Genomic DNA, 121,896 nt, shown 5'->3' on the forward strand with positions numbered 1-121,896 from the left:
TTATTACATCTTTACCAAGCTCCATCCAAGTAGCTCCACACCATCCACTGCCAGTTTGCAGTTCACAAGCACAGCCTTTCTCCAGTGACAAGACACATTTACACCATAAGTTCCTTAAAGTCCAGTTTTTACATTAAGAACAAGCCTGTGCTTTTTAAGAATAACAGAAAATGCTACGTATGCATTGATAGATTGAAAAATAGTAACAAACATCTTCTCAAAAATTCAGGAACCATTATGAAAAGACAGTGATATTGCACAGTATGCATCATATTCTTATCTCCAGAATATCCTGACCTGAATCTATCTGTATTCAGCTTTTTCAGAAAGATGGAATAATCCCTGGGGATTTCACCAAGCACAAAGAAGCAAAGTGATGTGTCCACAGTAAGTAAAACAGTGATTCAGAAACGTTCTTCCTCAATCCATTATCTGTCAAGCAATATTTCTTCACCTTATTAACAGGCCAAGAGATCATGAGAATTAATCACTGTGATTAACTGTGCTTATAGATAAAATGTATATTGCAGATTATGTTCTATTATGTCTGGGGTTGGGGAGAAATCATACATTGCATCAACATTGCATGCTGACTGTGTCAGTTCTGCTGCAAACTCAGTTCTTGCTGCTCAGCTATAAACAGTGCTCACAACAAATGTGAAAAGTATCACTCTCCATTCCAAGGTGGAAAATTGCTGAAGAAAAGTGTTCTGGTAAACAAACCCTTCCTGATGGCTCTCTGAATATCTGGCAGTGAGCACAACTCCTGGTTCGCTCTGCTGACAGAATCAGCCTCACTCCTCCCTGCTAATAAAGCAAGGCTGCATGTCAGGGAAGGCTGAGACCACTGATACAGAAATAGAGTCTTGGTGTCAGCCTTAGAAAAACCCAGCCAAAGCTACACTTTTTATCAAACCATCTCCCGGGTATGGCCCGGGTGTTCACTGCAGCTCAAATCTCAGCTGTTGATACCACCATCTCCCTGCCAGCCCTCACCACATGCTCAGCAGTGCTCAGCCCCACATGGCAGACACAACAGATGTATTTTCCCAAGTTAGAGATTCTTGAGGACAACAATTTCACAACCTGTATGCAGCCTCTTTCAGTGCTGCTCAGAAAGGCTTTTGTCTCACTGGAGTCTTCTCTGCTACAGCTTAAGCACATTTTTCTTTCCTGTCAACCAAGAATATGGAGAGCAAACTATCTTTGTTTGTACCCTCCTCACTTTGCTTTTGAACATCCTAGACAAGGTCACTATGCCTGCTAACAATATTTTACACTGTTCAAAACTGTTAAGTGCTCATATACCATCCTGTTCCAGAAAGTACACGGGATGCAGCAGGGATGCTGCATGTAATCATTTGATGGAAAATATGTTTAAAGTATCACATGCCTCTGCTCTATTCCTCAGTGTCACACAGGATCTTCAGCACCTGGATTGGATGGCACAGAATTTAATGGTTTGTTTTCCCACTTCACCAATCACATGCACAGTGCTGACTGCAACTGTGCCAAACATCCCATGTAGTACCCCTGACAGGAAGCCTGGGAATTTTTTCCCTTTCATTCATTAAGCCATTCTTACACAAGCATGAAACAGGCAAGCTGACTTTGCTGTTACTAAACACACCACAAAAGTGACATACTGTTTGTCCAATGCATTTAGTCTGCTAGCAGTCACAATGAGATATATTCATACCATCCTCCTTGACAGTTTGCACAAGTCATCGTTCAGAGGTGCCCACCTCTTTCCAGTGACTCTATGAGGAACACAGGCTCCTAAGTTTTGGTGCACCAAATCATATCTTAGTCTGATATCTAAAGTGGACAGTGAGTCATTCTTGCATCAGCACCAACATGGGTGGTTATCTCTGCACAGGACTTCAGGCATATGCAATATTTGCATAAAATCATGCAACAGACCTCCCACAAGCATCCAGGCTGGCAAAACCCAATGGCTCAAATACTCCCAAAAGAGGCAGCCCAGTCCTGACTGAAACTAACTCTTTCCCTAATGTACGTGAAAGCACAGAAAATATTTTGCAGTCTTCAGTCTAGCAGTGATGATGAGGCATTTAAAGCAGAAGTCTTCATTTTGAGTCACTGGTCATTGTACACACACACCTTTTAGGTGGTTAATATTGAGTTTCACAGTATAGATAACATGTTGCAAACTTCTCTGTAGCTATCCAGATCTTCAGAGAGAGAACCTATCTAGCTAGCATTGACATTTAGAATATGTTAATTGTTTTACTTCTCCCTTATTTTTGACAGCTACAGTTTAAGAACAAACTTTGATATAGCCCATTACATGCCTGAGGATATTTTTAAAAAGCAGTTTGGGGAAAGAGGAAGAGAATGAATACATGAAAATAAAGCCTGATCTAAATTAGTAATTTACGTGTTCCCAGATGTTTCCTCCTTGAGATCTTGCATAGGGCAACTGTATCAGATCACCTGTAGTTTAAGGTTTTCAGTTTGTCACGTAATCTCTCCTCCTTTTTCATAAACTGATCTCATCCTTTCCAGAATAATGTTTTTTTCACTTCACATCATCTGTACAAACAAATAAGTATTCCCTCCTCCACAAACACCAGCACATGCTCACGCATGCTTCTCTCTTTGGTCTGTATAAGGTAGCTTGGCACCAAAAAAAATGTGATTAAGTTTTAACAAGTGTCAAAGCCAAGTGGTTCACAGACGCTTACCTGGAGATCAGAATGAAGTTTAGGTGCTTTCTGAAATTCAAATTAGCAAGCATCATTCTTCCTGCCTTCTACCACACTTCAGGGAATGTTTGATCTGCAGAGAGAGAATGAGACACAGAAAATGATCAAGTGAGAAACCTCCAGGATCCAAGGGCTCAGACTTCCCACTCCCCAGCATTACCACTGTCTCTGGGAGCATGTGAATAATCATGTTACTCTTGCTTACATGGTCCTATTGCAGGGCACTAATGTTGTGTACTGTAGAACAGAATTAATCATAAATATTTAGGTCAAGGATTTCAGCATAGAACAATAGTACCATTAACAATTCAGAATGCTGCCACTGAAAGTTATTTTTGACACCATCAGCTGGAAGTGAGCAGACATGCCTTTATTAAGTTGTAATCTATCATTTGTACTACAATATCAATGCAAAAAAAAAATAACCTCTAAGAGCATTGATCAGAAAATTAATAATCTTTTTTTGTTTGCTAAAGCACAAATTTTATAAAGGCTCTTGAGATCTCATGTTACTGCCATGTTGCCCAGAAATGAAAGACATTGCAAAGGAAGGAAGGACATCTAATATCTCATGACCTCCATGGGTTCTCTAATGTTAAAAATGCTAAATTTAGGTAGTTTCTGTATCAGGAAAAAAAAATAAATAGATTAGAATACGGAAAGTGTATTTTATACATCAACTTCAATACGAATTTTACACTATACATAATGGTCTGAACTAATGTGTCTATGCTTACCTATATCTACCCTTCACAAGTCTCTAATACACTATTACACAAGTGCTTGGAAAAATATGTCAACAACCATAAACAGTAAAAGAGTTGCAATAGCAAATTGCAATATGTGTGCAATAGATCTCCTTTCATTTTTAACTGAAAACTATTAAGTCCAGTGAACTGTATGACCTGCATCCTTTGCCCACCTGAGTATCCCATTAAGCTGCAGCTGGCATATTGCAAAGGGAAAGAAAGAAAAAATGAAAAATAAACCAAGTATCAGGAAAATAGGAACTGTACAAGAAGCAGGTTTTTTCCTCTTGCTTGTGCTCAGTCAGTCCTGTACCATCAGTCTTCTACCTTCACAGCTTCTATGTTTGTATGCCCAAATATGAACAGTCCATCATCCAATCTTACACTGAGCCAGGGGCTGGGTTTTAACCAGTTTTAACTGCATAGACTGACCTTTGGTCCATTCACACACATTTTAAATACTGACTTCCTTCTCCTGTCACAGGACAGAAAAAAATGGCATCTAGTTTATATAGGATCTTCCAATTTTATACTGGCTTGCTGAATTTGGGATTAATCCTTTCTTGAATATTGATGCAATTTTGGATATTGATATAAGCAATGTAAAAAGTAAATGGGACGGGAAGAAAACGCACCATGAAGTCTTTATCTCTTCTGTGTGTTTTTCCTGTAGTTCTGCAGCTTTGCTTTCAATCCCTCATGAAATTGCTCAAGGACCTGTTACACCAAGTCCTCACAAAGGAGGCAGTGGTGTGGTCACACAACAGATACATGGCACACAGCAGAGGAACCTTTTCCCAGTGACTCTTCCTGGTTGAAAGATGGACTAAATGTAGCCCTGTCAAACCATGCTGCATCTCATTCCCAAGTGGCCTGTTTTCCTACTCACAGAGTAAGGACAAAGGGGAATTAATACATTTGAAACCACGTATGCCTCTTATTGATAATAAGAGCTCATATATATGTAAAAAAGAGGTACAATTGTTAAGTCTTATTAACAAAGAATCAGTCTACTGTGACCGGCTAATCAGTTTTATATATACCCATCCTTGGAAGTGTTCAAAGCCAGGTTGGATGGAGCTCTGAGCAGCCTGATCTAGTGGAAGGTGCCCCTGCCCATGGCAGGAGGATTGGAACTGGATGATCTCTAAGGTCCCTTCCAACACAAGCCATTCTATGATTATGTGATTCTATGATTACAGGGTTGCTGTGTACCCTAAAATCTTTGGAATGACCCTCTAACTTGTCTTTGAGTGCTGCTAATTTTAATGTGGCTATTTTTGGTAGACAGCAGTAAGATCTGAGTGCTTTCTGAAAAATACAACAGGATTTAGAATAATGAAGGGTCCAGATCAGAAGAAATTGTTTTTTACTTTATTTTTGTTTTTTTTCTTTGGCATAATCGACAATCTATTCTTTTAGACTGATGCAATCCATTCAGAAAAGGTATCATAGCAGTAAGCTTGAACTGCAGTGCAAAAAAGCAACAGTCACTGTTTCTGCCTTGTACTAAAGACTTTTTCCAAATATACATATATACATATATACATACATACCTACATACATAAATGCCTTTATTTATAGCTCTGTTGAACTACAGAAGTGAAGAAAGAGAAAAGCACTGAATAATTCATCAAATTTTCTTTCTTTATCATGCAGGTCCAATTTTTCCACATAAACATATTTAAAAAAACTGAATTCTAAAAAATTGTTAATATTAAAGATGTAACTACAGGATTTCACACAAAAACAGTCTTGCTAGTCAGCATTGGTAGTTTCTGTGACTTCAAGCTAGAGACAGGCTTGCAGATCTGAGGCAGCCATCCCTGTCTCTGTGCCTTTAGTCCACAGTCCAAGGACTAGAGGTCTCATCCTAAGCAGAGATCTAAAACCATCTGAATACACTACAAAAGTATCTATTTCTCTCACCAGAAATAAGGAGAGCCTGAATAACTATCTCAGGTATGGATATGTACCCCACAGATGTTTAAAGTCATGATAGACTAAAAATCTGCTGTGGCCAGTCTCTGATAAACCAACGTACACAATTTGAATTATGGCTACAGAAAAAGTGTCAGACAAATGCATAAAAATATTCAAGACTGTTCTAAATATCCTGTTACCTTCAAGTCACTGCAGGCAATTCCAGTTAAAATGTGTTCTCTGGGAGTACTGAACCAGACCCATTGCAAATTTTATATATCAATGAAACACTCTTATGACGGAAGAGCTTTGAATTGACTGCAGAGAAATTGAGCCTTATGCAGAGAAAATCCTTGCTATAGCGTTTACTAATTTAGCTTGCAAGGCTGTGTTTAGAGAGATATTAAGAATTAACTAGCATGTTCTCTATTTGTGGATTATGTGTGTAATTCCCCAATCTGAAAGAGGAGTATATATATCTAAAAATAAAGCTCCATACACAGCTTCCCAGTAGACAAATGCTTACTCACTTAAAATGTATGTTTACTTAAAATTTTGTTCCCTGGGATGACCTAATGAAATATACATTTCATTTTAGCAGGGATTCCCAAAGGAGTCAGCTGCCAGACTGTCTTTTTCTAGCTCCTTCCGTGCGAACTATGTAAAGCAGGACACTAAATCTGCAATAGCAGGCAACACTCAGGAATTAGTGTTTCAGCTCTGTTTATGCTGGCAGTGCCTGAGGAGTACCTGGATCTAAACAATTCTGTTAGCACATTGATAATTCATTCCTAGCAATTTGTTACCTGACATTAATTTCCTACAAAACCATAGTATCTAAACATGCTCCACGTAAAATCACTTTTAGGAAAGTCAGAGGCTAGGAGGAAATGACTGAGTGAAATTTCCCTATTTATGAATGCTTGCAGTATTTTGGCATCCCAAATTCCTGCAAAACCCTCACAGATTAATTTTAGCTGCTTTTGTCTTAGGCAATGGAGATATTCATTCTTCCAGGTAAAAATCAACCTTAAATTCTGTCCCACATTCTGAAACCATGAAGACAGATTAAGAAAACAGACTTAAGAAAGTTAAAAAGTATTGCATAAAGTTTATAACTACCAGTGACTTAATACCATACATCAAATATAGTCATACAGACCATCTCCATTGTTAGATAGAGTCAAATATCTATATGCCACATGAAAGGACATGTGTATGAAGAAACATTTATGGTATAAGTTTTTCATGTTCTGAATGAGTATAATATTTTCTTTATATGTTATATAAAATATTGTTTTGTAATTATATATTATTTATATTGTATATTTATTTTTATTTCTATTATTATAAATCCTTCAAAATCAATGTCACAAAAAATCAAAACAATAAAAGTACATTACAAGCCTTTGGTTGAAATAAAGGACAAGGAAATAGTAGTATACTTTTTGTATAAGAGTCCTAAAGACCTTTATATCAGGAGTCATTTAAAACTAAATGACTCCTGATCCAGGCACCACTGGCTACAAGTAATACCAGCCAGGAAAATTAATCTCTATGAAATGATAGTGAAAAAACATTTTTAAATGTACTCTTTTCCATCAAAGCCTTTCACATGGTAGATGTCTTGAAAGAGTTTGACTGAACTGACAGACAGATCTGAATCTCTCACTCAACAAATATAAATCAAGATGAAACTATAGCTGGTTTTATAGAAGAAAATAGAGGTAAACTCCAGAGACAACTATGGTTTCTAGAGACGAAATAAATACACTTAGTTATGAAACAGTTGGAAAATACCAAAGAGTGAAACTCTCCTCAGAGCTTTTATCCAGCAACTAATGGTGAGTGGCACTTCCTACAGGGAGAGAGGAAAGTGGGCTACTCATAATATTGGTAAATACAGGATGGGGTTCTGCTCAGTCTTTCAGACCTGACAGATTTGCTGCATAGCTATCTATATCAAAACATGTTGAAACTGTAGGATAAGAAAACAGCATATTTTTTAGACTTTTCTAAATTGGACAGGGCTCATAACAAAGGAACTACTTAAAAGGAAAAGAAATTTAAAGGAGGTAGCTTAGAAACAGGATAGGAAAACAAATAAGAAAGAAAATGTTAAGCAATTTTTAAATTTATTTTAATTTCATATTCTGGCTCTTTGTAGCCTAAGTGAGGTATTTACAGAAAACCCTAGAGGTCAGGACAATTTGGCACTGAAAGAGGAAAAAGCTGTTAGTTTTGAAAGAGAACATCAAGAGGCAGCGAGATTCGTCATGAGAAAGTTATATGAGAATCATTTTGCAGATTTGAAGTGTTGAATAAATACACGACAGCACTCTTCTGTTTAAAAGTGTTATAAAAAACCTTCTGACTCTTCCAAAACAGATTGCTGGAGCCATACTTGTCCCCAGCCATGCCATGTGTCATATTCAATTCCCCTGCAGAGACACAGCAATATCAGCTACACAACTTTAGGCTAAGGAAGGAAAGAATCTCTCAAGCTTTACCAGTAGGTGATCAGATATCGTACCAGCCTCCCCCAAGGTGATGGCGATCAGCAGTCACATCTTTCCCCAGGACAGCACACAGCAAAATCCATCTGTCTCCCAATCATAATATTTATCACCTCAGTAAAAAGATAAGGACATTTTGTTAGCAGAACGGTCACCCTTGTGACTGAAAAAGGATTTGCAAGACTGAACTGTAGTTGTTTCATAAATATAGACAGTTGTTCCTTATAACTGTAGCATCAATGCCTAGTTTACTCAAATGAAACCATTTATCTCCCCTTAAATGCAACGAGCCCATTATTTTTTCTCTTCTGAGGCTGCAGATTGACAGTACTGAGATGACATGGTTATCTAAAAAAAATTAGACCCTGCTTCTTGTCCTGTTTCCAGCTGGGATAGAGTTAATTTTCTTCCTAGTCCTTTGGGTTTGGTTTTAGTATGAGAAGAATGTTGACAACAAAGCAGTGGTTTAGTTGTTGCTCGTAGTGCTTACTTTAAATCAAGGACCTTTCAGTTTCCCTTGCCCTGCCAGTGAGGAAGGGAACAGGAAGCCAGGAGGGAGCATGGCCAGGACAGCTGATCTGAACTGGCCAAAGGTATAGTCTATACCATAGAACATCTTGCAGTACATAAATTGAGAGGAGTTGGCTGGGAGGGGCTGATTGCTCTTCCGGGACAGTCTGGGCTCTAGTCAGTGGGTGGTAAGAAGTTGCACTGTGCATCACGTGTCTCTCCTGAGTTTTATTTCTCTATTTTTGTTGTCTTCCTTTTCATTATTGTTGTTGCTGTTATTACATTTTATTTCAGTTATTAAACTACTCATCATAACCCACAGGTTTTATCTTTTTTTCTGATTCTCCTCCTCATGCCAATGGGGCCATGGGGTGAAAATTGAACATCTGCATCGTACTTTGTTGCCAGCTTGGACTAAACCATGACATTTTTTTTTCCCCTCCTTGGAATTTATTTCCACCTCCACACCACCCCAGGCTGCACAAGTGCTAACACCACCTATTTCTCTAAAGGATCAACTCCTCCGTCCAATTTACCAAGCAGCTGCAGCTGGTCAGGGGTGCAGAGGTAATGTGGCCAGAGAGAGGAAGAGGGAAGCAGCCAGGGCAGGGTGGCTCTGGCAGCCAGGAGGGCTCAGATGTCTCACACACAACAGCTAAACCCCATAACACTTCTTCAGTTTGATGACACTGTCCCATAAGAAGCCCAAGTAATTAGAGACCTGAGATTTTTAGTTGCATATGTAATTGTGTTATTAAAAAATCAAGTAACAAAAGCTGTTACAACAAATCATTTATAAGTTTATTAGATTTATGACTAAAATTTCATTGAAAGAGCAGATACAAGACAAATGTTAAAAGAACTATACTGAATAAACACATCCATATCTACTGTAACTAGGTATCTACTGTAGTACTGCCATGGTATTATTATTTTGTCTCTTATGCTAAGAAAAAAATAATAATAATCTGTCCTGATAGCATTTCTACTTATCTTAATAGATATATAAACACCTTAGTTCAATTTCTGCATTAAATCACAATTAAGAAAAAGCTGCTTCTTAAGTTTTACCTCTATTAACTTTTGCTGGATTGCTGTAGTCTTCATTACTGTTGTCCCTCAAAATATCACCTTCACTTCAACTGTAAATAGCCCAGGAAAATAGTTCAAACCTTAAAGGAAAACTTCCAAAGAAAAGATATTTTTTCCCTCATAACTGAGACCTTTCCCAAGGGAATAGGCCACTTTTGGGAGTGTTAGTGCTTCATGTTTGTAGCAATGGAAAAAAAGTGTACAGAAATAATGGGTTGGCTGAGTTTATTATGAAAGGGTTGCTCCTATTAGGAGATTCAGGGCAAATAATAGTCAAGATAAAACAAAGTTATGTGGGGAAGCTTGGAGAATTTGTACTAGTTTCAATATCTTTGCTTCCATCTTCTAAATTGCCAATTGTCAAATGTCATTACTGCTCAGGCTGCTGGCTGCTCATTTGATTACAGCATAGCTCCCTCTCTGGAGCATGGCTCTGTCAGTGTATGAAATCATAAAATGTCCTTGTGCAGGTGCAAAAGCTCGGGAGAGCATGAAGACGATAATTAAAGTATTTTGTTGCCTTTTAAATACATAGTTACATCTACAACAAAACACAGAAATACTAAGCTGTTTGCTTCTATTTGTCCTTAAAGGATTTGAGGCTGCATGTTCATCAGTAGTTGCCAAGAGTTCTTGCACAGTTTAATACTAATTTATGATGAAGCATACTAAATGAACCACAAGTTATTTAAGAAAATGAAATAAGGAAACTTTTTGAGGTTTTAGTAGGAAAACAGACTGGAGTGCGAGTAGTCTGATGTAAATGAATAGATGGCTTCAATGAAAATGAAAGAGAAGAAAACTCCCTCCTGGGGTTCATTATGCCTCTTGAGCTGTTGGTAGTAAAGTTAATTTTTAAATGCTTTGAGGTGATTAAGAACTCAGGCATCACTCTAAATGTAAATAAGTCCTGTTTCATTTCCTTGCAGTTAACTGATTGCAGCAGTCACCAGCTGCTTAGCTTGCTGATGTATTTGAGATCTGTAGTCTAGTTCATAATTAACCCTCTTCATATGAAGTGAAAATGTTAGCAAGCCTGTTGTTGAACATATATAACCAGGATGTGACATATTCACTCACAAGGGAAATAGAACGTTTATGTTTGTAAATCATGAGGGCACCATTTGAAGCAAAAGTATCACAGAACAAAAACCAACATAGAAATTGAGTTTGTTTCCTTTCACACTGGATGCAGCTTAAAAATGCAACCAAAATATATGCAGTTTAGAACCTACAGCATAAACAGATGAATTATTTATAGTAAAGTTAAGAAAACCAAGCTTTTAAAGCTTTACCTCTTCCTCCCCATCAGGTCTACTAAATAGAAAATTTCAAGAATCTGTATATGAATATCACAAATGAAAAATCTCAAATGATAATCCATTTTTGTAATGCATATATATACAAACAATTAAGAATTAACATGAATAATCTTGCTCAAGGCAGTGACTGGGACCCTTGAAATCTGTATTATCATTCCTATAGCTGGAATTGAGATAGTTTCGTGGCTAGGCAAAAGCTTCAGAAGTGACTAATTCTGTTCACCAGTTTGTAATTACCTAGCGTAGGACATTCTAAGCCATAAACTGTCAAAATAGCTCTACTGGATACTGAAATAGTGAGGCAACAAATACTCATCTCTGGGACAAGCTCCCCAGCTTGTGGCCATGGATCCAAGCCTGTGGGGGTTCCAGAGGCGTTTGGACAATGCTCTTACATAGTCTTACTTTTAGTTTGCCTTGTGTGGAGTCAGGACTTGTACATGATAACCCTCATGGGTCCCTTCCAAGTCAGGATAGTTCTATGATTCTCTCTAGAATAAAGATACAGGCTTTATTAAAACAACACAGGTCTTCAAGTAGTCCAAAGCCCAGAAACATTGGGTTCAAATCATAGCCCCAAAATCTTGTAGTGAAACATGTCTATCACCTGCTACCAGGCTTCTTTGTGATCCACAAAGGCATCTGATATTTGTCCAAACATACTATAAATACTTAAATATTTCAAGACAAGGGGAGACCTACAGAGACTTCTAGTTCAATGTCTGCCTGCTAAGTCAGTCATTTCACATGTTTAGTCAAATCAAATTTAAGCCCTTTGTTTAAACTCAATTCCTTTTATTAACTTGAACACCAGAAGAACTGTCAAAGGAAAATGTACACAAAATAGACATGAAACTTTCATAGGTCCCCTCTAAATCAAAAAGCCAGAAAAATCTCACATCTGATAGGTACACATTGTCGCTGTTATCCCCAGAGAACGACAAAAATCACGATGTAAATCCAGGTCAGATGGTATGGCCGAAGCAAGGGCTCCGCTCCCTTTAATGAGAAGCTCATCTTTTATAGTGTGGTTTGCAATAAAGAAATTACATGATTGCCCTATTCACCCACCACCTCTCAAGGTGATAGGTTGAGCAGTAAGACACCCATTTCCAAATATTATTCTCACAAGACTGAAAACAATTCCACTGTTCCCACAACAACCTGCAGGTGTAGAAATGGTTTACATTCTCTCAAACTGCTGTCCATCCAGTTCGCATGAGAACAAAAGCTTTCACAGAGAAGCTGTGAGAAGCTGGATTTCTCTAACTACTTTCTTATGAGAAAGAAAAGTTTCACAGGAAAATTCCTCTTCCAGCCCTTGCTAGCATCCACAACACATCTGCCTTGCAGAGAAAGAGATTGTGCATGTAACCATGGCAGATCAGAATGAACAAAGAAGGAAAGTAAGATCCATCAGCAAGTAAACTAGCGAGAAACTGGTAATTTCCAAATGAATAGCAAAATGCTGAAGTCATTATAAATAAGGTCTACAGAAATGCAGTTGCTCTTTTCCCAGAACAGGTATTTAACCCCAAACAGCTGAAGTGGAAGAGGGAGAAATGTCCTAAACCAGTTAGGATAAAGACTTCCTAAAATTGCTGACAGTCTGAGCTTAGGTAGAATCTGCACCACCGAGAATCCTATTTCTGCTCCAAGATTGTCACAAATTCATTAGTCAATTTACTGAACCAAAATTGACTACAGCCATTTTGGAAAGAAGATCTTTCCAGTGAATTTTACTCCCAATTTCCATTCTCCTACTGAAAATTTTCACTCAACCTTGTTTTCAGATTAAATATTTCATTCCAGTCTTACCTGACAAACACCTTGAATACGAATTAACAGCTGGATTGCTAATTCTTTCCCTCAAGAAACTACAAAACAATATAGTAATATCCAGCTAATGAGTAATCTTTCACCACATTTTAACTACTAGCTTTTACAAAAGCTACCAGAAGAGTTTTTCTTCTCCCCTGCTCTTCTCCAACTTCTATATCAAATTACAGCTAGTATTACTTATGTGTCTATACCTCACACTTGTAGCTAGAAGAATATAGGGAGGGGAAAGGGGTTGATCCAGTCGTTTATTAATGTCAGGGAGCTTCAGGCTAGATCTATTCAGTGGGGGAGAAACATTGTTATTGCTCTCGGTAAATTGGGGCATGTCGCGTCAATCTTGCAAACAAAATTCTCCAGTTGTTCACATTTGCTAAATAAAGGTTCTCTGGCCAGCTGCCTGCTGACAGCCACAGAATTACAGCAGCAAGAAACATTGCATATCTCTCAGGCACCCGCAGGGAAAGCAATGTTGCCCCATAAAAAGGTTCACAGCATTTCCAAGCAGTAAACAAAAAGGCACGAAGGAATCACTAGAAAACACACTTGAAACAGGAGTCTGATTATATAGTTATATACACATAATATTTGTAAGGAGGAGCTGGCTGTAACATCTCCAGCAGGCAAGGTCTTTTCTTTACTTGAATTCCATATCCTAAATATGGTTGACTTCATAATTTATTTTTTAAATTATGCCAAGTTTGGAAGTTAGGCTTGAATATACCTGTACATGGATATGTGTATTCAGCGATTGTGAAGATGCAAATTAATCTATGATATCTAGATTATAACCAGAAACTGATCTTTGAAAATAACTCTCAAAGCAAGGTAATACCTGCCAGACAGCACACTTCGATATTCATTTTAGCAAGCACAGCAGTTACTTACTTCTATGTTTGAAACTCAGGCCCTCTACTTTAAAATCACTTCAGAATTCTACATCAATGCCCTTATTTGAATCACATTATTAACAGGAGGATGTTCTCTCAAAGGCCAGAGTCATAGCCCATAATAATACCAATCAATAAATGTGGATTTAGAAAGGTAATTTCTGCTACATTCTGCTTACCAGGGATCTGATAAAAACTTTCAGTAACTGTAGCACCCCATGAAAAGCTATGCAGGCCAAAAGCAGGTAATTTTGCTTCTTTTGCTCTGAATTTTTCATAGGGCTTCTCTTTTGTGTGCTAAATGAGGACAGACTCTTTGCATGGAAGTTCCCCACCCCTCAGTCTCCTCCACACACTATGACAGACCCATTCCCACAGAAAACAGATCACATTCACTGTTTTCCTCCACAGAATCATAGAATGGTTTAGGTTGGAAGGGACCATAAAGATCGTCCAGTCCCAACCCCTTGCTGTAGGCAGGAACGCCTTTCAGTAGACCAGGTTGCTTCTCTCTGGAGCTGCTCAGTAACAGGCAAAAGTGAAGCTAAAAGTCTTCTCATCTCACTGACTGCCAAAGCAAAAGTAGTGAAAATCCTGGTAGGCCTTTTCACCCATCTGGATGGTCAGCTTAAAGCAGAAGCAGTCAGGAAGCCACACAGCAGGTGGATGGACATGAGAAGGGCAAGGTCCTCCCTGTGCTGTGGAGCAGGAACCGCAGTCCTGGGGTGTGTTCACTGGCTGCCCTCACAGCTGAATCCAAGACACGGCCAGCTCCGCACTGGGAACAGGGTACTCTCCCCTCACTACTCCCTAAAAGCAAATAGTCATCCCAAAAAACATATATTATTTTAAGCCTTTAGATTTTTAGAGCAATCTTGTTTTTCATAGAGCTGAAAAAGGTGTCTAACCAGTTTTGAAAGTTCGCAAATGGCAACCAGTATGAAGTGTACAAACCTACAGTAAGTGCTGGCACCTTGGTGTAGTTGAAATAGTCAAGTATTCTTTCACAATACCTTGGCATGGATCACAATTTTCTTCATTGTACCACTTCATTAACCTTTCCCATGCCTTACCTGTCTGGGGTAACAACACGTGCTTGTTCAGAGTACTGCTGACATTAATAATGAAATGCAGTAAGAACAACATCCCTTCAGAAGGGCAGGAGCACCCAGCCTTGATGCAGTGCCCAGGTTTGGCTTCCCCAAGTGAAACTCTGGGGGGACGCTCAGCCTCAGCAGCCCTCAAGTGCAGAGCATTAGTGGGTGCTCAGCACCTCTCACAGTATGAGCAAGACTGAGCAGCTCCAGCCCACACTGACTGCCTGGGTTAAGATTTCCTCATCTTATCCTCAAAGCTTTTAAAACCCTGATCCTAACAGAGGTCTTAGGAGACTTTTTAATCTTCATACTTCTCAAACTCAATTTAATTTAGCTGCTTCTCTCAATCAAGTCAAAGACTTAGAGGGATTTGAGGAGAAATACAATCTTCTTTCATTAAAAGCAGGGTCTTATCACAGATCTTTGTGATTTGTATTGTCCTGGCAATAGGGGAGATCATGTAACTGGGAATGTTTATTTTCTATGAGGCAATTAAGTTGGAGAGATATGATTGTAATTCTATGTGCTTACTTGCAAAACTGTGTACTCACTTATACCTGGGCTGGGCCTGGTCACTCTGGCACCAGTTGCTGAAGTTACTTGTGTGTGCACATATCAAGGGCTTTGCAAGGTCAAAGAAGACCATTCAATTGAGATTTGAAAAACCTTGTCAGTGTAAAAAAAAGTATTACCAATTTAAGAAAAATATTGCGTTTTTCACATCCCATTGCTCTTTTCCCATCAAATCTACAGAAATGAAACATGCACAGAACAGAAACAGAGCAGAACAGAAAGTTCATGATTACATATGAAGTGCTCTCCTCTTCAATTTAGAAAGATAGAGTTTTTTCTCATGTTAATTATTCATCTGAATTCATATCCCCTTTTATTCTGCACCCTGTTTTAATATCTCCTGAGCAAAAAAAAAAAAAACAAACCCAAAACAAACAAACAAAAAAACCACCACCACTACCCCCCAAAAACTCCCCAACAATTAACTTACATGACAGAGAGAAGGTTGCCTGGACAAGGCTATGACTTGCCAAGTAAGGACAGCCACAACTGCTGATTACAAAAATGCAGTTTTCTGTTTTGACTGAGGATGAGCTTTTCCAGTAGAATATGATGCCAATTAGCATTTACTGTACATCAAAAAGACTGGTTCTTAACCTTTTGTGACACTAGAAAGAGCTGAGGACACTTCAGTTAGTCATATGATATACAGGTACTCAGTTAATCATAAAGCACAAACACCCTCCTCAGATAATCACAAAAGAACTGCTAATTATGAAAAAAACAGATTCTAGTGGGGAAAAAAAAAACAAAAACAACCATTTATTCTAAAACTTTTCTCCTGGGCAAGGTGATTTCTTCTCTTTTCTTATACTGATGTTTATTACATTCAGTCTTTGCTCAAGGGATTTTCTTCCACCAGCTTACTGTTCTCAGCTACATCTAATCTTTCACACCTGTTCAGATTCTTTAACCCTTAAAGTTAAAAATCCTGCACATTCATACCTCTCTTAATTAACTTCACTGCTTGTATCTGAAATCATATAACTAGGAGGAATTTGGTATGAAAGTTGGTTCTTAATCACTTTCATCTATACCTCCTAAAATATGATACAAATCAACCCGTATTTCCTGGTTACCTGCTTACCTGAGTTCTCCCACTCCCAATAACTTCCACCCAAAGACAGGCAGATGAAACTGATGCCAGTGAAGTTTCTGGTGACAAAAAGAAACAAAGCAATCAGAAGCATTTTTAGCCCTAGTGCGTTCTCCTTAGGACAGAGGACTTATACTATTGAATTAGGATTAATTAGTACAGAATTATATACTAGTGCTGAATTAGTAGGTCATGAGTTCATCAGTGTCATTTAACATCATCTTCAACATAGGAAGAGTACTTAGTCCTGATCAGCTGCAAGCTGTCCTCAAGTTCAAATACCAGTGTTGTCCTGCAGCATCAGAAATGTTCACAGAATCTAAAAAATTTGCACTACATCTTGAAATGTTTAACAAGAAATGCTGCATTATTTCAGATTTGTTTGCCAGATTCTACAAGCATCCCACAGAATACTGAATACAGCTAAAAAATGAAATGTTGTGGTTGAGGTAAGATATCTAGAAGATGGATTAAAACCTCTAGGTAAAGATTGTGGCCAAAACTACCATTTACGTGGCACATTGGGACTTCCACCACAAGAGTAAATTTTGAAGGTTACAAAAGACTACAAGATAAAACTCTCACAAGCCTGACTACCTCCTGAAACCCTTGTTTTCCAAACAGTTAGCAATATATGTGTACATGTGTAGGGATGCTCATGTACTTCAAAACAAAAAAGAATTCAAGACACATTATTGCTTCACCTTTTTTTGGAAAAAAATTAATTCAGATGCAGCAGGTGTTACTTATGTTGGTTAATGCGGCTGTGGAAGGCAGGACGCTGGGTGGTATAAGGAACCATATGATGCACAGTCTAAATTGAAATGAGTTTATCAGGGTCTGTCTCTAGAGACAAAGTGATTATTCCATCAAAATGATTATTCAAAAAGAGCAGTCTCTGACAGGGAAAAAAACAGATTGAATGAGGGTCATAGGGGGATAGTGTGCATTGTTCAAATAATGATAAATAAGCTGCACAAAAGGGGGTAGAACCTGAGGTACCAGTCACAGCAATGGAATTGCCTATTTACTGGAAGAGGAGAATTACCGAGGTGAAAATCCCCTGGTAATGGACAGGGCATAAGAGTGCAGAGAGACAGACAGACCCATGTGAAAATCTTAAGAACTCCCTTGACAGGGATGGAGCAGTAACTGCTGTCTCCAGATTTACAGGCAGTAGGAATGGAGCCACACCAATCAGCCAGAACCCCTTTTTCCCAACCAAATTAAGGTTTAAAAGAGTGCGTGTGTGTGTGTGTTTGTGTGTGTGTGTGTGTGTGTGTGTGTATGTGTAAAATGACAGATTACATACAAATTGCTCTTCACTTCTTAGAATTACAAAGTTGGGATTCTGTTCCTATTAGTGCCTTGTTTTCCAGCACACAGTTACCTAGAGCTACTGGTGTGTAATTACGTGTTTCACAGAGAGGCACATTTACAGGAAGCCATGACTAAATGTTCCTACTAAATTAGCCTCTCATGCATTAGTCACTCTTTTCATACAAGAAAAATGGAGTTTGACTCTTCCCTCGTGTTAACACCTGTTTTGAATTGATCTCATCTCACTGCCTCTACATGTGATCTGCCATTGCAAGTAGAAGACTCTGATCTGCTGTTTCAATTAACTTTTCAAGATACATATTTTCCTCCAAATATTAATGGTATACAGAACAAAAAAAAATGAAAAAGTGATGTTTATATATATAATGTCATATTTCAAATGAATGAATGATTTAACCAATGTAAGCATAAGAATAAACTTCCACTATGCAGCAAAGGAATGCAGAATATGAGGGAACTTTTACATCTTTCACATATATTTTTATGTACATAGCAATACAGGTGAAATTTATATAAATAATAATACAATTCTTATGGCCAGAGAGAAGAGAAAAAAAAAAGGTCTATAAAATATTTTTCCTCCATCACTAACCCAATCTAATTCCAATAAAGAGACTAAGAGGGGCAGGGTGGAGAACCTTATTCAAATACATTAGGATTCCCACTTTTTTCTTTAATATGGCTGACTCTTACTGTAGAATTCCCATGCAACTTGTCAGTTGCATACATACTATATGCTATAAAAAGTTCCCCTTTATAGCTACATCATTAATTTTATATGGAGGAACTTTGCTGATCTCACCTTTATATGAGACTTTGCCTTGCATAGGAGTAGGTAGAAGGGAATGGTGAACACAGAAGACAGACAGTTGTGTTATTTTGTGTCTGCACAGCACAGTGGAGTCATTACCACTGCAAAATGTCAGCAGCCTGCAGGAGGTTTCTCTTTCCCCCACACAGTAAAATGAAAGCAGATCTGCACCTCCAGATTGCATCCTTCCAATGAAGTAGACAAAGAAAATATTACTTAGCAATTTTCTTTCTCATATTAAAGATAAAGAATGGTAAGTCTGGAAAAACATTTGATTCCATAGGAGTTTTTTAAAGATGGCAGGGCAGACTGAACTGTCATTGTGACAGTGCAGTATTAGTATATTTTTTAAAACTGCTTATGTTAATCAATTGTGTCAGTGAAGGAGGAAAACTATGCAAAGAACTATTGGCTAAATCATCTGCAAAGGGTTTATATTGACAACTGATACTCTCCCCAAACGAAGGTCTGAGCTGAGCATCACCCTTTACAGTTTTTCACAGCATAACTCTGGGTTCCCTCTCTTTCACAGGGAAACAATGGGTTTCAGTGTTGTTCCTCTTCTAGCATTACTAGGATTTCACTTTATCCCATTTCAGAATAAATGGAGCTCATTAAAAATATCTTGTGCTGTGACTTCAGATTAAAGATGAACCCAGAAAACCACTATATCTTAAACAGAAAGATAAGTAGGTCTAGAAAAATAATATTTCCTCCTGTCTGCTCTCTCTTCCTTTCTAAGATAATGAGTCTGAGGAAAAAAAAGTTATCTATTTCCATAAATGAATACAGGAGAGGGACAGTGGGCCTTCTGTGAATGTAAGTTGACTAGTTGGGCGAGGTATGTTTCAAAGACCTTGAGTGCAAGTCTTTGTTTTTTGAGAATAAGCAATCAATCAACCAGAGCACACAACAAGACCTTGTTCAAACAATGGATAATGCTGAGCGCTTCAGTCACACAGCTTAGATTGGACAAGTAAGCTTGACATTACCAGCAAAAAAGGCAAAGTCAACAGCATAAAAGTCACCGAATAAGACAGTTCAGGGAGGTCTCAAGCACAGGAATGTTAATATATGTTCAAATGGACAGAGGGCTTTCTTGAGATTTTTCTTAAACAAAATGTTTATTATTTAAAGCTATCAAAACTTGCCTTGAAAACTAGATTAAATAAATCCCTCATACTTGAAATCTCTATGACTAAAGGCCCACTTGTGTTAACTTTCATGAGAGTAATAGTATCAAGATTATTTTTTCTTTCTGAATGTATTTGTATATGTTTTCTAGATTTCATTTACAGCAATAGCCCTCATTTATCAGCTGCACTTGAGAGCAGGCCAAATATGAACAGCACAGAAAAGAAACAGTTCACATGATTAAGAAAAAATTAATGTAAAATCTTGTAAAAAACAAGAACTAATTATTCTGTGTAATACAAACATCTCTTTCTATTTCTCTGTCCAGCAGTTTCTCAGATATGTCTTTCTGTATTACAAATGAAATTATAAGTACTCTCAAATTTTGCAGCCAGTAGGTCATGACAGTTTTCTGATTACCTGGTGATGGATGAACTTGCACTATTTACACAGGAATTCGGGGTGGGAGGGAAGGAGAAAGGGAAGGGGGTGTGTGGTGAGAGGTGAGAGACCAGATATAGAGAATGATTTCACATATTTGAGTTAATGAACAATAAAAAGATGAGATCATTTGCAGCCTGTGAAGTATACTTGAGAACAGAGCTTAGTTCAAGATAAAATTTATGGGTCTGCTTTACTTGGTGCTAACTGAAAGTCCTACCACATGTAGTCTTCTTTCTCCAACATTTTCTGTGAAGGGAGTGAAAACCTTCAGATTAGACAAGCTATTTAAGACCATAAGATCATGTCAGCAGTGGTAAAAAACATCTATTCATAACCCAGACTGTTACTGAGAACCATTTGTGCACTGCATCCCAGCAGCCCATTCCTCAAACCTTTAGCTGCTCATATAAATTTATTTTCCTTGAGCCCTTGCACAACTTTTTTGCTCAAAATTTCTGTTATGTGTCTGCTGAAACTCATGCATTTATCTTATTTATGTATAAAAAGAAAAGACTCAACCAAGAATATCAATTCGAATTTTTTTTTAAGACGATCTAGTACATCTTTTGGTTTTGATAAACTCAGCATTCTTGCAGCTACACAAACAGAGGGCATTACATCTCCATAAATAAGTATCAGTCTTATCTCATTTATTTCCATGTGCACAGGAGAGACAAATGCTGGAAATGGAAGTCTGAGGTATATTTCACAGTGGACAGAACCAGGATGTATTTCCTTCTCCTGTGCTGCTCTGGAGCAAGGGCTCTCCCAAGTCCTCAGCCTCTGTTGTGGTTATGAAACATTCATTTTGCACAGGTAGAAAGGAACTAAATTACACACTGATCGCTGCATTCAACTGCTCCTTCTGCCAAAAGGGAAGACACTGTCCTGAATTTTAAATTAAATTAATTTTGTAGATTTTCAGAGTATGTTAGATGCCTGTTAGATGCCCAATGCACACCAGGGGCTGCAGAAAGGCAACAGATTTTTGGTTGCTTGAGATTTCAGTGGGTGAATGGCAAAAGCAATAAAAGCTAATTTTCCTCCATTTAGAAAAAAAAAAACATACAAAAAGGAAGTTACTGACTATGATAAAGTCTAGAAAATTTGTTGTTAAATGTATATTGACCTCTAGGTATTTTGAAGCATTCTATCAATTGAAAGACATAAATATACAAATGGAAAAGGTTCTTATCCATTTAAGCACTAATGATAGACATTTTTTGTAATGCAATTTTTAAATTCTAAGATGACAGTGATGATTGTGATGAGGATGATGATTAATATTATAAGCTAATAGAAAAATTTTTGTGGGATACTGTTATTCTGATCCATAATCAACTCTCCAGGATTTTTTCCACTAATTGAAAACTTTGGCTAAAGTATTTTCAGTTTCATCCCTCATTTCTTCTGGCTGGTTATAGGGCTTCCCCAAATGATTAGCATGACACACTGGAAAATGGGTGACAAACAACACAGTAGATGAAAATTTGTCTACACTCACAGAGGAGTAGTCAACAGTTCAAAATCTAAGGGCTAATTAGTGGTGGTGTTCCCAAGGAGCCAATATGGAGGATGACATTATTAAATGTCTTCATCAGTGAGCAGGATAGAACAAATAAAAAGGCTGATGGCTGATGTCAAGCTATGGGGAAAAGTTTCTATGCTGAGGGGCTGCATTGCCGTGCAGAGGGGCTTCAAAAATCCAGAGGGCTGGACAGAGAGGAAACACATTAGGTTCAGCAAAGATAAAGATGGAAATGTCCCTTGTGGCAGTACAAACTGGGCACGGACTGCCTGGCTAATAGCTCTGCAAGAGGAGCCTGGGAAGGGGTGCAGAATAAAATGCTGCCTTCACAGAGAGCACAGCCAGAAAGACAAGGGCAATATTGCTCCTACTCAGCTCTTGTGGAGCTGCATCTAGGTCCAGCTTGGGGCTCACCGATATATGACATACATTTTCAAACTGGAAAGAGTCCAGAGAATGGTCATTTAGCTGGGGGCTGGAGCAGATTAAATCCAAGGAGAAGCTGGTGGAACGTGTTTGCTCAGCCTGGAGGAGTGTAAGGGAATTTAATTAAAGCCCCTGCTATAGGAAAAGGAGTTTGCATGAGGGTGGAGCCAAACTCTTCTCTGGGGTGCTCAGCAAGAGGCAACAGCCACAACAAGTTGCAGCAAGACAAGATCTAATTGGACATAATAGGATAAAAATGTAGACTGAGAGTGATTAAGCACTGAAAGAGGTTGTCCAGGGATATGGTGGAGTCTTGGGAGATTTTGGAAACATGACTGGACAAGGTCCTGACTAACCCAGTTTAAATCTGAAGTTATTTTAACTTTGGGTTGGACAGTGTAACCTTTGGAGGCTTATTCCAACCTATCTCTTTGACCCCAACTCATCTTATGGTTACCACCATCTCCAAAGGTTGGAGATGGTCTGTGGTTCCTCTGGCATGCCAAATGAAAGCACAAGAGAGAGCTGCCTTCAGGAGACTGAGTGCAGCTGCAGCAGGATGCAACAACACTTTCAGACGATCAGCTGGGCCAGAGCCCTTCTATACATCCACTCTGCTGCAGTACCTGAAGAGCATCAAACATTTTTGGAGTTTCTGTAGAGCACAGAAGATTCTGCTATGTACAGGGGTGAACAGAGCCAGCACAGCGGTTTGCCCAGGAGACCTGAATTCTTTTATCCTGACCTGTTGTCACAAGTTTTGTTCAATAAACTCACTGGATCTCTCTAGGAAGCCCCAATGAGACAGTTTTCACATTTACTCAGAGATCAGTCCAGTGAAGTCCAAGTCCTTTGGACAGCTTAATAAGATAAATATTTATTAATTTGAGTTACTATAATGGCAGAAGTGTTTACTGTCTGTGAGAATTGCTTCCTTTTGGTCTCCTCCCTGCAATTTTCTACAGCTGGAAGTTGTTCTTTCCTTCACATTGCCTGACTGCTCTCTGAACTCCCCCTCACCTCTCTCCATCCTTCCTGTGCAACTGGCATTATACTCTAATTTCAGTTGGTTTTCCACTCTGCTGCTACTTCACCCACTCTCTTCTTTCCACAGCCAGCCTGGGAGAACACCCACCTGCCATTTTTATGGGTTTCACATGTATCTCTCATGCCCATAATTCCTGCTACCACTTTCTGCATTATTTTGCTTTGTCGGTTTGGATGGTGTGTCAGACCAGGTGCTTGAATGCTCATGGGAATGGGTGTGGTGAACAAAATTTATAGCTTATGGTAACGGAAACATCTTAACAGCACTGAATATCCAAGGTTAGGTAAGTGCAAAATGCAGGAATTCACAGGACCAGGCAAGAATCCATGAGGGAGTAAAAGTAATGAGATATATTTGTATTTCCAAGCCATCCTTCCTTTGAGCCTGACCCCTGGCAGCCCCTGCTCCGGTGCACAGCAGTACCAAATAGCCATGGGGCATGCTGTCCTGCAGCAGAATGAGGAAAACTCTCCCTTCTGCAATCTGCAGCAGGACTCACACAGGCACAGGAGGGCTTTCTCACTTCCCCATATTGTATGCTCCCCTAATCAACACATAGTCAAAAGTTACTGGCTTTTACAATTACGTTTTTTTAAAGAAAAAGAAATAAACTATAGCTTATTACTCAACACCAAATTTGTGGAATTTTCTTTTTATTAGCAAAAGTTAATAAAATCTCTGAGAGCCCAGATTAATGCAGCCTGGTGTTTTAGAGCATGACAATTGTGACTGCTATTGAGTGTTAGAGTAGGCATGAGTTGCAGATGAAGCTTTCTGCATGATAGAGACATTCAGAAATTTTCTCTTCTGATTTTGCTCACTCCATGAGTGAGGTCATCTTGCAATCACACACACATACACAGAGGATGAAGACCTAAGCCTCATCTTAGGAAATCTGGCTAAACAAATGAAAGATGGAGAGAAGGAGCAGAGAGGTATAGTTAGTAGTCAAACAGATTTTTTTGCTTGGCCTTTTTTTTTTTTTTTTTCTTTTTAATGAACACATAAATTTAGGACACTTCATCCTACTTGTTTCTGGGTAGCTGGCCATTTTCAAAACCCATGACTGTATTCATTTTTGCCTACCACTCTACAGGATTTGTAGGTGGCAACAAAAGCTTAGGAATTTCCTCTTGCAACCCCAAGTTTCCAGTGAAGATAGCAATATATAAATGCAATAGTTTGAACTTCTTTATAAAGCCCATGAATGTAACCGGTTCTACTTTGCACCTATCAGTCTGTCTGTTGTTATAATTAGAGCAATTTTTGAACATTAAACCTCTGAAAACATCCATCTTGTAGGTTTTGAAATAAATACAATAGTATGTTAATAAACTCCAGGAAAAAAAATCCTGCTCCCAGCTCCTACACATGTTCACAGTTGTATTTTTAGGTATATATAATAGACAGCAATCTTTGTTTGGAAGCCAACACACACTTCCCCAGTGAACTGCAGGATACGCATAAATAATCAGGGCTGGAGAAAGGTCATCACACGGCTAGAACTGGGGTTAGCAACAGGACCAAGCAAACCAATTGTTCAGAAAGCCTTAAGCAAAGCAAATCAAGCTAAGTGCAACATAACTGACTGTGCTGAAAGCTGAAAAGACTTTATCATAGGGATGAGCCAACCCTGAACCTTAATGCTAAACAAATTTTATTAATAGACAAGTTATGAGAGAATTTACACAGTTAAGCTGTAGCTCAAGGGAATAAGTGTGCAAAAACAAGACAAGGAGAATTTAATAAGGCCCAAGGACCACCAGCTGAGCCCACGAGAATCAGTCAGTAAGAGCTTGGTCCCAAGGTCTCCTTGTTACTGCAGTAGGGAACATATTAATAGTATATATTGACTTGCAATAAGAGATTTCTGGAAATGTTTCCCTTTTAACTTTTGCAACATAAAATTTACTTAACAGCAAACTGCGTCTGTTTCCCATCAGAAAAATAAAATAGATTTCATCAAGACCTACTTGCCCAAAAGCTCGATTTCTGAAACTGAAAAACTTTCATTACAATGCATTTGGGCACTGACTCGTGGTCATGTCATGATCTCTGTGTTGGGCCAGAATCCCTGGACAAATTTACCTGCACTCATACCTAGGGACTTCCATGCTACAAGCAAAGCCTCTGCCCAAAAGGGGGAAATGTCTTATGGAAGGCACAGGTATTTTCATAAATAATAAGCCCCTCACAGCAGCCCATAAATTGTTCCCAGAGTGTATAGCACACTGTGAGTCACTGCTCAGCAGGAGGAAAGGTGGGAGAGGAGAAAAGAGGATTTTTGGAGATGTTATACACTTTGCAACTGAATTGCTGTATGTTTTAAACACAGCTTCACAACACTCATTAGCAAGCTAAGCCTTGTGATTTCCTGATAGATTCCTAAATATCTTAGAAAACCCCTTAGGGAGAATTATAAAAGGAAGAAATGCCACAAATGGACTGTAACGAAACGGAATGAGTTTTGAATATCACTCCAATCTGTCCACAAAGTCTGCTTTCTGTCTGAAATTTCTTCTGTATGTTCTATATGAAGGGAACATATTTGCTTGGTTTTTTTGCTTTTCTTTTCTCTCAAAAGTTTCCTGTAAACTAGATAGCACATCTTGCCCTGACTTCTGAAGGCATTTTAAATTAATACTGCATACTTAATCTTGTCTTAACATGCCTTTTGTTTGGTTTGTTTGGGTTTGGTTTTTTTTCTTTTGGTCTCGGAGCTACATTTGATGGGATGCAGCAGTTGTACAACCCTGCTGATTAACTGACATTACAGGAATGTTATGAAACTTAGGTAACTGAAGTTTGTAAAAAGCTTTACAGAACTTAAACGAAAGCGGCTTTAGTTTAAGTAAGAAATAGTTAGTAGGAGGAGAAAATGGAAGGACATCTGATGAAGCAATGTATAGCAAAACTAAAGAACAGAGGATCAATGCAAATCATAACTAGATGAACACCCATTTTAGCTCTTTTAACAGAATAGAGTGATTGAATACCACATGCTGGAGCCTGATCTCATTTACCTGAACAGCACTGACAGGAGCAGAGTTACTCCTGATTTACACCAACACAAGCAAGACCAGAATCAAGCCAGGCAAGAGCCCTAGGGGTACCCTTAGAATGAAAAGAAAAGGAAAGGGCTCCACACTAGACAAACCCACCAGCCCAGGGGATTCCTAGTTTGAACTACTTTTTATATGACAATTGCCAGTCCTGTGGCAAAACTGCCACCTGGTATGTACAAAACCTTCCAACCATGAAGAAGAACAATTTTCTTCCACAAAGGAAAAAGACAGTGTTTGGGAAAAGACAATGTCTAGTCATGGTCAGAAAAAATGATCTGGTAAAAACAGTTCCTCCTTCCTCATCAGTTGAACTCATTTCCCGTATACCTGAAGGAAATCTGTTTATTTTACTGACACAGGCTATTTTTCTTAGTCACTTGCAAGCTGGATGTTCTTTTGAGACAATTCTGAAGCACAATATGAACATTATTTTAAATCCCCAACAGCAATCCTGGTGAAGCTTCACCTGCAGCCCAAACAGCAGTTGCATGAGTTGTGATGGAATTACAGCACAGCTGGATGTGAAGAACATGATTGCACTGAAAGGGGCACTTGCAGCTCTTGAATAAAAATTAAATCTGCACGTGTCTGATGGAAAGGTCACTCAGAAATAGCCGTATGCTGGCAAAATCTCTCTAGGGTAACTTCAATGTATATTCAACGCCATGGAAGACAGTAACTATTGAAGAACTGTGAAAAACAGCAAGTCCAAAAGGGAAATATTTGGACTTACTGCCCACACAGGTCCAGCTGGTTTCTGAACTGTTGTTTGACACAGATTTCATTTTAACATTTAATCTGCAATTTTTAAGTGAGTATTCACTTAGTTCTTATCACCTGTAGCAACTACCTGCTTCTTATTACAACATAGCATGGAAGAAAGTGTCCCCATACAGTTATCCTTGCCTTACACTCCAGAATTCCATTTTCAGCCTCAGACTGCATTGCATGCTACAAACATATCCACAATAGCTTGACCAGACAGTGCCAGTCTTGAAAACAGAAATCTGGGGAAAAGCCAAGTATTAAAGACAGATCTGCAAACTTCTATTCAAATATCCATATTTAGGGGTCATTATTCTTCTTCAAAGGCTGTCATAAAAATTGAGACTATTTCAGATGCCTGACAACAGTTGTATAAGACAATCTAATACTGCCCTCTGCAATACCTTTGTTCCCTTGATAGCTGTATGTGGCAGACAAAAATATTTACTAATTCTGCCTGTTGCACCTATAACTGATTTGAGTTACTCTGCCAGAAAAGTAACCATCTGGGGAGGAATTCTTGAACAGCAAGAGAGTACCAAGAGCAGGGACCAAATGATCAGACTAAACCCAAAGCAGGATTCACTTTTCTATTATGGTGTTTTTAACACATTCCTCACACTAAGTCCAGGATAACATAATGTAGTTTTCTTTATTAAAAATAGTCTTTAGAAACTATACTCTGTGGGTTTTGTGTCTACCAAAGTACATGAGCACTAAATTCTATGTCATGTTTTTCACTTTTAAGACCCTGATCAGCAAACAGTTAAGATCACTTGCTTCAAACTGTCTGTCATTTGAAGACTTCTTTTCCTTTGACATACAACTCTAATCCTTGGAGTATTTTTCTCCACTAGTCCTTTCTTGTTCTTAATAATAAATTTTAACCCTTTCCATCGTGCTTATTTCAATCTCATGTGTATAAGGAGACTGAAACATCTGAGGTCTGTTGCTTCTCACCACAGGCGAGACAACATTGCCAAAACACCCCTCCTGCTTGCTCAGTGCATTTCTGCTCATCACCTTGTGTCTCCTGCTGTGTGTTATAGTACCCCCTTCTCCTGCCTGGGGTGATTAATAGATGACTACTTTCTTCTTGGGTTTCAATTTATTTGGTTCCTCAGCGGTCAAATCCCTTCTTCATAGACCTGGAGAGCTGCTCCCAGTCACAGCTCTTCAAGAAATGCTCACCTTCACTCACATGCCATATTACCTTACCTAGCCTTTCATTTGATTTTCCTGGTCTTTATTCATTAGACCCATACTGCTGCATTTGAACTAAGGTGGCAGCAAAAAAAGGGACTGATTCATATCTTGCTCCCTTCTAATTTGCCAGAGTCTTCATACTTTCCGCCCTTTGCTCTTTATTTGGGGAGTTCTCTTTTCATGAAGACAGTTCTTATCAGCCAAATTCAAAAAAGCCCAGACATCTTCCTTACATAGCTGGCTTACTATTCACAACAATCCATCCTTGTATCTGAGATGTCATATAGTGTGGTTCTGATTACACTTGCACAGCTGTAAATATATTTTCTTAAATGGAGTTTTTTCTGATATGAACACATAATTTCATAGCACAGCTATTCGCTTTAGCTAAAATAGGGATTTATTATTGTTTTGTAAAAAGAAGATGCTTTCATTCTGACCTAGATAAGAATCTCTTTCTCTTCCCTTCTTAAGACAACTATGAAAATGAGATTGTAAATCTCCTATGGAGAAGAGACTTGGACAAATCAATAATTTATGTTATGATTTTGAGAGACTTTCACCTTGAGGAATTGCCAGCCCTCTCGTAATTCTGTAGATCTTGTTTGAAAATGTTTTCCATTACTAATCGGGAGAACCTTTTTTTTTCTTTTTATTTATACAAGGCTCCTTTGATTTTCAGTGTGTGACACTTCAGAATGAAAACGGTGTCGCATTAATTAAAAAACGAAGAAGAGAACTCTTACCTTCCTTCCCCCTCACTTAAAATCCAAGTAAAACGCTGGCAGGCAACACTCAGCATGTAGTGCTCTACTTCCAACCATGAACCCCTTTTATAGATTTCTGTCATTTTAGCTGCTTCTGGCTAAAATCACTGGTTATAACAGTGACTTGGAAAGAAAAATGAGCAGAGAGTTAAGAGCAAAATGGGGGGTAGGTACACATAGCAATTAAAAAACTTCTACAAATCTCAGGCAGAGAACATGACAGTCATATCATTCCTAAACAAGACCCTGGCAGTGACAGGTTTATGCTGAGCCCTTTGGGGGGAAAAAACATATGAGTTTATGTCCATGCACCTTTCTTTTAACCTCCACAGCTTACTAAAGAGCAGATTGCTACATCAACAGCTCACTTCACCAAATCTCCCATTGTTTGAAGAAATCTGCATCATGACTTGCAGCAGCTCATTCTAGCCACTGGCTTGCTTTGTCCTAGAGATTGGGTAATTAATTAATGGTCACCCATTCTTACCCATTGCACCATAAGTTCAAAGCACTCGCTGCTGAGGTCTGCCCACACGAAGTGCACACACAGGAGCTGCTGGAATGGCATAACCAACAGCAGGGCCGGGACCAGCCTCATGGGATAAGTTCCACATTTCTGCCTTGGCCACTGCAGGCAGCTGTGACACTTCTGAACCATGCCTGGAGACAGCAGATGACCTTCAGGCCTTGTGGAAGTTGTAGAACTTGAGCCTTACTGCTCTATGCCAAGTAAATTGACTCCCTTACCACTTTATATCAAACCAAATCTAAGACATGACAAAGGGCTAAGAAATCTGGAATAGGAATTAGGGAGGAAGAAAGAAATTAAGGGCGAGTTCTTTGAGCTAGGATTTTGAGTGTTAGCACTAACTTCCAACTCCAGTGGATTTAGACTTTGTTTAAAATGAAGCACCACTCTGCAAAATTTTTACAGTTTTCAGGGATGAGATTGCTTCCTTTGTGCAGATATTTGACTATCACTCCAAAATCTTTCTCATAATTCACTGCTATCACTGTGGGAAAAAAAATTCTGAGCTACATGATGTTGGAAATATTCATCTATTTTGGTTCACAATCTGAAAAATGTAAGTCCATATAGTATCGAAAGCAAAAACAAAAAAAAAACCCAAACAAGCCCATTTATTTTTCCCAAACCTTCCAAGTCTTGATGAAGTCTTTGTATTGTGATTTTACGTAACAGGACATCACATCTAAAACAAAATCCAGAAACACAACTTTTCTTCAAAACAGAAAGCATGGTTTTATTCAAAAAATCTCTTTTTCACACACTATTAAAACCACTGTAGGTAATGAGTGAACTGATAGGATGACAAAGTTTCTGGTCCCTGGACAATGTAAGATTATTCAACCCTTATCTCAAGATGGAAAATAATAACTGTTGGGTTTTAAATAACACCACAATTGGATCAAAACTCCCAGGGCACATCAAGTTACACAGGGAAAGGAAACCCTACAATCTTTAAAGATTCAGATGTATAGAATGGGAGCTGTATAGCTCAGAGTCCCTCCTAACTCCTAATCCCACTTATTTCCTCCCGACTTCCATGTTAGAACTTTCCTTTTTTCCTTACCTCCCCGCTCCTACAAAGCATCCCAGATATCCACGTACATACAGAGCATTTATGGCAACAACTCTGTGACTAAGACAAACTGATTAATGTGTAACATGATCTTAAAAAATGCATGTGAAATCTGCAAAAGCATCAGTTGATGAGTAATGAGTACTTTCATTTTGTCCCTTTTTTGCATTGAATGGTCAGTTTATCTAACAAAGAGCATCAGAATAAATCACTTGTATTCTGAAACCTAGATAATTCATCTCGCTAAACAAGAATTATTTGAAATTAAGCAAAGGACTGGAATTCTCCCACCATATGATGGCATGGGATGTACTGTTTAAATATCAGGGCATCCAGGACATTTTGATATGTCATCTGAGGCTATAAAAATGTAACATAAGAAGTAAGCTTCCATCTTAGCAGTCACCAACCAGAAACTTTTTAGGACTCTTCACTGACTTTAGAAGACTGGTGTAGAAATTATTCATTTTGATATCTGGAACTGAAATGTGACTATTTTACAAAATGTAAAACCAAAAAAAATGTGCCATCCTTTGTCATGCCTTTATTATTTCACCTACCTGCTCATTATCAGAAGAGTAATATTTAAAATCCTAAAGAATCCTTAAAGGGCTCAAAGCATCCTTTAAGAGTGAGAGAGATGGGCTTTTATTTGTGCAGTGGTGCATGATGAGTGTTCATATAGGCAACCATGGGTATATTAGAACTACTCATTCAGAAACCTCAGGCATTGGTGTCTTTGGATATTGTCTATGAAGTGCAACTTTAAAAAGAAAAACATGAAGGAACTATCTACAGTTCCAGTCAGCCTGGTAAGATGAACAATATCATGTAAGTTGGGTAGTTATCTCAAAACTTCAGCACTTGCAAACACTAGGTTTCGGAAACCACACTCAGAGTAAAATCTAACATAAATTGCATCTGCATGAAATTGTTCAAGTAATTTTGAACTGACACATTCCTAGTAATTCCCAGCCCAATGTTTTTTTGGAAACAATTAAACAAAACTTGTTTAAAAATAATCTGTTGATGCATTTTTTCCATCTCTTCCAACAAATATTTCCACTCCAGAAGTTTCACCGTGGTTTTTATAATGTATGCTTTTTTTTCACCTGGGTCATTTCTTACCTATGTGAAAGTTCTACTATCTCACTTTCTGCCTTCAACAGTCTGAAAACTTTCGAGAAATCATTAATATTAAGAAGAATGCCAAAGACAATAGTTTTCTCGTCTTTGTTTCTCTTTTCCTCTGGGCCACATAAGAATATTCAAGTCAGCAGAGACAGTGTTGCTCTTTTAAAAACCTGCTGATTTAATATTTAGTAGGTGATGGATTCCACCTCAACAATCAGACTCAGAAATAAAAATAGTCTGAATCCCACTCAGTGCCATCCACAAATCCATAGATAGAAACCCAAAGTATTGTACAGCACAACATTTCCTGCTCAGTAAGCTTGAGACAGGCTGCTGTGATTCCCTATATATACACATATATTCTGAGCTGATACCTGTCAAACCAGCCCCTGGTTAAGTGGCAAGCATAATATAGCTTCCTTTCCCTAGAGGTAACTGTCCTCATTACTGAAGCGAATGAACCCCTAGGTATATCTTTAAAATATTCATCATATGACAGCTGATATTTCAGCCATATTTGGCTGGAATGCTACTTTTTGGGGAACTTAGGACTCCGTAGTCAATTAACCTAATATTTTGGTCACCATCTAATATATCTTTTTAATCATAAATCATTAAACATTTATGTTAGTCTGTAACTTGTTATTCTCCTGTTCAGGACTGAGCAAGACATGCAGACCAGGGTATCTCTTACTGCAGCAATATCCAATAAAACATCTGGACAAGCAAAGCTGAAACTTTACACTTTTCCTCCACCGGAAAACACCAACTTCTCCAAGGTGAGTCACGTTATCCAGCACGGTTCTGTTTCCTTCACTCTTCTCAGAGTCAACACTTCAGGCTGTGCAAACCTCCCTCTGCCAGCAGGTCTCAGGAAGACCACGGGCAGGCAGGGGGAAATAACACAGGGGCCAGAATACTCCACCAGAAATCAGAACAGAGAAGCTATGTACAGAGAGAAAGAGACAAATAGAGCAGCAAGTTATGCACCCCAAACATTTCTATGTTCAAACACCAAACAAAGTTTCTCCATTCTTACTTCTTTCTTAAAACAAATACTATGTTTTCCCCTGCCTACTCTTCCCAGTTTTTTCCCTACCTGTTCTTAATTACACCCACAAACTTCTGTAGGTCCTATTCCACATGTCCTTCCACTGTATCTCCTGGCAGCACAAGTGCCTGCTCCCTCTTCACTTTAACCTTCCCCAAGCCTTCCCTGTCCTGTTCCATGCAAGGCACATAAGGCAGGCACACAAATGAGACGAGCCCCACCAATGCAGGGGGAGAGTGTCACCGACATGCAAGGCTGCACAGGAAGTTTACACAGCACTTGCTCAAACTCTGTAAGCCTTCCTGACACCAGCTCAGCATTCCAGCACACCAGCATCATTTTTAAGTGATTTCTCATGTGATTAGTGCTGTCTCTCCATTCCCACGTGCTACTCAGACATTGGTGGCAAAAAAAAATTCATTCTTACTCTCATAAGGATTTGTTTGTCAGCAGAATCCCTCTTTAGTTTTAGTCATTTGCTTTGTTTTAGCCTACTTATCTCATTATGCTGGTCTAATTAAAATCATTTGCTGACAAATATTGTCAGTAATGTAACAGTTGGGTAAATTAACACTGGCTTAACCTTAGCTTTGTTATCAGCTTAACTACACAGCACTGATTGATGAGCATTTTAAAGCAGGAATTCCTTTCTTCAGGTCAAACACAGAGAAGGCAAAGCTGGAGATTTGAATGTGATACATCAACAAGTCTTACCAGAAGAAAGTCAGATACAGTTGTGCAGAAGTCAAACCAAAATCACGGCTCCACAACTTCCCTTTCAAGCTTGGTCATAAAAACAAAGATGCATTTGGCCCAGCCTGTTAAAACAGCAGGAGCAGAGCTTAATATCTTGTTCTAAAATTACTTCTATGAGAGTATATCTTGTAGTCCAATTCTTATTTATTGTTTTGGCATAAATTGAGTATTTCTAGACAACAATTATTCCTACAGACAAAACTTAATTGCAATATTCATCACCATATATGTCTAAATGATAGGGATGCTGAAGTGTTTTACAAGCACATCCAATTTTAATGAAGTTCAAAAGAAGAAATGTTTATTTATGGATTAAAGTACACAAAGATCTGCTGCTCACACTTTCTGAAATACTGACAGCTTTTTTTTTTTTTTTTTAAGAGAGAAAGAGAATGCAAGGGAAGGAAGGCTTCCCATCTTGTACATAGCTGTGGTGAGTGGATCAATGTTCCCAGCAAACAGGCAGAGCTCCTGAGTCTTTTGACACTAGCTGAGATCAGATGATATACAAATGAAGTCTGAAGACAAAGTTGCCTCTAAGAGGTTGCATCTGGTAAAAGGGTGGAGATGTTGTGCTGATAACCCATTACAGCTGCAGGGGGATGTCTCAACATGTCTTGAGAAAGACTGCATATTTCTCTGTTTGGGGCTGAGGTTTGCTACTGTTCAAATTAAGTGACATCATTTTAACACTCCTAAAGAAGAAAAAAAGGTAGACTCCAAACCAGAACAACATCCTGTAGAAAAGTGTGTTCTATTTAGTAGGTTCTTATAAGAAAAAAAAGCATAACTGCGTATCTAAAATTAGCCCCTCTACTGAAGACCTAAATTGAAAACAACTTTAAGAGAAGATCTGAAGGTTTCAGAGCAACATATAAATGTAACAGAACTATGAAAAAAAAAAAATCAAATACAGAGAAAAATCCAGGTTTTGGATAAAAATTTCAGAACAGTCTTCCTCACTTCAGGAATTTGCAGCCACCACCTACTGAAGGAGAGCTGTTGCTGTTGGTCTTCAGAGTGATCTATTAGATGAGGGTGCACAGAAGTATTACCGGGGGAATACCAACCTCCCGGAGATACAGATTCAGCCTGCTTGGAATCAGATATTCGAAAAGAAACTAGAAAACTGTGGCTGTGCATAGACTTGACAGTGCTCCACTGGAACAACCAGAAACCAGGTTTGCACAGGCTCTAGGAAGTTAACTTGCACAAGAAATCCCAACTGTTTAAAAAAACATAATTCGGCTTGGGGAGCAGAGTAAGTGGGAAAAGGGAAATATAACAGACAGATAATCCTTATTGCTCTGACAACCACTGCTATCACTGACCCGCTGTCAAACCATCCAAAGCAAGAAAATATACAATCTGCTGCCATTATTACAGTCCAGTTCTCTATGGATTCAACCACAGGAAGACAGTAAGTCCAGAGTTAGGCCTCAGCTTACACTACATGGACTGAGAAAGAAAAAAAAAGACAATTTTTGCTAAGCCCGCTAACAACACGCTGCTGCTCCAACACTCTGCCTCAGGCCATGCAGCCTCAGCTGCACCATCTGCCCTGGAAAGACTCCAGGGAGGAAGAGGAGTTGAGAGTGTAACAAGTTGGGGATCCAGTGTAACCATGACTGTTCTGTGCTACAAGTTTACCTTAAACCTCACCTCCCCAGTTCCTGCTTCTTGTTCTCAGACACGTACTTTGTTAAATTGTTGGTTTTGATGTGTCTTCCTCTATCCGGACATCTTCATTACTTGTTGCTCTCTAAGAGCTGGTTTCATATGCCTTCCCAGTGTGTAACCTTCTCGCTGAATTCAAGGGACAGCATCCTGGGTAACAGCATAGTGAAATGCCACTTAAAATTGAGGCATTAGGCACCAGAAATAAAACACAAGTCGAGACTGTTTTTAAGAGCAATAAAACCCCCTCCAAGATCTTGTGACATCAGTTACCAGAAACAGAGATAAAATGCTTTTCCTATTTTCAGCAGCAACATTCCCATTGATTTTAACACTGCAGGATATGCCCCTGTGCACTGAAACAAATCACCTGTATATGAAGGCAGTCAGGAAGAAGTGGCCTCCAGCAAAGCAATTTCTTCTCTTTTGGTTCTGAGGAGTAAAAAGATCTGTCCCTTCAATCTGTATCTCAGTCAAGTCACCCAAAAAGAGATGTAATGTCCTGGATCACACTCTTTTGTTTCCCTTTCCTTGACACCTTACCATGCTTCCCATTTTGTTTATACATTTCCATTTAATTCCTGACATGCGAAAGTTACCAGCTTTATATGAGGCCATAATGCAAAGACTTGTGTGCTTTTTGAAGGTAGACAGTGTTAGCTAAGGAATGAAATCTAGTGGTCTCCTAGGGGGAAGAAGGCAGTATGAATCAGCTGCAGACTTAATGTGAAAACATTTTGGATAACGGATCAGGGAGCAGATTGGGGATGTTTGTGTGCAAATCTACAAATTCAGGTGGAGAATGTGACTATTGTGCTGGCAGTGCAACAAGACACACTCGCTTTGTAATGCTCATTCACTAGAGGGAAAAAATAAGAGTGACTGGTGAGCTGCCCTGCCTCAACCTGCACAGCAGAGGAGCTGTGGCTGTCCCCTTGTTACACACTGTACACCCTAACGCCCCTTCTACTGACATCAGAGGCAGCAATTCCCGTGAGGCATCTCCACATCAGGCCAGGAAAAGCTCCTGGCAGTGCAGAGACTGTTGTCCTAAAATCCCTCCATGCTCCCAAGCTATACTCATCTCCATCTGACAGGGATGGATCCTGAGGTCTGAGTGTACACCTGAAATATTTTGCTACTGTCTCCATGACATCAATGTCAAATCTTAAATTGCCTTGAGCAGAAGCAGGATAGGAACCTTGCACAGCATCACATGAGTTGCTGAATGACAAATGTACATTACCTGGAAACTGCCTTCAAAACTCATCTTAAAAAGAGACTTTGGAAAATTCTGACATTGTTTTCATCTTTACAGATGGATTTAAAAAGACACCTGAAAATAATTTAGAAAGCTGCCCATGTTTTTTACATAAATATACATTATTTTCTGCTTCTCAATACACAAATCCTGATTATTTCCACTGGTCTTACTGCTCTGCAAGCAAGAACTGCTTCTCTGCTGCTAGCTCATCACATCCCCAAGGTAAAGGCAGGACCTGTTCTTACATGTTGAAAACTAGCACAGAGCACAATTTAATGACCAGAAAAGTACATTACACAGGCAATTGCAAACATTTCAGTACTCAGGATTTTGAAGGGTGTTATTTCTATAGTACAGTTATGTGGAAAGTTTTCTGAAATATTCACATGTATATTTGAATCCATCCTTGTGGCCTGGATGTCCAGCAGATGCATTACAAAATGTGACTTGCAACTCTTTTATTATCAGTGCTTACCACTGCCAAATCCATGTCCTCTGACATATCTGGTAGAATCCCATCATCAGTTCAGGGAATATGAAGTAATACCCAGCAGACTAGAAAGGATACAGGTGTTCAAACACTGCAGGAGACAAAGTCAAATTTCCTAGGCCAGGGAAGAATGTAAGGAGACATGAAGGAGAAGGAATGAGCAAAATGTCCTCTTGCAGGAGATCCATGTGGGCGTGGGCACATCCCTGCCCTTCACTCACAGTCAGTTTGCAGACTGAAGCCACTGTTGCCTCCTTTCTGCTCCTGGAGAGGGATATGCAGCTTCACATGACGTCTGTCAATGAACATCAAACATGCCGTGAGGTTCAGAAAGGTAGCTGCAGGGGGGGAAAAAAAAAGAAGAAAGCAGCATAAAAATACTCTCTCAGAACAGAACAGGTCGGAAGAGCAGTCAGAGGATGCAGACCCAGCCATTCACTGGCAGTTCTTACCCAGTGGTATTTATCCCCTGAGGGCCCTTTGGCAGCTTCTGCTGAAGTGACCCATTTGTTGCAGCCCATATCCAGGGAGCATGACCTGGTGCCATCACACCAGCACCAGCTGAACACGATTTCAGATGTATCATAGAGCAGAAGAGTGAACCAAGCAGGGAGACCTAATTTTTATTGCTTAAAGGGAGAAGACATTAGGAGAATCTACCTGTAATGACTCTGTCCTCAGCATAAATGGAGGGGTTTACAAGGGCTTTGCTCTCCATAAACATATTTAGAGGGAGAAAGTTACCAGTTTGGCACATTTTGCCAACAGTGTGACCTATTCATATTCCACTGTATTTTTCACAGGTGCAATGGGGAAAAGGCAGACATCTGTCCATGTGAACAAAGACAGTAAGACAGAGATGTCCTGTGACACCACAAGGTACTCCTCAGAAAAACCTATTAGGAGTTTCAGAGGCTGTAAGGAGGAGGAGACCCCCTGCTCACAGCATGCTTGCTTTCCTCTCCTGTGATCATACCAGAACACTGCAGACTGTGTCTATGGCTTTCCATGCATGGAAAAAACAATGCCAAGAACTCTTTTAAGATAACAGTCTCACCAAGTGCAGTCAAGAGCTTAATGAAGGCAGCTTTCACAAATAAAGTGAAGAGCTCTGGACACAATCCAGAAGAGGATGTTGGGAAGCAAATTACTGCACTGACAATAAATTGGGTTTCTATGTCCAAATTTTAAAGTAACTAATTGTATTTTGTGGTTATTTCCCTCTGTAACAGCCAAGAAACATGAAGGGACTCTGCACAGAAAATTATAATAGTTGCTTTACAAAGTGTATCTGAAACTCCCATTTCTCACATTTCCATCCTTATGATTGAGATTCACAGTCCCAAATCCTTCCATTAAATTATTAACCAAAAAATTATGCTATTGCAATTAGTACAAGCAGTACAACAAAGTCCGTGCAAGTTTAGATGCAATTTAAAAAGTACATTTATTAGTATGTACCAGATGCTTTTTAACTTATCTAATCATCTTAAATAAACAGCATTGGTCAACTACCTATATTTAAAAGCAGTACTGCCCATGACACAAATGGTGGTATCCAGATTATGACAGGCACTGAAATCTGTGAACCAGGTTTCCAGGTTTCTGCAGGTGGAGATCAACACGGCAAGCCAGACACAGCAAAAATCTGCACAGAACACAACCACAGGATGAGGGCAGGTTGGACGGGGCTTTGAGCAACTTGGGGTAGAGGAATATGTCCCTGCCCATGCAGGGAGGGTGGAACTAGATATTCTTTAACATCCCTTGCCACCCAAAATGCTCTATGATTCTATGATTCTATCAGTATCCTTTCGTTTCCTTAGCTGACCTTTTACATCTGTCTATTCCTTTAGGATCTATTGCTTTTAAGGACCACTTTTATTCTACTTTAGGGAAAAACTATTCTTTTCCCTAATGAGAATAATCTGTTGCTACCACTAGTCACCTTTTTAAGAGATGCCTATTCAAAGGCATGATCCAGAGACTCACATTAATCGCATGAAAAAATAGTAATCTCTGGCATACTGCAAATGCACTGAATGCTTGACATTTTTATGATTATGCTAATGTTGTGACATTTGATGTGCTTGTTTTTGAAAAAACATCATGCAATTAAGTTCTCTGAAAGAAAACCAGAAAGAAACAGATCAATCACTGAGAAGGCAGAAAGAATGAAAACTGCTTCTATCATCTTTAGAAACAAATGCCTGCTAGTTGATGGCAAACATTTGAACTAGATATTTCAGATTTTTCAGTTTTACTCTGAAAGTAAAGAGCACTGATAGGGTGACTTTCAATTTTTAGCACAAACAGTGGCTTCACTTTCACCTCTTCTCTCTACCTTTGAAGTATAATGGCATTTGTCATAAAATGACTCTTTCCATCACTGAAAGAATTACAACTCTTAGAAAACTATTACTTCCCCTTAGTCAATTCCAAAATATGCATAACCCAGTTAGGTCATGGAACCTTGCTTTTAACTTCATCCCCTTTTAAAACATGTTGTCTGCCTCAGTTATATCCCAAATTAAAGTAGGAGAGAGATAAGATTTATAAATGCTAATATAAATAATTTCATAATTCCTCTCCCCCACCTACAGATCCGAAAATAAACAGGAAGAACCAGAGAACTAAAAGATGCTCTACTGAAACAGCAGAGTGTTTGATGGCAGGAAGGCTACATGGATCCGAGCTGTGGAGTCAAGAAGAAATACAGAAGAGAAGCAGACACTGGAGGAGAACCACAGGGGGATCCAACTGCTTATTTTTGGTAAAAAGCTACAGAAGACATAAGAAATGGCTAAAGGTTAACTATAGCAATGCTAAGAAGCAAAATCCATCTCCTGAGCCAGATCCTTGGAAGCAGTTGCTCACTGAAAACCTGAAGTTTGCCGGTTTGGCAAGTAGAAGTAAGCAAGTAGATGGACATACTAGAGAAAGTCCACTGGAGGGCCAAGCAAACTTTTGAAGCAAATTAAAAGCACATTCATAACCTCAGGGACTGTATATATTTTAATCTCTTGTTAAAGACAAGTGTTAGTCAGATTGAGTTTAAAAAGAAATCTAACTTGATGGAGATTTAGTACTGATGAAATCAAGAATCACCTTAATTCCAAGAAATTCAATTCCTTATATAATACATAATCAAGGCAATATTAGCAAGCTTAGGAAACTGCAAAAAGAGACTACATAAAGGTGTTTGTTCAAAAAAATTGAACGCATGGTTAATTATTGGCAAATCCTGAGTTAAACTCTGAAAAGGAAATTATAAAGAGGACTAAGCTAGAAAACTATAGGAGCAGTTTCAGCTGTTTTTCCTGAGACAGTGCAAGATAACAAATTTAAGTTAAAGAATTGGTCTGAAATTCAAGGGAAAAAATAAAAAGGGTATTCAAAATCAAGAGGAATGAACCAGCAAAACACAAGGCCTAAGAAAATTATCTTCAGCACACTCAGAGACTCTCACACCTTTTCTGTTCCTCATAAAATGTGTACACCTGAACTTTACTGATGTTCTCAGAATTTGGCTTTTTCCAGATGCATGCACATTAATAATGTAGAGCCACTTGACCTACAGAAAGATCTCCTTATATGATTGACATGGCAACAGATGCAGCATTTCTCTAACAGAAGTGACAATTAGTGGGTCCCCCTTTTGCCACCCCTCCAGTATGACATTAACCTTTCCTGAGTTACTTTCCTACAGTGTAAAAGTAAACCCAAAGCTTCCCAGATCAAACACCCTTCTCTTGGGATGTTTTATCTTGGAGACACCTCAATATCCCAAGTGTTTCTGTCCTTGGTCATAGTCTCCAACAGACACTTTCTGCTTCTGCTGGCTGCAAAGTCTTTGAGAAAGCTGGCCCACTGGCTAGTGGTGGTCAGAAGGGAAACAAAATCTGGAGGGAGGGAGTGTTTCTTCCGACTGAACTAAGTGCCTTAGGCAGGTCTATGCCAACATGTGAGCCCAACTACAAAAACACTGCTCACCTGCAGGTATGCACTTAGCAGAAATATACCCCAAAATCTTAAGCTTTTAAGGATGGCAATTAGCTTTTCAGTTCAGACCAGTGTCTCAGCTACATGACCTGTAAAGACCAAGACTAAACCAGACTAAACATATTACAGCCTATTTTATCTAGCTGGGACCAAACTGTCAGTGGTTTGGGTAGATTTCATCTTATTTAATCCCCTGGAGTATAGATGTCTATATCTGAACTAGTTAATCTGTGTGTTTTGGGGTTTTATTGAGTTAATGAAGAAAAACAAGCATTTAAAGGTGATTTATCTGACCTATTTTTGCTGCTCTACACTACAATGAGATCAATCACAACTTAAATTTTGTTAAGTCAAATGACTCAGTCTCTGTCTGACTTGATAAATAGAACATAATTATTGGCTTAGAAATTTTGAACACAATGCAATCTTCTGCTGACAATGGAGACAAGACACTGCAGGCTACTAGACTCAGTACACCTAAATTGTTCTTCTCCTAGCACTCCACATATACCCTACGATGAAGCTACTTTGTTTTCCACCAGTAAAGAGGACCTTTGGCTTTTTCCATATTAGCTTCCTCGTCTGTTTTTTTTGTAATGCAGAGAAGTAAAATGATATTTTGCTTAAATATTTTCTTCAACCTTTGAGAATCCAAATCAGAAATGGAAGTGTGCCTAAGGCATTCACTCTTGAATATCTGGATGTTACAGGTTCTACTAGGTACAAAAAAAATGGCACATCTGAATCTTGAATTCATTTTCCTAGCCAAGAACTACTAGCAGAAATAAACAGGATCTAACACAGTAGAATATCAGCCTTTAGACCCACCATAAACTGATGTGTTTTTTTAAACCCAAACCTGACTAAATAGGGTGTTTTAAACCCATGCTCATTATAATTAAATGTAATTACAATATCCACAGCTTTAAATTAAGGTTCAATCAGAATTAAAACAGCTTCTGCTAAATTAAATTATTTTAAAGTATAAGTTGAACTAAATAAGAAAAGCATGTAAAAATACCAAAAAAGCCCAAGCTCACAGATATACGTCTTTTCTTTATCAAATGGTATTGTGAAATTGTGAAAATTAATTAATGAAGTAGCCATAATTGTAACAGTAAAGTCAAAGAAGTAAAATTTAAAATAAGACCAATACTTTCCAAACTCTCCAAGATTTTGGTTACTTTTGCATTGCCAGTTCCCTCATTTCAAAGTGCTGAATTCACAACCATGAAAAGTAACGACAGCTGGGGTTACCTAGCATCTCTGAATACCAGATCCAGAGCACCACACCTCCAAATTTAGAAACTCCTTTTGACAATATTTGCCAACACAGTTTCCTGCTATAATATGCAACTCCTTAAACTACTCACAAGTCATTTCTTAGACCAAAGAGATCAAACCTCAGTTCCACCAAACACTGAGGGAGTCCTGACACTGATTGCAATGAGTGCAATTCCTTTTTCTGCAAAAAGAAGTGGAGGGGGTGTATATGAAGTTATTTGTTGGATTTCTTATAAGGAGCCTTCCTTACCTTTGAGTCATTCTATAGTAAATACCATATCATTGCTCAATTGTATGGAAATGGTGATTAGTGGTTCTGCAAATGTTTTGTTTAGGATTTGCATTTTCTCATCAAAGGGTAATTCTCTGCCTTCATATGCTGTCAGCCTCTTTCAGATGAGACAGCTCAGCACAGAGATGCTCAAATATATCAGGAAGAGAAGGAAACATATTAAACCACAAAAAAATGTACAAGCTAAACACAGAGACTCTGAGTTCAACCACAAGGGCTTGGAAATCAAGGGAGTTGTGGCAAAATATTTTGGGTTGCCCTAAAATTTAAGCTACTTGCTTTAAAGAGAAATTTCAGAGACTAAGGCAGAATGAAAAGCAGCAGGGAATTTTAGCTTCTGCTCCCAATTTCTGACTTCAAAATCTTTTTACTTTATTTTACAAGTGAAACTTTGGGGGTTCTGTGTAGTTTAAACAGCTGTCCAAAACATGTGCTGTAGACCCTCAGCCATGAGGAAGCAGTTGATAATGGGGAAGGGATAATAGTGTGGAGCCACCATCCATTTCAGAGATATCCTAAGATATCCCTGGGTTTTGATAGGTCTCTCCCACCATACTGGTGTGGTCAAGGAGCTCCAAGCTCATTTGCATTGTGATGATAATGCTGAACAGAATTTTCTGTACCCAAAACCAAAAGACAGTTCTTTGGGTTGCACTGATTTTGTTAAGAGGGATTTCACACGCATTTACTGCTGGCTGTCACCATAATGCTACGATAAGAAATATCTACTTATAATGCTTTTTACCCTTACTGCAACAAAACAAAATGCTACTTTTCCTTCAGCATGTCCAAAACTGTAAACCTGCAACAACTCATCACATCCTTTGTATACACATTTAATCAAACTACTTCAAATATGTATTGTGTAGCCAGTATGATCATAACAACAGTTTGAAATTAATGGACCTTAACTGCCTTTAATTCTAATTTCACACCACTGCCAGTGTGAAATAGCCCTACAATTGAAGAAGCAGGTGTCCATACAGAATAGAAAGAGGGCTGAGCCACAGACTGTGGATATGGGACACTTCTGATTTGAAAAAATCCATGCAGAGCCCATTGCTTACTTAGGCATGCAGTACAGTAACATAAACAGTATACATCTGACAAATGTTGGTCTGTCTTTGTAGAAGTCAAGGCTTCAGTTTTGTGATTTACAATGTATAAAAAACTTTGATGAATCTAACAATTAAACTAGATTATTGATTGTTTTTTTCTATAAAAGGATTTTCTTGACCGCTGTCTCTAGATGTTGGCATCCTATACACAAAATATAATATAAGCAATCATTGTGTTTCTTACAATGTTCTTTAAAGATAGAGGACAAGTTTACAGAATGCTGAATTTTCTAGTACCAGATCTAAGTCTGAGAACACCAGAAAGAGCATCATTTGGAACTAAATGGAATGTAAATTTACAGTTTTAGGATACCTGTCCATTAGGCGTGAGGTAAACTCATTCCACTACACAAATCTGAAGTAATAACATCCTTAGCCAGACTAAAACTAGCAGCCCCACATGGCATATTCTTCTTTGTAAGGTTTTCATTTCTACTCAAGACTTGGGCATCCATTTTATTTCACATGATCAATAATGGCTGCTCAAACAACATAGTCTACTGATACAGCCTTCATTCGGTCTGTCACTGGATTCACTGCCCATGAAAGTCTGGAAAACAAATACAAGCACTCATTCAGAACCACAGAATGGTTGAGGTTGGAAGGAACATCTTGAGGTCATCCAGTCTAACCCCACTGCTCAAGCAGGGTCACCTATAGAGAGTTGCCCAGGCCCATGACTAGATAGTTTTTTCATATCTTCGGGGAGGGAGACTCCACATGTTCTCTGAGCATCCTGTGCCAGTACTCAGCCACCTGCAAAGTGAAAAAGTGTTTCCTCATGTTCAAAAGGAAACTCCTGCTTCAGGAGCCCATTGTTTCTTGTCTTGTTATTGGGCACCACTGAAAAGAGGCTGGCACCCTCTTTGCACCTTTCCTTTATATATTTAGCAATATGGATAAGAGCCTCTTTGAACCTTTTATTCCCTAGACTAAACAGTTCCAGCTCCATTCAGCCTTTTCTCACAGGAGAGATGCTCAAGTCCCTTATTAACCTTCAGTGGACTCTCTCTGGTATGTCCATGTGTCTCTTCACACTAAATCAACAAGTTATGGCTTGGGAGGCCACAACTGGACACAGCAATCTAGAGTGACCTTGTCAGTACTTCAGAAGTTGGAAGGATCTCCTCCCTTGACCAGCTGAAAACACTTCTCCTAATACAGCCCAGGATACATTTAGCCTTTGCTGCAAGGGCACACCCATAGCTCATGACAACTTAGCATCCATTAGGACACCGGGTTGTTTTCTGTAGTTTCTTTCCAGCTAGTTAGCCCCCAGCCTATGCTGGTGCATGGGGTTGTTTGCCTGCAGGTGCAGGGCCTGTCACTGCTCCTTGTCCACCTCTGTAAAGTTCTTGTCAGCAGTCAAGTCAGGTCATTTCTCCAGCCTATCCAGCTCCCTGCGGATGGCAGCACCACCCTTTGATGTATCAGAAGATAATCTTGTGCCTGAAGTGTAAAACTTGGGACTGCTTCCCCATCATTTTTTCCAGCATCTACAACTACAAAGCCTCTTCAGGTGAGTTACCAGACCTTTCCTTCTTGGGGCAAGGGATTCCCAGGTTCACCAGGTACACCTGCTAAGTTCTGTGCTGACTCCAACAGCACAAGGGACAGCTGGAGTTTACAGATAACCTTTTTATTAGGCAAATTACATTCCTCATTAGAATGACATAGTTAAAGCACTGAAGTAAAAAAGGATTGTGCCTCACACTGACATGTTGACAGCAATTTCTCTTCTATCAAAACAAGCATCATAAAGACAGATTCTTTCTCATAAGTACCAGCAATTTTTGAAGAGAAAACAAAAAGCAATATTTGAACAAGGGGAAAAAGGTAGATTTATGAGAAAAACAAGGAGCTTTTTCCTATGGAAAAAGACTAGTGTCACAAGGTTCAAATATTTTAAAATATTAAATTTGTTGCCAGATTGAAATTTTCTATAAAAATATTATTCCAGGGAATTGATTAAACCCCTTGCCAAATGGTAACATATACATAAAAAAGGGAAATCTTTGATTTTTGCTAACAAACAAACAAAAAGAAAGTTGCTTAATACCCCTCTGAGGCTTACTCCACCTCTTCTTTATAGCTTTTCATTAAATTCCATTAACTCATGATCAAATCTTGAGTTATATTTAAGTTTATTGAATTCAAGAATGATTCCAACAGCACCAGACTAATGAGAGGATCAGGCCCTAAGAGTTGCTTGTATAAATATTGTCATGCCTCTATATAGCAACTTTTTCTTCAGTTTTTAACATTATTACATTTAAGTAGGAGGGCTCTTGCAGGCTGCATATTCCTCACTCATCACTTCCACTTTGCAAAACATGTGTTTAATAGGGCTGTGATCAAAATCAATTTTACAAGTTTGCCTGGGTATGGTAAGCAAAGAGCTTTTGGACTACAGTGGAGCGAATGACTACAATACATCAGTCTGCAAATGGGGCTCCAAAAGTGGAAAGACAGCCAAATACTCAAAGGACCATCAAAATTAACAGTGCCCCAAAGAGAAGCTTTTATGATCTCTAGAGGAGACACTGTATTAAGGCAAATTGAATTAATCCCAAATTTATTTAACAAGGCTGGAGTGATATGATTCTTTTACTGTTTAATTCACAGCTATTAATCATTAAACACATTTTAGACAACCATCAGATATTCATTTTACATGCAATAACATTTTTATTGAAGTTAACATAATAGTACATCTTAAGAATTCTTTTGAAAATGTTCCCTTAGGAAAAAAAATTATCTGCAAAGTAAAGACACAAATTGTATGCCTCATGAGTTAGCCAATTTTGTAAATAGGTGAACATATATCATTATGACACTATTCTAATGCCACACATATCCTCTGCTTTAATATGCATAGTAAATTATTTGCCCGGGTTTATTTTATGAATATCGCTGATTTACTCATCCTGGACAGGTCAAAAGAGAAACTACAGAGATTGTAAGCTACTGTTTTACAGCTATCATTTTCTTTTCTGTTTTGAGAAAGAATTTTTCAGACTGGATTTTCTGCTCCCCTAAGATCCTCTTTGACTTCAAAGAAACTCCTCCCAGAAAAATTACTTTGGCCCTAACCCTGAAAGCTGATCTGTATCAATAGACATCCACAATATCCCACTGAACTCAGTGGAGCTCAATATGAAGATATGTGAAGGTTTTGTTGATTTAGTGTTAAGAGAAAAGTCACAGGTTTCCAAGGTAAGGCCTGTACTTCCATGTACAGTGATTAACTGGCTCATGTTTAGCTGCAAGTCACACCAGCCTACTTTCCTAATGAAATGTAGCAGGAATTCAATAAGAATAATAAAATTGTTTCAAATTCTCAAAGTTTCTTTTCTGTCCTGAAAATATATTCATTTCAGTGACTTTCTGACAATTTTGCTTATAAAAAGATTTCAAAATTACTTTATGGAAGTAGATTTTTTTGTAAGCCCTTTTTCTCTAAATCACCCAATTCTGTTACACAAAAAGGAATAGCCCCACTTTGTAGTTTGAGTAAAAATTTGTGTTCTTCTAGTAATAAACTCATTGATCAGAACAGTGAAGATTAATTGCATGTCACTGTCCTGAGATGATTCTTCACAAAATTCTACCCAAGTTTGAAAGTCTCCTTTGGCAGAAATTTAATAAACCTATAGCCACAAAAAAACCTCAATTTTTTCAAAGACTTTAACAAGCTGCTTGTAATTTTTTTCTGGTTTATTGAAGGAAAGGGAGTCAAGAGGAAAATTCCAATAAAACTGTATGTAAGCCAAAGGTTTGTTTATGTTTGTATGGATTAGCATTCACACGTTTCCTGTTACTAGACTTCCTATTAGCAATGTTTAACTTTAACCACATATCCTGGGTTAAGGAATAGCTCCTGAAATCAATTTCCTGATTAGGCTAAGAAAGGTCAAAGAGTAATTTTGAAGCCACATGATTAAGCTACCAGCATCTACTGCATAGCCTTGTTTTAGCATATAAAGTTACTGCAAATATTAGCTAAAGGAGGTGGCACACTCTTGTGAGTACACAAAACTGTAGAGGAAAAATAATCCCAGAGTCTTATTCACTCAAAGTGAAATTTACTCTCTCCACATGCACACATAGAATACACATCAGTGGAGACATCTCTCAGTTATGGTGAGGCCAACCTGGCAACCTCTTAACATGTTCATAATTTTAAACATGGCTGTGTGACCACTGCCAGAGCTCAACTTCCAGCCAAGAAACTTCCTGCTGTACATCCCATCACAGACTTCCTTCATACACTTGCTACAGACCTTAAAGAAGAAACAAGGTTTATGGTAATATAAGAATCCACAAACTTATATTTATCATATTCTGGAGCAAAAAGCACAGTGATTTCTGCTTCCTTAGGAAAAAAAAAAACATCCAACAGATGGATGATGAATTTGCAAACAACTCTGCAGCAGATACTGCTGTGGTACCAAATCAGCAGAAAGTAATGCATCAGTATTTTTTCTGTTTAAATACAAATGTGAACAATCTTCTGCCCAAACACCTCAGATAAGAAATATCTGAAAAAGTTTGTGAAGCTTCCTCCTGGAGGGATTCTTGTTGCCAGCAGTAAAATTGATTCTTTTTTAATAGGGGCATGAGTAATGACAGCCTATTGACACATCTCAATAGCAATGAGGAACTCTAGAGTTAAAGTTGGTTGTCTGGATTCATTCTCACTGCAGAGCATTGCCCTTTTCTGCTGAGTTCTCATCTACAAATTTTTTCACTCTTATTCAGTTTTGGTAACTTGATAGAATAGAAGATGACAGTCAAATGAATGAAATCCCATGTTCTGACATCATCATTTTCTTTTAGATCTGTGAGACAGGCAATGGGATTTAGTGAGCAACATTGGATTTAGTGAAGATAGTGTTGGTATTTAGTTATCTCATTACAACTACAGGAGATTTAATAGAGGGCTCACAAGTAATTAAGCAACTTGGATTGCAAGTCATAGTTTTAAAAATAAGACTTGGCTTGACCCAAGGCCTACCATTGCTAATACAAATCACTACTCTGTTGGGCATTCCTCTCTGTCTAACACTATCATTTATGTTTATGTCAGTATGGCAGCATTTTACACTAGTTTTGCACAGGGAAGGCCTCTGGATAAGATGCAAGATAGTGGAGACAATCAGTCATCAGTCTTTACTCAGGATTTCCTGACTGCATGTGAACAATAACAAAATCTACCTCTTTTTCTTTTGTAAAAACTAATGCATTTCAATATATATATATAAATAGAGAACATCTGTTTCTTACACTCAAATCTAGTTAAATTCCAGTCACAAGAAACTGGCTCAATTTTTACATTTAGGCTGTTTGCAAGACATAATTTTTATTAACCCTTCATAGTAATTTAGCCTTCACTGCTCATACACAAAACAAATACAAGTGAATGCACATGAGCATTTGTGGACTTCATTCATTTGTGGACTTAACATTTAGAATTAACTTTTCCAGCCACGTGACCGGTTCTACCAGCCAGACAATACAACTTTTGTTCTCTAACTGGATTTCTTAAACTTTGTAAGAAACAGCATAGCACTTGAAAAACATGTTCCAGCATCCTATAAAAACAATGAAGATTACCTGAGAAATAACAACTTTGAACAGAAATAACAATCTAATGACTTTTGTTATATTTAAAGAAATCTTCTCTTTCTTTTTTCTTTTTTTTTTTTTTTCTCCAGAGGGATACTTCTGCCTGGCTAAAGGTATCCTTTTCAGATTTTAAAATACTCTCTTTCTTTCCTAACATGCAGTGAGCAGGGGAGAAGGATTTCTCTTGTCACATTCAAACCAACTCATCACTACAAAAGCAGCTTTCCTGTCTGCCCAGGAGCTGCCGCGTTGCTGACCTCTCCTCCTTTTTCTCCACATGTCCCCTGACTTACTTTGGGCTTTTTCTGGTCAGCAGCTTTGACATTTTACCAGCTGATTTTGGTTATCTGAAAACATAAAATTCTAGGACCGTTTACATTTTAAATTGTAAACTCTTTTGTAGAACATGTGCTGACCTTTCAGCAGCTCATGCTCCTCTGATGTAAATCCTCCTGTCTCAATACCTACATTGCAGGTACAGATTCCCTGTATTCTCCAGTTGAAATACAGCAAGGTCTATTGTGATACATGAAGGGACGAGACCCACCAGCAAGAAAATCTAAGGTTTTATTCAGAAGCGTCAGTGTATATATATATATATAGATAGATAGATATAGATATAGATATATAAAATTCTACTCCTAAGAGCTTTTTTTTGGTTACAACACACAGGCTTAATCACAGTTCCACAATAAATCAGCCCTCTTGACATCTTCTATTGTTCTCTTCAAAGCCACAGCTAGCAGAGTGCGAAGTGTGTACTTTTCCAAGTTTCTTCATGGAATAGAGGAGATGGTGTGCTGTTCTGTGTTGATGTCAGCACTCGTTCATTCAGTTCTGTCTCAGGTACACACTGTCCAGGGATGCTGCTGCTGCTGTCGGCACTGCTGCTGTTGCTTTCTGTTTAACTCTTTCCTTACACCAACACCTGTTACCCCAACAGTCTATGGCCAAGGAATCTCACTTTCTACAGTGCGTTTTCCCTATTCTTTTTCTTATTATTGGGAGTGTTTGTGCTGTGGCACCTGGAAAAATCACTGCGTTTTCAGTCTTTTGTTTCCTTACTGCTTATAATACCTGCATACAGGTACAGAATTACTGCATAAATCACCTTGATAAAAACACAGTTTTTGGCAGCCAAACTCATTGATGTTCTGTGCCATGTGTCTAGTGGTTGTGTAAGTATTCTACTAGTTCTGAACCTGCAACCCAATAAATGAACATAACTATTTTGATGGTAACATTTCTGTTTTAGGGGTTTTTTTCTGCCTTTTTGGTAACGGAGCGTTGAATAACACAAGTTCAGTCATATAGAAATATTTCACACCTCTCAACTCTATTTCTTTGTAATCCCAGACAAATGGCCACTGCTCATGAATGGTGGGACTCTCCACCTCATGGGCAGTGAGGTAGATTATCTGTTTCTCTCTGGTGAGAAGAAATACTGCACACTTTCAGCATTGATGGAAAAAGTGTCAGTGCCCTTGTTTTAAATGACAGTAGAGCAACTAAAGTATAGAATCAGATCCTGGGAGATTTGGGTAATATATTCTCCTGAGATAAAAGGTGTTCATCCCCTATTTTCAAAGAAAGTGCCCTAACCACTAAATTAAAGCTTGATCAAAGTACCCTAGTATGGCTCTGCACTGCGTCACAGAGGAATACATGAACATCCACTGGATTCATCTAGAACCTGAGTCTGACTTTATTTTCCTATTGGAAATGAAGGGAGAAATCTGGCCTGTGGTTAGATATCACTATTCAAGATTTCTTAGAATATACAGCAACTATACTCCTCCTTAATTGCTGTCTACTTCTGTCAAGATAATACCACAGTAACTCCAATGAAGTTACGGCACTTACAGTAGTACAGCTGATAGCAAAACTTGGTTCGATATCCTCAAACATAAATGGATATTTTATCTGTTTAGTGCATGCTGTCTCTTTTATTGAAACTGAAACAGTGAGACAAAAGTCATCCTGAAGAGACCAAAAGAAACTTAAACATGTATTTTTTTCTAAGCATATGAATATTTTATGGTTTATGGTTTCCATAGTGCTTATTTACTTTGTTTGTTCAACATTCTGAATTGTCAGAATAGGCATTAGACAGAGCAACAACAGAAAAATGGAAAATAAGTCAGTAACAAATGGAGTTCTTACATTTTTCTTTGGGACGCAGACATGAGGATGTACACACTATCAACGCTTTGCAAATAACATACTAATCATTCACGTGTCCCAAACTTAAACCAGGACTTTAACACTCCCAGAAAGTATTTAATACACTTCTAAATAATTCTAAAATTATTCTGGTCACATTTAAATGTAGAAAAGCCTCAATAAAAATAATCATAGAAGAAGAAGACAAACCAGGTATATTTTGAAAGGAAACAGTGTGTATTCCGTACAGTCAGTTTATCAGACTAGCAAGTTTCTTACTAATATCTACAGTCAGATATTTTCAATTCACTTATTTGTGCAATCAGTTTTAGAAAAGGTTAAATGTTATGAGGGATTTCTTTAAAATCTGTATTAATAATATTTCCTCCCTTTATCATTCTTTATTCATCAGAATTAAAACCCTATTTGTATTTAGCATTTTGGTATTGGTTTTAAATGTATCACAATTTGCTTCTTCCTCTTAGGTAATGACAAGGTAGGAAACAGCAAAGACAGACTTGCTTGGGAAATGCACAATATTTTTGACTGTGTTTTACAAACTCTGTGCTGTGTTCCAGTGAAAAACAAACAGAAATATTTAAATTACTTCATTGCCTCTCTAGGCTCTACCTAAACTCTTCCTTAAGTCCCACTCTTTCCTTTCAGTGAACCTCAACAAGGCAAACTGAAAGCTTCCTTTGTTATCCTGGTCTACAGCACCTGAATGGTGCCAAACAAAACTAATTCAGAGCTCTTAGCAAAAGAGTTTCTTTCTCTGACTCCTCCTCAATATCAGATAGAGAAAAAAATTAGTCTTTTTCTTTTCTCTCAGTATTAACTAACAGCAGAGAAAACAAAAACATCATCTCCCTCACGTACACTCATCTTCCTCCTTTTTAATTTCTTTTGAGTCTCTTTGATTTCTCATGTTTATTATTCACCTACTTAAAGATGTTACCCTTGATGGTATGAAGTGGTTTTACATGGAATCCTTGTAATGCACCAACTCATAACTATAATGTAGGCTAAAAGGTGCTACCCAAATTGCTGTGGTTTCAAAATTTACAAAAAGAATGTATTTCCTAGAGCAATCTAACCTCTCCTTTTACTACAACAACAAAGTAAACCCATTAGGAAGACTGTGAGTTTGAGCAATTAATTACACACTTAATAATATTTTATAGTTTTCTAAATACTTTAAAGTCCTTTCCAAACATTATGATTCAGTTCCTGCTACCACTCCTCATGCAAACTAGGAAAATTAATGGTATTACTCCAAAAGCAAATTTCATTTAGGTTCTGGGAAAATTTGGGGTTTGATTCAGGTTTTTTTCTAAGAATTCAATGAACCCTGACTGTATGCATTTTGCAGAATGGGAAATGGAAACTCAGACACTAGAGAACTTCATGTAACACAACAGTGGAAAGACAAGATTATTCTTTTAAAAATAAAGTTTTTGCTCTTAAGTATCTCACACAGGTGAAGTGTTCCAAAGGCACAAAATGTGGTCAGCCACTAAATCATTATGGAAAACCTCAGAGCTGTATCCTACCTCACATTTTGTTTCTTTTTTTCTTCTTGTTATGTTACTGCACTGTAAGAACATAAAGAATGGATAACTAACTATTGCTCAGAGTTTCATATTTATTGCATAACCAAAGCCATAATCACATCAAAAAGTTACAGAATTAGAAGAGTATAATCATAATAGCTGAAAATCTTAAACATGTCAAGCATACCACTGATGTGACAAAGACCTTAGCAGCTACTCAAATCACATGGTTTGCAAAGGCATCCTTTCTCAAACAAAATAATTACAATTTACATTCAAAGTTTAAAACAGAAGACAATGACAAATACCAGTTCTGTTATACCTGAGTTAGAATTTTAAAATTATGAGGCAAATATTCATGACTTAAAGATGTTGAGTCTGAGAGTATGAACTACTAAGTGAATGTTTAATAAAGCCAGGTACAAATTAAAAAGCTCAATATGTATTTCTCAATTCTGCACAGAAATCCTCAGTTTGGTGGTTGGAATCACATCAAATCAAACTTTTACTAGGTTTCAAAAAACCCTGCATATATTCATGGTTTCCAGAGGCTAGTCAAGAGCTTGAAATATTGGTCTTGACTATCCAGTCAAGACCAATTCTTTCCACAGGAAAGTAATTCTCAGAGGAAATTATTTGTCACGCTACTTCCAATCTAAAGATCTAAACACAGTCTTTCCTCTAGCCTTTGGCACAACCCATAATAATTGGACCATGGGAGAGAGCGACAAAAAAGTGGATCCATAAGATGCATGCCAAATATCACTACCTGCTCAATCATTTGCTTTCTCACCTTTCCTCCCCATCAGGAATAATCAGTAGCTGAAGTATTAAATGACATGTCGTAGTCATTCACTGATGGAGGAGCAAGACAGAATGACATATTCTGCTGATCATTTATAGCTATTGGTTGTTATATGATACTGACTTGCAATACATAGCCTTGTTTGAATTTCAGATGAGCAGATGGCCAGATGGATTAGCCTGTAAAATTAATATTCCAAACCCATACACAGCAGGACTTTGTATGGGAACTAACTGCTCCAAAAATCCATGAAGTCAGTTTAGTGGATTTTATTTTTCAAGCCTCATTTATTATTTCCTACACAAATACTGAAACCTGTAACAGCAAAAGGCAATACTGGAACACTTTGGTATTTTGGTGCCATGGCTTCCTTGAATATTTCTTTCACCATTCCAGGAGAACCCATTTCCAATGCACACTTGGTAAAAAGACCAAAATTCATTTATCTAGCTTACATTGAAATATTTGCGTAAACCTACAATGAGGTGCACAGTACATGGAATCTAGAGATATTTAGGTACCTACTTTTGGCAACAGGCTTTAGCAACAGTATTGAAGTTATTCCCAAAACCAGTTCTCTGTGCTTTTCAGGCCTCTCGCTGTGTAGGACTGTATGTGCACAGGCATCTGGCAGATGTCATCTTCAGTTCCCCAAATGACCAAAGCACAGACCTGCTGAAACAGGAAGGAGTGACCCACTTGCTGGTGATCATAGTGACAGAGGGTACAGTTAGAAACCGCAGTCTTGAAGAAGGGGACAAGATCCAGCTAAAAAACCTGTATTTTTTATGTCCCCTGGATCTTTCTGAAAAGCTTACCTCAACTGCAATTAGTCTGTCTTGACCTCTGACCCACTGCAGAGGAACATAATACAAGTCTTGAGGGAAACTTCTGTATTTTAAAGCTACCAACTTGATTACTATTGATTACCTACTTGCCTCAATGGTAATTTCCTTTCGTCAGTAACATTTCTGCCTGACTGCTCCTTCTGGGAATTGGGTTTTCTGTTATATTCCTCTTTTTTCTCCAAACTGATTTAAAGAAATATATTTTGGTTATTGTTTTGGGTCAAGCAAGGGAGGTAATAGAAGGGAAGAGCTCAGCTCTAATCATAGTAGGAACTTATTAAAGAAATCTCTCATTGTTCCAGGGTAACCATAAAGGTAACTCTGCTATTGAAAATTAGACTGTCTCATGAGGTATGTTTTCCTTTCCCCCTTTGATGGGGGAAAAACATAATAATTTAAAATAAATAATATATGAGCCATTAGAATACTTCCATATAGTTACAATCTCGCTACTTAATGTGAAAACTGAAGGGATTCCTGCAGTTAAATTACTGTGTGGTCAAAAACTAAGTTTAGGGCTGACTCTCAAATATGATGACCCAGCTGAGTGGCTCAGTAACAATGACGTTGGGCCTCCAAGTGGCGGATGAGGCTTTTGTTTTATTTGTTTGACAGTAAATATCTGGGCTGTTGCTTAGCAGCCACAGAGACAGAGGCGTTTCCAGACAAAATAAACTACACTGCAGCAGGTAAACCTTTCACAGCAATTACCAAATGGAAATGAGATCTGATCACTGCAAAGCAACCCAACTACTTTGTTTCCTGCAGATGTTTTAAGCACACAAACGGCAATTTGGGATTTCTCGATGCCAGTGTGAGAAGGCTTCATATGCTAAAAAAAAAAATACACTGATTTTGGAAAATGGTATGCTGAGAGTCCTAGAAGCAGAGACCAAAGTTTTCAAACTTCTGTCAGCTGTTAAATCCATATCTAAATAACACGTTAAATAACTAGATTTTCTCTCAGAGACAATGAACACGTAAAACTGTTGGTTCCAGGGAATTTTCGTGTGTCCTAGGAGCATTGCACTCATCCAGAACTGAAATACAAATAACAGAGCACCAGACTGAAAAGCTTTTGTGGATGTTTTAACTTGATATTAATTCTGATAAGCCTTATTTCTACATTTGCTGTCACAAAAGCATCCCCACATCCTGAGTTCTCCAGCCAAGACTCGCGCATGTCACCTACCCCTGTATGCTTCATTTCCACACAAAGTCTTCGGCTTTCACAGGACTCACCTCCTATACCAAAAAAAAAGGAAATGCCAAAGCTACTCTTGCATATCACAGCTGTACAGCTCTAAGGCAGGTATTTCACTGAGAAAGCAGCACTTGGCCTCAGTGAGCAAACAGAAAGGGCCAAATTCTGCTCTCATTACCCTGGGGCATTCCACCACAAGGAGGAATCTGCATGTGAATAACCCTAGAGAAGAAATGTGTTTCCAGACACTTGAGCTTAAAGACTAAAAAAATGCTGTTGTGAATTCTGTCATCTTATATTTTCATTGGCAGGTTTTTGGGGGTGGGTTTTGTTGTGGGATGTTTTTTTTTTTACTCTCAGAGTTGATCCACGGGGCATTGTTATTATGTTGCTGTCTCACCTTTCAGTTGACAGACAGACTTCCTGCTGGAGAGACATTATTATTTAACCGGATCCACTCATCCTGCCACTGATTTGTTTTACTTTTGTTCCTGGCAAAGAACATCAAATCTAGCTAATGTTTCTTTTCTCATTTGGGCAAGTCCTTCAGAACACTTCAGTAAATTAACCCTATGTAGTTCACTTAGTAAACACAGGATCTCCTGAAAGGATTTATAAAACTAAATTACTTTAGAATTTCCAGACAATCTTTGTTTTTCTTTCATTTTGTCTGACACAAGCTTAAGAAAAGACTCAGGAAGCAAATGTGAATGTTTAAGTCCTCAGCAAATAGAAATTCTAAGCACAGCATGAGAGAATCAAAGCAAAAAGGAGAGGTTTTAATAAACAATATAGATGAAGACATGCCAACTCTGTTTCTGAAGTAGAAGTATTATCAATGAATATGAAATAGTCTCTTTTAATTATATTAATCTTTTCTAGCTAAGGTTACCCTTTAGACATTGTAATCCCTCTGGAAATTCACATCTTCAATTTGACCGCAATCAAATTTTCATTCATTGAGTTTAGGATGCATGTACTTATACTTGTGCATAAATATTTATGATACATCCTGTACTATACACCACTGTTCAAAGAGAAGTAGTAGGCTTCCTAAAAACATTACTGAGTAAAATTTGTTCATCTTGGTAACATGAGGCCAGACAATTCTAATAGCCTTTTATATTCATCCACAAATCTATTAAGAAAACATCTTCAGCATAGCTGTGTTCAATAGAATATTCTCCCTCCCACATTGTCAGAGTTTTGAAACTTCTATCAGATGTTGAAAAGGCTTTAAAATATTACATTATAGATGCCATTCATAAAAATTTCCTCAAGGATCCAATTCCAACTTAGGTAGTAGATAAGGAAAATTATAGTTAATATAAACAAGCCTTGGTCTGAAATGTAGAGCGACAGGTACTCACCACTAATTTCATACATATTTTCTTCTTTCTAACTAGAAAATTAGGAATATAGTTTGCTCGGGGTGCCTGGAGACTAAATGAAGTATTTCTCTTACTACTCACCTTCTTGTTTCTTTACTCCCCAAATGTTCCAAGAATCACCAAGACACGTGCCGAAGTCTTCATTAAAAAAATTAATTAAAAAAAGAACAAGGATTTTTGCCCAAATGCAGAACATTGCAATGATTAACTATTAGACACATGAGCACAAGAGAAGAATCTAGAGATTCAAAGGCTCAGGGACTTGCTCTATATGGGAAAAATTAGATGCCTCTAGAGGTTAGAAGTTAGGCAAGGTTATTTCCAGGCTCCCCAGGCAGGATTTAAAAACATAAAGCAGGGACAGAGGAGGATCACAAACTTATGTGTAACCTACTTGCAGTCTGAAAATCAACAAAGCAGCTTTCAAAACCTAGTACCAGCACCAAGAACAGTTCAGCTCTAGAGCACAAAACTCTGCAAGTTAATTTGGAAGGGGACAACATTAACCTGTGCAGAGCTCTAAACTGGATTAAACCAGTTAAAATTAGCTCAGTTAAAACCAGCTGAAATACCTGAAGATTCACTCTCCTATAGTTGCCCTCCTGGAGAATAGCCTAGGAGCTGTACCCAGCAGAGGCGGCAGCAAGGACTCTGTACCAGATAGCTGCAAAATGGAGAGAGGATTTCTCAAGCAGGGTTAGTATGTTCATGCCAAAGCAGCATTAACAAAAACCATCAACAGCACAGAAAGCAAAGTGAAGTGCAAGCAGATGGGAGCAAGTACTGCAGATGGCCTGTATGACCATCCTGCTCTGGAGGAGCCACCAAGGAGCAGACAGTTGGGTCTGATTAGGAAAAAAGGTTTTGTAGTCACTTTTGAGAGCAGCTAGGCAGTGTTGCCTCTGTGTCAGCTTCTTGAGGCCAAAGATCTTTAATATGGTGACCAAATGTGCAAACAAAAACATTAAAAATAGTCCCTCTGAAGTCCCTTGTCATTAGCTTCCTGGGCTCCCTGTACATATCCTCCTAGTCCTCTGGGGTTCAGCAAACTCCTTCCTCTTCCAAGCTACTGCAAATCCTCTTTCAGCTGAGCTGACCTTATTTGCAGTAACCAACCCAGAGCTGAACATCAGTACTTCGGCAAATCCAAGCTAACAATGCACAGCACTAAAACCAGTATGAGTTCCCAGCCAAAACTGTTGTGTGGGTGAAAGTGCTTAGGAACCTGTGCAACAGGAGCAGACACCCCTTCAACTTCAGCATTAAATGCTAGGTATATCCATAGAATTTCAAATAGTGTGGCCTAGCACCCATAATGTCTCTCTGCACACAACAGTGCATCCATACAGGTTCTTTTTCCCTTGTAAATACTCTGCCTTGGTGCATTTAAAGCTGTGAATACTTGAAGTTAATAGCTTTTGACTTCAATCCATAGGCAGTACAGGATCAATAACCTAATTACATATATAAAAATCTGTTTCCCCCATCACAAAAAAAAAAAAAAACAAACCCACAGCACACAAACCTATCCACATCTGAATAAAGTACATTCATTTGTTTATAACTAAGTCAGGACTGCTTAAAAAGAGAGATTTGCAGCAAGGGTTTTTTTTTAAAATATAAGCTTCTGTTCCCTTCATTTTCAGTCTTCCTGCTACAGTTAACAATTATTACACTTAAAGACAAAGCTGCTCTGAAGGAGAACAAGAGCTGGAACTGCCAGAAGTGAGGCTGAGATATTCAGTTAATAATTTAGCAGCAGCTACTTATCAGGATATACAAGTTCACATTCCTCCTTTTCCCCACAGAAATGTCTTCTTCATGAAGGAATTTCTTTGGGAGGTCACTATTAGAGAAGAGAGTGAATAGCACTATCTGCGAGAAAATGCCTATTTCCGGCTCCAAGAATAATTCTGGATAACTTGCCCAGACTTCTTTAAATGAATGGTAATAACATTTTTTAAAGAATATTAAATCCTCTATGCTGAACTCTTCTGCCATGCTGCTGCATTTCATCTGATTTGAAAACAATCTAGGTTTTGCCCTAGTGCAGTTCCAGTAAGAGATCCATACAAAACATGAAAATTAAAAGAAAAAATATAATTAAGCTCTAAACTATTTAAATTTTAAGTTAGATAGAAGAAGAATGAGAGTGATTAAAGTATGTCCGAAACATAATGTCAAATTTTGGATTTCTGAAAAGAGTCCATTCATAACTTGTTATTAAAGAATGTTTATTCACAGGCATTATTGCCTACTAAATATTACTCTTTTTTTCAGAACTTTTCAGTTGCCATTGCAGGTAAATGGTACCATTACTTCTATTTCTCTGTAAGAGAGTCATCCAAATTAAACAAGATTTCTGCAGCGAATTATCAAATATTCTATACTCATCAACTGTGATACCCACATGGAAATTTTGAACTTCAGGCTGTAAAAATGTGCTCAAAAGTAATAAAGGTAGTGCAAGTAAAAATCATCTGGCAAAAAAAAAAAATCTGTTTTGACTCATCTCCTTTGCCAAGCAAGGCAAGGCATTTAACCAAAGTAAGTTTTAGTGATCAACTCTCCAGATTAAAAATACACTTTTCTGCAAAAATTAAATGCTTGTATGTTCTTTTATATCATTTTTTGCTATGTACAGGAGATAAATTTGAGGAAGTTTTATTTCACTGAGATCCAAATTCATACCACTAACTGCAGGAATTTCTCTGGGGTGCCTAATTAAGAGGCACATCAACAAAGGTTGCCTAAATAAGTCAATGCTGAGAGACGCCTTTAAAGGATAATTCAGTGTTGCTACTCTAAAATTGCCTCTTCTCATGCTCTATAGAACAGGGCTCCTAATCTCAGCTGGGTATTACAATTAGTTGAAATTAATTCTGGCCCCATCCCTAGGGTTCTTACAGTAAAAAAAAATCCTTTTTTCTTTCGTTCTGAAGGAAAAAGAAACATTTTTTTTTTACTCATAAACCCAAGAAATACATAGGACAGATGCTTCTGTCTTTCACTTGGCCCTGCAGGCTTCTGAAAACCTATGGAAAATTCCATTCTCACTGGTGTTATGGTTTCACAAAGTCATAACCACTGCCACTGCCTTAGACTGTATTCAGTATTCCCAGTAGACATTTCTAGCTATCTCGCTTGAACTTCAAATTCACCCCATTTCTAAGCCATTCCAGTCCCCAGGAAGGATCTTCAACAGTCTAAAGCTGAATAAAAAGAACAATGACGTGGCTCCCCACTGCAAACCTGCAGTGGTTTTGAACACAGATGGAAAAAGTAAAACAGAGCCCAGAGTAACTGTCTACATGCACGACCCAGGAGTCTGTGCCCCCTGGAATCCTGAGGATACACAGCTCTCACAAAGGTACTCTGCTCTCTAAGTAACCTGCTTGTGAATTTGACACAGGAAGAACATAGAGTCATGAAATTTAAAAAAAAAAATTAAAAATCAGATCCACGTGTTTATACAACTTCATCTCAGGGTACATTTTACCTCAGTCAAGGGACACAAGCTCCATTAACACAGCCAAGTTCAGTATTTTTTCTATAAACCAGGTTTAAAAAAATCCAGGCTAGTGACATTCAGATTTCTAGGGTTCGGATGGGGATGGGAAAGAGACAAAATTATATTTCCCAGTGCTTCTTTCCTTTAGAGACTAATTTTTTTTTTTCCAAAACAATGCCTTGTTAAGGAAAAAACAATGGTTTCTTACCCTTTCATACAGTTCTACATGATATATGAAAAACAAAATGGAAGAATCAAGAAGGTGTTTTAGCTTGGTTTTACAGCCAAAAATCATGTCTGTGTACTCTGGAAAGGCTGCAGTGACTGAAGAATTCATGAAATTGTGATGTGAGAAAAAAGAAACAGGAAAAAGTAAAGCCTGCAGAAATAGTGATTGCATTATCTAGCGTCCTTCAACCAAGATTTTCAAGAATGACTAATCATTTTGGCTTTTAGAGTGCCTGAATTGCCTATGTGGGTATTAATTTCCAGAAAGTGCTGAGTATCTTTCCTCTGAAAATCAAGCCTCTTGAAATTATATGGAGTTGGGAAACACAAAAAAAGGAGGCATGGAAAGCTTTCTTTATATTTAGAATATTTTTTTAAACACCCACTTAGCTACAATGCCCAAAGACACACTTGGAAAAAATAGTGTCACTGTGATCAGATTATCTGATATATAATTACAGAGTTGCAGTACATACCCCTGAGATATTCAGGTAGCTTGTAAGGAAAACTAGAGATGATAATGTATTATCTGAGACATGCAGAGTTTAAAAATAGGCAGAAATAATGCCTCCAGACATTTTTTATTTGCTACACAATTATACTCTCAAGGTATTTTATACATTTAGTAGAGATTGAATTTATCATGTTAGTGATTAGCTATAATTTATTTCAAAAAAGTGTTTTTGCAGAAATATGTGGCTTTTTTTCCAAGTGCAGACACTGTCCTGGAGTTATAGATACAATCATAAGCAAACTCTGCAGAAACTGATAGGTTTGATTTGCATTTAAGGGTTCATAGAATTCATGTAACTATCAGGCCAAATGGGATTACACAGATTATTTCAAGGAAGCACGTGTTTGTCTGCTTGTAGGATTAGGACCTTACCCATGACCTCCACAAACATGCAGCTATCCTAATATCTGAACATTCACTGCAATTCACTTGAAAATATACCACAGCACACTGAATTATTATATGCCATTACTCAGTTTTCAAGTTCCACAGGAATTTATTCCCAGCAGAATACAAGATGCAAGTGGCTGCACACAAGATTAAATCCCCAGCCTCCAGCAGTTTTACAAAACTTTTGCATGAGGTATGTTCATTACACAAAGCTAAGTGCCCACCAATCAAACTGCTATGAATGCCCCCAAACTGGTTATCTCTTTAGAAGATAAAGTGTGCTGTTTATATAACTTATTAAAAATTGCACCCTTGCATTCCTTTTTCAAATAAAAAGTGTGAGGGCACTGCTTTATCACTTTAACTATGTGTTTCTTTGAACATATTTGTGCTTTAAAGTAAACACCAATGCTATTTTTTTACGACTACTAAAATCAAAACACATCTTTTCAAACTAATCTGTACAATGGTTGGGAAGAGCCTTTGATTCAGTACCGTAATTATAAACAGGCACTTAAGTCAGATGTACTAAAAGAGCATCAGTCATTTAAAATCAAATTAACAGTTTGATTAATCAAACACCAGACTGTCAAATCAGATAACATACCTGATGGCTTTGTTCAGTTACCAAAGAGGGTTTCCACTTAAAGCACCATGGAATTCATCAGCAAAACAAATTTTACTCAAGCAAAGAACTTTGGTTTTCTTCAAATGTGCTCTATAGGATTACTAGTAAAATTCTCAGGACAAGCCAAATTTTGATTCACTTTCACGTGGTCACCTGGCAGGAGTGGGCAGATAGATTTCCTGTCTCACTGAGGTCTACTGTCCAGGCAGAAAAGTGCAGTGGGATTCAGGAGGATGTGCATTAATAGTATCAGATCATGCACATGTGGTATAACAAGGTGGGAGAAAACCATTTAAAGGTGGGAGAAAACCATTTAATTGACTTATTTCCAAAAGTTAGCAATTATTTACCAGAATATGCATGAGAGGCCAGTGCATGGCATAGGAGACATTGCATGCATTTTCACACCTGAATCCTCCTCCCCTCTATTAGAGTATCTTCTTTGCCTACCATGCCACTGAAAATCAGTCTCCACAAACATTTGGGAAGACCCTTCACATTAGAGACGGTGTAATTGATGCCGTTATGTTAAAACCCAAAATGGAAAAGGTCATGCTGTATCATTACAGTCCCAGAGTAACAAAATGCACAGACAGGAGTATATAATTCTGAACAGCTGTGCATCTATAGAACCATTATGGAAAACACCACCCCTGTGTTCCAAAAAAGGAGGGTATTTCTCTGTGCAGCTGGGACCAAACAAACTCCAGAACTTGTGACTGAAGAATTGTCCTCTAAAGTGAAGCAACTCATCATTGATCCTCTGTAAGTACAACACATGGCAGCGCATCTGGCAGGAGGGGTCTCCAGATGTGTTGTATTTGATTTATGAAGAAAAATCATGTTAGTCAACACAGAAAGAAGGCAACATTTCAACTGACCAGAGAGGTCTCAAACAAAGAGAAAGAAAAAGCCATCTTTGGTCTGTGATATCCGAATTCTCCTGGTGTTGGATAATGTTCCAGAATTCGTTTTCAATCCCTTGGGTATCACAAACAGCCTGAAAACAACTACGAAAGAAAAGTGAGAGAGAGAGAGAAAGTTTCTCACTGCATTGGTTTACCCACTATTATTAGACACTGAAGATTGCACCTATGACAAGCACTCTGAGCTGTGAAGCAGCATCAACAAGCAGATGTGTGCTTCTGGGGATAGGCCTGCTTTCAAAAGCATCATTGCAAATGCATGTCCTTCACAGTGTCTGATCCAGAGCCCATTTCCAGCATGGCAAGGAAGGATAAAATGGAAGCATGCCAAGTATACCAACATAAAACCTCTAAATTCATAGCATACAATTAAAATTAACGGGAATAGGGACCAATTCCAGATTAAACAGCAGCAAAGGAAAAACTTGAAGAAACAAACCCCATCACCTCATACACCAAAGATCTTTCTGTCATGATTCAGTATGCTGCCTGCATATATCTATGGATTTGCAACGAAAGGAAAATCAAAAATGCCTCTTGTAAGTGGTGTTCTGAAAAACTGATAATTTCTTGGCTTCATTCCACAACTGCTTTTGATACTCGTCCATTTATGATTATGATTCATACTTTAAATGCCTGTATGCTTCCAGCCTAAAATACATATTATTTTCTATTTGTATTCTAAATTACAGTTCTTTCAAGGTGTCTGCCTATGGGGCCAGTTGGGGACTGAACAGTCTAATTCAACTTTGTGCATTTTAATGTTCAGTGCTACCCATTGATGGGCTCTATTGAATGTGAGAGACCTAAAAATGTGCGGAAAGTAATAGGCCAGTAGGATATTTCCCCCCCTTACCCTAATTACAAGGAAAAAACCTTAAACCTGCTCTAAAAAAAAAAAGGAAAAAAAAAAAAGACCAAGGAAAAAAAACAACCATGGGTTATAAGAAATCTAAAGGCTTGTGGTAAAAGCATTTCTCTTGCTTACATTGGCATAAAGACAAAAGGTTTCAAAGAAAATGTATATGGGGTTTGCCAATTCATTGCAGCATTTCTGCTAAAAAGAATTTCCCGCACAGGTCAAAATCCAATGATATATGAACCGCAATGTCTTCTGAGGTTTGGATCATGTATGCCATGAAAATTACAGCTGCTTATCTAATCTCTGAAGTTTCCTTTCTTCCTTTTCCCTTCACAGTCTTGATCTCTCCCTCCACAGCCTCATCTAAATTTATTACTACTCATACCAATCCTTCTCACTGTTTTTAAAATATCACAAGTAAATCCCACCAAAGTCTTTTTTTTCTTCTTCTAACCACAAATATCAGTTTGATATCTGTTTCAGATACCAAGCCTCAGGAAAATAGAAGAGGTAACCCATTGGAACACCAAGATTCAAAAGCCTGTATCTGGTGGAGTGAGCTCTTTCATGTCCACAGATGTTTCCTCAGGATTGAGTGAACAAGAATTTATCACCTCCATCCCACAGTCCCACTGCAAAGACATGCCCTAGAGATTGTAGATACTGCATACAAAAATTCACCTATGTATTTGCACAACTATATAGACAATTTGGACTTTAAACTTTTTATTCAAACCCATTACACCCAGAATTGATACAGTTTGTTGTTGTTCCTTTTTAAAGCAAATACTTGATCTTCAAGCCAGATGGACCATCAGATTCTGATGACTAATGAATGGCTATGTATTGTTTCACCTTTAATCCTCATTGATATTAATGGGGGCAGTTTTCAGACTAGGGCACCTAATAGCAAGAAACCTCTTCCCTTTTTGTTTGAAATATCTACCATACTGATGCAGAAAGATTTTAGATGAAATAAAATTTGATCAATGCTATTCTCTGGAAAAAGGAATTTTAGCAAAATTCAAAGTTTTCATGAATTTTGGTGAAAACTTAGATGTGATAGTTTCTAATAAACAATTGCTGCTGTATTTCTTTTTTATTTCCATTATATTTCTACTTCACCACTTCACTTGTTCTATACCTTTATCACAAAATGGTATGTAGCATGTGTCAATACTAACAAAGCACAACCATCTAAATACCAGGTTACAGTAATTCAGAATTTTAAAAATTCAATTTCTCAGAATTTCCATGCCATGAAAAACTTCAAGCTTTTCTCCAAGTTAGAACAAAAAGAGAAGCCTTCACATTTTACCCTGAACAGTAGAAAAATGCCATTTTCAACCAGCAATATAATACATATTTAAGGGACCTAATTCTCATGGCCTTGGATGAATACGAAAATGTTCAAGATAGATATAGGCTTCAATTTTAGAAAATCTCAGAAACATAAAATAATGACCAAGGCTCAGGACTGAATTTCTAAACATTTAGATAGATTCCTTATTTTTATTATATATTTTTATTAAAAAGACAAACAAACAAACAAAACTTTTCCCAACAGTATAATTCCATCTACTGGCACTGAGGAGCCACATCCTAAAGGACATTTGGCTCTGTCACTGACACCGCATCGTTTTGGCACACATATAGGAAATGTCAATATACAGGCAAAACAGGAATGAACTAAACCCTTTAACTTTAGCATCTTGGCTGCATGAAAATCCATACCAATAGATTTTGTATTCCCCTTCCACAGTTCCTTTCCATGCAGACACACTCCACTGGAATAACACAAGAACACTGCATTGTAAAATAATAATTTCGCTAATAAACTAACAAATTTTACTCTATAACAGAATCCCTACATAGGAAAACATTCTGGAATAAGTATAATAAAATAGCCTATTTTCCTATACGTTGGACAGTCAGTTTACCCAAATTCCATAGAAAAGGCCACCTTTAACTGGCATCCAGGCAAATCATTACCGTAGCAACCACTCCATGATCACTAAAAACTACAATATCTGACTCATGTTTTGCCCGAAGTCTAAAGTCATGTTAAAATAAATAAATAAATAAATATTTACTATATTTCATAATTTTCTAAATCATATTGACTTAAAGTATAAGCATATGAAATGAACACCAGAAGGGAAAAGTTCAGACAACTGAGTAAATTTGTGTCTCTCATTTACTGTAAGCAAAGAGTATACTCTTAGAACATTCAGATAAAACTAATTCAGGTCGAATTAGTTCAACCTCTCGCTCTCAAGTATCTGATCAATAAAACAGAGCTTTGAAATTGTCAGAAAGACAGTGAACTTTTCCAGCAGGTCATCTCAGCTAAAATCTACATTCAAACTCCATTTGCTTTAATCTGGCATGTACAACATAGATATGTCATCCGGCACACTAATGTATATATTCCTCACTATTCACAAGAATTTGAAGAAGTCTGGACCACTTCCTACTTAAATCTTAGGGGTGTGATAAAGAGAAGCTTTTCACAATATGTGACTGTGATTCTAACTCCATTAAAAACTCTATTTCACCAGAAACTGTGACCGTCCATATATGTGCTCCTGAGAATGCAGGAATTTCTTTTACCCTTTGCATCAGTTTTAAATACAGGCTCATGCAACTGCACAGAATAATAGTACTCAAAGGAAAAAACAAACAAACAAAAACAAACAAACAAAAACAACAACAAAAACCACCCCACACCAAATGTTATAGAAGGAGTTGTAATCAGCAAAATTCCAGAAAAGGGGGAGAAATGGGATTAATCTAATAGCTTTTTCATATTGGTACTTGCTGTATCTTTAGAACAAACATTTATAGAAATTAAACCAAGACTTTCTCAGACTTCCTACTTCCTTTGCAGCATTCTCTCCCTTTCTGGTCTACATACTGCAGAATAGATTTAACTCCCTTTTCACTAGCCACCTTCAGATCATGCTTTCCAAAGATCATTTGAAGGAGAACTGCATCCAATTCAGTCAGTCCAGCAGACCTAAGGATCTGCACAGGACAAGAAGCTCTTCCCACAGCAGATAAACCATTCCATACTGTTCTTTGTATTTTTAATTCTAGCAGGTATTTCTCAGCACTAATCAAAAGGACAGCTCAGTCATCTGCACACTGTTGCAACATTGTTTTAAACATCTGAAAGGTCAATACCAATAAAAATATGTGCTCACAGTGAAGAGTTCCTTTATTTGACATCAGCTGCCCAAAACATCTCACTTCTGTCCAAACACTGTGCAGTCTAAAACCAGAGACTGGAAACAGCTTAGCAACAGGCTCAGCAAATACAATGGAATTCACCCCTTTTCCCCACTTTTTGCTTGCTGCAATGTGAATAGCCACAGTTCAAGTAGCAATTGGGGTCACATCTGAATTCACTTTCCCCCTTCCAGGGCAGTTTTCCCCAACCGTGGGCCTGAGGAAGGCAACTTGACAATGTCAAAATCAAGCCTTTTTTCTTGTACCTCACCAAGAGACAATAACACAGGGCCAGGCCTGCTTTCCTGACAGCAGAGATTCAGGAAAGAGAGTGCATCACTTAAACAAAAGAATGAATTATTTATTCCACTGCTAGCAGAACTCTAACTTACACTTTACAGCCTTGCATAAATGTCTATGATCTGGAAAGAGAAGGTGCATCGAAAGTAGACGGTGTATCCCCTCAGAAAAAGTGGCTTCTACCACCTCAGCTGAAAGCATGGGCATGTGTGCAATACAGCAACACCTAAACACCCCAAGTAAACCTGGGACTACTTGTGTCTGGTGCTTCAACCACAAATGCCAGGGGATATTGCTACAAAGAATGTACTATTAAAAACAAACAAACAAATAAAAAGAAAACCAGAAAAACAAAAAGCAAAAACAGGCAAGGAGAATGAGAAAATATGCTTATTTCCAGATTATTCCTGTAAGAGTGAGGCACACACAATATCAGGCTACACCAGAAGGGTGTACAGAGTGAAGTACAACATTCATCAAGGTATCTCACATTGCTTAATCAGAAGGCTACAATTTCCTTTTTACTTCAAATCCTTTTAGAATATGTCAATGTATACTATTTACTTCTTCTGAGTAGGACTGTATATCCAATGGACTTTCATATTTTTGGACAGCACAACATTCCTTGAAATTACTCTAAACCTGAATAACTGTTTTAAAATGAACTCCAATCACAGTTTCATTCTTCCTCAGGGGTGATCCAGCCCTGGAAGGGGCTGGGGATCAAAAATACCCAGATCACACGTATTCTTACATAAGGGTGGCCATGCCGGGTCAGACCAAAGGTCCATCTGGTTGGATATCCTGGCTCTGACAGTAGCAGATGCCTAAGGAAAAGTATAGAAACAAGGCAAGTACATCATGATCCTTCCCCTAGTTACACTTCCAGCATCCTGCAGTTTCAGGGCTTCCTAAGTCAGAGGTTCTGAAAACAGTTTTATATGCTGAATTACAGGACTCAAATCCTCAGCCCTTTATTTTGTGTAACAATGGGAGAAATAAATGCTTTGCAGTTAATTAATTCATGTGTTAAGCAAGATCTGGTTTTATAGCCTCAACACAATTTAGATGCTCCTGCTGCAAAATTACATTTGTTTAGGCACATTTCCATGTCACACATCTAGACACGAATTCCATCAATCTTCTCATTTCACTTGCTGTTTGAAGCTGAAAAGAATCCACAGTTTGTCCATAGCAGATGCCAAAAGCCTAGAAACTTATTACACACTGCTCACAGTGTGGGTTCAGATACATTATCAGCATAAAAAGAAAAAGGCAAATTAGGCCACAGTAGGAGAACACATTTTTAATATTACAGTCTGCAGTTTGCATCTCTAATTTAATGCTGCTGTTTCTCAAAGTTATGCTGCATCATTCTAGGTTGCTGAATTGAAGACATGACTGTGAGCTAAAATTTTACAGGTGGCAGGGCAATGCAGATAGTCAGTGCTCTTCATGAATTCCAGAGAAAACTTCAGGGCTAAAGTGAATGAGACATTTTTAAAGAATTCTTTGGGCATTCAAATTGACAGAAATTAGTATGAACATGTTTGTTGTATCAAATTTAGGAAAAAGGAAGGTTTTAGTGCATTCTTCCAAAAGAACAGAAAGGAAAAACACTCAGCACCTGTAAGCAAATTGCATACACCTTCTGTAAATTCTCAGCTCTGTTGGGCAAATACACACACCACGCACAAAAACGTCACCCAAATTATCATCTCCAGAAATCATTGCTTACCGAGGGGATTATCTGTGCCATTATGGCTTCTCTCTGGAGCTGATAGCTATCTTTTACATCCTATCTACTGTTTACTCCAGCTACAGCAGAAATCTTGAAAGTAGATATCAAAGAATAGCAAAGAAATACAGTCAGCAAGGAAAAGTAAGTTGCAAAACTTCTAGTTTCATGATGTATCTTCCCAAGACTCCAGTCATCTGGAGCAACTATGTTTTGCTTAATTTAAAGTTTAATTTAAAGATGGTGAATCTCCCAACCAAGGATTAGATAACTGATATTGAAGAACCTCGGGGACAGTGAAACTTAAAGTTACACTGGTTTTATGAAGTTAGAGATTTTTCTCTTTAGGAAGAAAAAATCAGACAGCTCATATACGTGAAAAGTTTTGACCTAGTCAGATGGAAGCAGAAAGGAAAAAGAGCTAGCACCTGTTTGCTTTACAGAACTTCACTACTTTACTAAACAGAAGTCTTTAATATTAGACAGGTTCAATTTCAAAACCCTGAGATTTTATAATACCATTTTATAATACCATTCAGACGAGGTGGACTTATCAGAGTTTACCCACTAAAATTACTTCCAAAAGATGACAAGTTCCCACCTTGAAAGTTTACTTTGCTAGTAACCAGAGGACACACATGTGTGCACCACAAAACCAGTCACAACGAACACTATGTCTGCTGTGGCTGCTAGCTACCAAGTGGCAGGCACAGTAGAAAATTATTCAGAATTGTAATTAATCTCACGATTATTCAGCCAGCTTTTCATTTAAGATGCTTTTAGAAGGTGATTTTACATTGTCCAAAATAAGCAGCCTGCTACCATTAGATACTGTCTTCATGCAAACTAAAGAATTCAGAGTACAGGAGCATTTCAAAAGAACTACATAATAGTCAATTTTCATGTCAGCAAATTATTATCAAAAATCACCAAAAAATAGCTGTTCTTTATAATGGATATTCAACATTTGGACCTCTTCTGCATTTCTTGGCTTGCTCAGGTGAATGAACGGTTTGAGACCTTTTGGTCCAAAGCATTGCATGACTTGAGCAAACAAATTAAACATAGCAATTAATTGGGAAGAAGGTGTCTGTGATTCTTGATATCCTGAAGTGGAATTAAGTTAACACTGGCACTCATATAGCAAACATATTATGTTTATTCAGCAGTACTGCAGGGCTTCAGACCCTTTAAATTAAATTTATGTGGTCACTACTTAAATAGAGAATTAATGGTACATGTCTGTAGTGTTTGAGATATGTATGGTTTGCTAGACTGAATCACCAAGTAAGCTTTTAATTACCATTTTTTCCATTATTTTTTTCAGGAAAATATATAAGAAGATAGGAAGTGTTTAAAGATATCATACTCATTTGTCAGCCTCAGGCTGATTAGAACATAAATTCCACACTGCAGCTAATAATTTTAAAATTGCATATTTAAGTTCTTCTAGAACTCTGGCAATAGCATCATGAATCCTGGGATACAATTTGTCTCATCCTGCTACTGTCATTTGCACTTCCCAGTAGTATCTTGCTGTAGTGCTGGCCAAACTGGGTTTGGGAATAAGGTTTTTTTACATTTTTAATTTATTAGGAGGTACACTGCTACTGTGAGCCTCTAATGTAGGGTCTTTAATCATTTTACCCTGTTGGCTGCTCTTTTTCAAAAAGCTTTCTCTTTTTTACATGTTTTCCTTTTCTGAATTTAAATATTACTACAGTATAAGGGTTTTTTTCCTTCCACAGGACACAAACTTTGAATGTGTCCTGATCTCTTCAGCCTGACAAGTAATAACATCTCAAAATACATTCTCTGCCATGTTGAGGATTTATCCAGACCTCACTTCTCCTTTTTTTGACTTTTGACTATCAGTAATAGATGAAAACTTTCTAGAAAATACCAAAGACAGTACTTCTTAGTGGCAAAAATGCAAGCCCGAACTGCTTCTGGTACATTAGAGAAATTCCTATGCCACTAAGTCAACCTCTGTGAGTGTCACAATCCACAAATCATAGGTGGCTGATTAATAAGGCTTATAAAAATCTTTCATATTATGAGGTAATACTTTTTACATAGGAAAAAAACGAGAATTGCCTAAACTGGTTGCTTATAATCACAATTTTACTGCATAATATTAAGATTTCCTTATTTTTTATATAGAAGAGCCTGAAAGTTATTCCATCTTGCTTATATTTTAAGTATATAATAAGGATAGTCAAGTAAAATGCAGTTTCATATTCTGCTTCCAAGAAAGTCCCTAATGGGTGGCAATTTTACAAGGTAGCAGGTAGACCCTCAAAAAAACTAAACAAATCAGAAGACTTTCCTAAAACTGAAACTTTTACTGCCACAGCTTTGCTAAAAGTAGGAAGGAATTATGCTAGACCAATAGAAGTCCTGACATAACTAACATATCACCCCCACCAAAAAAATCCCCTTTTTGTAAACAACAATCAAACTAAGATCTGGCAAAAATTGTTCTCATTTGAAGCTGTAATTATGAAATTTGCAGTCTTAATTATGGAAATTCATAAGTATAACAAAATCAATAAACCTTGCATAGATAATAACAGCCTTAGCCACATCCATAAAATAGCAGTTTTCCTAAACAGTGTTTCCTAAACACAAGTAGAGCGAAGACTAATGCTGGTTTAGCACCAGATCCAATGTCTGTGTGCATGAACACAAGCATGACATAATCTGTATCACACTGACTGCATATTGATTTTGAGACATACTAGAAAAACTAATTTTAAAAATCAAAGGCAGGCAACTACATTTTCAGAAATGTGTGGTGTTTAAATTTAATTAAACATGAGATTTACATTGTTTGGAACAGATCTATATTTGTGTATCTAAACTACAAAATAAATAACCAACTACAGTAGCCCATATATTATTTAGTTCATATTAGGCCCTTCACCTTTGGAAGTGTAATGGCATGTAGGACCGGATTAAAAATACCAGCCCCATGTTATTGTTAAACTGGTTATCAGTAAAAATTACCACTATTGATATTTAAAGGCTAGATTTTCAGGAAAATTCAGCATTCAACATTTAGACACCTAACGCAGCAGACAGACTTTCAAAAGAAATTTGTCCCCATTTTGGCACTGAAATGTATTGATTAGATTTCCAAGGACTCGAGCCTACACAGTGTCAGGCATTCTGGCTCTGCAGCAGTAAAGCACTTCAGCGCATTTAATTTAAACATTTAAACTGTCCCACAGAAGCCACAGGGTTATTTGCACACTTAAAAGCCCTCACAAAATCTGTTGTGCCGCTGGCTCAGGGCCAAAGTTTTCAGCAGCTCACAGGAGTGATCCCAAAAGTAGTGATGAGGCCTGGGCACATTTAAAGACCTTCCACAGACACTGAGCCTTGATTAAATTAAAGAAAGTTTGTTCCTATTTGTCGGAGAGTTTGACAGTGATTGTGGCCTTGCTCTCTTGCTTCTACTGGGAACGGAAAGAATGTATAAGAAGTCCTGTTTTATTGAACAGAAAGGGGAAAAAAATCAATACCAAAGGTGAATATAGTTACCTTGAAGTCCACATCTGCCCTTCCATTAAGTACTGTAGACCTAAGCTCTGTGAATACCGTCACAATCTCTGTTTCCATGTTTACTTCTCTTTATTCATTTACCTTTTTTGTTCACTGATGTCCCTCAAACATGGACACCTGCAAAGCAGCTGAACTGGCAAGCATTCCCTCTGAATTTATTTTCCCATTGGTTTTAGTTCAATTTTGGCTTTTCCACAGTCTTGGGCATTGGCTTCTTGTTGTTTCTACCATCACTGCATATAGACAGAGGTCACCATTTTTTCCATTTAGAATGAATGAAAAGTGATTGTTGCTGGTGAAGAGCAGCTGGGAAGATGCCACCTTTAATAAACACAAAATAAAATGCTGCACGGAAATTGCCCTGAGGGCTGTCATAGCATCAGTGTGAACTATCAGTCATAACTGGATCGGTGATCATTCTGCAGATTGGAGAAGGCAGCTGTTCCTGCCAACAGGAGTTGCCTACTCCTATGCTACAGGACCGTTCCCCTCCCCTCAGGCCCCCATGGTCACAGGAATTCTGCAGAAATGGGAGTGTTCCTGCCCTGCATGAGCTGCATGAGCCATCCCATCTGGCTTTACAGCCTACATTAGCAGCACTGTAACACATTTGCAACTGCTTCTGTGGGACATCTCCTTTTGTTTCTATGAAGCTGACAGCCTCCCAACTGCAGCTCCTCTCTAGTCAACAGTGAGCACTGGTCAGGGATGCCAAGAGGATACTGTCAGTTCCAGCATTACATCTGATGGCATCTCTCTGCTACCATGTACAAAACTTCACACAGCCTTTTATCCAATTCTCTGCTTTTACACACACATTTACAGCCGTTAAAATTGCCAGCATTCTTCACCAAAAGGACACTAACTCCTACGAATTTATCACTTTTACAGAAAGCTTTCCGTATAAAGGGAATTAAAACTGTTCTTCAAAATTATGTGCATTCTTATAAAGTGTAATAAACATCACACTAAAAGGGATTTTTAAAAAAAGAGAATTCCATGCAGCTAACAGCTGTCAAGCATCAAAGATTTCATTTCAACATTATGTCAAAACCCATGACACTTTAAGGTTCATCAAAACATGAGTACATCTCCAAGACAGATGTCGTGACTCCTGAGGCTGTTGAATGGCTGGATTATAGAAAAGTTACCAAAAAAAAAAAAAAAGAAAAAGAAAGAAAAAAAAGTACCCATGCATCTAAAATTTTTGAGAAAGGAAAAGCATCCATACAAACACAGCAGTAACAGTTACCCTTACTTTTGGCTACAATTCTATTTTATCAATTGCATTTACTATTTCTAGCACTCCTTTTCTCAGCTGCTAAGGCCTCTGTGATTTCACTTGCTCTCCAGCTCCAAGCAATTGTTACTGTTTTCTATTGGCATTTTTCCTTACTTTTCTTTACATAGGTCTTCTAGATTTTCATATATGTTATAATACACATTAATAAACCCTGTAAGAACATATCAGGCTAAAAAAACCTTATAGCTAAAAATAAAAAGATTTAAACAGAAAATCAAACTGTATTTAATCCAACTTTGGTCCAAGATAACATGTTACCAAGCATACTGGTTCATAGAATCTGTTATGTACCTGTGCTCTGAGGCTAAACAGTGGCTAAAACAGTGTTCTCCAGAACACACAGAGATTTGGTCCTGTGCAGGGCCAGGAGTTGGACTTCAAAAATCCTCCTGCATTCTCTCCAACTCAGGATATTCTATGATCTGTGATCTCAAATAGGTGAACTCTTCAATTCCAGTGGCATTAACTTGGCCTCAGGACATTTAAAACGGGTTTTAAAAAGCCAGTATCAGAAGTGTTAATATATAAAAGATTTATTAATTGCATAAAGATATATAAAACCAGATAAGACTGGATTTATCAACCAAATTATATCTAAACATCTTATTAACCTCAAGGTTCTAGGGGAAATAGCCATTGACATGAAGAACTATAGCAGCAGCAATCTAGACTCTCAGAAAGCCTTTGACACTTTTTCACGTGATGGATTAATGCATACAGTATTAAATATAAGCTGCTCTAAGGAAAATTTTGAGACTGGATAGAGAAAATCATAAGATTAAGTAATAGGTTTATAGACAGAAAGAAAAAAATGAGAATTTAAAGTATCCATTCATCATAATATGGCAAGAATTGTTTTGCATGGGATTTATATCAGATAGCTATTCTTCATATTTTGATTAACAATTTAGGGAAAGAATTAGAAGATTAAACCTGTCTATTGTCATCAGGCATCAGAGATTAGGAAATGGTTAAAATTAGATGAAATATTTATATTTTGATAAAAATATAAACTCAAGGTGATATGGGAATTTTAAATTCCACATGTAGAATGATGCAAGCAGAAATGCTAAGTCCTTAATTAAATACAGGTCAAATAAGAGGAAAACATGGTAAAGGAGAATGTGGCCTAAATAGGTATGATCACAGTTTTTACTTCATCTAACACAAAGCAGAAGTTTAAATGTATTTTGCTTTTCTCTGAAAAGCTCTTTTGTAAGAGAGAAATCCTCACAGAAATCTAGAGTTTCACCACTAATTTCAACAGTCAGGATTTTAGCAGAAGTGTGTGACATTGTTGGTTCTATATAAATAAAGGAACTGTCACATGGGTAAGTGATGCAGTTTGATGCAACAGGAAAGTTTTCCAGCTGAGAGAAAACTGGAGCAAGTGCAGATGGGGGTGGGTAAATTTACCCTGATGAATTTACTTGAGTAATTTAATAATTTGCTTTCTGTAAATTAATCACAGACAGATGCCTCAGCTGCAAATGGGCCTCTATGAAATTACTTAACAAATTGTTCCTATAAATAAATATAGGAAAAGTTATTTTTATATATATACACACACACATATATATATATATATAAAAATACTCTAGGAAAGTTCACTTTTGTGACATGCTTCTGGTTCACACCCACCTCCTCCCCTTGTGTGCAGAAATGAATGGCTATCACCTTCTGGATTGGTTACAGAAAGTCAATAGATAATTTAGATGAGTTTCATAGTTTTTGTAATGAAGATGCTCACTCCTTGACTCTCAAAGATGAAAATACACAGCCGGTCATTGAATACACTGGGGGCTTTAACTGTACTGGTTCTGCTGCTGAAAGCCATGTCCCTTTGTACTGGGGAGATGGGGAGCTTGGAGAGGGGTTGTCTTTGAAAGCTATCACTTTGAAGTATATACTCACAGAGAAAATAAAGCATTTTATAAAAAAAGACAGCAGATTTCCTCAGAAGACGCAGTTCACTGCTACCTTACACCATGCTGTCCCCAGGTGATAGTCCCCCATTCTTCACACCAAGTTAGACCATTGAGTTTGAATTAAGTTTTCAGCTTGTAAATTCTGTCAGATTCAGATATGGAATCAAGACATCATTGCCTCAACTTCCATCACACCTACAGTAGGAATAGAAGTTTCATGAGTTTACTGAGACACCACAACTCACTATTCAGCATATCTGTGTAAAATTGCAACCAACTTCAGGGCACTGCCTTTGTCTTTTGCTTCTTTACTCTCATGAATCAGCTCTTTTGGTTTTTTCTTGTCTGTCTGTCTTAGGTTCTGCATTTCTTTATCTGTAAGAACTTTCTTTCACATGCACCTTCATTCTCCTTACATACACTCCCTTGTCCCATTCAAGATACCAGCATAAAAGTTTAGGTGGAGCTGAAAATTCATGGAATTTTGGAGTTCCCCCCTACAATGAAATTGAAAGCAGGGCAAAAATCACTGCTTTAGTGATATTCAAACTACACAGTAATATTTTTACAGGAGACCTGGGAAATGTCTTGCTGTCCTAGAGGCTACAAAAATGTATCAATCAGAACATAAATCTGAATACCACCTTCTGGGCAGGTAGAGGTCTTTGTGACCCTGGTCCTGATTCATCCCCAGTAGCCTCTCATCTCAGGAGCGTTCTGCTATCACAGAGAGACACAGACATACATTAGATATCCTGGCTGGTTTTCTGTGTAATACTGATCCACAGGTGTCTAATTGCAGAGGGAGGAGTAAAGAGAATGTTCTTATCAGTAATACCTCAGTCTAGTGCTGGAATTAGCTGTGACGAACACAAGTTACAGCATTTTTCCTAAAACACCTACTAGCAAGCAATGTCACTTCAGGAAAAGATTAATGTTAACTTCCTTAGGGCCTGTTTATGCTTCAACTGGGATGAAAAGAGCATATGAAACTTCAGTGTCTATTACAAACAACTAGGAATAACCAAGAGTATAGGGACATGTCACTGGAACAAATCTATAGGCACACACAATTATTCAGCAAGAATTCTGGAATGGCTGTTCTTGACTAGCTCAATGTATAGTCAAGCCCTCAGTCAAGATGGTTTGCTAGGTCAGGGTGACTTAGAGATGGTCTGTAACAGAGAAGTCCTGTATCACAAACTATCGGCCTTGGTCTCCTGACTCACCCTCTGCAGGTGCTCATCTATCATTAGGAGTTACCTACACTCATCTGGTATGCCTTGGCAAAATTTACAAAGTTATGTGAAATAAATTGTGGTCATATCAACCTCATAAAAGTCTAGATTAATTCAGAGCAGGAAAAAAGTATAAATTAATAGCTCTAATTACTTGAGACAATCTCAAAGTTAATATATCCTTCATGGAATATTCTTCCTTCAACAGAAAGAGCAGTTGCTCCACATATAATTCAACTTCTACTTGACAGCCCACTCCACAGGCTCAATATGGACAGGCTCATTCAAGAATGAGAAAGAACATGTGGTATGGGAGGAGGTTCCTTGACACTTCTGAAATCTACACAGGACCTCTGAAAAAAAGGCAAAATTGGAAGTATTGTTACAGATTATCTATCAATATATTATGAACAAAGAAAGACAAAAACTGATTTAAAAAAATTGGAAAGGTAAGGAAAAGAGCATTGTGAACAAAGGAATGAATTTCCAGGAAGGAGTGGAAAAATTAAGTGTTATTACTATATCTGAGCACAATAAAAATGGATAACATGAGCAGTGTTCAGTACATTTGTGGCAAATCCATCACTTCAGCACCCACAGAAACCATTTTGCCTTTTTAGGACTCACTGGGGATCTTGGATTGGTCATACATTTCTTCTGCAATATCGGTTATGAACTACTCTGGTGTTCTTTCATTCTTCACTACAAGGTCTAACTGGGACATTCACCCTGCTTTCAGCAGGACGTTGTACTAGATGAATGCCAAAGGTCCCTTCTAACCTAAATTATTCCATGATTCTAGAATGTTTTTAAGACTCAAAATTTCACAAATGTATTAGGTTGTGAAGTTTGTCTCACTGCCCCAGAAACTAAATGCTCCTTGGATCAGGTTCTCTGCTGGGTTAATGTCATTCACCACCCCAAGGAAGCCAATGTTCTCAATAAAGCACTCACACATCCATTGCCCAGAAGCAACAACCTGACCCATAAAAATGCTAACCATGGCTGTGACAGGAAAAATCCTTGGGACACGTGGAGTACTATTCAGGATGGAACTTCCTACCTAAAGGATCTGTTTCAGGGACAGAAGTTTTCGTGAAAATTTTGTTTCTCAGTAAATGCCAGGCCATCCTTCATGTGAGGGTGCACTGTTCTGATTTGGTGCAAAAAGGCTTCCAGGTCACCTATTCTTCTCAAGGAAAAATGGTTATGAAGAGTTGCTGCTACATGAAAACAGTCTATGCTCACTATGAAAGGTTAACCACTGTTAAACTCTGTACACATGTATAATTATTCTGCTCTTTTTTACTTTTAATATCAGATATATGCAAGATATATTCATGTTGGCAGAAATGAACCTATTTTGCAAGAGAGAATAAAGGATAAAAATACTCAGAATATTTTGAAAAATATGTACATTTTCTTTTTAATGCTAATCCCACTACATAGCAGCTCTTAAAATGTGTTCCTAGAATCATTTGGGTTAGGAAAGGCTTCTGTCCATAGGATTTCAAGGACTACCTAAATCCAAGCTTCCTGCAGCATAATTTCACTAATCCTACAGCATCCCTGACAGATAAGTATCTGGTTGAGTCTTGCATATTCCAGTGATAGTGGTTACAGAACAGCCCCTGGCAGCCTTTTCTATTGCATAATTACTCCTATGATGACTGAGTTTACTCTCTTATAGAGTTTGAAACTTGGCAAATATCCTTTATTTTGAGGAGTCAGAAAAATAAAATCTAAGTTTGTGATCCATTTTTGCTGTAACTCAAACTGTTTCTAAAAAGCCATGAAAAATCTAGGCTACCTTAGGTTGGTTGCTTAATATTTTGAACACATGGAAGATTTTTCCTGTGAAGTGGCTGTGTTCTTCCACTTTATTTATGAAAGCAGGCCAGTCTTAACTCTTTTCTACTCAAATCCTCCCTTCACTGATCATCCATATAAAAATCAGAGTCAGTGGCTGAACCCTCAACTTGACAATGAATTTAAAATTAGACAGGACAAATTTGATTATTCTTAAAATAAGGTTCTTCTCTCTCCTGATGAAGTTGAAGCTTTGTCATTATTGTTGTTTTCTTGTTAAGCAGTAGGAATAATTGATGTGGAATAATCCACAGGTATCCCTTTGAATGCTCACAGACATTATCACATCTGTTTTGGTATCTGTTTGTGGTGGGTTGGCCCTGGCTGGATGCCCACCAAATCTGCTCTATCATTGGTCTTATCAGCTGGACAGGGGAAAGAAAATATAACAAAAGGCTCGTGGGTCAGGATAAGGACAGGGAGAGACCACTCACCAACTCCTGTCATGGGCAAAATGACTCAAGGGAAAAAATTAACTTTTTAGCAATCAAATCAGAATAGGATAATGAGAAATAAAACTAAATCTTAAAACAACTTCCCCCCACTGCTCCCTTTCTTACAAGCTCATCTTTACAGGTCTGTGGTCAGTCCATCACATGCTGCCTCTGCTGCTTCTTCCTCCTCAGGGGGAGACTACTCTTCATCTTCTCCTGTTCTCATGTGGAGTCACTCCCACAGGAAACTGTCCTCCCCAAAAAAGTACTGACAGCAAACCTCCTTCAGCATGAGCTCCTCTCTTTCCATGGGTCCCCAGGAGTCTGTTCCAGCGTGGCCTTCCCATGGGGTCACAGCCTCCCTTGCTCTGCTGTTGGGTCTCATGGGCTACAGGTGGATCTCTGCTCCACCACAGACCTCCATGGGCTGCAGGGGCACAGCTGCACTCATTCAGATTAAATGACAAGGTACAACTCATGAGTGATTTGAATTAGTAACACTCTCAGGGGGTAGAAGAAGCTACTGCCCCAAGAACCTGTCTTCCTAGGAAGAAATCCATTCCAGTAGTACCCATAATTTTAATAAGAGTTGTTTACTAGACTGATGAAAACATTGGATTAGTATTAGGAATGTGTTAATTCCAATGCTCCTAGAAACTATTTTTACTCCTCTGGAGTAGTAAAAATGCCCAACAAAGGCTCAACTGCTATTTGCAATTTGAAGACTGTGAGTGAATAAATGTTGCAAGGTGTTTTGTTGGTGAACATCAGTGAGCATCATTAAGATGGAGCAATGGGTAAAGGTCCAAACAAAAAAAGGCTGTTTGTCTGAGCCAACATTTTTTTTTTGCCCTTCAATACAGGAGAAAAGCCAGCACATGGGAAAAGAAAAAATAAAATGAAAGGCTTTACCTTCATGGTACACAACAGTCTTTGCTAATTCTTAGATCTTTCTTCTGTGCTTCCTAATAACATGAGCTGTCAATGTTTGCTCTAACACTTAGATCAGCTCTGCAAATATATGGTGAATTAGAAAGAAGAATTCAAAGACATTTGTCACAATAAATATCATATATAACCCTCAAAGCCCTGAATTTGTTTCAATGTCATGACATTTGGAAATATAATTACTAAATGAAAAAAGGTTATAATTATGCCCTGTTCCATTCTAAAGAAAATCAAACAAAGTTTAAGGTATTCTTTTGGTGATTTGGGTTTTTTCCTCCCTCATTTGACCAAATCCTTGGGCAAGGAGCTTATGTGCTAAGCTAAAAAGCAGCAGAGAGTTTGCAAGCAGGAAACTCTATTAATATTTAACTTGGACTAGAATGTCCCATGTGTTGGTGGAATCAATGCACAGTGACTACAAGAGTTGGTACTGACAATATATCTACCTGGACTAATATCTCTGAAACATCTTGTAGTGACCATGTGGTATAACACAATTAAAATATCTGCTTTTCCAAGTTTAAGATAATACTTCTGGCATCTAACAAAAATGAAGCATTTCTGGTAAATCTGTGTTTTTTATTACTCAAAAACATTTATGAGGTTGATTTTCCTTTGACAAGGCTGAATTTTGCTTTGCTTCTTGACAATGCACAGTAATGCTGCTGTTCTAACAGTGCAAAATCTGTAAACTAAAATATCCAAATCAGTGTCATTTTTTATGAGGGAAACTAAAGCAGAAGGAAAAACAAAATGTTGGGATATTTTTTGAAGACTCCACCAGGTATTTCTCAAATTCCACAAAGGTAGTGGTACCAGCATATTTTTGCAAAATGCATTTTTTAAAAATCTTCTCAGTCCTTTAGTCAGTAACAAAATGAAAATGTTGGAGATAAGCATTACCTGAAACCTCACCAGGGTGACCAGTGCACTGTTTTATCATCAGTCACCATGACCAACTCCCAACTCGTGATACAAAGCTAAATTTCATCCTGCTTTTTTGTGAAAGTCAAATATGTCCCTGCTTTTAATGAAATCAATAAAACTTTTATATTAATAGCAAGAACTCTGTCCTACATCACCATGCTTCAACATACCTATCCATAAATAAACAGCTAGAGAACTAAAGAATTCAATTAAGTTTTCATTTCTCTCAGTCAACTGCAGATCACAGAGGAAGTGCCAATGACAGCAAAGACAGATGATGAAAACCTGATCAATTGCTATCACTTCAATTTAGATAAAAAGTCACTCACTTTTCAGCTGTGCTTGGTGCCCAGAAGAGATTAGATTAAAACTAAATCAAGAGAAAAATAAAAAATCTAAACAACAGCCAAAGAAAACCTTTTCCAGCTCTTGTAAATGTCCTCAGTTAATCCTACTATGTAAATTTAGGCTACCAGCAATGTCTAAAAGCAAATTCCAGAAAGTTATTCCTTTGAAAGTTATCAGTACTGTTGAGCCTTCAAAGAAAAGAAGCATGGAAAGTTAAAGTAGATGTTTGCTTAAGTTTTCTCCTTCTATATGGATTTTGGACTGTATTAGAAAACTTTTCTAGAACATGACTGGGGCAAACACTACAGATTCTTGTGTCTGCAATATCATGTACCACCACGTTATGTGTGATTCACAGAAGTTCAGGTGTTATTCAACTGTTATAAAGTCACTGCAGAAATTTGCTAAGATCTATCACACCCTGATTTATTTCAGTTTTGGGAAAATATAGATAAAGCACTGAGATGCAGGATCAGCAACTGACACTTTAATTTGTATTGGATAACAGTTTTGCAAGTGGCTTCATAAAGTGAAATATAAAGAACATTAATTTAGCTCATTGTTACAAACAGAACACAAGTAAAGGGACAAGACATTTATTTCATCACCACAAGGCTGTCATCACATACAAGAATCTATAAAACAGAAGTAAAAATCTTGACTTTAAATAAAGCATGTGTTTTCTTTTTAAATAAAAGCTGAGGAATTACACTTGGTTCATCCTACCAAATTCTGTGTACAGCAGCAGCTCAAATATGAAGAGCATATCTCAGCAGGCAGAATTAGCATGAAAGGAAACATTTTAATGAGAACAATATTAATCCTAGATTTTATCTTTCTTCTGTCAACATTTGTCACCAGTACAAATTATACAGTCACTTAACACATTGTCTTGTGATGCCCAGCCCTGTGGCTGAGCACACACCAAGGCCTTGAGCTGTCTGGAACCAAGTGTGCTGCCAACATGTGACCTTGCACCCCACAGGGAGACCCCCATGGACCTGGATACATCTCAACTCATCGCTGAATCACACAGCTGGGCTTACTCACCCCACCTTGGGGTTTATTTTGCACCCCACACACGGACAGAGCTGCCCTAGGAGTGCAGCAAGGAGCGGCTGCAGGCGCTTGGGGCAGGTTATACATTGACATCCAGTAAAGCTGAGGAGCCTTAGGAGAGCACAGCGAGCACAGAGTGGACCACAGACTGTGTCAACTATTCTGCCAGGCTGTACTGGGGCTTCTGTTGCTATCTCCATGTGATATGAATAATTCTTTGGTTTAAATTCCCTATTCTAGCCATTGACAATCATCATAGTACAAGAGAAACAGAATTTTGCAGTAACAAAAAAGGGTCCATATTTTTAAAGTATCATAAAATATTGCTCTTCTTTGAAAAGACTGTGTTACGACTCAGCCAAATTACGTCATAAGGCCCCATGCTGGCTCAACAATGAGGACACTGACGGAACACCAAATCAGAAAAATTCGAATGCTTTTCTGCCTCTGCTGCTAACATAAAACTGGTTTTCCTTCAAGCTTTCTATTACTTAATTCATACAGGGCCACCATCTTAGTCAGCTGGGGTTTTTTGAGAGTAGGTAAAGAGAGGCAAAGAGCAGTGAGCACCAAGAACCACACAAGTGAAAGTGCTGGCTGTGCACTTGGAAATGTACAGGTAAGAAAAATGGGATAGAAAATTCACTCTAGATAAAGCAACAAAACAGTGGCATCCTAAAGGTCCACCAGACAGAAAGAGGTTACAAGGCTGAAAGGTAGACTCCTTCATATCTCATGGAAGCCACATTTTCCAAACAATTCCTACCCTGAATATTGAGTCATCCCATTCAGAATCCCTCTTCTCCACTCTATACTGGCTGAGCCAGCTTCCATCAGTCATTTGTCTCTCTGGTTCATATAAACTGTCAATTAATAATAACATTGTTAATAAGTCTTCTCCTATGTGGACAATAAAGTTCAAATCTCAGTTCAGGACTGAGAAAATTCATGCAAAAAGTAGGAGGCTTGATTGCACAGTATCCAAGGCTTACATCCCTCTCCACAGGATCATTTCTACACAGAAGTTGCCCTTGCATGATGACCAGTGGTGGTCACAAAAGCAAACAGTAGAGGAAGCCCAACTAATTTTTGCAGGATATCCCTGGGAAGACCTGATAGATGCAAGTTTTTATGTATTTTTAGTAGCTGTTATCTTTATACAGTTTCACTTAGCAGAGCCAACATCTCAACACTTGATGTCATGCACAACAGAAGTTGTCTGGCTGACATGCAACACACTGGTGAAAAGGGATTTAAGCCAACCAGCCACATGTTTGGACAAGTCTTAAATTTCACAACAGTACAGGCACTTGCAAAAGCACTGTTTGGCTGTGAGGTTTTTGCTGATGGTGGTTTCCATATTCTTGTACCCATTATTAGTCAACTATAACAAGAACATGGAATAGCTACAATGAGCAGCATTTCTCTAACAAGGCAGGAAAAGGGGAAGTGTAGATCCAATGGTTAAATTTCCACTGACGTATAATGGCAGAAAACAACAGTTTAGGAAACTGAAGATTGCCAGGTTTTTTATATTTTTAGGAAATCATTGCTATTAAACAACACTTCTCACTGAAAAATGCAGGACTGGTTTCTGCTGCAGTTTGATACACTAATTCAAATAATTGATGGTATTCTATTCCAAGATTTAACTGCACTGCACAGTGCCATGGCTACCAGAGAAAAGTAAGGAAAAAATGAAAATATAAAAATAAAAACACACATCAATATAAATACTTATTTGGAAGTGAAATAATGAATTGTTATTTTGGCAAAGCACAGTAATCCTACCCTCAAGGAAAAAGAGACACCTATCAGTTATATTGTCATTGTTTCCATTCCAGAGAAGACTGGAGAATTACTACTCTAGCAAAAAAGAAAAGCACAAATACATCCCCTAAAAAAAATTTATTATTTTACCCAATACTATACATGCAGCACCCCATCTCCAAACTAAATTTTCTCCCTTTCCCCTCCTATCCCCGCCACAGGCACATGGAAGGGATGAAATCTATCTTCAGACTTCACCATAACCAACAGTTTCGATCTTTATGAAGACCCAGAAGCTAATGTAAGCTTATTGCTGAGATGACAGTTGTGCCTAAGCAGAGGAAACACGGGGGTGGGGGCAGGGCAGATGAAGAAAGAAGGATAAAACAAAACACCTGAAGTAGAAAGCCTAGCTCAATTGCAGCTTTTTAGATCGTCTGAAAAGAGCAAATGAAGACAGAATATAGACAGAGTAAGCCTTGTCTAAACTAAGGCTGCTCAGAGGATATGTTTTAGCAGACCTGTGACACCTTTGCTTTTTACAGCAGTGAAGCAAAGGGTGCACATATCACAGTGTGATTTTGCATTATGAGGAACCTCTACCACATAAAACCAGGTCTGCTTGGCTGTGTGATTATGTGTGGAATTCTGGGATTTGTTCATTTTTGCTGTGAATTTACTGCTATATTATTTTTCAGAGACATTTCTTTTCCTGGATGCCCAGAGTAGCATTCGATTGATTAGTGTAGGTTGTCTGGCTTACCCACTAAGTTGATTTGAACAATCCATTTGTTAATATAGTGAAACACACATTCACGATTACAAATTGTTTTAACAAGTCTCAACAAACAAGTCCCTTGGTGGTCCTGAAGTTTCTTAAAAGCAGATGGATGAGGTACAATTTTATAGATTCTCTTTCCTATTTGTGAAAAGCTGCTAAGGTCGGAAATAGGCTTTAGTGCAAACAAGGGGCATTGTCAGGCAATAAAGAGACAATTGCCTGTGTTAGCACAACAATTAATTTATTTGCAGAGACCCACTCAGTCTATTTGTTACCAGAAATGTGCTAATTATTCCTGCTAATTACATGCAAAACCTTCATTATCACCTATATGAGGAAGAGGACCCCTCAGGTTTCAGTGACAAATTAATTACTGTGTTTTCCTTCTGAATGTACTTCTTGACAGTCCCTGTTATCTGAAAAATAAATTGGCTAGCAGGAATCTTGTCTCTCAGAGACATTCTGCAAACTAAAAGCAAACATACAAATATCACATCAAGTCACTACTGCTATTTTTTCAGGCAGGTATATTCTGAAGCTCTCAAAACTTCTATATTAATTTACAAGCTCTTAATCCTAATAAAATGTATCATGCACTGCTAAATTCCACTGTGTAGCTGCTTTCAGAGCCTTTTACACATCTCTAAAATAACGGATAAGATAGCAGGCATTAGGTTTTAAAAATACAACAAATAAACCCAATGGTAAACTACATGTCAGTAAAACATTGATATAATTTCAGGGAATAAATATTATTTAAAATTCATAACTGAAATAATATAACTATGAAAAGGACAGCAAAGGGGCTGAACTACTCAACCTTGAATTATCACCATTCTAATTCAACGTATAGGACACTTGCCACCTAGACTTGTAATGCATGTCAGGGGCAGGGGAAGTTTCATGCAGAAGGGTGAGGAAGAGGAGGCAAGCAGGATGAAAGTCTTGACTTGAAAGGTAGGAAATATGGTGAGTGAAAGAGTTGCAGCACAATAAATCTGGCAGAGGAATGAATGGAGAGGCTGCAGTGAATACTCAGCACATAAGATAAATTCACTATTCAAAAAAATTTATTTAAATCTCTTACATTTTGCTTAGAACCTGTCAGTTAAGTTTCAGCCATTCCTGTATGACACCTTGCCAACAGCCTGCCTCCACTTTAATTAAAAGTTGCTCTGGTGAGTTGTGCCCACCATTCATTCTGCTTATAGGTAATCAAAGCCTCCTCAGTTTCTGTGTTTGGTACAATAGAATATCAATACCTTAAGAAATCAGAGTATCAGCAGGATCCATAAATGGGCACATAAGCATCACCCTACAACTCCAGAATGTGGATTTGCAACCACAACTTTAGGAGCCGCTACAATATGACGCTGTACAAAACAACAGCTGATCCATGTACGGATACAAATGGCATGGTCTTGGCAACATGTCAGGGACGGGAGAGAGTACCTCAGGCAGGGCTACTGAAACGATAGAAATTGTTTCATAATGAACCAGGTGATGATTAACACACATACAAAGTCATATTTCAACAGCCACTCCACCTTATGAAGATAAAGCAGGAGTGGAGGAGTGGATTCAGACTCTGGATGTCTGTAAGACCCAGCCCCACTTCTCCAGACCATCAGCACAGAAAGGTAGTGCCCAAGAGCTGCCTGGCCTTAGAGAACAAGAGAGTCCATCCACTGGACCAATGCCCTTTCTTCACTGTAATCAGGGTATCACTTGTCATACAGCCTGCTCTACTACTTAAAACATAAGATACTTCATATTTTACTTGCATATGTAGCCCATTCCTCAAGCCCTTGTATGTTTTGTGTATCAAGAGGTCTAGACAAGCCCCTAATTCACCTAAGTAACCATGTTGGTGCTTACAGCAATGTTCTCTCTCTGAGGCAGGAAATCACCAGAAATAACTAGAGGGCAACTTTATTATTCTTCAAGTCTACCTTCATCATCTCCTTTCACTTGAAGTCTTCAAAAACCTCAGTAACAATATTGCTAATAATACGCTCAGCTTCCATGCTCTGTACTACTGAATACAGAGTTTTCATCTGTATTTCTTGGTGTCAGAAGGTAAATTCCCCAAAACAAGAGACATCTCTTTCCTGTATTCTTGTTGTAGTTAGCATGTCTTAAACACCACTCAATTATAATTACTAACAGAAGTAGTAGCAGTAGCAGTAGTAGGAGTATGAGGAGGAAGCACAGTGCAAGTTTTCCAAACCAGAAATGCAGTGAAAGATTCAACATTTGGAGACCAATACTACCCTTCTCATAATTAAAAAAAAACCAAAAAACAAACAACTTTAATGATAAACCAGCAAAGAAAACGTGCAGACTCTCACATAACTACAGCTGTATGTACTTATAATTTTTATTTTAATTTTAGCCTATAACCCTGACTGAGGTTCTGGCATATATGCCTGTCTTTGTGTTCTCAAGCTCAATATCTACCTCCATTCAAATAAATCAAAAGGACAACAAGTGGATGAAAAGGAGGAGTGCTATACTACATCTGAGTGCTATAGTTTGGGTTTTTTAAAGTCACAGACATTTATATTGAAGATAGAATGTGCATGGTTTTATTTCCCAAAAATAGTAACTCATAAAATTATGCCTAAAGCTCAGTTCCCACCAACAGCAAAGAGTCTGCTTTATTGATACGTATTAGTCCAATCCATGAGGATAATAAAAATAACTTTTTTACATATAAAAAGTTCTCACCTTCAAATCCCAGCTTATTCCCAGGGAAGGGAAGGGTTCCTTGGTATAAGCAAAAATTCACATCCCTGAAATTTTGAGCACACTTTTTTAAATCACTATATCACTCTGTATGACTGAAAACCTCAAAAAAAGAAGAGATCAGCATTGCTGCTAGGCCTCTAAAAAGTGCCCTCCAACCACCTGTACCCAAAAGTAGTACAGATCCAGAAAACATAAAATTAACCTACTATCAATCCATTGAAAATTGACGTCAAAAAGCAAGACTTTTGGAACAGAATGCAAAAAACAGGACATAACTTACTCATGATAGAAAGATCTTTTTTAGTTTATTATAGCAGGTCACTCACCAGATTCTTTTAGCTGTTTGTCAACAACAAGAATAGCAACATTTGACTGACCCTGAGAGATGATTGGCAATAGGGATGCCATGTGGCAACAAAGGAGGATTCTAAATCTGGGGGCCAGTTGATGGAGGAGGAAGAATAATCTGAAAAACAGATGCATAAAGAGAGCTGCATAGCATCAAAATTATTGAGAACAGGACATGAAGGGGACAATGGAAAAGCAGGTGATTCTAGACTATTTTTGCTATGACACAGAGGAGAAAAAATACATTGCTTTTACAGTGACACATTTGAGCAATAAAATAATGAGGTTGCCTAGCAGGCAAAACCTTTCTAATTTGCCTGGCCTGAGTTATGAGAACATATTTTTGGCCTGGCCTATACCCCAAAATATGAGTAGGATTAAGTGCATTCAAAGTAGCTGACAAGCTGCTGAAGCAGAAGAGAACCTTCCCACAGAGACTAGAAAGTTGGGGTCAGCACTGGATTAGCTGACACATAAACTGCATCTTGTGTTCCAGAGGCTTAATCACTCCACTTAAACCTATCAGCATGCAAAAGTAGCAATAGAAAAAAGTATAAACTCTTTGTCATAGCTGGCTTTGGCAAATATGTGACAAAGAATGACTCAGTAATATTTCTTACTTTTTTCCCATGTATGAAGTTTTTAGAGACTACCTCCTCCCTTCTTATTCATTTACATCTAGATAAGAATCTCCGTAGTCAGAATTGTTACAGTTGTAAGAGTTTGGTAGTAAGGGCTATTTTTTCAAATGTAGGAGCCCAGAGACTTATACACTTACAGCTACACAGGACATGGATCCACTCCTCCTGACACCTACACTGGTGTATCGAGTTTTCCAAGAGAAGTAAATACTGAAGTGGAAAAGAACTGATCTAACTCAGAATTATAGTACTACTAGGAGTTTTCTTCTTTAATTAAAAGCCATGTGCACTAAAATAGCATGAAATTTTAAATTCCTTTACATTTGATGAGGAGAGGGAAGTAGTTGTTGGGTATGGGATTTTTTTAGATCTACATTTTCCTTCAGGTTTTCACATGCTCTTGCATAAACATTTCCTGGCTCAATATTGTGTTTGCTCACACCGAAGTTCTTCCACAGACGCTTTTACTTCCTGCTGCAAAGAAGGGGGAGGGAAGGCAATGTGCAGTGTAGCCCCATTTATCCTTTTCAGACAAGGTTTGATTTAGAAAAGAACCAGTCACAACTTGCTGGATACCAGAAGCCAAATAAATTATTTTACCATTTGATTATCCACATCATTCAAAACCTGTGTCAGTGGCAATTGGCTTGCTTCCTGTCATGCTGGGACCTGGGTTGCACAACAAGTTTGTCTTGCAGAGAAATGTGAATTGAAGGCTCCTGGAACAGTTAGTTTTCAGAAATTTTGTCTTGGACCGAGCACCTTAACTCCTCGCTTGTTCTCCAGCACAGCGGCTAAAATGGAGCCATCCTGCTGGAGCCTGTACAGCCAGCAGCTTCCCTAGGGATCCCCCACACCCTTCCCCTCACATTAATGAGCAGCTAACTAACAGAGTAAATAGAAATAAATTAGCAACAAACTTATTCTGGTAGATGTCAAGGAAGAGGAGAAATCCAAAGAGGAATTTAAACAGGGAAAAAGATGTATGAGCTTTACAGTTCAGTGTATGAAAGAGTACTTGTGTAAGATACCACATTAAAAAAAAAAAAAGGTCTTAAAAGACATAAGATTTGTTTAAAAAAAAGAGAAAGTAAGTCTCTAAGGCTTGCATGACTAATGGAACTGTGAGGAGGGATGAAAAATGTTAGCATTATCTCTATCTCAGGAAGTCCCAAAACCACGATTCAGTAGAAGGTAGGATAGTACACCAAGAAGGGATCCTTACGTGCTTGACATTTTCTTATTCGCTACCCCAGGCTGCTGTCAGAAACAGGATACCGAGCTAGACAGATGTTTAGTCTGATCCTGTATGACTGTTCCTCCTTTGTGATAGTAAGACATAAATGTGGATAGGAGGAAAGTTATGTGCAACTCAGGGCTCACATGAAACTTGAACTTGATGCAGGCACAGCAGCTGACATTGAGGAGACTCAAACCGAGGCGTGTCAGCTCTGGTCAAATTCTGATCACTATGGACTTCACCCCTGGGAGAAGTTCATACTGTCCAAAATTCTTCTCATTGATTTTAGGATTTGTCTTAAGGATATAGGGCACCTTTGGAGCCAAACCACTTCCCCTGCTCTCCTCTGGTCTTTCAGTTACATGTTTAATTTGATCTCTGTCTGTAGATTAATACCTGGCATCATGCTATTGCAAATGTGGACATTTTCTGCATTGCATTTTCTAGGTCTTTGCAAGAAAACAAGTCTCCCCAGAGCCACCAGTCCTTCTGATATACAAGTCAAAACTTATTCACAAATTGCAGTGTTCATTATCCTGCCATCAATCATTTGGGAACTAAACCAGATATGCAGAAATTTTGTAATACAGTGACAATGTCACAATGTCAACCATAATTTCTAAGTTGTACATAGATGGTCCAAATCATCACAGTTCAAATACAGCTGCAACAATTCCTAGTCAGGAAGAGTTTTACTTCCTACTTTACTGTAGACTACAGTGAAATAAGGAACAACAGTCACAAGAAATTTTCTTTCAGCACAGCCATCAGAAAGACTACCTGTTCTTGCTCCTGGCCATTTTAATTCGTGCTCTTTCAGTCATGTTTGCTAAAGAAACTGTATCCAGAAAATGTTATACAGGACTTGCAGCAAGTAGCCTATAGAGCAGCTTATTTGCTGTGACAAATTGCACAGAGCCTGCTGCACACCAATACTCCATATTCTCTTCTGGGTCACTGAATTGATTCTGGTTCAAATTCCTGACAAACCATGTCATATGTAAAGACATTAAAGGACTAAAACTATTTTCTTTTGCTAGCTCAAGCTAGCCTCTACTCTAGGAGCTGGGGTAGCCTGCAAGGCAATACACAGCATGGATACAAGCCCACTCAGACATTTCTTGGATGACTATCTAGCCACTATAATGTTATGAAAGGAAGCTGCTCCATCTTTCTCGCAGCAACAGCTGCTGCCACTGCATTTTATGAGAAATGAAGCTGTCCAAGGATACTGTGTGCTCTGGGAACATTTACTAGATCAGCTGTCCCAGGTAATTCTGATCCCATAACATCTGCTTCCAGGATTCTAGTCAAGCTGACAGAGCAGGACAACAAGCTCTGCTGAAACAGAGCTGGTTTGGACCTTGGCTGCGACCAGCATGGCAGGCACCCTGGAACAGTAAAGTTGCACATGGAATTTATATGTCACCAGGGTTAGATTGCAGTTAAGGAGGCACTCTTAGAGCCACAGTTTTGGACTTAAATAGCTTACTCTTCCAAATCTCAGGTAAAAAAGAGGTGACTTCAGTGGTATATTTCTCTCAGCAGTATTGTACACTCTACACATTTATTGCTCAACTGACTGAGAAAATTACTTGTGTGCACCACAGCCTGATCCCTAAGATGATTCTCCAGGATAGGTAGATAATATGTGAAATAGTTATAATGGAATGTTTTTCATTATGGAGGCAATCCCCTCATTTCACTTCAGCCATCTTTTAAAACCAGTATTTCTTTCATAATGGGAAGGTGATTTGGTGACAGTATCAGCTTAAGCAACATCTTCAACAAGGTCAGACCTGACACTTAACAAAAATACTCATGAACAAAGTTTAAAACAGGTGGGGCATTTGGCCAGAAAGCAATATTTTCTCTCTGTTCTGATAACAGATGAAGAAACATAGACAAGTAGCTTAAATTAGAGAGCAAAATCCATGTATTTATGTTATAATAATCAATATCACCTTGCACCAGAAGAAACAATACACATGCAGAAGGATTTCTTTGAAGATAATACACTTTAAATTACATTGGTATATATTTAGTTAACAGCCATAAACTTTTTCTGTTCTGGGACTCTTGCAGATTGGAAACTTGAACAAGCCAGGTACACCAGATAAGATTCACACTATATTAAGAAAGAGAAGTTCTCAAGACAGCAACAGAGTTGTTTAATTTACCTTACCCTACACTGTCCATCAGAGTAACACTAGTTCTTATTGCTAAGTAATAATATACATGTGTCTATGTAAAGAGAGGTACAGAGATGGATATTCTGTTAATTTACAAAAAGGCCGAAGACTTTCATCAGTCTTCACATATCAAGGAGTCCTTATAATTTCTATCATCATGCCCATTCCAGTCATAACTTTGTGGTCTTATGGAAGACCATAATTAATCAGCTACCTCTCCAAATAATATTTCAGTGACATTGGTTTAAGATCCCTTCCAGATCAATAGTCCCTCATGACTGAATCTGTGTTTCAACAGGAAAAACTTTACTGGGGTAAGCAGAGGGGAGGTAATTTCCTATAACTAAACCTATAATGTTTACCAGTGATACTAAGCAGCAACATTTTGGTGCTCTCTGACACCAGATGAGAAACTATGTTCTAATTAAATGGGAAACTAGCATATATATGAGGTAACAGCCAGCTTCTGAGTGTGGAAGTAATACCATTTTCTCATTTTGCAGGGTAGATCTTCCCTGCTTCTTTAAAATAAGACATTGTTAAAAAAAGAAAAAAATATGACCTTGGAAAGATTTGCTATGTATGGCATATAGAAACTGTTATTCCCAAGACTCCACAGCTCCTAAGTGTTTCAAAAACAGGCAAAGAAGAATGGAAAAAAAAGACAGGTGACAATAATGGCATCAGCAAAATACCTTATGCCTCACTCAAGCATTTTATATTCAAGGCACAAGTTACAACTCATAAATTTCATTAAATCTACCTAATTTATACCAGAATCCATTGCCTCTTTGTATTTCAAGGGAATAGAAATGCACGAGAGATTGCGGACAAAAGTGATATTTCTTGTAGGAGTAAAATCCAAACAGAAAAAGAGAGAGATTTAGGCTTAATCTTTCTTATTATTTGATAAAAAAGAATTTTCTGAGTAAAGGTACAAGTTATTTGTGGTTTTGATCACTCCGGTACACTGTTCCATACCTAAGAGTAGAAAATGTTTCAAATATTTAACAAATCAGGGCTAATTATACAGAATAATTGAATCCTTAATATAAAGCCTGAGAGACTTTATTCTTTTAATGTTACTTGCTGCTGATGTGAATACCATGAGAAGAGATAAAGCCACAGACCTGTTAATACAAAGAAGACAGTTAAAAATGACTTTCGGTTTTGAGAAAAACACTAGGCTCTGAATATAAGTTAATTATTAAAGTTCAATTCTCTTTTTTTCCCCAAAAAAGTTATTTTAATTACTGCTTTTTTATGCCAAGTGTCTGCTTAACTTAAGAGAAGAAATTACTTTTTATTTGAAGCATTGCCTACTAGAAATAAGAGTTACTCAAGGGCAGTGTTTTATTGATAAAGCTTTTTTCTTAATAATCATCATATGTCATAACATTTCACAGGATTCATGAGGTTCATATTCTTTCAAAGGCAGAAACAACTGGAAGTTCTGATCTGAAGCTAACAAAAAACCCTGAAGCACTGTCTAAAGTTAGAGTCATTTTTGCATTTTAAACCCTAGATATAAAATATAGTAAAAGTCAGGTCTTCATAAAATTAGGAGAGGTTATTTGTTACCATAAGAGCCACCATTTTTAAACTGTTATGAGTATTTGCATACATTTACATACACTGAAAGCACAGCCATTCAGAACAAACAGCACAGCCATTCAGAACAAACAAGGTTCATTATGAAGACAAACATGCTGAGTATGACTGACTGACAATCTACACAATGGCTGATTTAAACTTTACATTCACCGACCATTTTTCTGAGGAGGAGGAACAGCTAAGGATACCTTACATCTCTTCAGCCACTTTTATTTTTGGTAAACCCTGGGGCTGCCTCTGTTAAGGTGAGAGAATACTCTAAGCAGCCCATTCAGCCTGTTGAAAACCTCTGCTATGGTCTCTGACTTCTATCGGGCAAGCTTAAATGAATCTCTCTCAAGTAGTGGAATAGGTAGGAAAACTGGTTTATCAAAAAGACATACACAGTTCCCTTAAACAGTTCAACTTTAAGGCATGTCTGCATGCATTCCTACTGCCTGTGACAATAGTAACACTTCCTTTCAGCCTAATAGGTCCTGAGCCCCATCCTTTGTCTGCTGATTAACTGCTCTATTCATTGACCAGACCACTAATTGCATGCTCCTTATAGTTACCCTACATTACTGTAAGAATTAATGAGACACAATTACAGCTCCCAGAAATCTCAGGCCTGGCCAACTGCAAAGCACTCCAACTGAATAAGAACTCCCCAAGAATAAAGAGAAAAATTCAGCCCATTGTTCACAGGAAGCAGAATGTTTTTTGTTAAAAAATTGTATTTATTTGAAGCTGTTTCATAATTAGGCCCTGGAGAAAAAAAAAAAGGAGAGAATAGAGAAAGAACTTGGGAACCAGCATTCACCGAGAAATCACGGCGGATGCAAAGAGACGAGCACACAGTTCAGATATGAAGAGAAAAAAGCATAAGGAAGGAGTGCATAAAAAATTAGTTCCATGAACACTACAAACATCTGTAACCAATCAGCTGTTTAAACAGAGCATGTCCCACTGTATGGGAATTACCACTAATGCAACCTTATATTTGATAGCTTTAATCTTGAACAATTTAAAATAAGCATATGGCAAGCTTCTGCAGTCATGTCTCTACTATGAGATGGAAGAAGAAGAATTTAATTTCCCACTCTCGGAATTTAATATGCATTAGAAGTCAATGTCTTTAGCCATGAAAGTCAAAATGAAGGACAGAAAATTAGGGTTTTTTAAATCACCCATATTGAAAACTGGACTCACATTTAATCTGTGTAATCAACAGCCACAGCTATTCAAAGTCTTAGTGACTACAATCACTACCTATTAGCCTGTAAGTAGTTCAAAAGCTATTATTCTCACTTGAACAATTTTCCAATACACACGAGACAGCATTAAGTTAATGAAGTTAATATGCAAAGTCAATATTCTTTGTTATGAAGTCATCTTATTCCACTGGTTCCTCTTCAACATATATTCACCATATAAATTCAATTCAAATTATGTGTACAGTTTGACAAAGCCACTGATACTTAAAATAGAGCTTGAAATGCAGCACTATACTTTATAGTCCTAGTAACCATTTTCCAGGGTACAATTTATAGCAGCCACTGAGACCCCAAACTAAGCATGTCAGACTAGCACTGCTGCATTCCAGAATCAACATCTTTGGACAGAGACAACATTTTTTGTATGACTCTACAGGGATTCTCAATAATTGCACCTAACTGCGGTAATAGTTTAAATTCGTGGAAAGTGGATGTTCTTCTGATATTATCGCTCACTGATATCACAGCAGAACGCTTTCCTGCATGAAGCAGACAGTTACCACCATGTGGTGCTGAATCCCAAGCAGGAAACAAGGCACAAATATGGACCAGAGACCTTTGTGTTCAGTGTATAATAAGTCCAATATCCCTGTCATAGAACAGCAATCATTAACTCGGGGATCTTTTGTTAAATGGCCCCTGTGGCTGGACTGGTAACAGCAGGGATCGAATTTGCAGTCCTCAAGACTAGATTCATCTGTCACGGAGACTGCAGGCCTACAGATTCATGCATTTCCAAAGTCTCTAGGACTTCACATGAAAACACCAATTTCAATTAACCTTGGCTGATTAATCAACCTCAGTGCACGGCCACAGAGCTTACATATGCAGCTCTGGCTCCGGCAGTATTATCTGAAATGGGCTTTCCACGTGTCTGGAAAAAACCTTTGAGGAAAAAAGAAACTTTTGTCTCGAATAAAACATCACCTAGCTAGTTCAAGCTATTCCCGTTTCAAGGCCAAAAATAGAACAAGTCTGAATTCCTGCAGAGTGTGATGTGAAATTATTTCTACTAGTGCAAATAATGTATTCTGGATTCTGGTCCAGCCTTCATTTCAGATGTTATAAGTAACTTAACCAATACAAACAATTCACACACTGGAGGCTAGCTGTAATTTCTAGTTAGAGTGTCTCTCTCTCTGTAAGAGAAATGGGAGCCCTTCCTGCAACAAACATTATGAGCCCACTCTTTAGGGCATCAATTCCAAGTAAGGTAGAACTTCCAAATGAAAGATAGTTAGAGGCATGCAGGAAGAGCATCAGAAGAGACAAGGGAAGGTTTCGAGTCATAACCTGAGCTCACTCAAACGATTTCTACTCTCTTGTTCTGTCACATGGACCAACATTGTTCCACTACCAATTTCTTTAGAACTACTTGTTATTTATGGTAGTTCATGTAGCACCAGCAAACAATCCTGATCCACCAAGTGTTCCCATGTGCTTATTTATCCTGGAACTGGTTCACACAAGGAAAATTCCACTTTTATACTTCTCATCCTTTAGTTTGCATGTTGCACATCATAAGCTTCACTACTAGGAAGTTTGCTTCCCTCCTTTTCATTGTTATATCTACATCCATCCCCCTTTCTTCCTGAAAGTAGTTCAGTTAAGCAATGGTTTTGTCTATAGTGTCTCCTAAGTGTGGTCCCAAAAGTATCTTCAAGACTAGAACCACCAACAGGACAGGTGCCAAAAATAAAAATTCCTGCATTGTCAGGAACTATTCATGCAACTTGCAGCTGTAAGACAAGCCTGTAGTCAGAGGATGAACAGGAGACAGTGACACTTTTCTTAGAGTTGCTCTGGAGGTCATCCTCGGAAGCAATGTAAGCATAAGCGATGATGTATCATCTCTGTGTGCAGTGATAAACTGGCATATGAGTCCCTGCAGGATGAGGCTTACAGCTGATTTACACTAGAAAGGTTAATATAGAAATTACACTAACAAGACTCTTCTTCTCAAGCAACTTACACCTATCCCTCAAGAGAAGTAAAATGTACAGGTAAAAGAACTCCTTACGCAGCTTCTGTATGGGGGTTTTTGCTTGCATAGCTATGTCAGCAAAAATTCATATCCCTCCCTGACAGGCCTCCTTGATAATACTTTCAAGTGCAAACCAGGTGTCAGTATTTCTGTTATGACACAAAAAGAGTTCTACACTAGTCATGAGCTGAATATTTGGCCTTTTATGACCTGGTAAAGTCCTTGCTTCCAAGAAGGTCAAATCTCAAGATCATGTTTTCCACCAGCATAATCTCTCATGAGCACTGATTAATACAGTACTAGTATGGTACTGTATTAACACATATAGAGTAGGAGAAAATGTATCAGTAGCCAACCATTTATATTCTGCATTCCCATGTAAAAACTGTCTATTTACACTACATGAATGACACAAAAATATCCAGTGAATGGGAGGCACCAACAGTTCTATGTAAAAAATTGCTGTGATTTTTAGATTAGTCTAAAAATAATTTTAAATCTACTAATCTCTGGACTTTTCAGTTGGTTATATTTCGCACTCAGAAATATTTAGATAATTCTAAGAAGAGATTCTATAGATTGAATTCCCAGATGCATCCCAGATCATGGAAGAAGCTGACCAAGTACAAACATCTTTCATTTTAATCAGCTTAGTTAGGTAGAAAGTTAACAATACTGGTTTGAAAGCAGCTAGATAGCTTTAAAGACAAGACAATTAAATGCAAAAATCTACCACATGGCATTAGGCAAAAACCCCAGAGCTGAAGAAAAGACTGGAAGAAGACATGTTCCACAGGCAATGTTACAGAGGGTCCCTCAAGGATCACCAACCTTGCAGCTGTCCCTAATATAATTTACCATATTCTCTCCATCTACAGTTCTGGGATGGCAAGGGCCACGGTCTGCCTGGGGTGTTCCTCAGTACAAATTAAGATGTTCTGTGATAAAAGTCAGCATGAATAAAACAAAGTGTTTCTAACTACTTAATAGATGCAACACTCATGGTCAGCAATTAGCCAAACAGCCCGAATCCCTGAGCCACAAGAAACAGTCAATCACATTAATTTCTTTAGTTAATTAATTAATTAATGTTCCTTTATTGACTAGAAAGGAAGAAAACGTATTTTGGAAACAAAAAGCAATCTGTGATATTTAAGCATTAAAATCACTACTCAAACCTCAAACTGCACCCTACTCCTAAAACTAAGACAAAGCTTAGCATGGGAAAAAAGTGTTATGTTGCTTTATGCCCTGGTTTACTATTGCTGGTTTCAGAACAGCAAACAGCAGAGCAGAGAGTAGTTGCTGTAACAGAAGCATTAGACTAGCATAAGGTTCTGCATCCTTTAATTATCTGTGACACATACCCCTAGCCCTGCACTTTCTGTCAGTCAAACAAAGTAGAATTTGGCTAATATGCAACTTGAATATTGGTCATACATTGATAAAAAAATAGACTGGACAAAATAGTGAAATCCCTGTCAATTTTGAGCCCTAATGAGCATATTTACAAGGTGTTTTATAAATACCAGCAGTCTTATATTTCACATGTGCCATTGTAAGAGGGAAGCCAGTCACTGGAAATTAAGTGCCTTTATTACAAATAGAACGTGTAAGAGTGGAAATAGCTGAAAAGGAACAGACAGTCCAAAGAAATACAGGATAAGACTAGGAAGAAACATCTCCCAAAACAGAAGCATAATTAAGCATCTAAACTGCCAATTAACAGTAAATAGCCAATGAGAGAAGCATGTATGGAAGAATGCAGGGATATGTGGGGAATTAAGAAGCTATATTGCAGCTAGGCTTTATACATGGAGAGTTCTAAGGTATTTAGGCTCTTGAATCCTACTTAGGAACATAAAGTTCCACTCAGTTCTACATGAAATTAGGCACCTTCACATCTCTGACAATTGGGGTTCAGGGCTGCTCCCATAAAACATCAGTGTCCATGCCTCTCATGGGCCTGTCTCACTGTATTAGGGAACCAGATGCACCAGTGACTCAGAACAAAACTCTCAGTCTACCATAAATACATTTAATGTCCTACACATAGGACCATTTAATGAGACTCAGTAAAAAGCAGTTGTTTGGTGGAAATGCAGAGTATGGGGGAAGGGATGTTACAGGCAATTGCATATTCTGAACAGGTTCAGAAATTGCCTCTGTAAAGCTGCCAGCCTTTCTCCGCACAGTTATCATGTACCATCTGTATTACTGTAGAACCTGTAAGATCAAGCTATGGATCAGTCTTACACAGATGCAATGAAAAAAAGAACATGCCTACATACCTGATGCAAGTCATGCACCCCAAACAGTATCCATAACATAATTTTTTAAATTTTTATTGGCTTAAAGCTAATTACTATCATCCATAGTAGAATTATCATAAAAACATTATTCATATTACATTTGAACAGGCTTAGAAAGGAGAAATATGCATTGAACTACAAGGAGAAATACAGATTATTATAGTATTACATAAACTCTACGTAGACAGGAGAAACACCGGCTTTGAAAGCAGTGGGGTTTTTTTACATAGCTAGATAAAATGTATTCCCTGCAAATGACTTACAAAAACTAAACATGTGGGAACCACACCAGCAACTACAGTCTTGGAGGGTTTTCTGTTATAAACACAAGAATATGTTTGGATATCATTTATAACCCATACCCCCCAGAAATAATTTACCCTTCCACTCAAAAACCTTGTATAAAGGTACTTCACTGTTACCACACAAAAAATCAGAATAACTTCAGAGAGAGCAACAAAGGAAATTTGCATCTGACACTAATATCTTCATAGGATAAAGTATATTTTAATGAAGATATTGTCAGCAATACATGTGTTTATGCTTCTTTTTTCTCTTTACACTTGGATTTTATTTCATTTATGTCATGATCTACCTTGCAAGTTTAAGAAATGCATCATTTATTCATGACCTCTACTTTCTTTCAGAACCTCTGTTACACAGAAGACCAGGTTAAAGAAAAATCAAGTGGTTTGTCTGATAAAGTTAGTGTCAAAACAATCCATGTATGTTGAATTTCTGTTAGCTGAAGTCATAATAAAAAAACCCCAACCCAAAAACCAGTGCTTACTTTACCTTTTTCCAGAATAAACTCTCATAATTCAACTTTCTACTTTTCCAAGTAGCTGACTGTGTATTCCTGCACAGCGGGTGGTTTTCTCCACAGACATATTGACTTGGACAATAAACAAAGCAAAAATCCCTGACTGGAATTTACAGCTAAATTTAACCACGCATATTGTTAATAAAATTTGCATATATGTCTTTCAACATTAAGAAAAAATAAAGTTGAAATTCAATTAATTTGGGCACTGCACTGCTTTGCAAGAAAAAATATGAGATTTAAGTTGTAATTTCCATATTTATTGAGGCTGTACGTCAAAGGAAATCTGCGCAAAAAAATCCTGGTGCTGCCTTGATGAGATTTGAAAGATGAGAGCATATTAATAGTAAAGGAGCTTCTCCTTAGCAAAGATGGCTTAAACAGTACCTATAAAACACCAACGAAGGGTCACCTAATTTTAGAAAACATTTCCAGCATCTCTTATTTCTCTGTCCTTCAACCACAAACAAAGTAAAAGCAGTTAATAGGTTTTGAAGCAATATCACCCACCCTTGCCCCTCAGTGCCAAGTTTCCCCATGAAACATTAACAGATCAGTCAGCACTGACTTCTTACAATTAAAGGAGGTAATGGAAACTTTAATTGATACTTTTTCATTGATTTTTTTGTCACAACACCTCACCACCATGAGCCCTCCAAAGCCATGAACCATCAGTAGCAAACACTCACCTTCTATTTTTAATTTTTATGTCTTTTTTTCACAGCATCCTGGACATTTGATTTAAAGGAATTTAGGTTTCTAGTTCCTTTAAAACTAAGTTACTTTGCCTGGATCTGCCTAGCCACAAAAAGTAGACAATGGAATGCAGTTCTGCCAGCATAAAACCTTTTAGATAAGCAAAAATACTTTCCCACTAAAGAGAGAAAGAAGATCATACTCCTTTGAGGTACTTTTCCAGTACAAAAGCTGGATGTATTCCAGGGATTATGCTGTTGGTTGGGTGGTTTGGGTTTGTTTTGTTGGGGTTTTTTAATTTTTTTTTTAAACTGAAACAGTGAATTTTTATCAGTAAAGCTCCCGTTAAATTATGAAAAAATGTTCACATTACCACAGCATGTACTTTATTACTTTAATACTTGCACTTGCTCTGGGCAGGATTTCAGGGGCACCTGTAACCTAAGCTTAAGTATTTAGAGTTTGGCTGCTCCTCAGCTGGAGGACGGAGAAGGCAGAAGTGAGGAACTTGGCCATCACGTAAGGCATTATCTACAGCTGACCATGCAAATAAGTGGCCCAGTCATTCTTTTTTTAGGTTTCAGGTGAAACAAACAACAATTAACACTGAAACAAGATTTCTAACACCCCTGTAAGATGCACAGATCAGCTCACACCTCTCAAAATGCTTCTAGCACACACATTGGAGGCCTGGGCGGGAGATCTCTGAATCCTGGTCCTGAATTTTTCCTTCAAATACAGCTACAACGTTTTTCTTTTCTAATAAATAAGCCATGCTGTGAGAGAAGTGCACTACAACAAGCACCTCTAGCACTCAGGCTGTGGCTATAAACAGCTTCATATCATCACAAGGTCTAACTGAGACTCTGTAAAACAGTGTGGTATCCTCCAGAGTACCCTCTGGAGATTACATTACTTCATTTACTGAACATTACTTCGGATTTTTTTTGCAAAATGCTGCATTCAGATGTTGTGTGACAGACATAGCTGAGGAAGTGGAGGAGTAATTTTATTCTGCAAATGTGCAATGAAAACTAGGTAAATAACCTCAGTGACACAGAGGAAGCCATAAATGTCTTATCTGCATTCTGGTCCAATCATAGGAAACCAAAAAACTACAGGAAAATAAGACTCCCAGTCAGGTTACCCATGAGAAGCTGATAGCTCACTGGGATGTGTTCATGACATTGAGGTCAGCAGAAGTCAAGGATCACAATTCTCCAAATATAAATTGCTGAGCAGGAAACCAAGCCAGCAGTTAAACATTGCAGAATCAGGCACTGAAATTAATGAGTTAAAGATTAATTCACTCACAGACTGTGTGTACATGGTCACCTCATGGGGCCATCACCAGGAAGACAAGAGATCTTCTTAGAAGAACTGGCTCTACCAGAGGCTAATTAACAGATATGCTGACTGTAAATAAAAGCAGGAGGTGGTAAACAGAAAAGAATAGAAAGTTTGATGGGGCTCCCAACGGATGCTGTGTGTCAATAAACGTCAGTTGAAACTTAGATGCTGCTTTTGTGCTCTCTTAAGGAAATCATTATAATCACATTATTCTGTAACAGAGTCTAGCCTAATCTCCATGCATCATACTAGAGAGGATATTTTTTATCAACTAGACATTTGTTAATTACAAAACCAAGCATTTTGAAGCTATTTTGTTTTACATACAGAATGAAGCAGCTTATTTGAAAGTGAAAATTATTACTCAGATTTACTACGCATAAAACTAACTATACCCATAAAGCCAACACTCTTTCTTATATGCCAAACCAAATTAGTGACTCTTATAAAAATACTGTTTGTTACAAAAATGCCAGTTAGAGAGCACAAACATGTCCACAGTACAGACAAGAGACTGATATATACAATGACAATTAGGCTTTTTAAGCGCAGAAACACTTTTTCAGTTTATCCTCATAATTTCCTAAACCCGTAGATGTATACCTTAACTCTGAGTTTCGACATTCGATTCTTCATATGTATTTTACCATCACATTTGCCTTCACTGTCTGTTTCACAAATTTTCTACCAATAAAGGACTATCCATAAGGAAAACAGTTTTAATAGTACTAAACACTTAAAAGATGGTGATATTCATTGTCCATTTTCTGTCCCACACCCCCAAAAGTTAACTGCCACTACAAACCAGATTTTTTGTTTCCTAATCCCCTTTCCCATTTAACAACCTGATTTGACAAACCTTTTCTCAAGCAAACCGACATTTTAAAGTAACCAGCATCACTGACAGGAGGACAGACTATTTTGCATGAGAAAGTTTACAGGACGTAATCTTCTCTTTTTCTTGAAGTTAAAGTAATCACTACCTAGTACCGAAATGAAAGAAATTTAATAGTGTCAGTCCAATTACTTGTGAACACATGTTTATTTTGCACCCAATTACTCCCCTCAATTCTTCCAGTTTCAAGAGTGGACAGATTTGGCAACTCTATTTGCTTCTCAGTTCTTGACATTATCACAAAAATTCTGATTAAGGCATACAAATGATGTGAGTGAGGTTGCACTATTCTGCAATTCTTGACACACTTTAAAGACAGGATTACAATATCTTCTTTCACATCACAGAATTTCTAAGTTAATTTTAATAGAATTTACATATTTTTACTGCATTTCTGGGAAAACACAAACATTTTTTTTTCTACTTTTTCCAACTCATGAACTCTAATGTACTAAAATTTCTTCCTTGTATAATGATTATTTGAAGTAATGCTAATTGACTGTGGAGCACTATGCTTCAGCAAGTATTTAGATTCCACACATGAGCAGCTGGTACCATATGAGCTCACTCTTATGCTTCAATATTGTGCTTTCCTTTCTCTGTTGTCCTTCCTGCCACACTCTGTGTTGATGAATCTATTTCTCAAGAATACTCAAACTATTTCTTTATTTCAAATGTTGTATGGCTATTATATTTTCTCACAAATACTTATTTTAAATGGCTATAAAATAATAAAAGGCAACTTCTAGTACTAACAATGTACTATAATAAAATTGTGCTGACAGAGATCTGAATAAAAAAGCGTCTGTGACGTCAGGAAAAAAAATAAAAGAGACCCCACCTATTCTGGTCAATATAACATCCAGGTAAATTTAAGTACACAGGAGTAAAACTAAATATATCTATTTTCAGGAAATCATAAAAATTCTGAAGAGTTTATTAAAAATATAGAAGAAAAAAAACCTTGTTGTCTTACTAAGCATATGCCCATTTACAGATTTGATCATTAATGCCTGTGAAAACTAAAACAGCATAGTATTGCTTACCAGTCATGAACTAAATTAAACTACCCTGAAAACAAAGTTAAGAATATCTGGAAAGATATTTCTGTAAAGCTGTTATGATACAAAACAAGCAATAAAGAATAACAATCAACTTTTGCTTAAGAAATGCCATGTGTTGCCAGTTGGTAGTAGCTTCTGGCTACAAGAGGCATTCTGACACTGAACCAATGACAGAACATAACATACTAAAACTAATGTAGCTCATACTAATAATTTTCCTCCCTGATTTTTAATACTTGCTTTGTTCTCTCTTCTTGTCATAATACAAGGTCCAGTGAACTCTGCAGGAGTCACACACTAATGTTCTACCCACCGACTTTGGGAGAACACACAAAAAGGTTCACAGTTGTATTTAAGACATAGTTGTTGCAAATTCTTACTTCTACAAAAAGCAACAAAGGAGAAATGGAAGATGCAAAACCTACTTAAAAAAAAAATCAGCAGAAAGCTTGGGACTCCAGAATCACAATCTATTCAGACAAATTTCTCTATCCCTATTCTCATATATTTTGTGATTGGCTTGCCCTTTTCTTGAAGAATTTTATTTCTGATAAATTTTGCTGAATTCCAGATGGCCAAAGCCCACAATTACTCATTCATCAGTGTACTTCTTCTCATCCAAGGATGGCTATGACAATTCAGATCAAAGGTCCATTTAGCTCAGTATCCTGCTTCCAAAAGCAGCCACAAGTCAGAGTCAAGAAAAGAGAGCATGAGCAAAGAAATCAAATACAGTATTTTCCTAGAATAACTCCCTAGCCCTTCAACTATATTCCACTCAAGAATTCCTGAGACTGATGTGATTTATCTATTTATCTAGCCCAATGGACCTTCTCTTTCAAACACTTATCCAATTATCCCTTAAACTTACATATACTTTTGCATCCACAACATGACAAAGCAAGGCTACTCTGGGTAAAGAGCTAGGAACTGTATTGTAGTGATACTGTTTTATGCGCAGCCAGTGCTCAGCACTCACATTTTCTTATTAAAACACAGCCAAAATTTAAAAAAAAAACGCAAGATTGATGCCCCCCCCTTGAAAGAAACTGAGTTTGCACATACCCCAGCAAGTTGAGTCCATTGGGAATTAGCATTCTGAACACAGTGAAATGCTGCAATAGCAAGAATTATAACAAGGTTGAATATAGCTTGAAAAGCAGGCAGATGTCATGAGTGAAAAAACAGACACCCTAACAAAAGCAGCCAAAAAACTCTGTAAGCCTCCCTCAGTCCAACAACCAAATTCTGGTCCAAGGAGGTTAAATATAGGGCTGCTTGAAAATTTTCCACTGCATCTATTTTTGATGGGAAATGAGGCTTTCAGCTAAACACTTTCTGGTTGGATTGTTTGGGGGTTTTTGGCATGTCTAAATATGTGCTTCTGCAAGTATACTTTTCTTACCAAAAAGCCAAACCTATCAACAAAAATATTTTGATTGAAAACACAGTGTGTTATTAAGAAATGCTAGTGTAGCATTTCACTGTATCTCTAGCTTACCTGCTTTATGTGGCAGATCTCTATCAACTAGACTTATCATTTAAATGAGAATTCAAACCATAGATCACTTTGAGGGATTCCCCACTTCCAGTACTCCCTTCAAAGAGGAAAGATCATGGCATAGTGTCAAAGGTGGTAGGCAGCCTCAGCCTTGCAGAGCAGGGCCAGCAGGCATCCAGGTTGTAATGTCAGAGGACTACGGTAACATTTTTCAAACTGAGAAGTTTTAGTGTTCAGACAAAGTCTTCCAGTCGTCTGAATTCTGTCAAAGTATGTGGTGTTTCCTGGAAAATTAAGGCCAAAAAACCAAAAAAACTTTGTATTTTTTATCAAAAATTCATGCAGAAAATTCCATGGGTCAAGAAAGGTCCTCCTTACTCATTGACCTGCAGATTCAAACCCATCATCTGAACCCATCCACCCACAAATCAGAAAAACTTTAAAACAGCAGTAAAATGTTTCAAATTTTCCATCACGGTTCTGTTAGCAGGACTGTTCAAAAGCCAAGGAGCTAAACCCAAACAAAAACAAACAGAGTTCAATGGATGTGATAATTTAATGTATGAGCCCTTACTTACAAAAGACCAACCAGTCTACCTTACAAAAGCAAAGGATGAAGATAAGATTCAAACAAAGTAAGAAATCTGTAATACAAAAATATGTATAGCAAAATTAGCAAAGTGGCAAGGAAATAAGATAATCCACTTATTTTTTATATATATATTTTATATATATTATTCCCTTTCAGGGCGCTCTATTTCAGTAAAGTAAACCAGAAGGAATAAATCCCATAAGACTAATATAATAAAATGTAACAGGTATCCCAACAGGATTATTATCATCCCTTTTCCTGGAACCCCACAATCCCCTGAAAGAACTGAAAGCTTTTCATCCAAAACCAGGCCCTGACCAGACCAAGACAGAGAAACTCTCGACTAATACTATCAGAAAAAATGTTAAAACTAAATTTCTAGTGTTTCTCTCCCCTTGTGGCTGTTTCCTGATGTACAATTGCATCCCCCTGACCCCAATGGCAAAATAAATGTATAAAGAAAATAAATAAAAGACAAGAAATCAATCAAGACTGCACCTTTTGTAACACTGTTGTGAACTTACAAAAGACAGCTGCAGAAAATCTCATGCCAGTGGGGTACTTCTTTCTTTCTCCTCACCACACACACAGAGGACTATTCCTGCCATCATTATGCCAACTAAGAACCAAGAAAATTCAAAGGAACTGGCAAAGGAATAACCTTACTTAAGAACGCAGTGAGTAAAACTAAAGGAAGGACATTTTGCTATTACAGTGAAATTCCTTTCAACACCTTGCTTTTCAATCACACCATTCTTTTACTAAAATAAAAGTAGAGAAAGGTTTTTAGCAGACTCTGCTGAGACCAGGCACCTGAGAGCTCCCTATAAGCATCCAAACACTGCCTAATTTTGATTCCCCGCACAGTCTTTGACTGTCTAATGTTATAAAGTGAAAAGTGCTAACACAATTTGTCATTCTCAAGGCAAATTTATTAATCAAAATTAGTACAAGCCCAAGCCTGCTGTCCTTACTCATATTTGGAATAACTAACTGCTGTTGTCCCAGAAAAATTGGTACAGTGAAGGATTAGTCAGGGTCTAACTCTAGTGATAAAAAAATTGTTTAGAATAAATTAAATACAAAGAATAAATATTCAAAGTGAGTGATGAAAGATACATCTGTTATTTCCATTTTATCTCCTGGGCAATAAGTAATTTCAGTAAGAATTTTTCAGTGTGATTTTTATCATTCAATATTTTAAAAATTACTACTGGGCATCCATAAAAAGTTGGGATTGGAACCAGTGAAACTTGAAAAACATTTACTTCAAACACATGCAAAATATTATTCCCTTAAATTACAGTATTACTGACCTCCAAGGTGCAAATAGTAGCATCAGAATTTATGACTAACTTCATATTGTTCAAGGATTTAATTACACATTTCTCTTATAACCAGTTATACAAAGTTTTGCTTTCTCATATCTGGGGTTTAGCCTTATCCATACCTTTCAAAAGTGTCATTTTTTCTTCAGTTCACTTCTTACTCATAAGCATATCACCTCGTTAGTTTCTCATTTAACTTACAGCATGTGAGAGGGCATACATGTAAGATAATGTATCCAGGTAGCTTATGCAGAAGTTCTTAAAGTGGACTACACTGCTTAATCTTGTCTCTGCATCAACCTTTTTCCACCAGGCTGGATCAGCTGGCACGGAGCTGCACACAGGCTGGACTGGACTTCTTGCCAGGAGTCCCACAGCTCCTTGAGTGTGGCAACTGAGCCATCCCAACTCTGACTTACCCTACATGAGAGAGAACCCTGCACTCCCCACCTGCTCTGTTGTGGCTCTTTCTTCCACCCCGTCAGTATCAATACTCAGAGCTGGTGAGAGTTAAATGTGCTGTTCACCTGTCTGCTATCACCCAAACATGGATTAAGTAACAAAGTTCAGGAGGTCAAGTTAATAGATAGAGTTCCCTTCATTCCCCCAATAGATAGGACGTTAAAGTCCAGATACCCGCATGTCATATCATCTTAAGGCCAGGTGGGAGTTGTAATTTAGAAGCTGCCCATCCCAGATGGCCACATCCCAGACAGGTAAGGCAGGTGGCAATGCAACAGAAGGGGATATTTACCAGAAGCTTTGCAGGGGTTTATACCCAAGTTGTTAAAACTGAGGTCTCCATAACTGAAGACTGACCAAATGGACTTCCCAAGCCGTGCTGGGAGTAGTGATGGTGAACGTGCCATTTGAGCATATATGAGCATTAATTACATTTTGATGGAGCATGAAGAGAGAATCACAAACATGACTGCGGGAGTCACTGGTGTGCCAGAGACCTGGACATGCTTTCATTCTGAGAGAGGGTGGTGCATGTTTATACTCTCATTAACCCCCTGAGACCAAACCTCTCCTTGCCAACCTGAATCTACATAACCTTCTTGAGATTCAGGAGTGCATTTACATACTAATGTTCTAGCAGTGGCCCAAAAGTAAATTCATGGTTACCTGGGTAATCAGAGGAAGACAACACTACTCACTATGTTCATACATACCTTACATACATTATGGTTAGCAATTTAACTGCATGAAATTTGTGTTATTCTCCAAATACAGTGACAGTGGATCAAGAGACTGTTTAATTCAGCACAATTTGTCTTCAAAATTCACATGATTTATCATGTGTGAAACATCACACCATGAGGTATTACAGTCTAGCACAGGTGGACTATAAATGCAGCCTGCTAAATAATGGTGGGAAAAGAAAAAAAATAAAATTAAGGAAAAAGCCCTCAAGAACACTTATTTTCCTTTATAATTGTATTTTCTTGCATTCCTTCCTGCTGCTTTGTTTCACTAATGAGAAATGAAGCAATATACAGTTGAGAGAGCCAATACTTTGCAGCCCAATCACCAACTGCACAGTGTGGGAGAACAGGGCTAAAGCCCTTCAATAGGAGTTCATCTTATATTGCCCTCATGCTAAACTGCTGTTCCCACTGACTTCTTACACTCATTCTGCTGCTCATACTCCTTCTCTAGTGAAGCCCATGCACTCAAAGCTGCCTCAGGAAGAAATTAAATCATGGTCTGCTCCTATGTCCAGCAGAAAATCCTCCAGTCACGTTCAGGGCCACAACCCGCAGCTTCACCATTGGAGCAATCCTCAGACCACAGCATTGATCAATCACTTTGACATCATCCTTTATGGCAGAGAGGCAGCAAAGTACTCTTCCAGAAGTTTCTCCCGCTCCTCTGTCACCTGCTCACTGCACTCCAGGAATAGCTATTGCAGCACATTGTATTCAGCCTATTTTCCTGTTGCCTAAAGTCTCTCTCGTATCTCACTGAACAACAGTAGCATCATGGTGCTGTGCCCATCCCTGATCAAATCTGACATGCCTGAAAAAATGTAAGCAGAACATTGTTCTTGCTTACAAAAAGTTCTCATGAATCACAATAAAGTACAGGCTGACTCAGAAGATGTATGAATACCATTTATTTATTTATATTTGTAAAAGGAAAAATATCAAACTGTAAGACAGATATACACACTGTATTCTCATATCCCTATTTCTCTCCAGGTTTCACAGCACTGGATCTGCTTTTCAGACTTGCAGAAGTACAAATCTGTTAGTTCCTTCCCATATTTGGATGTCCATCATGTTGCTCAGTTCTGGATCACATTTGGCAAGTGAGAGAAAAGGATAGACTGGAAAAAATAAACAGTTTCCCCTACTTTTAATTGGAATATTTTAGGGGAAAGCTGAACATAGTAAGATAACAACAACTCTACCTCACTCTGTTTACTAAATGGCCTGTAAAAATACTCTTTCTTTCTGCTCCTATTTATCCTGTCCTCAAAAAGTTCCACAGTTTCTAGTTTCATGGTGTTGTTCAAGGTATTGTCCATGCAAAATCCCCTATGTCTTGCAGCTAACCAGCATTTGCGTAGACAGTCTCTGCATAAAGCTCTGTGGCCTGTGATAGGAAGGAGATCAGCCTAGCCAGCCCTTCTGGGTTTAATCCATGAAATTACTGCCTTCAGTCAAGGCTTCATTCTAACAAGATTATTTGAACAATTTCCATGGACCAAGTTCTTCTTTTCAAGCATTTTTATAAAAGCACCATTCAGTGTGACCTATCCAATGCAGACAATGTCACACTAGAATTTACTGGAGAACATTTAGTGGGAATTAAAAAGCAATTTTTTTTCAATCTAATAAACTAAACATCTCTATTTTTACATAAGCAAAATAGCATGTTAAATGCAAAATTTCATGTGGTATTTTTATTTCCAGTTAAAAAAAAAAAAAAAAAAAAAGGTGCAAATTTGCTTATTTTGACCTAAAGTGCCCTGTAGTTACCATTACCTGGTTTGGTGTGATCCATATAATCCCCAAAGCAAAGCCTCAGATGCACACAAAAATTAAGCTTATGTTAGAGGGGCCAGTGACAAACCTAATTGTTTGAATAAAAGAGGTGTGAGTATCTGTGGCAACAAAGACCTGAAGTGACAAAGACTAGTCACAAAGTGACTAGATTTGACAAGTCAAATCTAAAACTCTGTAAAAAGTTACAATATCTGCAACATTCTTGCCAGCTTTATATTTTTGCATGATTTGATGACTGGACATTCGCTGTGAAATCCCTGGGAAAAAAGGTATTCTGCATTGCTATAGCAAAGTTCAGCTTTTCAGAAAAAGCAGCTGCTGAATTTTCTGGAATAAACACACAAACCGTTTTAAAGACTTGACCCTTGATTCCTTCATCACAGGACTTCTAGGGACTTCATGGAAGTCTGCAAGTATGAGGAACACACAATGGGCTCTGATTCCACAGTCTTGAGCTAACCAGGCTTCTTTTCAGCCACATAAAGGAAAGCAGCCTCCTCACAGCTGTGCTGTTTTATATACCTGAAAGACAATTTTAAAAATTATCATGGTCTTACTAGGGAATTTGGATATGCAGTCATTACTAAATTGCCATAAAGTTCCATATTACCAATTCTGTCATTACTCAACAGCTTCAAGACACACAGTATCTTTGTGCTGCATCTCTTTTTCTCACTGTAAGAAAACAAGAGCATATGAATGACAGCAAAAATGAAGCCAAATGTACTGTTGAGAAACTTGGTATTCTCTTATTTCTAGGAGAGTTATAGTGTAATTCTAAACTGCAGCATTCAGCATGTCTCCTGAGCTTCCTCGCTGAAATATAGCAATGGAAAATTTACAGCATCTGTGTTGCTTTTGGAAGCCATCACCTCACATCTGCTGTCTCCGTAGTGTAGAGTTTAACTTCAGCATAAAAAGGTACTTTGTAATAGGCAAGAGAAATCCTGACAGAGTAGTAATTTACAGACTCGCCCGGCTCTCCTGACTAGACTCACTCAGTTTTACATTCTGTAGAGATTTTTAAATAAGGTGCGCTTCAAGCAACCACCAGCTAAAGAGTCGCTTCTTAAAATGGAGCGTCGCATCCAGGACTGGAGACTTTTTAAACCTCTGCCAGTCACTGAGTCCTCTGCCAGACGTTTTCCTCACCGGGCATTGTTCGATCTCGTAACATTTTCCACAATGGTGTTAACTAAATTAGGGCTAAAATAACCACCTGCTACTTTTGGAAAAGTTCTGATTTTGATCAGAAACAGCACTGCGCGTGCAATAACAGGAGCGGTTCCACAGCCCGAGCACGCGGAGGAGCCACGGCCTCCGAGAGCTTCCCAGTCCCGTGTGACCTGGGGTGGGCGCCGGGGTCGGGAGCGGCGCTCGGTCAATTGCAAATCAACTGTGATTACACAGCGGGCGAGTTTATCGCCCCATCATCGCCCATTTCCTCCTAACGGGGTAATCCGCGCGTCCGCTCACACGGCGACAGGGCCGGCGACAAGAGCCTGTTGGCTCAGCCAACAACCCGGGGATTGTTCCTTGTTTGGCCTCACGCGTTCCATTTCCTCCAGGCGCCCCGCACCGCCCCCCGGGGCGGGCTCGCTCCCACCCCCCCCGGCCCCGCTTCTCCCGGTGTGACTCCCCGCGAATCACACGATTCCCGCCGCCGGCAGACGGGCCCCGCCGTGTTCCCGCGGTTCCAGTCATTAGGGCCGCAGCGGGAGCGCCGCGCGAGCGCCAGGCGCAACAGCGCCTCAATTAACAAACAAACGCCCCGTCCCGGGAGCGCGACAACCCCCCGGGACGGCCCCGCCGCGCTCGCAGCCCGCGCCCGCCGCCGCCGCTCCCCTTAAGGTGGTCTGGCTACGGCGGGGCCGCCAAAACACCCGCCCGCCCCTTCCCCGCGGCGGGTGGGGGAAAAGCGGGGACTCCCCTCGGGGCGGTCCCGCGGCCCCCGGGAGCGGAGGGCGGGGGGTCCCGCGACGTGGGGCGGCGGCGGCCGAGCGGGCATCGAGCCGCAGATGGCTCCTCTGCCGGCCCGGGCGGGACACGCCGCTCTGGGCGGCTGCAGGCGGCTCCTCGGCGAGTCCCCGCCGCGGCGCCGGGCTGGCGCGGGCGCTCGGCAGCCGCGGCCGTGACAGAACCGGCCTCCCGGCGCTGCTCTTGGGCTGCGGGTCAGTGGCCGGCGCGCCTAGCGCCGGCCGCGGAGCTGCGCCCGTGTCCTTGCCCGGCTGGGAGCCGAGTGTCCACCTGCGGGCCGAGTGTCCCACCGGCAGCTCGGGGTGCCGGCCGGCGTGCACACACGGCACCGCCTGAGCACTCCCCGGCGAGCGCCGTGACCCGCAGCTGTCCGCGCCTCGGGGATGCCCGTGTCACCCGTCACACGCCGCGGCCCCGGGCAGAGCATCCAGCGCTGCGTTTGCACCGCGCGTTTTTCGGAGCTCCGCGCCGGGGCCGGGGGCGCGGGCAGCCCAGGGCGGCGGGGCCGAGTGTCGGCTGCGGTGCTGCCGGGACCCCTGGCTTCACCGCGCTCCCATCCCCGTCACCAACACGTGCAAGGGGAAGGACGGCGGGGATGGGGCAGCGCGCACACCGGCACGGGTGGCGAATCCCGCGGGCATCAACGAGGTGATAGAAAACCCCTTCCGAGGGACTCCCCAGCGCTACTTAAACTGCTGCTGCGGTTGACTGTGACTCGGCTAGGAGCCCTTACAAGGGGACAAAGGTCCCCTGCGCAGCCCGGGCCGGTGCCTGACTACCGCAGCCCGCGCACCGCGGTGCAGAACCGCGCGTCTCCGCACGGGCAGGGACCGAACAAACACCGCCACGTCCCCGCAGCCGCTGCGACCCAGCAGCACCCACCACAGTCCAGCGCCGGCTCCACCTTAAGGAGCCCCGGGGCCCGTCCCCCGCCTCCCGCCCGAGTGCGGCTGATAGGCGGACGAGGGGGCGGGGGCGGGGCCTGGCGGCGGCCGCTATAAATATTCATGAGAGCGCGGCGGCCGGAGCGCCGCTGCCGGGGCCGGAGAGAGAGAAGTTGGCGGAGGCGCTGCCGCGCTCGACCCGCGGCTCAGGTGGCGCGATCGCGGCCGGGGTGCCCGGGCAGCCAGAGAGGGACCCAGCGCAGGGCGAGGACCGGCCGGCTGGCGGTCACCCGCGGAGCCGTGCGCTCGGACGGGCGGCAGAAGGAGCCGCTCCGGACGCCCCAGCTCCGGCCCCGCCGCTGCCCGCCCGCTCGGGGCGGTGGGAGCCCGGCACCGCCTGGTCCCCGGGACGCCTCAGCCTTCTTCACCGCGCCGCCCGGGGCTGACAGCGAAACTTCTCTTCCGCCGCCGCCCCGTGCCCGGCCGGCGCTGGAGCAGCGGCGAGAGGAGCGGCGCCCCCCCCTGCGAAACCGGCCCCGCGAGGAGCGATGCGACGGCGGCTGAGGGGCCTCCCGTGAGCGGACCCCCATCCTCCGGTGGCTCCCCCTCACCGGGTGCCCGCGGACGACGGAGTCCGGCGGGGGCTGCGAGACCTCTCACCTGCGACCGGCACGGAGGGACCGCCCTCCGCCCCCCGGGGGTAGCCGGGGCGGGGGGGTGCTGTGGCGCCGCGCTCCCCGCGGCTGCTGAGCGGGACGGGAGAGGAGCCGGGGCCACCGCCCGCGCGCCGCCGAGCATGGAGTGGAGTTACCTGTTGGAAATCACCTCGCTGCTCGCCGCCCTGTCCCTGCTGCAGCGCGCTGGCTGTGCCGCCGCCTCGGCCGCCGCCGCCGCGTCCTCCTCCTCGGCAAAGGAGCTGTCGTGCCAGGAGATCACCGTGCCCCTCTGCAAGGGCATCGGCTATAACTACACCTACATGCCCAACCAGTTCAACCACGACACGCAGGATGAGGCCGGGCTGGAGGTGCACCAGTTCTGGCCGCTGGTGGAGATCCAGTGCTCCAGCGACCTGCGCTTCTTCCTCTGCAGCATGTACACCCCCATCTGCCTGGAGGACTACAAGAAGCCGCTGCCGCCCTGCCGCAGCGTCTGCGAGCGGGCCAAGGCCGGCTGCGCCCCGCTCATGCGCCAGTACGGCTTCGCCTGGCCCGACAGGATGCGCTGCGACCGCCTCCCCGAGCAGGGCAGCCCGGACACGCTCTGCATGGACTACAACCGCACGGACCTCACTACGGCCGCGCCGCCGCCCGCTAAGCCCCCGCTCCGCGGCTCCAAGCCCGGCACCCCCGCCAAGGCGCCCCCCGCCGCCCCGCCGGCCGAGGCCCCGCGCAAGCCGCGGCCGCCGCAGCCCTGCGAGCCGGGCTGCCAGTGCCGGGCGCCCATGGTGTCGGTGTCCAGCGAGCGGCACCCGCTCTACAACCGCGTCAAGACGGGGCAGATCGCCAACTGCGCCCTGCCCTGCCACAACCCCTACTTCAGCCCCGACGAGCGCGCCTTCACCGCCTTCTGGATCGGGCTCTGGTCCGTGCTCTGCTTCCTCTCCACCTTCGCCACCGTCTCCACCTTCCTCATCGACATGGAGCGCTTCAAGTACCCCGAGCGCCCCATCATCTTCCTTGCCGCCTGCTACCTCTTCGTGTCCCTCGGCTACCTGGTGCGGCTGGTGGCGGGGCACGAGAAGGTGGCGTGCAGCGGCGGGGCGGGCGCGGGCGGCGCGGGGGCCGGGGGCGGCGGGGGCCGGCGGCGGCGCGGCGGCGGGGGCGGCGGCGGCGGGGGGGCGCGGCGCGGCGGGCGGCGCGGCCGAGCTGCAGCCGGAGCTGGCGGTGGCCGAGCACGTGCGGTACGAGAGCACCGGCCCGGCGCTGTGCACCGTGGTCTTCCTCCTCGTCTACTTCTTCGGCATGGCCAGCTCCATCTGGTGGGTCATCCTCTCCCTCACCTGGTTCCTGGCCGCCGGCATGAAGTGGGGCAACGAGGCCATCGCCGGCTACGCACAGTATTTCCACCTGGCCGCCTGGCTGCTCCCCAGTGTCAAGTCCATTGCTGTGCTGGCACTCAGTTCTGTGGATGGGGACCCCGTGGCTGGCATCTGCTACGTGGGCAACCAGAGCCTGGAGAACTTACGGGGCTTCGTGCTGGCACCGCTGCTCATCTATTTGGCCATCGGCTCCATGTTCCTGCTCGCTGGCTTCGTCTCGCTCTTCCGTATCCGCAGTGTCATCAAGCAGCAGGGTGGCCCCACCAAGACCCACAAACTGGAGAAGCTGATGATACGCCTGGGACTCTTCACTGTGCTCTACACTGTGCCAGCTGCCAGCGTGGTTGCCTGCCTCTTCTACGAGCAGCACAACCGGCCACGCTGGGAGGCCACGCACAATTGCCCCTGCCTGCGTGACCAGCAGCCTGACCAGGCTCGCCGCCCTGACTATGCTGTCTTCATGCTCAAGTACTTCATGTGCCTGGTAGTGGGCATCACCTCTGGTGTCTGGGTCTGGTCTGGCAAGACCCTCGAGTCCTGGAGGGCCCTCTGCACTCGCTGCTGCTGGGCCAGCAAAGGTGCTGCTGTGGCTGGGACCACAGGGGCAGCAGCAGGTGGACAGGCAGCAATCACTGCAGCAGGAGGACTTGGGGCCGGAGGTGGTGGCTCCCTCTACAGTGATGTCAGCACTGGCCTGACGTGGAGATCAGGCACCGCCAGCTCTGTCTCCTATCCCAAGCAGATGCCCCTGTCTCAAGTGTGAGGAGGGGGAAAGAGGCCAAAGGTTATGGAATGAGGGACACTGGCCTGCCTAAAATGCCCCCTCACTGTTTGGTGCCATTAATGAACCCCTAATGGTCCTTATTAGCCACAGCTTGTATAGAACAATGCAGCTGGCAGAGGCCCCAGGCTCCAGCCCCCTCCTCCTTCCCCTCCATTCATATGCAGGGAGCATGTACTTCAAGGAGCCAGCTTATTATTTTGCTGGCAGAGGAGGATAGAGGCTCACCCATGTCTTGCAGAGGGCAAGGCACAGCGGCTTCTGAGTCACTCTGGACTAACAGCAGCTCTTTACTCATGGGAGGGAGGGTCTTCCTCCCCCCCGTCCTGAGGTGGGAGTCTGCCGGGGAGTGCAGGTTTTTGGGATGTTGATGACCAGGCAAATGCCTTACAATATAGACTGAATCAAAACATGTCTTAATTATACACCCCAGCTAAATACGGGTTTCCTACATTAAAGGATGTATTTATATAATTATTTGTTACCTTGTACAGATGTGTAAAATATGTATATATCCAAAGCTATACAGTCTGTAAATTTTTTTGTATAAAAGTTTAGAGACTACCCCTGTAAGAGCAAATATGAGTATTCTATTTTGTCAATAAAATGACTTTTGGTAAATGACTTTTTCAAGCTTTTCCCCTACTCCTGCCCTGGTTATTCCAGCTGCTGTATCTTTAGGTAGTTCCATAAACTATGAACTACATTCATCCTCCAGTCATTACCTATTAAAGAAGTGAGCTATGTAGACCCAAGAAAATAAGTCATTCAACAAGTTCTGAAAAAGTGTTTGCCAAAACTGGAAGGTGCCTTACCATACTTCTTTCTTTTTTTGAAAGATGACAGTGTCTTTAAACTGAGCCTTTACAAAAGAGTCATCTCCCATGGCATGTTAAGTATCCTTTTAAAACGGGTGTTATTTTAGGAATGTGCACACCCGCCTCTCATATCTGTTGTCTACACCTCTGTAAGCACCTGCCTTTCCTGGGATGCATACTGAAGTGTAAAAGGTTAATGTTTTAAATTCAAAGACCATGTACTATGGTGGAACAGTGAGTTGAGATTTGTTAGATCAATCTCTTCTTAACAGATTAAACTAACATCTTAACTTTTGTATATCAAATATGGTCCTTTTTCGAGAGAAAAGGTATTGTTCTTCTGTCAGGAGTAAGCTAATTTATTTGAGCAGAAGGCTGTTGAATTAACAGAAGAATGCTTTGGCAATTGTTGAACTTTTTACCTGTCTGCCCAGTGGCTCAGAACATCATTCCTTTAAGAGGAGCTAAATGAATAGGGTTAATCTGTAGGGAACTTGGTTTCTTTTGAGTTTGGGAAAACTTTGATCTTTTCTCTTCACCAAACGTGATGTATAGTCTGAAGTTTCTTTCCCTGCTGCCTGGTTCCTCTTGTTGCAGACCAATTGGCCACCATGGAGCCTTAAAGTTCTTCAATTAAAGGGACATGGGACTTTTTTTTTTTTTATTTTAAGAGGAAGACTTGTAACAGTTAGTGAACACCAGAGGGAAAAGGGAGAACAGCCTTTTAAACAGCTTTTCCCTGCATTGTTAGCCAGACTGCAGGCAGCAAGGCATGGCTTGGAGCATTATAGAAAAGAGCTATGAATGCCCTACAGGTGGTCTGCTCACATAATCTCCCCAATTTAAAACATTTTCCTTTACAGGACAATTGCATTACAAAACTCCCTTCTCTTTTGGTCCTAATTGAACCAAAGAACAACTACAAGATTTTCTTTAAAAACTGAGTGTCCAAAAAAATTTTAAAATCCATTAACTACATTCTAATCTGTTTTCTAAAATGAGAGCACTCAGAACACCAGGAGCAAAAACTGCATTAGACATTACTCCAGATATTTTTACATCTTCTGCTTATATTCTGTCAAATTAGCAATCATTTAAAAGCAATTGGTTAGGTTGTGTGCTAGCAGTGAAAAGATAGCCCCAGGTCCCTTATTAACCTGCCAATCATGATAAGAGATGGGCAGCTACCCTACTAATGACACAGATATCAGTCATGATTTGTGGGAAAAACCTTGTTTCATTGAGCACTGACTTGATTATCGGTGTCCCTTTCAAAGATATCCTAACTTAATAGACTCCACTTCTACAAAGTTACCAGGAGCATGAAGAGGAGTAATTTAAAATGCTCCTAACTCCTTGATGGGAAAAATAATTTTAATTTCTTAAATGCAAAGGAAATTCCACTGGGGTTTATGCATGGTACCTATTTATGCACCAACTGACCAGCATCAGAATATTGGCATAACTGTAAGTTGAAAAGGCCATACTATTTTCCTATATTGCTGGAAATATTTTTTTCAAGGTTGTTGAAACATTTAAATCAATGTGACACTTTCCCCTGCTGTCAGGTCTTCCTGCTGGGGAAGCCCCCTGTAGCACAATCAGTTCTGCAGATAAAAATCTGAGTGCCTTCCCCTCCAGTGGGGTCTAGCAAGGAAGACAGAGGAGGTACAGTCACAACTCTTCTTTGAGAATTTGTTTAGATAGGTCTCTCGCAGGCAGCTGGTACAGGTTGCTCGTGTTGAGATAAAAGCATTTCTAGTAAAAGAAACAAGTAGCTCTATGGCTTAACCTCATCTGGAATGAGCCAAGAGATGCTACAGGTGAACTTACTCAGAAAAGGACTCTCAGAGCTAGCCAGGTAAACAAGATGCCTGCTTTGGAAGTGACTGAGTAATAATGCAAAGGTTAAACAGGTAATGAGGCAAAACTAAAATCACTAGAAACACAAACCTGGGAAAATGGAGCTAAAGAAGCTAACACAGAAGTGCAGATTTTTGTCAATCAGCATAAAATTTGTAGATAGGTAAAAACATTTAGAAACACCAAGGCATTTAGATATACAAGAAATAAATATCCACAGTTACAACGAACTTCACATTATTAGGATGCCATTTAACAGACTTTAAGGTTAAATTTGCTGTGAAGATCCAAAAAGTATTGGTGAGGTGGAAATGGAAATGACTTGTTAATTTTCATGATCTGATGACAAACTGCCTTCTCCATAAATTTGCCAGAGAGCTACTGACAATAGCCAAAGGAAACTCATGGGCCAAGCCCTTTACTCCAGAGCAGGACTGCCCTCAGCATCCCTGCTGGCATAGGCTCATCCACGGGCAGGGACAGCACCCACACACACTGGCTCCAGAGAGATAAGGGAAAGCTTTGCTGCCACTGATGTGACCAATAACAGCATTTGGGGAGCTGGATAATGGCAACTGAGAGCCTCCCATAGAAAGGCCAAACTGCTCTGTTCAGGCGAGTGACCAAGTTAGCAGAATCATGGTTGGGGTTTTTTTTCTTCTCTAATAAGCAAGATACATTTAGAGCACTCTTTTTTTTTTTTTTTTTTCCCCCAGGACCCCTCCTTGCTTTACATGGTCCTGCTTCAGAAAGGAAATCTTACAGATCTTTCTTCTCCTGCTGCAATAACTGAAAAACCCTGCAGCCTCCCAGAGAGCTGGCCTAGCTTCTGGTGGGCCTCATAAACAGAGGCAGAGCAGGGCAGGTGTGCTGCAGAGCCTCAGGAGGGACACAACACATTCCCTGGGCCCTGCTTCTCAGTCCCTGGGAGCTAGATGGAAGTGTACTCCAAAGTTTTCCCTGTGCAGGAGAAGCTTCCCTGAAGCTTTGATAATCAGTCATTTTGGTTGGGAAGGGGCTTCAAGAAAGGGAGGAATTAGGACATTCTCATATATTGTAATAATATTAATGTGGCCAGGCTCTCTGGGAGGGCTATGAAGGGTAAGACTGGCACACAAAGAGTCTTTTCTCCTTTCTTACACAATATTTAAAGTATTGGAGTGTTCACCCATTAAACAGTTCTTCAAATGTCCTAAAAGGTGTCCCAGGTGGGAAAGCTGGAGGCGGGGTGCCTCCGTGCACACACTACCCACAGCATTCTTCACCCCAGCTTCAGAGCCTGGGCTTTTTCCAGGTTCCCTCAGGGGGACACATCTCTAGGCACCTGAGGGTGGCTTGTAGAAGAAATCAGTAACAGTTTTTCACAAGAGGAAACTGGGAGACAAGTACTGGGAGACAAGACAGAATGCCCAAATTTAAAAAGGAATCATTAGCTGAGAAAGAGCTTGGGAGAATCCCAGGTCTATTTTGAAATATGAAAATTCAATACAAGACCACTTCTTGATCCCAGTGACTGTGCTCAACACACTTATGTCACAAGTACTACATGCCTGCATAGGAAGGTAACCTTCTTAACCAATAAAGACATGGGATAGACAGGCCATCTAATGTAAGGCAAAACTAGCAATAATGAACACTGAAAAATGACAAAAGATGCTCCTGGAGTGAAAACTCACCTGCAGTCAAGATCATGCTGGAGGAAAGCTCAGTGTGGACCAGTCAAACCAGCTTGTGGAATCACAGCCAGTCTCCAAAGTGCCTGTTCCAACCTGCCTGTAGCATGCCCTGCTCCTGCACCCCATTCCAGAGCCACATGGCCTGTGTTTCTCCAGGCGCACAATTCCACTCCCACACACCATGGTCAATGCAGCTTCTGGCCCAGCAGGGAAGTGAGTGAGGAGCAAATCTCTCTCCGTCACCCATCCTGGCCATGTGCCCTCTCTTTTTGTCCTGCATACCATATCTGGATGGTATGGAAAAGATAGCACATATCTCCCTAGAATTAAAGAGTCTGGGCAGCAAAGGTCACCCTGAAAACAATAGGATGAGACTAAGAAGAATAAAGAGATCTGAGGATGCCAATCCAAAGAAGAAACATTAAACAGGGCAGGCTCCCAGCATGTGGTTGTGATGAGTTCTAGGCAGCCCTTAAGAGAACTCAATCAGAAATCTTCAGACAGCTCTGTTTATTTAAGCTTTTATAAATGCCCATTGTTACTGTGATCAGGTATATGAATTTCACTGGTTCAGCAGAAAGGATCACACATCATAAATGCTATGGTGGTATGGAAATAACTAGTGT

The 121,896-nt window shown here is 39.3% G+C and overlaps 1 protein-coding gene and 1 long non-coding RNA gene across 6 annotated transcripts; one reads left to right on the forward strand and one right to left on the reverse strand.

Annotated features, from left to right (window-relative positions):
• Positions 1–30,113: 30,113 nt before the first annotated feature.
• Positions 30,114–113,026, reverse strand: LOC104686454. 5 transcript variants are annotated; one of them, XR_002044501.3, is made up of 7 exons: positions 111,844–113,026; positions 111,580–111,755; positions 37,066–37,182; positions 36,830–36,935; positions 35,076–35,240; positions 33,372–33,475; positions 30,114–32,551 (listed from the first exon to the last, which is right to left on the reverse strand). It is a non-coding gene; the product is annotated as an uncharacterized LOC104686454 (long non-coding RNA). The 5 variants fall into 5 exon arrangements; XR_002044498.3 differs by having other exon boundaries at positions 35,112–35,240; positions 36,830–36,959; XR_751352.4 differs by having other exon boundaries at positions 36,830–36,959.
• A 1,843-nt stretch (positions 113,027–114,869) lies between these two features.
• FZD8 (frizzled class receptor 8) lies at positions 114,870–117,537 on the forward strand. Its single transcript, XM_010395021.3, is given in 2 exon segments — positions 114,870–115,874; positions 115,876–117,537. Coding segments are annotated over 2 exon segments (2,004 nt in total). The 5' UTR covers positions 114,870–114,890; the 3' UTR covers positions 116,896–117,537.
• The last annotated feature ends 4,359 nt before the right edge of the window (positions 117,538–121,896 follow it).

The sequence above is a fragment of the Corvus cornix genome, chromosome 2 (assembly GCF_000738735.6).
Source record: "Corvus cornix cornix isolate S_Up_H32 chromosome 2, ASM73873v5, whole genome shotgun sequence".
Taxonomy (NCBI): Eukaryota; Metazoa; Chordata; class Aves; order Passeriformes; family Corvidae; genus Corvus; species Corvus cornix.